The sequence below is a fragment of the Leptonotus elevatus genome, chromosome 2 (genome assembly GCF_054856555.1).
Source record: "Leptonotus elevatus isolate MCC_2025b chromosome 2, RoL_Lele_1.0, whole genome shotgun sequence".
Classification (NCBI taxonomy): domain Eukaryota; kingdom Metazoa; phylum Chordata; class Actinopteri; order Syngnathiformes; family Syngnathidae; genus Leptonotus; species Leptonotus elevatus.
In genome coordinates, this window is record NC_141240.1 from 15,416,837 (window position 1) to 15,530,377 (window position 113,541).

At 39.6% G+C, this 113,541-nt stretch overlaps 1 protein-coding gene across 1 annotated transcript; it reads right to left on the bottom strand.

The window, feature by feature from the left end:
• Positions 1–6,135: 6,135 nt before the first annotated feature.
• Positions 6,136–104,788, bottom strand: bsna (bassoon presynaptic cytomatrix protein a). Its single transcript, XM_086067108.1, has 16 exons — positions 104,365–104,788; positions 89,528–90,164; positions 64,019–65,932; positions 39,382–39,840; positions 31,973–37,243; positions 29,052–29,222; positions 28,692–28,948; positions 26,664–27,597; positions 22,395–24,885; positions 21,097–21,600; positions 18,580–18,905; positions 17,521–17,614; positions 16,005–16,136; positions 15,816–15,871; positions 14,038–14,159; positions 6,136–11,602 (listed from the first exon to the last, which is right to left on the bottom strand). The coding sequence occupies exons 1-14, from the start codon at positions 104,541–104,543 to the stop codon at positions 15,831–15,833; spliced, it is 13,410 nt and encodes a 4,469-aa protein (XP_085923234.1). The 5' UTR covers positions 104,544–104,788; the 3' UTR covers positions 6,136–11,602; positions 14,038–14,159; positions 15,816–15,830.
• Between the last annotated feature and the right edge of the window lie 8,753 nt (positions 104,789–113,541).

Genomic DNA, 113,541 nt, shown 5'->3' on the forward strand with positions numbered 1-113,541 from the left:
ATTTATTTTTCAAATAGGTTTTGTTCAATAATAGGTAATTTTTTACCACGACTAAATTTGTTCTAAATTTGCATAACTGTGCCTTTCACCATCCTGAAAGGAATCATTTTACTAGCATACATATATTCTCTTCCCAGAATCCCATGACCGGCCGAATCATGATGATCCTGGAAAAAGCTCACATATATTCATATTATCTATACTCTTTTGCAAACACTGGGCTCCAAACATTAAATTTTTCAAATGTGATTCTGAGATAAAAGATATAATATAATATAATTACCTTCATTCGGCGAATATGCATTATTGTCCTCTTTCCCGCTGCAAGCTTACCTTTCTTCCGCACTTGTTTTGTTCCCTGTAGATTTCTTCAAACTCAAACTGTGAATTATCCCATTCAAACTCATCCTGTCAATTGGAGTGTAGGCCGATACCCCACGACCTTTTTAATTTTGTTTTTAAGTTTGTTTTTAATTTTCTAAACCACAACCTTTTAATTTTGTATTTAATTTTCTAATTCGTCTACATTGGTTAATTTCTTAAACATAAACTCCCTCATTTGACAAAGATCCACTGATTTTTTCAAACACGTCAAGATAAAGGGAGGATAAAATAGAGACCTCATAACTCAAAAGACGTCGTAAATAACACAACCCTCTAAATCAGGCTATGAGGTAAACGAAAAAACTACAAAACACTACAATAAAAATGAGCACAAGCAGATACAATTTAAGACACTAATATATGATGACTTTGGGGCCATAAAAAATAGAGGTAACCATATTAATCAACTTCACCTCTTTTACAGATTAGCGGGGCTCGTAAAAAACACAGCACACAAAATATTTCTGGGATTCATAAAACACAGTGCTGTTAAAAAAAAAAAAAATCTAAAATTAACCATCAAACTCGCTATTATTTATGAAATAGCATCAACTCAGTACGATAAGATGCATGGTTCAATATTATGTATATAAAACCTATACTTAGATAATATATACCACTGTGAAAACTTCTCAGTTAGCCTTTTACTTATTACTACTCATTTTATTCTATTATTTTTCTATACTGTAGCTGCAGCTGGACGAAGTCCAGGAAAAAGTTCCTCACGGGGAAAATAAAAGTATATCGTATCATATCATATTAATAAAATTCCCATTGTACCAATTCAGAAACTGATTCTCCCAAAAATATAGGCAAAAATTTAGTAGGCTATAGATTGAAATAAATATTCTCAATCCCTCATTTCAAATTTACATATGTCGTTTTCAATTTCCTGAAATATCTTGCTATAGATCACAGTTCCCCACTCAACACATTAAAAATGCCTTGCATATACCGTGCAACATTTCACCGATCGAATGGTCGCAACCCAGTCAGACCACCAGCTTTCAAAAGTCAATGTTCAGGGCGGGGCTGTGTCAGACAAAGTTCGATGAGAGGAGACATCTCTGTAATGAGGCTTGTACACAGTCACTGGGCATTGTGGAAGGTGAACATCATGTTTTTTTAGGCACAGGAGGAGAAGACTGTTGCTCTGGGCTTTTGACCTTTGATCACTGCCACATCCATTCAGACGCTGTCTGCAATGTGGATCCGATGACACATTTTCGGTCCTTCCAGGCGCACCTCGACCAACGAATGCACCCGGCCGATCCAATGCACTACAATGCCAGACTGAGGAAATGGGATCACAGCAAGACAGTTCACTTCCTGCTTTCAAAAATGTTTCGTAAAAAAAAAAAAAACAGCCTCTTTATTTTTTTTAATACCCCTTCCAAATAGCTACTAGCAATACTTGCAAATACAACGTATCAGCAGCTGGGGCGCATCCCGTTCGCAGTTTGTAATCAGTGAAGGCCATCAAACCCTCATCTGCCTTGGAACTCAAACATCAGTTTCTGAAATGACACACTCAGAGAAAAAACAAATATTAAAAATCATTATCATTATGTCAATTTCAAAAACATTTATAACTTCTTATTCAACTATCTTACTTCTAGCCACAGCTGTACAGATGTAGGCATAATTATGTCAACTCAACATAGCTCAAACAAAATACCATTATTCTATCATTATTCTTTATTCATTTGTCCCGAAAAGGGAAAGTTAACAAATTAACCATCTTCATCAATCATTAAAGTGTAAAAAACTATTGGCTCAGTCACTAAAAAAAAAATAAAACAAATAAAACACTAATTTAATATTCTTCTACAAAAACTCAACAATATCTTTCAAATACTATTACTTATTTTTTATTGTTTATCATTCCTCTCTTACCATTTTGACAAAGAAAAAGTCCCATTACGAGGACACATTATGCTCTAACTCACAGCCCCCTCCTTTTCTTCTAACCGAGAAACGGGGGGGGGGGGGGGGGGGGGTCTTAACATTATACATCGCAAAACCTATTTTACCACATTCCCATTAATAAAACAAACGCCACTATCACAACAGTCTCATCTCACACAAAAACAACACCAAACTTAGTTAAAAATATTGAAGAAAAACAAACAAAATCACCATATGCACATTTCTCACACACAATAACAATAATAGCCCCCACCTTTTAGAAGCTAGGTCACACACTCAAATGCATACGCACACACTCTTTAGTCATTATAAAATAATAAACGGTTTTATTCTATCAATTCGTTGTCTACAAATCTTATGGCATTTAAACCGCAGTTTTGTACGGTGATTTCAGTAAACGGGTTAACTTCGAACAAACCACCCGTAAACTGCTCCACAAATGCTGGAGTCATTTTAGCATCAAATTCAGCCACTACATCATTACCAACAAAAAAAAAAATACAAAAGTCTGACGTACCATTTTGTCCAGCGAAAGTTTTTCATACAATCGATCCATAGTTTGGTTTTTCATTTTTCATCGACGCTTTTTTTTTAATTTTTCTCCGCATGGCTGCGACTCACAAGTCTATAAACCGGAAGCGCATTCAGGACAAACCATTCTGTATCCGGGTCGAAATCGCCTCCATTTTGTCTGTAGGCTATTTTTACTTTCGGTTTCTATTCTACGCAAGTAATATTAATATTTATCAATACAGTGACGTCTCACTTTTAATATAATAGTTCAATAGGTTAACACATATGGCCACACAACAGACACACATAAGAATCACGTGACCTCTCGTTTATACACAGCGGTTATCCAATCCCGCTGAGCTAAACTGTTCTTCATATATTGCAAAATTTTTTGCAAGGCGCTCATTTTTAAAATAACTTGTCACGCGCTATCGAATTCAACCGTAGAACAAAAGGAATTCATACGGTAATCCTGACCACAAAACTACAATCGTAGGAGCGCCAAAAATAAAAATAAAATTCACGTAATCTCTCGATTGCAAATACAGTGATACAAAATCCAATCATCGCTGTAATCAACCTGGACCCCTCAATACTGTTCAATTTCAAACAGGCGCTTTTTCAAAAAACATATTACGTGTACGAGGACGTTCTCACCAAGAGTCATGAGCCATTATGATAGTAGTCCTCCAATCGGCCAAAACTGCCAAAAAAGACAGAAGCGCAATACCATAATCTTCGCGATACTTAGTAAAAAGAAAGACTTTTTACGTCATCCGGTAACCCTTTTATTCAATATATATTATGGTCTAAGGATTCTTCGTAGCGTTGACGAAAAACAAAACAAATTAACAAATTAAATACACTACTTCTTCCCGTTTAAAAAAAGCTTCATCTCTACAGGCTGCATTTACGTCAATTCTAAATGCACCACCCCACGACGTGTTTAGTTCAATATCGTAGGAATTATCCCAACTATAACGACATCAAACTACAACTTGTTCACACAGATCTCATTTAAAATTTAGACAATTTGGAAGACGAAAAACCAGTTGCAGCGGACCCAAACAGACAGAACCTCCCTACGTGGATAAAAGTCTCCACTTACCGTACTTTATTTATTTAGGCCTAGAAGTTCCGCCCGTTCGTGAACGCCGCAGCTTGCTCTACGTCAGAATACCACCATCCGTTAGAATTCAGCGGAGGTCACCATTCGTTATAATTCAGCGTCGGGGACACCATTTGTTAGAGTAGACAATATTAAGTATTGTACTCTTTGCGTGTTCAATTATCTGAATGGTGAGATCCTGGTGAAGAAGTCCCTTTGCAAAGGTATTATAATTATCAGAAGCTTCTGATGACAAAAACTGACGACACTGAAGCCGTGTTCCATCAGATTGTGTGTCGTCCACTCCGGCACATCATTATTTATTGAAAAGTGGGTGAATACGAAAAGTCTCCTCCCATCAGCCCACAGTACATTTGTTTACAACTCTGTTCCCATGGGTATAAATACAAGAGAATTCCTCTCTCCTCCCTTCTGCAAGTTCCCATAGCTATAAATCAGATTAGAGAATAACAATAATCAGCCTGTGCCTCCCCTCTTCCGACAGAGACCGGTACCAGACTTCCTTCAAGATAGCAAATGTAAAAACCCGTTGCCCTTCTTCTGAGAGTGAGACAGATAATACAATTCTATTCATTGAGCCATACTGCTATAACTAAATCCAAAACGGCTAAAATATAAATCGAAACTGAAAAACAATGTTAATAACTTAACAGTGGACAGCTTGCATTGCTGATAAGTGTCAGGAGTGCTGCTACGTGCAATTACTCCCTTACACCGGTGAGTGCTTTCAAATCTGATCATACAAAGACAAGTTTGTCCGATCCAGATTTATTTCCCCTTTGTGTGGTCAAAATGCCATCGAAGTTAGCACTTTCATGCAAGTTTTGCAGTGTTATTTAGGTACGTTAGCAACTTACTAGCAGCTAATTGGGCCGCGGCCGACGTCATTTATGCCGTAAAAAGTCTTTATGGTGTTGCGCAGTTATTAAATTCAGCTGTATGTAATATCTATTAAATCGTAGCAGCACAAATGAGGAGGCTAGCTTCAGGCAAGTTAGCATCTGCTGATTCAGCCACCATGTACAAAGTGCCCGATCACGTATTTTGCCTTCATTTAATAATTATACAATGGAGCTACATCTACATGACTGATTCAGTAATTGACTCGCCTGATATGAAGTGATGTCTACACAAGCAATGAGGAGGATCCCAAATTCTCCGTCTTGTTGTTCACCCTTTTTTTGGCTGCTGAGCTCCATTGGCTACACATTGATTCCTCTTTTGGTAGCCTGGAGAATGTTCTATCCTTTTTTTTTTTTTTGCCTCTTCTCGTTGTGACAGCCGGTCCACAACAGCTGTCAATCATTGTTGAAGTGTGGTGTTTGCCGTTTACTCAAAGTGTCAATTTGCTATACTGCCAAAATGGCTGCGCCAACGCCCATGTTGGGACGTGTGACGTCAACGTCCGGATCTCTATGGACTGTGAAGTGAATTAATTTAATTATAACTGTTTATAATATTACTATTTAGAAGTGGGCATAACTGCTTTAATTTACTCAGTATGTCTCTGTGTGAGAATTTAAGGTGATGTGGGGGGTTGAAGCGAATGTGTTAATTAGATTCCTTTGTCTTTTACAAACCGGTTAAGCAGGAGGAGTTCCAGGGACAACTCTTGTGGCTCTGAAAACAACGTAAATCTTTAGAGAATAGGGGGAAGTTTGGTGACGTGTATTGATGTATCATGTGACTGTCTGAGAAGGAGAAGATTGGCCGAAGAAGACAGAGGAGGGGTTTGAAAAGTCACGAAAGAGTACTAGTGCTTGCAACAAGAGGAGGAGCGACACACATGATGGAGAACAATGGCGGAGTTCAGCCGATCTCATGTGTCCATAAGCTTATGTAAAAATGAATCCTGATTTCACCGATCTCATTGTCTGGGTTTGATAATCAACATTATGAACACGGGAAAACAAAGAACGATTTTCCCTCAACTGCATAAGACTTGACATTTGATTTCGGCTACACCAGCACACCGCATATTTATATAACCTAAAATTCAATCAATTAATCAACCACTCACTCAATCAATCATCTTCTTCGCCCATGATATAGGACTACAATGGTGTGGATGAAGCCCGAACCCTGCCCAGTCTGATGTCGACTTGAGACAAGAAGCTCATTCGAAGGTTCCTACAAACCACCATTGTGATTGTGAATAGAAAATAAAATGTTCACAGCGGTTTCGTATGTATTTGTATTTTATTTTTTCCTGATTGAAATGTATTTTAAGGTCATAATTTGTCATTCATCACATTACATGGCATGATGCACCAGGTCTACTACACCCATTTACAGAAGGAAAACACGGAAACATACACAAGGTTTTACAATGGGGAGAACAGGAAGTTTAGCTCATTGCACTTACAACAGTGAACGTTGTTGTTATTATTAGGCTCTTTTTCATCTCCAGCTTCATCACTTCTTTATATATATATAATTATGATTTTGACACTTATTGTCCATTTCCCCTCCAATGTCATCTGCCCACCCCAAAATTTACATGGGAGGCAGAAAACCTCACCCACTTTTTGCACTTTTTGTTTTGAATGGCATCTCATTTTACAAACACAACATTTATAGAAACTCCACACAAACCAATGTTATCTTTTTTTCCGTTTCAGATTCCAAGTCCCCTCCCCCCTCCCAAATGATAAGAAAACTTTTGGCAGGAGCCAGCCACACACACTCACAATGTAAATGTTTGTCCTTTTGTTATTTAACTGATCTTCTGCTCTCTTTGTTTTGGTTGTTTTTATACACAATTAAAGCACACGCTTGGCTATAAGGAGGCTCAGGCTTGCATACGCTCCAGCTTGTGTTGCCATGTGGTGTGCAAAAGGCCCCCTCCACTAGTGGCTGCTTGTGTTATCATTGCTGACATTTACATGTTGAAAAGAACATGTCATGACTGCCATGATTGTGGAAAGTGGACAGGCTCTCGTCTGCTATTTACACCGGGAACAAAGCAAAACATATGGCAGCTCGTGAGGTGGAATGTCGACGAGACTCAAAAAGTCCAGGGAAGTTTTGGGTGGGTTCTGTTTTCAGATCGCTGGGGCAGGTCTCAATTCATGCATGCCATCTGACTTATTACTGATTCTTTATATGGACAAACAAAAAACACTCCCATACGATTTTATAGCTTTTCCTAAGTTTGTCTCCGTTCTGCTCCTGCTCACCTAAAATCTCTTCATAAATATCTTTATTTATAATACATAGTATATTTATATTTTAAGATCTGTCTCTTGTCATGCTGCCCTATGAACTACTGTAAAAACATTTGGACCACACATAGACTGGAAAACAAAATCCTGACATTTACAACATCTTTACTTTTTCATGGCCGCAAACTTAACGTTGCAGAACTTTTACATAGGTCTCTTTCATGGCTGTAAATAAAATGTATTTAATAAAAAATAAATAATGTAAACATTTTAAAATGCATTCTAAGTAAAACTGGTCACTTATTGCTGAGGCTGAGAGGAAATGTTACAAATGAAAAAGAAAGTGTCCGTGACCGCTCACGACTTCAAAGTGTAATAACCACTCCTCTCCAAAACGGTTGATGTTCTTTTTTCCCCTTTGTACGTAATATTGACGCAGCCATGGAGATTTTTATTATTATTATTATTTGTATCCCTTTCATATCCAAAGGAAATGCCAGAATGTGAATCGACTGCAATATGTATATTGTCTACATTTGTGCTTGAAACATGCCGTGGACTGGTGATTTTCACTCTCAAGTTTAGTCTATCCGATTCTTAGAAATAGACAAGACACCTACAGAGTGCAGACAAACAGCACAACTGCTTCAATGGCTTTCTTTCTTCGATGACTAGCTAGTATTACACTGGAGAATAAAAGCCCTTGCTGCAATGCATATTAAGTCACCTTGAGTGGCTGATTAAGACAAGCAAACGTGAACGGTGGCGAAATTACAAGCCACGTAAAGATCCTATTCAAATGTGGAGAACATAGCTTCGTATGATGACTTTTGATATGAAAACGTGAAGTCAGTTACGCATGACGGACATTCTCGCGTTCCAATCGGAATATTGAAAGTTTTGTCGTCATTCAGGCGTTTATAGGACACATTCTTTCCATTCTATACCTTTTTTTTAACGTTAGGGTTCAACAACCTCCTTTCTGAAATCCCCAACAGTACGACATCCCCCTTCACTTATCATAAAATAAATTCTTAAATAAATAATCTCATTCATATTTCGTAAAATATAGACTTCTTCAAGATAACTGCTTTTTACTCTCAACAAAAATAGCAATTGTACTTCTGATAATACATTTGACACTGCTGTTATGTTACGGGCCAAATTGATTCATTTTGAAGTTAAAAAGTTCATTTGCAAAACTTTTGCAAGAGGGCAAAATGCAACGTTACCTATACATCATGTGTAACCTTTCTGATGTGCCTTTGAGCTGATTTTTTATGAACCCTTGTATATATTTCTGGTACCATTAAGTACTGTCATCAGAAAAGAAAATAACAAATGAGATGAAGCTTTCTTTTTCACCTCTGAGCAGCCATGGAGCGCATTCGGGAATATATACGCTCATCGGTATACAATCTCTCTCAATATATATGAATTTCTCGATACATCTCTGGAGAACGCCTCTCGACATTTTATGTTCTGCTATCAGCTTTGCCTTTCTCGCTCTATCCCCCCCTCCCCCCACTTAAATCTTACCAGCTGCTTTGTCTGGAAAACATCTTTTAGCCAGGCAAAGCAAGACTTGAAGCAGCGTCACCGGTAATGATTGACATCCGAGATCGACCGCCATTTTCTCTCCCTCTCTCACTTGTTTTAAACCTCCTGTTACCTTTATACTCACTAACATTTTGTACTGTATCCTTGGGGTCAATTTGGCCACAGCAAACGAGAATTTTTACCTGTTTGTTTACTTCCTAAGTAGCCCTAAATTACCGAAGCGTCATTCAAACGTATTGATAGTATTTTGAACATATTGAACGTTGTTCGAATGTATTGGTTAAACGTAGGCTAGATGCTAAAAACATAGCATTGTTTTCCCATAACGCCACTGGGTATTGATTTATGCACGCGCAATTGTATTACAATACCCCATGGCATTATGGGTATTGTTTTCCTTTCTTTTTAGGGGGGGATTTGGCCTACATTTGATCAACATAGTCAAACGACTTTGCCATATGTTCAAACGACATAGCCCAGTCAAATCTGATAACTCCACATTGGTGGTTCCACACTTCCGTACTAAATATGTCTTACAGGTGCATGTCAATAAATTTGAATATTATGGAAAACAAACTATTGTGGAACTCATACATTATTTGACCATACACTGAATGGAAAATGTCTTCCTTTATATTCATTTTTTGATGCTTATAGCTTTATAACAAAAAATATATATAATCAGAGATTAGATAGAAGTTGGCCTTCTGAAAATGATTTTCTTTTATGAATCTGTATGAGTTCCACTCTTTGAATTGAACCACTAAAAATCTATTAAGATGCACCGTTATAAAAGCCCAAGGTTGAATTGCATCATGAGTACATTTCCTTATTATAAATATAGTGGTGTCGATTTGACCCGAATGTCCTCATTGAATTAGACAAGGGACTTGAATTCACAAAGACAATCTGCCATTTTGAGTCTTACAACCCTGTATGGGGTCAAATTGACCCCCCCAAAGATAATGAGGGTTAACAGTTACCTTAAATGTCACAAATCTGCCGTTTACCATCTGAACACGCTGCAAGTAAAATAAGAATCACTATTATTTCATGACGATGGCAAAAGGATTTTTTTTGCCCATTTTTCTTGTTCATATTTGTACTGTTACCAAATGGGATTGATTGCATAGAACGAGTGGAGATGAGAAGTGGCCTTTCCTTTTTTGCCCCGTAACGCACCTGTGGCGCTTGACTGAACAGTTCTTTTGATGTTCATCAATGGCAGATACATACGAACAGAACTGCCACAATCATACGCACACACATACAAACTTTAGGAACAGAACAATATAGAAGTGACTTTGAGGTTTTTTTCCTTTTTTTTTTTTTTTCTTTGTCAACGCCGGGCAGCATGCGAAGGTCCCCGGCGAGCGTTCACACGGACAATATACAACACAAGTGTCGGCTTCTGCTCGTCATGTTTGGCCTGGACAGTACGTTTGTTGCTGCTGTCGTGTGGCGTATAGGCAAAGCGCAGATCCCACAATGCACTGCAGGAGCATCATCAGCAAGAGGGAGAACACTGACCTGAGTAGTTTCCATGACAACTGAGAGAGGTTGTAGGTCAGGGTGAGATAGAAAATGAAAAAAAGTGATTTTTGGTTCCTCTTTTTCCGCTTTTGACACCATTTTGAAGTGTGCTTTCATGTGCGGCGTGCACATTCGACTTGAGTGAAGACACATGCTGATACATACTGATAGATTGATGTGAGAGGTTTGAGCTCGGGAGGAGGTGGAGTGTGCTGGGTGTTATCCCAGATGACTCCGCATCGGTGACTCGTGGCTAGAGATGTCCCACCGTGATCGGTTGCAGGTTGTCATTAGTGAGCCGCAGCTGTTGAGATGTTGAGATTCCGTTACGTTTCCTCATTTGCTGATTGGTGAGCGTCACATTAATTTCGACAGACAGAGGCAACACATTTCTACTTTTTTTCAAATGACAGCATTGTGCTCTTGACCGTCTCAGCTCCCTTAATTCTATTGCTTTGATATAGTTCAGAACTCCGAGTGTTAACAAAAGAAAAACAAAGGGAGCTTGGCAACAAAAGTGACACAAATAGAAAAAAAAAAGCAATGATAGAAAATAGAAATTAATCTCACTGTCAACGAATTAATTGTGTCCCTGGATGACATAAAAAAAAAAGTCCGCTTACACTTTAAGATAAAATATAAATAAATTATTAAGGCTGTGCTGGCAACTGAACAAAATAAAAATTCAAACATAGAAAATGTGGAACAGCACTGACAAAAAACCCCCGTCTTAATGGCTTGAAAATGGCTGAAAATGAAGCAGCTTCCCTCTGAATGCAGACTGATTTTGAGTATCGCATTTCCATTTTGCTCCTGTTTGTTTAGTCTCGCTCCGATGCATTTGCCAGTGTCTTTATGGCCTCTGCTTAATGATGACGAACAGTGTAAAGGTCTTAGATATAAAGTTCCATGCATTCCGAATTATCTTCGCCGCCTCCACTATACACTTCTCGAAAGACGAGTTGAGGAGCGTTGGGGTGAGAATTAGAAAACAAATGCGGAAGAGGAGTCACAATCTGGAATGTAGATAGAAAGAGAACGCCCGCATAACGTCGTCGTCATTCGTCGATGCTTGAACTGGACAGGTGAAGAAACAAAGAGGTGGTCGGTACCAGAAAAACCTGCACTGCAATGATTCCATGTCCTTTTTTTTTCGTCCTCATTCTTCAGAAGAGAGGAAAAGGAGAGAAGCGGCTTTGTTGAATGACAACCAAGACGGCCTAAGTCTCTCACGGCACTTGGAGTCACAATTCATGTTCTCCCAGTGGTTGCACATCATCGTTTTTTCACAATTGTTCTTCATGTTGGTCCACCACTTAGCTGTTTTGTCTCGAAGATGCATTGAAGTCAAAGTGAACTTTTGGATGGAAGATTGGACCCTTGGAAGGATCTGTGGAAAAGCAGAAGTCATTTAGGCAAAGGATAGCACGGTATGAGTGGATAGCACTTCTGCCTTGCACTTGTGCGGTTCAGGGAGGGGGGGATAGGCTCCACCTCCCACGTGGCATCAATGAGAAATCCTACAGGTGATAGTGTTGTTGTGCTCAGAATTAAACACTTTCAAAATAAAGTTAAATAGGAGTCATCATACACCTGCTCCCATTTTAAGTGCTTTCGATTAACCCTAAATAAAGACAAAAATCTGTTCTAGTAGGATTTTACTGACATTTTTAGCAGGGGCACGTAAATGGTGGCAGGTGCGTGCTGACTCCCATTTAACATTCATTTGAATGTGAATGCTTAATTCTAAATCTGAACACAGCCAAATCCCCAGTAATAAGAGGATGTGCATACTTGATTATTATTTGTACTTTTACTTTACTCTTACTTTTTATATCGCAAACATCTGGCATTTGAAGAGAGGTGTGTTGACTTTAAATATCCACTGTAGCCTACATACTGATTAGAAGACTGCATTGTGTTCCTTTGACACATTGTACGTTTGTGCAAAAAAAAAAGAAGAAGAAAAGTTGGCCACGAGATGGTATGTGATTTTAAAACATGATGTTGTACCAATTGCAGTAAATACAAAATTAATTCAACTCAATACAAGTGGCAAATTACACACTAAAGTAATTCATATTTAAAAACACACTAAACTACAAATACAGTAACTTTATGAGGTTACAATTTGTCACTCACTTAACTCATTCGCTGCCATTGACGGCTACAGACGTAAAAAATTCATATGAACTATTTCTATTGATTTAAAAAAAAAAATCCACTTTTGTTAACAATAGTATGAAAACCTAGAAAAAATGTTTTATTGTACATTTAGAACAGATATACAATTTGCAATTAATTGCGAGTTAACTATTGAAGTCATGCGAATAATTACAATTTAAAAAAATGTATCGCCTGACACGATAAAAAAAAAGATTATAAAAAATTAGGGGCGTCAGGCGATGATTTTTTTTAATCGTAATTAATCGCATGACTTCACTAGTTAACTCATGATTAATCAAAAATGTTATATCTGTTCTAAATGTACAATTAAAAAAATCTAGGTTTTCATACTCTTGTTAACAAAAGTGGGGAAAAAATTTTACACTAATGGAAATGGTTCAAATACATTTTTGACTACTATAGCCATCAATGGCAGTGAATGAGCTAATCAAATGAGATCCAACGCAATACAATAGCGGCATTAAAATTCTGCCATACCAATGATACAGTAAGCCTGCTCCATTTTGATTGACAGCGAAGTGTTGGAAACTGATGAGCACAACTGTAAATGTGCAAAAGCTAAAGGTCGCTTAATGACTCAAAAATGCGATGAATCGACACCAAAATTCACATGCACATCTCGACTCATGACAACTTCAGCCTCTGAAAATATCAAAACAATTGCCACAGTAATCCTTGAACATGCGCTCATTGCTAGTGTCGTGTAAGTCACACTTAAGCTATTATGCTTTAAGAAAATAGTTATGTTTTCTACAGGATAATAGATAAAGACAGTTTTGGGCCACTTCAGTTTATCGCAAGCCAGGAATAGCTACCATCCTTTTAACAATCTAAAAATAAGCCTTGATTCCGTTTTTAACTCGAAAAGGCACCGACTGATGTCCAAAGGCATCACATTTCAAACAAACATGGCTCAAAGTGAACCACTGGGACCGACTTTATTTAAAGGGGACATGTCACAGAAAATTGACTTATTTGTATTCAGACCTCTGGAGTGCCAGCCCAAGTGTGAAATTAAACAACCAAGTCAATCTATTGTCAGCTGTCTATTTCGGAAAAATGTGTCTGTCAGCAAACTGTTCAGAATTGTGATGTCACAATTTGGCTGATGTACATAATAACCAACCCAGCACCGTTATTTTTTTCTTGGTCATGATTTTGCATCTTGGATGGGTAAATATCAGTTTTTTTTTATGGGTCCTATATTATGTTCATGCCCAGTCTAGCGCAAAGTGCAGAGTTTTTTTTCTTTTGGCATTTCCGTAGATGATTACAGTTAGAAATGGGCATTTGCACCATTGTGGGAGTAAACACAACTGACTTGATTCATGGTCACGCGGAGCTTTGAATATGTCAGCAAGTGCTTTGATTCAATTTACTAAAATCCCATTACACCACCCGCGCCACAATTTAGACCTGCTCAGACCAGGTGTAAATTCTAGTCTACTTTCTGTCACTAAATTATTTGTTAATAGAAAACATCCTTGAACCGCCGGAAAGCCCAGAAAGGCTTAGCCGCGGTCTGCCAAATTCCCAAACACGGTTAACTAGACTTGCATTAACCTGGGAACTGCTTTCAACTTTGTGCCCTCTCTCATCAAATTCACTATCCTAAAAGCCTGGCTCCATCTTACTCACGTGCATGCTTGATTCTCCACTTTGCCCACTCCTTCTCCTTCTCTCCCAGGGAATGAAAAACAAGAGGAACGTTGCAGGTTTGTCTGGTACGAGGTCTCATGGCTTTGTGTTTTTACATAGTCCTGCAATGGCACAAATGCATTTGGTCAGTTCTTACATTTTCGTATTTCTATGTTTTGATGCGCCATATCCTTGCGCCATGGTTTACATGTAGATTGTTCAAAACCAGGTGTGGCCAAACTTTTTTGAAACTGAGTAGAGCTAGCAGTGTGATACACACTTCTGAAACACAATTTGCTCAAATTACCTTTAATTGTATGTCATAATTGATATTGATCTATTTGAAAAAGCTCAGCATGTTAATGATTTGGCATTCTGGTGCCTGGCAGCGTCATGTTGATGACCTCTGCACTAATGTGTATATCAAGTTGGTAATGAAGTAGGGCCACATTTGACATTTTACATTACAAAGGGCCAGATTATTTGTTGATAAAAAAAAAATCAAAAATGCATATGTAAAATATGTAAATGTGTTTATATTGTACATGTATTTAATAAAACAAAAAATTAAAAGGTATGTTGTATATTTTATGTCATGAATATTTTTAATGAAATAAAACAATAATAATAAAAAATGTAACAAATATTACATAACTCATGATAGTGTAAATGTTGGGTGGGCCGGATTAAAGACCAAAGCGGGTTGTATATGACCATATTTTGTCCAGCCTTCTATAGATATATTGTTGACCACTGGAGGCATTAGTAAAAGAGGCCAAAATAATTCAAGCCTGACTTGCTTAACTGCGCCTTAGGGTCTCTTGCTTCTCTGTTCTGACACCTCCCGCCCCTTTACAGTTAATGTTTAATTAAGACAATTACAGCGGTACCTTGACTTTGAGAAAGCCACCCGTGCACCACGCTAGACCACCTCAACCAGAATGAAAGGAATAACTCTTCGTGTGTGGGGCTGTCTTTTGTTTCATCTTTTGGCTTTTAGTGACAGTAAGAAACCGTTTTCGGAAAGCGTGAGGCACTATGACCCAGGCGAACAAAAACGCACGCCATCGCCACACTGAGACAGCGCTCAAACACTCCTGTGGGAGGACACGGTCTGAATATCCGAGAGGAAACCATCCACACACCCCGTGAGAACTCCAGCCAGTAGAAGTGTATTTTTAAAGCTACTGATGTCTTATTTTAGGCCCTTGGTACACATTTCTTGTAGAGTGGCAGTGATGTATCTTCTTATCATGTTAAAGTATGCACAACACAAGTGTAGTTTGCTAAATGTGTACTGTTTATAATTTTATTCTAAAATCTTGATTTTTTTTATTGCTTATTTCTGTCATTTTAATCCTAAATTTTAGTAACACTTTTTTTGTTTTGTTTTCTGCTCAGTGTTTCCTTTACTGAGGCTCGACATACATTTTACATTAGAAAAGGCTCATGGCACACCCACAAACAAAAATGTCACAAAAAGTAGATACATACTGAATGTAAAATGCAAGTTCTGCCATCTATTAGAAGGGCATTTAATTGTTGTGCCTCTCATTATTCATTGCTGGCAGAGATACATAATTGTAGGAAATAAATAATAATTTTGGGACCAATTAAATAAATTCAGATAATCTCCTGCATCATACAGGATGATTTACAATTAACAGAGGGAAAACAAAACAATGACGAAACAAAACCGTATTAAAAGAGTACTGGTATCTTCCTTTAACACAATTAACAGAGCATGCGTGAGAAATGAAGGAAACAAACATACATACCGTAAACTTAGCACTTTAGAAGAAAGAGGTGAACTTCTTGCCAAAGCCGGTTATAGCTGGGAATAATGCAAGACAACGTAAGATTAAATTGATGACTAAAGAAACATTTGAAGAACACTTTGTGATGACAAATCAAATGACTATGAATGTGACGTATGCAATGAATTGTTGAAAGACTAAATTGAATACCTTCTCCGAGTTTTCCAGCCTGCTCGGCGGCTCCTCCTGGCAGGATCTTGGACATTATGCTGTCTCCTTCCATGCCAGGCTGACCTGCTGCCGCACTGCCTATGCCGCCGGGCCTCGGAGCAGCTTTGGAGCCTGCCGGGAGATGATGATGATGACTGATGAGTCAATGGGCAGCATGAAAGTCTATCTTTTCCGTGGATTTATAATGATGAGTTCTCTGAGAATGTATTTTACATTATTATTATGGAGTGGTTCCTTATTTGTTACTTTTGTTATCCTCAGCAATATATTTTTGCATTTTGTATTTATTTACCATTGATGTAAACTAAGAAAATATGGAGAAGGGAGGGGATTTAATAAGTCTTGCGACTTCTTCCCACTCCCTTTTAAACCTGAAAAATCGTTATTAGGTGCGCTTTGTTGAATTTTACAACGGCGTATTAAGGCCACGTATAAATATATATATATTTTTTTAGAGGGCGGGGGCAATTTTCCGAGAAAAAACTCGCAAATTTGCCACTTTATAAACTCTGAGTTTATAAACTCTGAGTTTATAAAGTGGCAGATTTGGTGGTTAATGGGACACTGTTGGAGACGGATTCCTTCTTAAATTAAAATTTTACTCATCATTCATCGAAGCCGGAGCGACAACACTTTCTGATCCTCTATCAGCTGACTAACACTATCCAATCAGATGCTAGCATACCATAGGTAAATGCAAGTGAATGACGCAGAGCAGCAGATTCGACACATCAATTTAGATACTTGTACAAAAAAATAGCAAAATGTATGAATGGGTAAATAATAATTCTGGAGACATAAATGTACAAGTAAATATACATTTAAACAAATTAACTTAAATGCTTGATCGTCCGGGTGTGGACCTTCGCAAAGCGAGGCGTCTTTGTCGCTGGCCAATGGCCGTACACAACGGTACACAAGAGTGAATGCTTAGCATGATATGGTTAATCTATGCTAAAGCAATTACTATCTCCTTATTTGGAAACCCGACCGAAAAGTATTGGCACAAAGAGTCGAGTAGTACGCTACGTGTATTTCTCGTAAGCTTTTTTCTCGCAAATCTGCCACAATATAAAGTCGCAAATTTGCCACTTTATAAAGTGGCAAATTTGCGAGAACAAAACTCGGAAATTTGCGAGTTTATATAGTATATAAGTTTTCTTCTCGGAATATTACCCCCGCCCTCTTAAAAAATATATATTCATACGTGGCCCTAATACGCCGTCGTAGAATTTTGCTTGTTTTGTAGCTATTTTATTTTATTTTGTTGTTTACTGTTATTGTTTTTACTCTTTTTCATGTTCAAATTTTTTAACTGCCTTGACCCATTGTACTGATCCGGTCGTCAGTTCCATTACATGAGCCACCCTGATTTGATGTAATTGATACTACTACTCATCTGAAGTTGTACAATTCGCAATACAACCAATATTTTCGGGAACACTCCAAGGAGATTCTTGAACTGTGCGTGTGTGTGTGTGTAAGTGTACGTCACCTATGCCAGTGAGTGGCGGTTGAGCTCCTTTTGAGGCCATGACAGGCGCCGCCTTTGCCCCGATGGCTGTCACTGGAGGTGTCTCAATCTTTGCCTGCAGAGAAAGAACGAGAGAAAGAGCTCATCACTTAGCAGCATTGCTGAAAACAGCAGGGCACAAATGCTCTCCGCCATATGGACCCAAGTACTGCCTGCATTATTTCACTCACAGGAAGTGAAAATGGAAGCTATTAACAGCTCTTTGTTCATTCCTCCAGAGGAACATTTGAATGGTGGTGTTTGATGGGATTAAAGGTCAGAGATCAAGTCAAGTTCTTCCACATCAAACTCATCCAAGCGTGCCCTCACTTTGTGAAGTTGGGCAGGAATGTTGATCTTGCCTACATGGATGCATACAGTCAGCCAAAATGACTTTGTGGACAGAAGAAATGATTTCTTACTCCTGATTAACTAATTGATTTAAAATGTGTTAAGACTTTAGTCAATAGTGCAGCTCCCATATGCACCATGCTGGCACAGACCAACTCGGTTCAATTCTATTGACTTCTTGAAACACAGGCCAGTGGAGCAGAGGAAAGCCGAGGAGGGATGCAAACAAAGAAGATACAGAAAAAAAAAACCTGGAGGCAGACAGAAGGAAGATGACAGTCAAAGCTGATACTTTGCTCTTGTGTTGTGACAGCTAACTAAAGCAAATGGAAGGTGAAGTCAAAGCAGCAAAATGTCTGCTGAGTCATGAGAGCAGTTTGGTGTTGTGTACTGTCACATTTTCCAGGCTGCTCTGACACAGCATTTCAGATTTTCCACTTTAATTCACTCTTGGTTTTATAAAGGTTGCCTGTGCTACATATTCCACAACAGTTGCATAAGTCACATGATGATTTTTCATTTTGCTATTTAGTTGATATAGGGAGACGGAAGGAAATGTATTGTTGAATGGGTGGAGGAACATACAACGGATGTAAAGGAAGTTTAAAAGAGTATTGTTTACTCAAAACAACAATGGAAATATTTCTCCCCTACAAAACCAGTTGACCCATCTTTAGTTCCTGTACTCACCATGGGGGCAGTCGTTGTTCCCGTGGGACCTGTCTGCCTGGCCTGTCCCATTGGTCCACCCGCTGCTCCCATTTGCCCGGGTTTGGCCTGGCCCTGCCCCACTCCCATGCTTTGTCCTTGGGCTGGCGGCTGTTGTTGAACACCCGTGGTAGTTGGGGGCCCTTGCTGCCCCGGCCGAGCCGTTGAAGTTTGGGCTTGCTGTTGTAGCTGCGTCCTCTGTCCTGGAACACCATCGTTCTGGGAAACCTGACCAACCTGTCGCCCGGATCCTGTAGGGCCACCTGCAGGGCCCTGTCCCCTTGACGAAGAGCCAGACCTGGAAGTACCTAGTGAATGTTTTATATGAGAAAAAAAAAACAGAACAGATCAGCCTTATGTTTAATTTAAATCTATTTGTTCCAATGAAGCCAATTCCAAGTTAAGTTTGTATGCAGCAAATGCAGGAAGCACACGTGGAAGAGGAAATTATATGAAAAATGTGAATGTGCAAAATTCTGAGATTTAATGAGTAGGCCTACATGACTAAGAACACAGCCTCACTGATGCCCTCAGGGAAAACATTCCTCTAAGAGGTCACGGTTGATAGATTTAATTAAAAACTGTTGATCCCCGTGGGGACACTTGATTGTAAGAGACCACTAAACTGCATCTGAACAAAAGATATTAAACATTTCTGTCTGTTACTAGAAAAAAAAATCAAATGAGGATTTCAGTTACAATAAGGTTTATATTTATAGGAGAATTTAACTTCTGGCATGGCTCAGTGGTAGAGTGGTCTTCTCCCATCCGTGAGGTTGGGGTTCAATCCTCACCCCTGGTGACCATGTCGAAGTATCCTTGAGCAAGACACTGAACCTCGACTTGCTCCCAATGGAACTGGCCGCACCTTGCGTGGCAGCAGTGTGTGAATGTGTGTGTGAAAGGGTGAATGTGAGGCATTGTAAAGCACTTTGGGCACCATATGATGTTGTTCAAGTGCTATATAAAAAGCAGTCCATTTACCATTCAGTTAATTTGACTCAGTCATTGCCAGATATTGCAGGTATACTTTGTCGTTGCCTATACAGTCACACAAGTTTGTAAAAACAAAACAAAAAAACATTTATCTATTCAATAGATGAAAATTTTGCAAAGTAAAGAGTTCTCTTGTCAACTGACAATATATCACCTAAACTTCATTACAGGATGAACCATCCAACCATTTTCTACAGTTGAGTTAAAGGTTACAGGTGAGCTGGAGTCTGTTACACTCTGGCTGGGTTGCCGCAGGCGCCAAATGATTGCCATATCACGGCACCGGCGCAGTGGCGCCGCATGTCTTGCCAGTGCAGCCTCCCATTTTTTTCGATCAGACGCCTACTAATTGTTATGCCCCCTCCTGCGCAGTAGGTGGCGCTATGTACCGCAATCCACTTCAATAGGAATCTGGAGAAGAAGAATCTCCCGAGTCCCATCAAGACACTTCACATCAGTGCATCAAGATGACACGTTTTTGGCAATGTCATGTTGGTTTCCCCGTGAGATGTAAGGGACTTAAAATTTTATTTTCAGATAGATTGTTTTGAACGGAGGTCAATATGTTAACGTTGTTTGCACAAGCTAAAAATAAAAGCATGAGCTGAATAACGAACAAAGACGTGAAACAGGAAACAGAAGTACGGAGCGGCCTTTCAAATTAAAAGCATAAATTTCAAAATAAGAGATTTAAACATCACACACAAAACAGCTTGAAGAATACAGTTTAGCACTTACTCACTTAGTATATATGCCCTAACGTTTTTAGTCTAGATGTGGGGGGTTTAATAGCAAGATTTAAAAACATTATTATTAAATAATACCATTAGTAACATTATGCGGTTGTAAATAAAGTGCTAGTAGTAACACATTTCTTCTTTTTTTTTATAGGGTGTGTGGAAAATGAAAAAAGAAAATATTACTTGTTCCTTAAACAAAACAAATTTCAATTTTCAAACAAATTGCAAATTTCATTCATGTTAAACACTGTTAATTGTTAGAATATTGTACACTTTGTCCAGCACATTATGGGCAAAAATCTCCTGTGTGCTATAATCCATCCATGCATTTCCTTAACCGCTTACATGTGCTATAATATGTACTTAAATACAGTATATTTCAACATTTAGAGACTCCTTTTGAAATTAATTGTTTATAAAATAAAAGTATTTGGCATAATCTTTGTATACGCATACTAAGTATCCTTGGCCCCTCCCTGGTCCTCCCCATTTACAAAAGTCCGAGTACGAGTAGACAAACAATGGTTCACACTCACGTTCACACCTATCGCCAATTTATAAAGGGTTCTATCAAGGAGAACATCCACATAAACATAGGGAATAACATGCAAATTCCACACTGAAAGGTCCAACCCATGATTGGAACCCAGAACATTTTTCAGACAGGTATGCAAGCTACATTTAAAATTGTTCTGAAATATTCTTAGACACACATTTTTAGGGTAACTTTTTCAAAGAGAGCCACACAATTCCCCTCATGTACCTGGTGGCTGGCCTTGCATGTCGACTTGTTGCTGAGACTTGCTGCGAGATGATCGGTGTGGATCCCCTTGCCTCGAAGATCTCTGGCTATGATGGTGGCCAGACGGATCCCGAGAGTAGTCCGACGAGTGGTAGGCTCCAGACCTTGAATCACCACGTCTTCCCGATGATGAAGACCGCCCTGAAGGGTCGTGCCGCATGGCCGGGTCTTTGGGGTGGCCCTTAGATGACCTAGAGGACCTTGGTTCATCTGAATGACGTGACGAGGATGAGTGCCGACTTGAGCTGCCATGATGCCGGTGGTCACGGGAGGACGAAGCGTGTCGTCCTCCATGGCCGTACTCATCCTGAGGCCACAGGTCCTCCTCTGGAGGCTCATCATAATCGTGATAGGTGTGTTTAACACCATGACGACTCCTTCCAGACGAGTGGCTGCTGCCGTAGTGCCGAGAACTGGAACGTGGTTTCTCAAACCAGTCTGTCTCTTCTTGGCCCAGATGGTAGGCTTTGGAAACCGAAAGCAGATCACAGTCAATCTCCATGTCGTTCGGAGACAGCGGCATGCAGGCTGAGAAAAAGAAGGAAGACCACCCACATGCCAAAGAAAAGTATAAGAAGAAGACACAGTAAATCAAAATAATACAATTATACCCATGCAGAGTACAATTTACTTCACTTTCACGGTACAAGACTGTAACTACAGTAGATAAAATAAACACTGCAAAAACGTCTACTGAGAAAACTTTATAGGAGCTATCTTTCCATTACCAAGGATAAGCCAATCATATTGGTTAAAATAGATTTCTGAGTATGCAACAATTACATTTGACTGAGGTTGTTCTTCCAAAATGATAGACTATTTTGCAGTGCAGCCAGAATTGAGAAATGAAAACATGTATAAAATATCAATGCAAAAGACATACACTAGATTACGATAAAACCCTGTTAAACAATTTGCATTGGTGGCGTGCAAAGAAGACCTTCCAAGGGAATCAGAGTGGTGCGAACGAAGAAAACGACCACGCCGGAGAACCATGCGTGTACTGGACAAACAGATGACCAGACGAACAGGCGGCGGGACGGACAGGCAGGCAGACAGACAGACAGCAGTCCACTGAAATGAGAGCTCCAAGTGACTCTCAGGAAGAAGAAAACATTGGCATGCAACAGCTAGCTCTGCCTCATTTTCTTCTCTTTCTCTTTTCTAAGCCTATCCATTGGGTGGGTGGGGGACATTTAGATAAATGGTGGGGGCAGTAGTAGGTAGTGAGATCGTGGGCATTCAGTTCCCACAATTACCTTCACTGTCTGACACAGCACAATGATAATCGTCTATTATGTATGTATCATCCGACTTGTAGACATGGGTCCGGGGAAGGTCCCGTATGTGGTCTTGCACATCTGGCAGAGAGTGACTGGAACCATACTGGCCGTAATAGTAATGATATCTACTGCTGTGACTGTCATATGGGTCGGGACCTAAGCTTGATGATCGCCCGGAGCCCATGAATTTCCCAAGGGGACTGAGCGGGCTCTCCTCTTCAGAGTACTGCCTGGTCGGGTGGCGCCCCCGACTATGGCCAGATCGGTAGGGGCGGTCATCCCTCTCATAGGATCTGCTGCGGTACCCAGAGTAGTCTCTGGCTGAAATCTTGTCCATGCCGTAGCCAGTAGAACGTGAGCGGCCGGTGGAAGTGTAGTAAATCCGGTCATCCTCCTCTCCCATTGTGTCAAAGTATCGATTGCTATGGGTGTTGCCACCGCCAGTGTCGTAAGTATTCCTCTTGAAGCCGTAGTCCTCTATCAGTTGACGTCCTCGGATGTGGGAGGAGGGGTAACCCCCACCAGCTGCTGAAGAATAGGAGGCCAGGTCTGCCTCTACATCCCGAGCCTCCTCAATGGGGGAGAATTTGGAGATTTTCTGCTCCATGCTGCCCAGTTTCCTGTGCTTGCTGCGTTTGGTGGACATGACAGCTGGAGCCAAAAGGCTTCTGGGGGACGATGATTTCTGACCGCCAGATCGGAAGCTGCCATGTTTGTAGTCGTAGTCATAGTAATAGGAGGATCCCCCACCCATGCTAGTGCTCACGCTGCTGCTGCCCCCTAGAGGTCCGTGCCTGTAGCTGCTCTTACCCCTGCCATGGTGGTCGTACAACTCTTCCTGCATCGCCGCTTCCTCCTCGGGTGCCCTGCCGTACATGGCGCTGCCAGTTCCCCCACGCGTCGTGCTGCCAATGGTGCTGCTGTGGCCATGGATGTCGCCAGGGTAACGCCCCGTGCTGCTGTGATGCATCATATCCCCTGTTGTCGTGCCCAGCCCGTTTTTTGCCGTCAGCTCACTTACATCATCTATCATCATGTAGTTCCTTGGGATGTTTTGTTCTAAACCAGGTGCCCCGTACATGCCATCTGCCGTACTGTAGGTGGAGGGACTATCTACAGCGTGTCCATAGGCATTGGAAACTGTTGACGTGTACTGTCCATATGAGCTGGCTGTTGTTGCTGTGTAGCCATACGCATTAGCAGTGGTTGTGGTGTACTGGCCATACGAACTAGCTCCGGTTGATGTATACTGTCCATAAGTGCTAGGTGGAATGGTAGAAAACCCACCGTAACTACTGGACACCGTTGCTGAGCCATAGGGTCCATAGTTGGCCATGGTTGTTGTTCCAGTGTATTGACCAAATGAGGCAGCTGAACTGGAAAAGGCGTCTTGTGCCGTGGTGGTAACCACGACTGTAGGGTTGCTGATGGTTTCATAATTGGTGGGCATCTTGTGCTCCAGATCAGCCAGGGACGTTTGCCTGGACCTTCCTTGATGCACTGTCAATATATCTGTTTGCGGTTGCCCAGGGTAAGGGCCACTCTGGCTGGGGTAAGAGGACACAGCACTCGGATAAGGTGAGCTGTGGGTGGGGTATGGGGGCTGACCAGGTGGTGCGGGCCCAAAACCTGTGTGCCCTGTTTGGGGCTGAGGTTGTGGAACACTTGGCAACCCTATGTCTGTTTGAGGGTATGGGGGTTGAGTTTGGGGGTAAGTGTGGGAAGAGTATGAGGTTTGAGATTGGTAGGATGGTCCCGAAGGGTGAACATGACTCTGGAGGGGAGCCGGCTGTGGTAAGGCCTGGGACTGAGACACTGTTGGATAAGGAGTTTGGTTGAATGTTGAGGACTGGAAGGGTAAACTTGATTGAGTTGGTGCTGCCGGTTGGTTCTGGGGGTATTGAGAGTGGAACGATGATGCAGGCGTGTACTGAGTTGCTGAGTTCAGATCATTGCTGAACTGGCTGAGAGGAGCAGTACTTGGTCTTGTTGTCAATAGTCCATTGGTCTCATGTGATGCAGCTGCCGCTGCCAATCGTAGGTTGTTCAACTCACTATCAGACATATAGTCACGAGCATCACCCATACACCTCAGATAAGCAATATCCCTCCTCTCTCGCTCCTTGACTAGAGTCTCTTTCCTTTGGTGGATCCCTAGCTCGAGGTATCTCAGCTTAGCATCAATCTCCTTCTCCTCCTCTTCCAGTTCAGCTTGCTGCTTTCTCAGCTTTGTCGATTCTTGCTCCACTGCCTTCAGCTCATGGGTGAGGTCTTTGAGGAGGCTGGCCTTGGCGGCTAGGCCAGACCTGGAGCTGGGCTTGAGGCTGGGCACGGATGGCAAGTAGACCTGTTGGAGGGCAGGTGTCATCAGGGGCAGATGAACCGATGTTGTCGTCTCTTCCGGAGGAGGGCTCGGCAGGGTTCTCTTGACCTTACGGAGAAGCGAGCTCTGATGAAGGGCTGCCAGCTGTAGGATGAGAGACAGGGTGGGGTGGAAGAGCAGTACAATATGGGGGAGACAAAGACAACAAAACATGAAAAGGAGTAAAATTAGTAGAATAAGAGGGTGTGATTATTAGGATGATAGGCAGGTTTGGCAGTTGGCAAGAGATAAAATGTAAAGAACATAATAGGGCAAAACATATTGAAAGATGTATAAAGAGGTGTGAATAATGAAAAATAGAAAACATCATTATGGCACGGAGGATGGAAGATGGAAACAGAAAAATAATCAATGCAAAGTAATTCAGAGAAAGAAGAAGGAAAATAAATAAAAGTGGGGGTGTTAGAGGAATATGGATTACACAGGTATGATAAATTAGAATTGGGAAAACAGATAAATATCACATGGACAAGAAGAAGGACAACTCGAAGAATACGTTCAGGGAAATAAATATATAAGGAGACAAGGGAGACGTATAGACAAGAAGACAAAGACAAGAAAGAACAAGGGGTTGCGTTAGAAGACATGAGAAAAGGAAAAAAAGGCATAGTTGTAAAATAAAAAGTTTGCATGCTATAATGAAAATAGAGAAGAGAAGACCAGCAGTTGACGTATCTCTAACTAGAGAATGAAACTGGGCAATAACATTAAGGAAATTAGGCTTCAAAGTTTCAAACCAGAGCAGGGCAAAACACAAAAATAAATAAACTGAAAAGGACCGTCTGTACTGACCCGTATCAGAGCGAGCTTCCTGTATTTCGTTGAGACTTGGCGTCATAAAGCACTCACCGAAAATGTGGAAGCGCTCGCCAAAAGGCGGGCATCCGTCAATGACTGGCTGATGTAACGACGTTTTGCTCAGCTCTGGTTAAAAAATCTCTGGTTGGATGATTGAACAGTCAAAACAAGATTTTTTGCCCATTTTTCCTTTTCTAAATCACATCCAACTGTTCCAACTGCTTTACTTTTTCATTGACTTCATTCTCGTAATATTCTTGTATTCTCATTACAAATACATTCAGTCAATGCCTGAATATTTTCTTTTATATTGAAACAATTCAGATCAATAACTCTTTGTACCATTGTGGTTCAGATAACAATTATTTTTTTGCATTTAGGCATGTATGTTTTTATCCAATCAATTAAAACTAGCAGCTACCAGATATCTCTTTCAGTTTTAAACGGACTGCTGCTTTTAGGATTATCAAGCTAATGGAAGCTGTTTTGTAAAATGTCAGAACCATGTCCTGCAATTTGTCCTCTGTCAGAGATTAGCTCCAGTGTCTTAGGTTTGCTTGCTTCTCTCAGGCAAATTAATGGTTCTGAAGACTCCTTTCTCATATAAAAAATCATTTCCTCAGTAGACATTATAGCAATATATGACTTGTTGCAATGAATTATTATCCGAATACTGTAATACTTTGAATGGTGAAGTGACATTAATTGCCACTGCTTCATTTACTAAATACTTCCAATACCACAAAGCTGGTTATTTATACCCTGTTTATTCCAATAATTTTTTTAAATGTTTTTCCCAGCAAACTATAAGACCTGTTGATACAAGATCTTGGGTTGACGCCTGGAAGAATTTGGATATTATAAATACGTGTCTTATGGTATTATTGAAATTAGATGACATCTGGATTAATATTATATCTAAATTCCAAACTCTTTAAAATCTATTTGAATTGTGCATGAATAATAATAATAATAATAATAAAGGAATAAACAATCAACAACCAGTGGAGTTCATTATTCTTCATGGATTGTCATTATTGTCACCATTAATTGAGAGACTTTACCTGGTTCTGGAGTGCTTGTTGTTGATAGAGGGACAGCCTAGCCTTGGTGTGCTCATCAGTAGTAGGACTAAGAGATTTGGGATCTGACATGGACCTTTGGGTGCTCTTGATTGGTCTGGGCATGGAGGGATGCCTCTGGGGGGACTCTGCAGTGTACGCTTTCTGCTGAGGTGTGACATGGGCCTTGTTCAGCCTCTCACTCGATAGTGAATTCTCCAACAGGCGATGAGGTGACACCGGGGAGACAGGTGAGTAGAGGACCTGTGGGGATTTCGGGACTGTCTGCTGCTGCCGGATGATGCTAGAGATGGACTCATTGTGCAGGTGGTTGTGGGGCTGGTAGTTAATGTCGAGCGGGTCGGGACGTCGGCGCTCAAACTTGGCGGCATTTGCTGTGATATGCTGCTGCTGGCGCTGCTGTGTCAAAATGTCAGTGGAACCAGATTGTTGGATTCCACTGCTGGTGGAGGAAGAATATGGGCTCACTGTGGTTGGTATGCTGAGCTGGGGAGCGACAACACCTTGTGACTGGGCTTCTGGGTCAGTTTGGCATGCTAGCGACTGTCCCTTATTTGTCCGTTCAGGTCCTGAGATGTAGTGCACAATCTCCACTTTATTTGGGTCTGGTAATGTCACATGGATTGCAGGCGAAACTCTTCCAAGGTGCTCCACTTCAGTTTGGCAGGACATTTCCCTGATGGTTTGGATGGCTACACTGGAGGATACCATCTTCGGGGCGCTTGTTTTGTTGTCGGTAGCAGCCGTACTTGTGGCAGTTCCGCTGCCAGTGGCACTGGATTCGGAATGTCGAGAGTAACGGGAGCGTCTTCGGCGGACCGGCTGCCCTGTTTCAGCCTTGTCCTCATCATCATCCGTCTGAACTGAGCAGTCCACGCTGCGACCACGCCGCCTGGTTCGATGACGCATCATGTACCTTGTGATAGGGAGAGGAATTCAAATTTTTTTTTAAAGGAGATATTTTTTCACAATTCAATAGTTACCTCAAGGATCAAGACCAGGGGTGGCAAACTGCGGTCCTCAAGGGCCGGAGTCCTGCATGTTTTAGAGGTTAGGTTTCCCTACTCCAACTGCAGCTGATTCCAGTTAATAGGATCGTTATCAGGCTTATGCAGAGCTTGCTGATGAGCTGATCACGAGTCAGCTACGTTGGAGGAAGGAAACATCCAAAACCTGCAGGACTCTGGTCCTCGAGGTCCCGGGCTTGCAACCCTTGATCAACACCAATAGAACATTCTACAACCAATTTTTCATTTTTTTTATTTTACCCCCTCTTAACTCAGCCTATTTTATTTGACTGGTCCTATCTCATGCAAATAAATCACTGCTCAACCAGCCCTACTCTACTACTGGGCCAACTTTTGAAACCATGAAAACTGGGGCAGTGGTAGCGAGTTGTGACAAGGCTGCCATTACTAACCCATAGTATATCCAACCTACTGTATATATCCAGTGAAAACATGATTAACATTTTATTTATTTTTTACACATATTTGTCCTGTTCAACTCCATGGTTATGCAGAATGGTGGATCCGTGTGTCTTTTTATGCTGGAACAGTTTTTCTGTGCAATAAGTTTGAAACAACTCCTCTGCGGTTGTTTATATTGTGGTATTTATAGAAAATGCATGTAATGCAAATGTGGTATGGCGAAAGATGCGAGAACAGGACAGAATACAAAATAAAAATAACAGCAGCAGAAAAAACATACCAGAATAAAATGGTATAAGACTACTAATATGTCACATGACAACAAGCCTCGAGCCAGCCATCACCCCCACACACACACAATTTATTGACAGTGTTTCAATTGACTTTCCCCTTTGTTTGAAAATTTTGTGTTTGGGCTTTTTAAATGTCTTGATATAAAACATTTGTGGTTTGTCCTATCTTTGTGCTTACATGTAAATTGACACAAAAAATTCAAATGAACACAAACGCTTAATACTTTTAAACACTAAAATACATCACACCCCTATTCAGACAGACAGACACATTCATAAAGGTATACCTCTCCTCCCCATCTTCTTCATCTGTCTGCACACAACTGTCCACATTCCTGCGAGGGGAAACATGGAAGATGACGCCTTCTCCATCCAAGCTGTCTCTGCTCAGCCTGGTCATGGACCTGTGTTTCCTCATGTTGCTCTGGTTCTCAACATGCTCCTCATGGCTCCTCAGACAAATCTCTGACGAGGAGTTGGGGAGGGAGCGCGATCCAATTTGATGGTCAGTATAAGGATGTAGAGGCTGTCCATTCACATCCATCTGCAACAGGAGATCAACTGCGGTCACTTGATGCAGGATGTAGTATATTTGTACAACTGTAATTATCATTGTGCTTTCTTCCAAAGTTGTTGTTGATCCTCACCTGCACGTTCTGGACCGCTGCGGCTGTTTTCTGTCGCTTCTGTTCGACAAGCTGCTGCTGGAGCTGTTGTTGTAAGGACTGAATCTGGTCGAGCTGGGACTTCTGCTGGGCAAGCTGTTTCCTCTGGACCACAAGTTGTTTCTCTCGTTCTTGTTGCTGCTGTTGCAGAACCTAAATTGTAGAAACAGAAAGAAATCACACATGGGCAGGAAGCAAAAGTTGGTAAGTATTTACGAATGAGAGTTGTGTGATAATGAGGTTAAGGGGAGAGGTGGATCGGAAAAGAATGGACTAATGTAAGAAAAAGATTATAGTGAAAAGCACTCAAGCTTTCTTAGACTTCTGCAAATCTGGTTGCATAAATGATAATCAAATAAAAATAAAAATAAATCACAAGCCTCCTGAAACAGAATGTGGCATGGAGTTAACTTGGATGGGTTAGAATAGGCCTAAACTTCTATGTATTGCCAGAAAACAAGAATGGAAGTACAACATAAAGTACAGCATCTGCAGATAAGTGCGAGTGCCAGTCAGGTAATGCTTGTAAGAAAATATTTAATGGAGTTTTTTCATTGCATAAATGACAGGCTGTTGCAAATAAAAGTGCTTGGGGTTTTGCTGCCACTGGAGGCTATGGGATGCAGAAACATTCTCTTGCTGATTTTTGGGTCAAGCAAAGCTTCCACACCTGTTTAACAGAGTTAACTTGAAAGATTTTCAACTGCTTGTTCTATTAAAAAAGAAGACAATTGTGTTAGCTCAGCTGTTAACACTTAAAGCAGAGCAATATAAAATGTGTCAGACTGCCCGTTTTTTTAACATGTTGAAAATGAATGATTTGCACATGTACCACTTAAAAAAACAAACAAAAACAAACAAAAAGAACGAAAACAAAATCAACATTCATTTCACATCACACGTTAGACATGCAGGATACTGTATAAGCATTTACAGGGATGTGATTTTTCCGCTAATTCGCGGAATTCCGCTTTTTTTATCTCCAAAAATAAAATGTTACAATTTTTTAAGTGGTAAAAAATCCGATTTCGTCTCTCGACAGCATTCCATTTTAGTGTTTCCGTAACTGAAATGAAACTGATCTTGCGATTGGCTGAAGTCTCCGTGTTGACCAATAAACGCGCTTGTTATATAGGCATAGGCGTATGCCATTGTTTGTTGACCAATAAACGCGCTTGTTATAAAGGCATAGGAGTATGCCATTGTTCATTTCTCAGACGTTTTTGCCGGGTGTTTAAAGAAAGATGTCCGTGATCGAACGCAAAGATGCTCCGCGAGTTAAGGAAATTGACAAGATCGTAAAAAACAAGTTTCGATGGGACTGGTTAGAGAAGGATATATCTACAAATGTTGGAAAGAAGACTGTGACGAATTTGTTCAGTGACTTTATTCGGAAGATCGATCGTGCCGGGAAAGCGCTTTGCATTTGGTGCCATGATACCATTGACTATGTTGGGAGAGGTTTCAAAGCTCTTGAAAGTCACGCAAAGAGCAAAAAACACGTGAAAGAACTCCAGTCAAGAACAACAAATTATTCCATCGCTGGAAGTTTCGGTGCCCAAACGAAAACTCCAAAACTTTACGGCCTCCATCCCTTATTGACATCACAATCGGAAGCGGTAATAGAGAGACGTGATCCACCCCAACAACCTGTACCAGTTGCTGATAGAGTCGTGAATTTTGAGGTCGGTGGTAAACTTTTCAAATTAATCGAAATCAAATTTTCGAAAATATTATAACGTAATAAAAATGGCCATAAATATTTAACATGGTTAATCATTGACACAAACTCAAATGAATGCTGCATGTTTGCACTTTTCAGGTTTCAATATGTTGACTGTCTTGATGTATGCAGTTACAGAGATGATCTTAGTCAATCATGCATTCGACGAATGCATGATTGTGTTTTTACCAGAGCTTGCTGCATGAGGTATTTTATGTTTTTGTCATGCATTATGTATTAAATTAAGAATGATTGATTAAATGATTTATTGCATGGTAAATATATATGATGATATTCTCAGTGATAGTTTTTAAAAGCAAAGGCAGTCCAATGTTTTTGAATGTGACTGATTTTGAGTTGACTAAAACTGCAATTTTATATGGGATAGTTCAATATACATTGAAAATTTATGCTGTTGTTTTGTCTATTTCTTTGTCATCTGAGTGCATTGAAAGTACTTAAAAACACGGAAAACCCATGAGCTCTGGACCTAGCTGAGTGCCCGCGGCCCCCAGACCCCCGGCTAAATTTTCAGATAATTTCACTTTGGTCAAATCACATCCCTGCATTTACACCCTCAGAAGAGAATTGTAAACCATACAGTGATATTTCAACAATGCAAGTTATGGCAGAAAAATAACAATAAAATAATAATTTGATTGAAAAACAAAATCAAATCCATCATTGTTGGTTTACTGTATTCAGTTGCAAACATATGTAGCCACATAAATTTAATAGAATTGATAATTTCCCCCGTTAACAATTAAAATGTCTAACGTATGTTAAAAGGGGTAGGACCTGATAAGTTTATGCTTCTTCCTACTCCTTTTCGAACATGTATGTGTAAATGTGTAGCTCATGATTGGGTGAAACACTGTGAAACTTTCTTATGTTGCTTTTGTTGCCTTAATGTTGTGTTTTATATATTTTGTATATTTTGTCTTTACACAAGTACTTTTATAATCAATCTGTTTTTCTTCATATACATGTTCAAAATAAAATTGAAAAAAAAAATATTCTCATGATGCATGCAAACATTGTTTCAGTACCATACAATTCAATGGAAAACTGTGACAGAGACAGAATCAACTTAATTAAAGACATCAGAAAAAGAATAAAAAGCCTTGCAACCACAAAACACCTCAAATCTATGTATTGTACTTCCTGTTTTTCCTTATACCTGTTCCTTGATGTTCTGCAGCTCCTGTAATTCTCTCTGCACCAGAATATGCTCCTTGTCCCTGTGTAGCTTCAGCTCAATCCTTTCTCGTTCTAGCTCTTCCTGTAGACGCAGTTGCCGGAGTTTCTCCAGCTCTACGCGCTCCCTTTCCATCTGCAGAAGCTGCTCCTGCTGCCGATGCAGCCTTTCTGCCTCAGTTTCACCTTCTTTGTGTATAGCACCGGGTGGCGGGAAGGGAGGTAGACCCCCTGCTACTGGTAAACCGCCAGAAGAATCTGGAGGGCCGACTGATGTGTAACATTGAGCAGCTGTTGCCTGTGTCTGTTGTTGTTGTTGACTGTTCAGGTGCGCTTGGGACATGTTTAGCGGTTGATGCTGTGGGTCAGTTGATGTGACCTCAACAGAAGAAGAGGTTGTTACAACACCACCTTTACCAAGGTAAACTGGTTCATTTTGGATTGTAGAGGGGGTAGCTGCCATGGGAACAGATACTGGGGCACTCGCTGCCGCTAAGGTTGTTATCGCATCAGCAATAGTGGCAGAGGTTGATGTCGTTTGGAGAAGACCTGGTCCAGGGTAACGTATTGGCGCTTGTCCAGATACAGACATTCTGGGAGTCGTTGGTAATCTGGTGAGACTAGAGAGGGGCACAGGTGTCATGTTGGGGGATGGATAAGGCCTGAAAACCCCTCTTAGTAGTGGTCGAAGAACAGAAGCGGGCTGAGTTGTGATAGGTAAGGTAGAGGCAATGGGTGTCTGAATGGTGGAGTAGATCATTCCATCTGAGGAGCGAATGGCTGCAGGGTACATGGCTCTAAGACTGGCCTGCCTGGCATTGATGAGGTTAGCAAGCGCTTGGTTGTGGGATAATGGCTTCCCATCCAATCCAAAAAGCAGATTTTGTCTCAAGCCAAGACCAGCTGATAGTCTCGAGGTTGCTGGGCTGGTTCCTCTCCCCAGACTCCCAAACTGCATAAGGTCGGGGTTGCTTCCGTAGCGATCCATTGAATTGAGTGCGGCACACATTCGGCTGATCTCTCTTGCAGTTGTGGCACTGTACTGCGCTAAATTAGCTTCCTGGAAATTGGCAATGTCACGAGCAGAGTAGCCATAGTCTGAATTGATGTTAGACAAGGAATTGTATCGCCGTATAGGCAATGTTGGGGCAGGGAGTTCTCCTCCATGACGCAAATCTGTGTATGAGCCATATTGCATTCCAATATAACCCCCATAGCCATGTTTTACAGCATTTAGATCCACTGCAAGTTCTCCTTGGGATTGAAAATGTGGTTCTAGTTTGAAATGGTATGATTGTAGCCCTGCCTCAGCCAGGTTTGTATCAGACATTGAAGGTTGAAGCCTACCAGGATAAGGCAATGTGTAAGACTTATGTTCTTCCATTGGATATTCACGATATTTTGCAGATTGTCTCTCTTGATCAGAATCATAGGAAAGAGGTGGAGCGGAAGGAGGTCTTATGCCGTCTTTCTCTGAAGCACCAACACAGCTTCCACCAAAGGGGAGTCTGTATACAACATCGCAGCAAGCTGGTTGGTTGTCAGGTTTAATCTGGCCTCCTGGGAGATCTGCAGCATCCTGCCCTTCCTCAACATTTACAAGCTGGGTCACTGCCCTGAGCTGCTCTTGCCCACCATCTATCTGTACTACCATACTATGTGGTGTCTTTCCACCTGTAATCATGCCAGGTGGACTGGACTTTCCTTTCAGCTCAATGGGCCCGATGCCATAAATCTCGGGGTTGATGACTGGCGATACAGCACTGACAACAGCCGAGGCAGTGCTAGTCTGGCTGACCATCAAGTCTTTTTTCAGCAAGGGTGAGACCTGTCCAGAAAGGTTATACCTAGCTAAAACAGAAGCCTGTTGCTGTTGTTGTTGCAAATGATGATGTTGATGCAACTGCTGCTCAAGAAGCTCTTGTTGCATCTGCAACTTCTCTTGCTGTTTTTGTAGTTCTTTCTGTTGAATACTAAGATCTTCAAGTTTCGCATCAATTTTTGGTATTGATGGGTCCATTGGCGGTGATAGAGGGGGTTTGTTCTGGGAAAAACACACAGCTGAACTCATGCCCTGACCTAAATCCACTCTGTTTTGATAGGGATCGCCATAGACCATTGGTTGTTTGGGCTGGGACATAAACATGGAAGCCGCTACAGTTACACTCACAGTGGTTGGTGTGATGATCTCCTGGGCATTCAGGTTCATAATCAGTGGCTGTACAATTGTTGACTGTCTGCTCCCCTCTGGTCCACCATGGTATTTTCTGCTTTCAGTGGCTAGAGAGGTGAGATCCATTCCTTGATCAGTCATGATGATTGGAGCAGGTTTGGTGGCTGTTCTGAGGTCCACAACGCTTCCACCTTGGATCATATGGCCCTGTTCCACCCTAGAGGTGCCTGGCACTGTCGATATGCGGCAGAGGGAGATATTATCCATAGAAATGGAACCTCTTGTATAAGTACTGGCCGTGGTAACCATACTTGTTCCAACATTTACCTTTTCTATTCTTTGTGTTCTGTAGAAGCTGCGTGGAGGTGAATGTTGGTAAGGTGGCGTATCTGGAGGGCTATCACATGGTGAATAAGAATCAAATGTAGATTGACGGCTAAATCTTGTGGGGGAAGAGAGGGGGGATGTAGCCGTGTTGACAGTCATTGGACGAGCTGGACTTGTAGGTGGAGAGTATGGCACATCCTGGGAAGACTGCTGCCGGTAGAGCCGTGGGGAGACCGATCTATGTGAAGTTTGGGTTCCCTGAGCCATCACTGGAGAAGTAGGCCCAGAACCTCCAGAGTCTCTTCGTAGTGCAGAATTGAAAGTCTGTGTGGAAAACTCAGCTGTTGCCCTCCTGGAGGGTGAGTGGGTGGGACTTTGTGGTGGTGGGGAAGGAGAAAGAGGAGGGCTGGTGCTCCTGTAATAAGTTGTATACTTTGGAGAGCGTGGCTCATTGATTCGCTCATTAGCAGTTGTCGGGCTATCTCGACCTGTTCCACCCCGAGAGTCCCCTACTCTTCTGGTGATGACCTCTCTTTGACTATAGGCTTGGGTAATCTCTGCAATCTTGCTGCATACACTTGAGACTGTAGTTGAAGATGTGGCAGGACTTGTGTGTCTGTTATACATAGAAGACTGGGTGGATGTTATAGTGTTGCCTGTACTCGTTTGAGAAATAGTTACAGCATCTCTAGCATAAACTCCATAAGCTGCAATTGTAGTGGCAGCTACTGTTGGGGTTATTCCATTTTTCCCCGCTTGGTTTTTTAATCTGTCTTTGTGTCTGTCCTTTGGGGCAAAGTGCTGAGTTACTCTAACATCAGGGATGCGTCCCGTTTCAGCAAAAGAAGCAGGAGCGGAGATCTGGGTTGGGCTGGTTCCTGGAGTCAGAAGGGCATTGCTTTGCTCAAGAAGTTTTGCAAAGGCAGAACCTGTGTCAAGAAATTGTTTGTCTGGGTAGGAGCTCTCAATCTCTACTTGCTCATCAGTGGCCAGCTGCATCTTAGTGATGTTCTGAGATGTTTGTCGAATCTCCTCGTAAATATCATTTTCTATCTCAACCGCGTCATTGTCATATCCCGTTTGCTCTTGCTCATATTCATACTCTTCATCATAACCTTGTCCATTAATGTCTTCTTCATAGTACTGGCCGTGTCTTACTGGAGACGACTGCTGCTGTTTCTGTTGCTTTTGAAGCAGCTCTGCCTTCCTCATCATCTCTTCATAAACCTCCTCAGCACTCTTTAATGGCTTGGAAGTGGATGATGGCGCTATTGTGGTTGCGATAGATGATTTCTCAATTGGTGAATAAAGGGACATAAAGGTGGGAAGGTTGTACTCACTGCCTGACTTGTAAAGTTTGGACTCATAACCTTCAGCTTCTGAATCCAGACTCTGAGGGGAGTATTCAGAGGCAGAGGAACGATGAAGTTCTTCCATTTCAGCAGCTTGTCTCAGTTCCTCTGTTGGAGAAGCATCTTCAATGGGTGATAGATTACTGGGTGGTGTTTTGGACCTTTCCCTACGTCGTTGAGCTCTTAGCTCCTCTTTATCCCGCTTAGTCTTGCGTGCTGTGCTTCGGATTCTTTGTTGTTCAACCTCTCTCATCTTCTCCTGCTCTCGCAGGAGTTCCTCTTCCTCTCTCAGTTCATCTTCTTCTGAAGAGTCTTCAATTGTCGGAAGGAGAGGGCCGTGAGAGCGATGCCGCGCTTTCCTTTGTTGCTTAGCCTCTTCCAGTCTTTGTCTCCTGCTGGGACTACTGTCACTGTCCTCTTCCATTGATGAGATGGATGTAGGAGACTGGCCTGACCCGTAAGAGGATGTAGAAGTCGGTGGAAGAGTGGAAGAGTAGTCGCCCCGAGAGCGCTCTTCAGGAGAGCCGGTTAGACTTTCCATCTCCAGTTCGGGTTCTCGATCAAGGCTTAAGTCATTTTCATTACTGAGCTCAATGTCTCGGCTGTAGCTGTTGGTGTTATTCAGTTCAATGGTTTTGAAGCGCCTCAAACCACCTTGTGACGCCATCAGATCTTCCTCACCCTCTTCCACTGAGCTTTTGTAAACATCAGTGGAGCTTTTTGTTTCCTCTTCAAAACTGCTAGAGTGGTGCTGTAGACGCCGTTTTTCTTTTGCTGTATCAGATGTGAGGTGCTTGTGGTGGCTTTTCTTTCGCTGGTAGCCATATCCTTCATCTTCCTCATCATCATCTTCCTCCATCTCTTCCTCCTCATCATTTTCTTCATCAGCACTCATCTCCATAATCTGTCTCCTCATGAACTCCTCATCTGTCATCTCTGTGGGCTCAACTTCCTTTTCCTTCTTTTTCTTTTCCTTATTCTCCTCCTTCCCTTCTTTTCGTTTACTCTCCCAGTCTCCTCCGTCTTCTTCTTCTTCCATTATGTCTTCAAGTTCCTCATCCGAGTCATATGCATCTGGTGGGATTGACAAAGAGCGTGGGCGCTGCTTGCCTTTGTCATCTAAGTCTCTATCCCTGTGCTTCCTTCCTCTTCTGTCCACTTTGTCCTCGGAAAGGCTCTTCTCCAGCAAAGGCCTCATTGAACTTTCTAATTTAGTAATTTCTGAAGGACTTGGTGGGGAGCCCCGCCCGCTGCTGATGCCCCTTTCACTCAATTTCATCTCCTCCTCTTGAATTAGTCCCGTAATTTCGCTGTGGGAGCTGGAGATGCCGTCGGAGGAGTAACCGGTATCACTGAGGCTCTGTGGGCTGCGTGACAAGTCATGTGTGCTGTTTTTTGTTTCCTAAAGAGAGAGACAAAAAAGAAGTCTTTAAGGTCTCAATGGGATACACATTGAATGCACTAGATGCCACCAATATTCCCAAATCCTATTTGATCTAAATATAAAACCCGTCTACAAATACACTATACACAAGTCATATTAGTCAAAAGTTTGAAATTACATTACTCACATAAACTTATCTGAATCACAAGATGAAGATTTATTGCAGTTTAATGAGATCTTAATGAGATTATTTTATGGCATCAAACCAAAAATAGCTAGATGAGATTGGATTGTGAGGTTAATTTGTTTTTTATTACATATCGAAAAGTGTACTGCAAAAATCATAATTTCTCAGAAAAAAACAAACATTTCTTGAGCCAAAAGAGAGCAAGCCATTTTAACACTTAAGATTCTCCAATCATTTGTAAAAATAACACACCCACAAGGGAACTGACCAAAAGTGTAGAATTGGAAGGCTATGAAATTGACCAAATTTGGACAGTGACAATATAATATTTCAGAACATTAGCTACAAAATAAATAGTTGCAATAAATAATTCATTTACATAACAGATGCGTGCATTATTTAGTCATTAATTGTCGAGTTTTAATAATAATCAAGATTTCTTCATCAGCTCTATGTATGCTGGCCACTTGAATTCTTCTGAACTCTGTGTATCATAATATTGCAATTGAACAGCGAAAAACATGATTCAGTTAAATTTAAGGTCCAGATAAGACTGTAGTGTTAAAACATAACACAAAAAAAGGACTGCAAAATTAATCAGTGGCTTAATAACATGCCAAATTATAGAAATCTAGCAGTATAACCTGCTATAATGAAATTCAAAATGATTGGAAAAAATGCAAACCACAGAAAGTAAGACGATGGGAATCTTAGGGGATGATCAACAAATTCACAGCGTGAATCACATGGTAATTTGTGTATAATGAATTACATGTTTTATCATGCGCATTATAGTAATAAAGTAGTCACATTGTTAAAGTGTTTATTGGCCACTGTCCAATGTTTCCAGAAAATACAGAGGTCTGAAAAGGTCAGGTCATGAAGGAAAAAAAATCAGGTTTGACACTTTACCGCTGCTAATCCTTACACCTATTTAATGTTAATTTTGCTGAAATAACTTTTTAATAGTACATTATAGAAGCTTTCACTTGACCTGTTTGCTAATACTAATGTGCAAGTACCTTGAGCTGCATTATTTCAGTAAACTGCCATAGTGATTGAATGTGGTATGTACATACTGAAGTATATCAGATAAACATATCTGCTGCAAGGTTGGCTGCAGCCAAGTAAGACAAGCCCTGCTCGCTCCCCAAACAAAAGCTGATCCATGACTGCTTTGCTGTGTTTGGCAACGTCAGCATTCTGCCAGAAGGAAATCAATAGCTTGCTTTATAAACAGCTACAGATCCTCAATATTGGAGGATGTTCCAACTGTTTCAACCTTCAATTCACACAAAGGAAAAAAATGTCAAGAACAATTGGAGTTTGCATTAAGTGTCAGAAGTATTCTCAGGAGCTATTCACACAACAGTATATAAATGAAAAATATAGGAGTCATTGACTGTCCGCAACATGACAACAATGTCAGGCCGAAGTTGCGTTGTTGGTGAAGATAATGTCTAACTCGTATATATATATTAATTTTTCTATTCCCATGCCAACAAGGGTTATAAATCCTGGTAGGAGTTCATGTGTACAATGTTTCATTACAATGGGACATCACAAATGGTTGTTTGGTCTGGTATACAGACAACAGTGGATTCTTGTCATTAGGTCATCCGGTCCATTTGAACAAGAGGGATCGTTACGACAGCATAGTCTGTATGTGTAACTGCAAAACCCACCCCCAACAAACAACAACAAAAAAACACTTAATAAAAAAAAAATATATATATTGCCATTCTGAGTAGGGCAATAACATATCCTTAAAGACACTTTGGAGACTTTCCTAGTCGAATAAAAGGATCTTGAAGTCAGCTCTTCACTTTGATTCAAAGTCATAAAGAAACAAAATGCAGTTTAGTAAATGTCACTTTGGGTTGGTTTGAAGTCAAGATGAAAGAAAAGGATGAGAATGAGGAACGGCTTTACACATGGGTAAACCGTTACAAATATTACTGTTACTTACGTCGTAATGCCTTGACTTCTTAATTTCCTTGATTGGTGTAATTTGATCTCCTTTCTTGAGAGTGGTTTTGCTGTCTTTGGCAATTTGGCTTTCAGGCTCCATCTTAAGCTTTTCGTCCGTGGTTTTCGTCTTCTTCTGGGTCTCTGCTGTTGGTGCCGTTGGTGTAGATAGTATCGTGTTCTTGGTGTCTGTTGGCAGCTTGGCAGCATTGGGCCCAAACTGTTCGCTACTTCCGGTTCCCGACGGTGGTTTCTGTGTCTGAGGCTGGGCCGGCTTGGAGCTCTGCTGATTGGTGGCTTTGTGGAGAGGGCTTTGTTGACTGACTGGTGCCTGGTGGCGTGGCGACCCCGAGGGCTGATGTTTTGGGGACGGGTGAGGAACAGGGAGCGGAGGCTCATCGAGACCTTCTCCGGACATCAGCCGCTGGGTTTGGCAGTTGAGACATAGCCACTCTTTTTTCTGAAAGACAGCACACATCATGAAAATCAATGACGCAATTATGGTATCTTTCATTATTTTCTTTTTTCTGCTATATCACTCATCACTCATGTCAAGCCATAAATCTACATTATTGTGTTGATTTGGATTCCATCTAAAAATACAATGGTTCTCTTACTTGTACACACTGATTGGTAGTTACCAATCTAGTAGGTTAAGCTCATATTTGCTTGATTAACCAATAGATTGGTCATACATTGACCATTCCAGGTGTTTACAGGCATACCAATTGAAATTGGTTACAATAGAGAAGTAAGTCTTGATAGAGCACTTGGAAATATATTTATTGTAACAATTTATTGTATTCTAAATGTATTTATTAATTATTATGTGATTACAATATAGTGTTTAGAAATGGAAATATGTGTCTTGATAGATCACTAGGTGTGTCCAGCTCAGGGGCCTAATGGTAGAGTATCTCCCCTGAGACTGGGAGGTTGTGGCTGGGCTGGACCAAAGACTATAACAATGGGATCCATTTGCCTCCCTGCTTGACATACAGCATTATGGGTTGGAGTTGGGGGGTTACATCCCCAAATGATTCCTCAAGCGCAGCCCCTGCTGCTGCTCACCGCTCTCTCGGGATGGGTCAAATGCGGAGAACGAATTTCACCCCACTGAGGTGGGCGTGACAATCAGTGGTACTTTTTTTCGGGAATCTGCGGTATTCCCCAAAAAATTTCATCTTCTAACACAGATTAACGGTCGGTTGGCCCAATCACCAATATATATTGGTTGAAAACACCAACCATTCTAAAGCGGTTGTTTTAACCAAAGGATCTGTCGGACACATAACTACCAGCCTGATTAATCAAATTTAACCCTTTTTTGGTAAATTTGACCAATCCATTTATAGGCTGTATTTGTTATGATTTTTTTTAAATGCTAAATAACTTCATTAGAACTCAGCAAGCCATTTCCTTCATCTTTCACACTTCTGAGCATGATCACTCCTTTCATTGCATCCTTTGCTTTCTCTGTTCAAGCCCTCTCACGCTCTCTGGTCTCTTTTCTTCATTTAACAGTGTTAGAGCTATTTTTACCCAGAATTCCATTGTTCTGCTTGAGCATACTTCTCCCTCGTCCTTGGTGTTGCTTAAGGCTGCACTCTCCTGCACTGTACACTCATATTTATATGCACGCACACATGTTCTCACACACACACATTTCTCATCAAGGCAGAATAAAGGAAAGCCTGTCTAGCTGAATGCTAACCAAGAAGTGAGTGATGACAAGCAGAGAGGCTGAGGAGGAGAAAGGAAGGATGGGGGTAGTGGAGGAGGCCAAAGGGTGCAATGAGAGTCGAGTGAGTGATAGCACACGTGCATGTGACGCATGCACATACACATTAATTGAACACTTGCCTCGAAGGATGTGCCTCCCCGCTGAGGCAAATGGAGGAAGAAACTAGAGATGCAGCTAAAGTAGGCGTCAGGGAGCCGCTGATTATTAGGGTGCCAAAGGTGCTTCAAGACAGTTTGAACTCGTAATCAGGGTATCAAGGGGTGTGTGTGTGTGTGCGTGTGTGTGCAACCCTTTCTTCACAGCAAAACATATTTCCCTGTCTAGTTTAATAATCTTTTTAATTAACATATGACGCTTTTATTACATCTACTCACCGATCACAATATTAACTCATTCACTGCCATTGATGCCTGTATACGTCAAAAATTCAGTGGAACCATTTTTTATTAGTTTAACATTTTTATTCACTTTTGTTAACAAGAGTATGAAAACTTCAATTTTTTTTATTGAACTTTTAGAACAGATATAAAATGTGAGTTAACTAGTGAAGTCATGCGATTAATTACGATGACAAATTGTAATTTTAATTTGACGCCCCTAATTTCTAATCATCTTTTCTTTTTAAAATATTTTTTTTTAAAGAAAAGATTATCTTAAAATAATTTTTGTAATTTTTAAGAAAAGATTATTAAAAATTAAGTGTGTCAGGTGATAAAAATGTTAATTGTAATTAATCGCATGACTTCACTAGTTAACTCATGATTACATTTTTTTTTATTAAGAATTAGGGGCGTCAGGTGATTAAAATTTGTTATTGTAATTAATCGCATGACTTCACTAGTTAACTCACAATTAATCACAAATTTTATATCTGTTCTAAATGCGCAATAAAACAATTCTAGGTTTTCATACTCTTGTTAACAAAAGTGGGAAAAAAATGTTAAACTAATAGAAATAGTTCAAATTAATTTTTGACGTATATAGACGTTAATGGCAGTGAATGAGTTAAATTTATGTATCGCATCACTTCAAACGACACTCACAATAATAAGCGTAGTGTGAATTTAATATCGCCGACAGGATTCATCAAAACGGAGCATGTATTTGTAAAGGCAGAATTCTCATTAAGTAACACAGGTGTACCTAATGCTAAGTCGTAGTGCCAATATTAATTTTGGGTCAAATTGAAAACGATAATAAACCAATGAGTAACTTTTTCATACGGTAATGCTCAGAATTAAAAGGTTAAACGGTGAACCTTCTTGAAGTTGAGGTCAAAAGTAGGGCAGGTGCGCCTTAAGCATATCCATTGTTTCAGTTATTGTGAGTACAGTTAGACATGGGTCACTTGGAAGCAGATGTTTACCTAAAGTCCAAAATAATCAGATATAAGCACTAACCTGAAATCAGGCAATGAGACAAGTTTAAATCGTCAACCAAATAATAACTGTCCTAGCTCACAAGATTTCTTGTAGCTGTTCTCCTATCTTGAAGTCAGTCCCGTTTCTTTCTATTTATCCACAGGGCAACCCCTGAAATGAGCTCTGTAGGGACAGCAGCTGAAAAAAAAGTTGACCAAATTGAAGTTCTAGCCTTGCCGGATATATCCTGCTGGGTGTTAGAGTATTAGCTTCGGTGTAAGGCTGAGAGAGTGCCGCCTTTGAAGTGCTGAAGTGTGGACTTTGAAGAGTAGGAAGCACGAATGCTGCTACTCCCCTTTGAGGCGAGGAAGTGATCAGACAGACGAGAGGAGAGAGGCTGAAAAATCGAAATGAAGTTGTGATGATGGCTGACATCAGTGAAGATGAAGATATAGTGCTTCTCCCTTGTCTAACCTAAAATAGCGAATCTTAGATGGTTACCTTCCTAATCCCATTAAGTCTATAGAGTTAGAAAGAACAGGCGTATATTAAAACTACAATAGTCCATTTATTTCACACATTTTTGTGGACAGCTGGTTCAAGTGCTTAAAAGAAGCTGTAAAATCTCAGCTGAAGGTGTGGATCGACGAATGTGTCACTAGTCTGGCCAAGTAGCCTCAACAAAAAAAAGAACATATATAGGAGCTCGCGAGTTCCCTTAGCAGCCACGGCGGGATTGCAGAAGAGAATGAAGATGGGGAGGTCAGACGTCGGGGGTCAATTTGAGGTGGATGGTGAATGTAGAATATTGGGCGAGGACTGTGAAGGAAGCATGAGCAGAGACAGTATAGAAGATAAGGGCATTAGTGAATTAGTGGCAAAAAAAAGAAGAAGATGTGAACAGGAACAGTGGAGAGAAGAACAGAGAGGAGGCGGAGGAACAAAAATGAGCAGTGAATTAGTTCTGCTTCATGAAACGGCCACTTATAGTTGAGAAGCTGCTTTGGGGCCCTTTGTGTGTGTGTGCGTGCGCGCGCGCGCGCGCGTGTGTGTAAATCCTGCATTATTTCCATTGAGTGAGAATGGTTGCCTGTCTCAATGTGTCAAGCATTATAATTGACAGAGGATCTTTCCAGCAGAGTTCTTCCTATTACCCGATATTTTCTTTATTTATACCTACACTCTTATGAAGGCCGTGTTTTTTAAATGTAGCACATTACACATACTGTATGTATATGATCCACTTTTCACTTATCACTAGAGACATATTTATTAGTCAGGCGTCCTCATTTGACTCCATCATGCGGTGTCATCTGCCCTTCGCAGTGTGACTCGTCGCCAGTGTTTTGCTACCAGGCCTGAGCTCTCACTCGCTCTCTTTCTCTTCTGTAAGCGAGCATGCATGTGTGTGTGTGTGCGTATGTTAACCCTGACACCCAACTCAGTGTGCTGATTCAGCCTCCACACATGCGCCCACTTTCTTTTTGCAACCACTGCAGCCAAACGACATCTGGGTCATTCTGCAGTTCACTATTCAGTGGTTTCATTTGCTTGTTTAGTGAAGTTTGGCGCTATCCAGATGTTATAGTATAGTATATATAGTCAAGTTATCTTTATTTATATATTTATAGTAAAGCATAGCATAGTATAGCATTGTATAGTATAGTATAGTATAGTATAGTATCGCGTCGTATATAGGGGTGTCAAAATTAGTGTGTTAATTTTGAGTTAATTTAAAGTTTGTAAGCCACAATTTTTTTTTTAATGTGCGATTAATGACGGCCTCTCACTTCCAAGGCCTGTACTGGGGGAATTCCAGTCGCAACGCAGCAAGCACGTCCGCGTCAAAGTTTAGCAGTAATAATTTTTTTGTTTTATTTTTTAAAAAAATTCTGGAGAGCTCAGTATTGTTTATTCGGTAATTTTACCGATTTGACATGTCATCATCATTACTCTCCTTTTTTTATTTTTATTATTTTGTATGTGGGTGAGTATGTGTGTGTGCGTGCGTGTGAGTGTGTGTGTATTCATTAGTTCACCAAAAACCTATTAAAAAATCCCATATCCCCGTTCACCTAAACTGAACACCGCCGTCAGGAGACCCGAGGAAGGACCAAAGAAAAGAAAGGAAAGTGAAATCCAGCACCGACCAGACAACACCCACCACCCACCGGGCCACCAACCAGAGTCCTTCACCAACCCCAGAAACATCTAAATTCCAACAAATCAGGGAGACCTCAAGAGACCGAAGGAGAGACTGAGGGAAGGAAGGACAGATGAAGCAGAGTGAGATCCACAGACACCAGCCTCCACCGATTCAATGACCTGAGGAGGAAGCAGATTGGGTCTGAGTTTCGATAGATGCTGGTGTGGTGGATCTGGCATGCATGAAAATCTCCACCAAAGAGGGGGGCCGTCGACCCCTGCCAGGACAGAGCAAGTGCAACACCTCAGGGCCCCCCAGGCCGCGGCAGCACCAAAGGACAACCCCTGGGCCCCGCCAGGGCCACCGGCCGGAGAGCAAACCTAGGAGCAGGAGCGCCCCCCACTCCAACACGGCCCGCGCCCCCAACCCAACGCAGCAGGACGGGGCACTGCAGGCCCGCCAGGCACCCCACCGGTCCACAGCCATCGCCCCCCCACCCTCTCGGCCCCCGGAGCACCGAGACCCGGGCCAGGGGAGGGGAAGGAAGGCGGACAGGGGAGGGGGAAGAGACGGGGGAAGAAGACGACAAGAAGGGCAAGGTTAAAATATTCTATATATGTAGACCAAGGCTTCTATAAATTTTGATATTTGTTTTTTATTTGAGGCAGATATTTTTTCCATTAAAATGTGATTTATGAGGAGGTTAGACCATTGGTCGATATTCAGAGTTTGTTTATTTTTCCAGTTAACAAGAATTGTTTTTTTTGCGATAGTAAGGGCTACAAGTGTAGATTGAAATTGTTTATGTGGTAAGTCAGTTGTTGTTAAGTCACCTAGCAAACACAAGTTTGGAGAGAACGGTATCCTACAGTCCAAGATAGCGGAAAGTTTTTCTAAGACTTTAGTCCAGAAATATATAACCAGCAGTAATAAATTTAATAATAATGCATATATTTGTGGAGACTGGGGTCATGCCGTATTTTACAATTTTAAAAATGTGCAGAATTTCACAAATTACTTCATGTTAAAGATTAGATAGCTCTTAATATGAAAAAGAAAAATGCACTGAGCTCTCACCAATGTCTTAAAAATTGTAATTATGTCATTTCGTGGCAGAAAAATGGCCCCAAACACAAATCAATATCACACTGTTTTTTTTTTACAATACAGGACATCATTTTAACTCAATTTAATGAATTACTATGAAATTACTGTACCAATGACAAACAGATGCAGCCATATTTCTATTAGTTTCACATTTTTCCACTTTTATGTTAACAAAAGTCTTCTTATTGTACATTTTATTGTACATTTAGAACAGATATAAAACGTTGTGAGTTAGCTATTGAAGTCATGTGATTAATTACAATAAAAATATAATAATAATCGCCTGACACCTCTAATCATATAGTATCATATTGTATCGTTTCGTATAGTATAGTAGTTGTGCTTGAAAGTTTACATACCCATAGAGTAAACATTTTTGAAAGAACTGCAAGCAGATCTTCACGGGTGGATGATGTAAAGGTATCTGTGAAGTGGGCACTTTCACCATCCACCCGGATTATACATTTCCGTGTGTGCCCCGAGCAACGCTTAAGACAAGAGTGAGTATAAATGAAATGATAAAATCCCATCATAATTATAATGTTAAAAAAAATAATAATATCAAGTAGCATATCCAGTCAATTTGGTTGCTTTGGCAGCCCTTAGATTGAGCAAATATGATTATTTCCTGAGGGCATAGCAGAAATACTTCCACTAGTATGTGAAAATGACAAAACCATTGCTCAGCCTTTTTTCATCATCCAAACGTAGAAAAGGTGTTGGTGAGATTTAGCTGCACCAGCAAATGCGCAAGCGAGTTGCCCCGAGGCCGCGGACCGGCGTGTATACGGTCACATTGAACATCATTCATGGTTCGTGAAAACACGGCTGGGAAATGATGTGAGCGGTCAAAGGTGAAACGAGATGAAGAAGGAAAGCGGGACGGGACACAAAATAGTGGGCACGATGAAAAAGAAAAAGAAGAAAATGAAACAGTGACATTAAATAATGACGGAGTACTGTGGACATGGACGAACATACAAACATTCCTAAACTGCAAGACACTATAGAGTAGTTGACCGCACGAGTATATATACTTCCCTTGACTTATTCTCTCTCCTTTGGGGCAATGAAACTACCATCAACCGTACTGGAGATTTACTGCAGCTAAACACTCACTTTATTGATTAGTGCCCACAGGAGCGCCGTCATTTTGAGATGGAATCTAATCTCGGTGGAATCCAAGAAGGCTGGAATATATAACAAATGCTTTCTACTACTGGTGATAAACTGTCAGTATTTTTAGTTTGCAGGGGAAGCAAAACTTTGTTGAAATTATTTTCAAGGGTGAGAAGCACAAAAAGAAAGAAATCAGACCTGCTTTTTATAGATGAAAAGTTTTTATAATAACAACAATAAAATATAACGCAGTCCATTGAGTCTCAAAAGTGTGTGGGTTATGTCAAGCTAGTCAAAAAGTAAACACGTACTTGGGCTTGGTTTGACTTCCATAAAAATGACTCTACTTTGAGAATAATGAGAAACAATTTCCTCAAAATGTGCATGTAAATAGAGTTCAAATACAACCAAATGGCTGTTTGTGTAACGGACACTGTCTGTAACTATTGTATTTCCCCTGCTGCAAATAAATGTAGCAGACAAAGTGTGATAAAATAAACATCTGGTGTAACAATAAGACATAAGCGTCATATTATTGTAAAGTGGTTGATAACAATATATATCCTTGAACAGTGCTAATTAAGCAGCCTACTGAAATAATGAGTCTTCCTGTCTGTTCGCTTTCTCCACTTAAAAAAAAAGCCTTTTGGGACAAATTGCTAACAATTCTTCACAACGAAATGCTCTGCTCATGACGGCATTAAAATAATAAATTGAAACCCGTGCACACACAGGAATATGATCATTTGAGCTGTGGACTAGGATTAGTGTGTCCATGTCTCTAAATATAGCGCTTCACAATGGATACTGGATGAGGCTCAAGCCACACTTTGACAGGTGCCGCGACTCCTGCTGCGATACGCTTTTCATGTTCTCTCAGAAATTTCTGTTTCGCTGCTCCGCTGCCGCATCACTTCCATCTGTTTGAAAATTGCGGCACAAACACGCTGACAGTCAGGCCGTGTTGTGTTTATTTCATTAGACGGACGGCAAACGGCTTGCTAACAAAGATGATGGTTTCACTTTGCTGCTGCTAGAGTTGTTAGCTCACTTGATGCTCAAGATTTCATTCATTTAAAGACATTTGATGTCTGTTCAAAGTCAGATCGAGAGGCACGACACAGGAAGGACAGAGCCAAAATTAAAATGCCCAACCTCAAAAAAATGTTCATTAATCTAATAAACAGTTTGAATAAAATAAAAATTTCTAAACAAAATTAAAACACTATGGAAAAAAATATTATATTATATTATACATATATATATATTTTTTTTTATATATATACATATATATGTTTTCCCTTTGTGTGCAAATATTTGAATATGATGGCAATCCACCTGTTTGCTGTTGTTTTCATTTTGTGTTTGTTTTATTTTTTTCTCTTGTCTTTGTTCTATTGCATGGAGGAAAAACTCTTAAATAAAATATAAAAAAATAAAAATAAAACACTATGAAAAATATGACACCATGCTGTAAACAGAACATAAACATAGAATGCAACATATTTGTTTTCATATCTTTTAAGATTTTTAACAAGTGCACTGTATGTGATTTGCAGTACTTTCCGTTGACGTAAGCGCAAATCAGCACCATGGAGAGAGGCAATACAATGACGGCGCTACCAAATCTCAGCAGCAGGGGGACAGCTGCCCTTTTCTTACATCGGACTGCAGTTTGGAATTGAACGAGTGCTCATAGAAGATATACGAAGGAAACAATCTCATTGGCAATGTAAGTCCTGTGTGTGATGAAAAGCAGGTGTTAAGTTGAGTGTGAAATCTGAACAGAGAGAGAGAAAAAAAAAGAGAGAGAGAGAGAGAGAGAGCTACTGAGATAGGGTGAGAACAGCAGTAGAATACAAACCCATGGGCTTCTGGTTGCAGCTGGATTTTTCTAGTTCTCCGCAAACACACACCACAGGGCAGGAAAACACCAATGAGAGGCAAACCTTTTCGGTCTGCGTGATCGTGCATAGTCATCACTTGTCTGTCCCTGTGTATATATCCTTTCCTGATGTGCTTATGGCTCCCTCCGATGCCAGCCGGATCCTTAAATGAAATACATTTGTCTTCATTTGGAAGACATGCACCAATGAATGAATTAATGAAAGTCAAATATCTGAAGTCATTTCAACTTATCATCAACGGTCTCCCTCTGCATCATGGACGGCGCAATACTACACCCCCCCCCCCCTCCCCCTTCTTATTTCTGACTCTCAGCATCATCAGTCACTTCCTCCATCCCCCTCCTCTCTTTTTGGTTTCTTTTTGCTCTCTCAGGGTGTTTGTAAAGAGCGTTACTGCTCCAATTTGTCACTCTGAATAACTGTGGAAAGAAGTGTGTGCATATGATAGAACTATTTAGTTCTCGTCAGTCTACCGTGCTTCTATACTTGTTATTACAGAGATGTCGCATGTTTCAAATGATTTTCAAATGTTTGTTTTTTTGGCCACTTTTGCCACCTATAGCGAAACGCAGGAAGCTCAAATATTCATTATGGAGACGCTAATGATTTGGGTGCTTTTACTCTCAAGATGAATTTGCATTCAAGACATAGGCAGGACTCCTCATTGTTACTATGGTTACCTTACCAGCAGTTCACTAATGGTACAACGTGTCCAGTCAAATCAACCGCGACTTTATTGAACCCTTGGGGGAAACATGTCGGACTTAGTGCCGCTTTGTCAATTGTAAATGAATCATTTGTCTTTTGGGGATATTACAATTGGTCGAGAGTGCATTGAACAAGTCAAATGTCCATTTCGACAACTTGTCAACAACATCATCATCATTGATGATCCCATTCTGAAATTAAAATGGCATTCAGTAAGTGCCAACCTTTGCCAAGACGAAAAATGTATATCAATATGACATATATTAAGTTAATGGATTATTGATCGTTCACGCATTGGGCTCTATATTTGAAGACAGTGCATTTGGCCGCCAAGGCTTGCTGCACGTGTTTGCCAATTTGGCAGACCGCTCTCCGCCAAGCTTACAGGCTGGCTATTTAGTGGCTGACAGTCGATCTAAACCTTACGCCTGCTCAGACCACGTCTAAGGATGCTCTCATGTTATGTAGTCCGTTCATACATTTGTGAACATTGCAAACTCTCTGCATCATTGTATTATGTTTTTTAAACCATCCCATTGGGCAGTAGAGCTATTGCACAGGGTGCCCTTTTCAGGTGTAGCAATTAGTGTGCCTCAATTGAAGGGAATGAAATAAGATGCTTTGATTGGCCACGATTGAATTCACCACTCCCAAAGCTGCGCAGTCCTCCCTCTCGTAGATCCGCTAGCCTATGCTCGTCTGTGGAATTTCCAGCATTGGGTCTAACCCGCCTCGGTGTAGAGTTGTGCCGCGCAGAATTTAAAACAGTCTCAAAAGAGAGCCCATTATATTTATTTTGCATGATGACTCGCAGAAAAGAAGTTCCTATTTAATCATTTGAGAATATTCATATCACCATACCATCAAAGCAGCTAAAGCAACAGTTAGGAGTGTTGTAGTAAACCAGCAAGGAATGAGTAGGAATCATCCGCTAAATAAGCAGCAGCGGGAAGCTTAACAAAGGCCCAGGAAATGGATCCAGCCGGGTATACCCCTCAAGTTAATCTCTCTCGCTCTCATGAGTGATCCCTCGCTGGCGGACCTCTGAACTTTTCTCTGCCGCTCACTCACTGCCTAATTTGTTAAGCTCGCCTGATCAGATTCGCTCTGTGTCTCCCGGTCAAGTCATCGTGTGAGTCATCCACTTGATTTCACTGGTTTCTCAATCCTGCACTTTCCATCTCGTCTCCCTGCATGGCCGCCGGCTGCCGCCAAATTTAGTGATCAAAGAAATAAATGGGTGGCATTTTTCACACACAAAAATCGGCGGTTGCTGTCAAAATGTTTACACCAAGTGTCACCTCAAAAAGTACTTGCCCTGAGCAACTGTGATGTCCTTTTCATTCGAAAGCAAGTGGCAAAATGGCAGCACCCTGACATAATAAAAACGGGTGGATTTTACCGCTTAACTCATATTCCACAAATGTTATCATAATGTCGTGTAAATAAAAGTAATTAGTCCATTCCTATCTAACTCCATGATCTCACAACACCGGTAACGGATCTCTCCCCAACCAACAGTCAACTCGTAAAATCTGAATCAATTGTAACGCAACGCATTTAACCTGCAGTAACGATAACGGTATTTCAAATATGGGAAAAATAATTAGTTTGATTACTCCATTAATGATTTTTTAAAAAAAAGCAGTTTTTGAAAAAACCTAATGCTGTTAGTTTAAACAGTATAATAACAATGTATTATTGTAAATATTAATAATAATAATAATAAAAATAATTAAAAAAAAAATTTAATGGGGGGACTTCCCGTTTAAAAATTAAACACAACTGAATGACACTTAACAAACATAATATGACTTAAAAAAAAAATTGCCACACAAAAATAATAGTTTCAACATTTAATTCAGTGATTCTTTTGCATACCACTAGAGGGAGCCCATGCACTACTTGTGACGAGCGTACCGCACTTTGAGAATCACGGAATAGGGGAAAGGCTGTAGTGATGGGAAAATGAAGCTTCATGAACCACTTGCAAATTTTTACTCCTCTAGATGGCGCTCTTGGTTTAAAGATAAAGGCAAGTGCAATGGAAATTGATTACGTTTCAAGAGCACTCTTGAGGAGTAAAAAAATCGATATCACGAAGTGGTTCATGAAGCTTCATTTTCCCATCACTAGTAAAGGGACTTGGAAAAACATGTTTCCCACAGACAATTGGTCACCAGTGAGTGTGTGTGTATGACAATTGTGCGCGCTAGTTTTCTCAGCATAAACATATGCTTTCCTCTTGCAGTGTGTGTGTGTGTGTGAGTGTGTCAAGTTACTAGCTGTCAGCAGTGTCAGTGTTGGCCAGTGTGAAAGGATCTGACAGGTGATTGGCAGATGGGGTCTGGAAACATTCGTCCTGGCATTGTCAGACTGTCTGTGTGAGTCCATTCAGAGCTGTTTTTTTTCCTCCATGTTTATAGAGTCTATTCACATTTGCAAAGCAGTACCCTAACTGTGTTTCTTATGACCATAACAGCCTCACACACCAAAGTAGTACAAGCAGGTCAAGCGATTTTTTACAACAGCAAGTGTCTTGTAATTCTTGATTCTTTGTGTATTTTCACAAAAGCATATTACAGACATGTTATCAAGACAGCTGGGAACAGTTTTAGATTGGGAAAATGCATCTTCTTTCATATTACATTTCCCAGGAGGGGTATTGTTTTGATCACTATTTGTTGGTTTGACTGTCTGGTATGAACACGAGCGAAAACTTGGCAATATTTGTGCTTTGTGTTGTTACAGTCGGCTTAATCTGAGGCAAGTGGGAGCAGAACCGGATTACAGTTTGAACATGAATATCAGGATTTTTTAAATTTACAAGGAGTAGGTCTACACTCATTTGGGATTGGGATCTTCCAGCATGGAGAAATTACAATTCTACAACTGAGGTATGTCAATTCCACTTTAAACTTCCATTTCTCGCCAGAAAGGATTAGACATTTAAGTTGTTGATTTCATGAGTCATTAACCATTTTCATTCAATGCTATGAGTCACCACTTTCTTTCGAAGATCAGGATTCCTATTTGTGGCATGATGTACGACATGAGTGGACCCTTTTAGACACACGCACGTAGAATTCCAGTTATGACTCACTAATACATCCGACTTTCAAATTCCGTTTTGAGAAGAAGAAAGACAGATCAATGTGTCGCTTTTTGATATGAACACCCGCAGGGAGACAGGAAGAGGCTGCGTGGGGGCAGAGACACAAAAGACCACCGTCCCTTTTTCTTTTTTAAAAGCACAATTTAGTACAGCACTGCGGTGCACGGAGGCGCTTGAAGTCACTCCAGCTGCTACATTTCCCACACAGCCTCCATAAAATGTCTGCTGCGTTCAGAGATAGAGAACTTCGCCTAAACATGAATTTTTTTGCCTAACCTGCTGACAAGGTAGTTGAAAGTTCAAATGTTTCAAATGACATTGTATGGGACAAAATGAACCCCATTACTTAACATTAAGGCTGAAAACACTACGTAACTATTGGCCTGAAAATGCTTGCAGCCTAAAAGCTACTCAGCCTAAAAAAAATAGTATAACTCATTATTAACTCATTTACTGCCATAAATTCATTAAAAAATATATTATTAAAAATTAAAGGCAAGAGGCGATTACATTTTTTAACTGTAATTAATCACATGACTAGTGAAGTCATGTGATTAATTAACTCACGATTAATCACAAATTTTACATCTGTTCTAAATGTACAATAAAAAATGTTTAAGTTTTCATACTCTTGTTAACAAAAGTGGGAGAAAATGTTAAACGAATAGAAATAGTTCAAATGAATTTTTGACGTTTATAGCCGTCAATGGCAGTGAATGAGTTAACTATCAATGACTAATTCAAAACTTATTAGAACGCTGTTCTGAATAAAAAATGTTTTAAAACATCTTTGAATATATTGTTCGCCATCTCTTGGAATACTTTTATGACATCACTATTTATGGTATTTGTTATTTGTATGGATGTCTTGCTCAATGGCAATCAGGAGAAGGTCAAAAACCAAATTTGGGTAGTTTAATGCCTTGGTCAGACGACAAGAAAATAGCCCGATTTTGGCCCTACCGACAAACGGGGCATGTCATAAACGATTTTGGTTTGTCTTGAAGTATAGCGTTGCCCATGTAATGTGACCCGTTCAACGATTGGTCGGCTGTTGTCTGGGACGATTCACGACCATCACGACCAAAGTCTAGCATGTCCGATTTTTTTGCTCGTCGTGTTGCACAATGTGACATACCTACGTCGTCGTCCTTTTGGTTCTGCAGCATTGACCAATAGCGAGAGGGAGCGAAACGTCAATCACACACTGACCAGCACGTTATATAGCTCATTATTTATTTATTTATTTTAAAAAATAATAATAATTTTTTATTTTATAATTATTTTATTTTTTTTCTGCCCTGGATATTTCATGGGCAACCACAACAAAAAAGTACCCCGTTGCGGCGCTTAAAGACATGAGTAACATATGCTCTATATGGCGTCATCAAGTAGGCCTATTATTATAATTTAACTCGCACTGCATGCAGGTTCTTCTCCTTCCAGGGGGGGAAAAAAACATGCAGGTGGAGGCGGCTGTCAAGGATCTCCTACGCAAATCATACTCTAAAAATATCAAAAGTACATTATTTTTGATTTTATGTAATGGCGCCACCTTCCCAACAAGCGACGTGTAGAGTACAAAAAATATTCTGACTGTCGTTCTAATATTTGTTTTGAGAGTATATGATTTTGGGCATTAATAGGGATGGGAATATATATAGTGAGGATCGATCATGTCTTTGGGACAGACATGTAGCTTAGCTACATTTTTATAGAAGTTGGGCCAGGTGGCTATGCCACCCGCTCTCGCTATGAGTGTTGTGTTTTTCTCTCCCCTCGAAGGACGGTTCGGAGTGAAATGCACGTATTAAAAGCACCGTACTAAAAAAAGTCAAATACGAATAAAAAATACATAAAAAATAGGCTACATTACCCCGACACATGTAATCAATTAAAATACAATAGGCTTACTTGTATTAATTGTATTTTATTCTACAGTAATTGCCTACTAAATCACATTTCAGACTACCGAGCGGAGAGCTCTCCATTCACGCAAACGCTCCCTGTCCTGCCTCTTTTTTTCTTTTTTTTTCCGACTCCCCGACAACCAGTGCCGACACGGTGCTCTTGACGCCATGATCGGGTGGTGTCTTGTCGCTTTCAGACTTGTGTGTGACTCCACGTCCGGTCCACGACACAGAGCGAATTTATCAGGTCATCTGACAGCATGACTGTCGTGAAAGACAAAAAAAAAGTCGTGTAGTTTGAGCCTGGCATAATGTTCACATATTATGCTAATTAAATCAAATAGACAGCTAAATAATAATTTCCTATAAATGAATTTTTTTTTTTATCTATGTATATTAGTTTTTAATGTTAGTCACCTGACACTTGTTTATATAGCTCAACTGTTTATAAATGAATGACAGGAGAAAATGTTTAGGCTTTCATATCAAAAGCAATTAAGATTTTTAACTGAAATAAAACTAGTGACCATGTCTACAGTTTTTAAATGCTCCGCCTGCTGTTTGTCTGTCTGTCCGTCCGCTGCCACAGCTGTCAGTATCTCTCTCTCTCTCTCTCTCTCTCTCTCTCTCTCTCTCTCTCTCTCTCTCTCTCTTAATTAAATCGTGAAAAGCCAGTAAGCAGCTGGACAAGGCTTTGAAATCACATATTTCATTAGTACAAAACGTGTAGGCAAAGTGTTACTCATATACTCATTCACTGCCAGCTTTGTTCAAATGGAACTTCGACTTCTATAACCGTCAATGGCAGTGAATGAGTTGACAAAAATAAATATCTAGGGTACGAGTTATATATATACTTTCCTAATGTGTTTAATTTTATCAATGGATGCCATTTTTTGGACTTGAACATCTGCCACCCAAAATGTCCGCGCAAATGCTTACTCCATTTCTGTTTAGGTTTTGACTTTGACATGATAATTATGTATTTCAACTGTCGCTTGAAAGCCTAACCAGGTAACTACCAAGTCACCGATGTAGAGTGCATATCACGTCACAAACAATTTCACAAAAATCTGAATGTTTCAAGAGACATTTTTTTTGTCATAGGAAGCTCATGAAAGGAATTATTTAGCCAGATTTGATGATCCGAAGAGCTACCTATTATTTTGTATACACGAAATTTGAACGTTTTGCATAGCATGTCGTGTTTACTTTCAAACTCAGCTTGTAGCAAACGTGAGGAAGGCCATGCTCGTTGAATCACATTTGATTCGTTTCCCTTTCGTTGCCATCTCGTGTTTTCTCCGGAAATGACTTTTCTTCAGGCTTATGATTGGTGAAAATGACTTTAAATTTAGTGGTGGGAGTAAACAGTTGATTTGGCATTTGCTCTTAGGCGCAGCCGGGGAATCTGTTTAAGGTTAGAATTCTATTCATACCACATACTGTAAATGTGTTTTCATTCATCAGTCCGCATTCATTTTCAATTAAAAATCAATAAATTACTAATCAAAATACTGTAAATGTATCGAAAATCTTTGATACAAAATAACATGTAATAAATAATGTTTATGTAAATGAACACACTAATTTAAATGTTGTGATGATTTATTTATTTATTTAATAATTACATTTAAAAAATGAAATCTTAATTATTCCAGACCCAACTCAAAAGAATATTGCAGTGTTCCCTCGTTTTTCGCTGGGGTTAGGTTCCAAAAAATACCCGCAATAAATGAAATCCGCGAAGTAGTTAGCTTTATGTTTTGCATTTATTATAAATGTTGTAAGGCTCTAAAACCCCTCACGACACAGTTGATACTTTTCTCATCGAGTCGTTTACATTTTCTCACTTTTTTTTCTTGTTTAAACATTCTAAATGTTCACACCTTCCTAAATTTTGTAAAGGTAGGTACATTACTGTAAAAAAAAAAATGCATGCAAAATTGCACACAAAAAAAGTGAAAAGTGAACCGCGTTATAGCGAGGGAACACTGCTTACCTATTTTGTGTTCAATTTAAACACGTTGTATCTTCGCATTGGACGTGAATGTGATGAATGAGAATGATTAGTCTCGTCAGTTTCTCGTTTCTCGTTTCACCCATGTCGCATATTTCTGATTGGTTCTCATTTATATTCACTCGTCTTGAGCCGAAACCACAAACTGCTACTTGAACGTATCAATGGAAGGAAATGGCTAATCTCCCAATACCTGCTGTTTGCTGAATGGCAAAATCAACATCCTTCTGAATTAATTCGTCTTACCTCCACTAAATAAACGTTGTTTTAGTCCTTTTTTTGAGCCTGCTCATTATCCATTATGGCTTCAGGCTTACCTAGTTTGGGTCACCTAATGCTCTTCCCTCAGATTTTGCGGTTGCAATTTCAGGATTCTGTTAGTTTGCAGCCAATAAACAAGAGATTAATTAAGCATTCTGAATGAGCATTTATTGGATGAAGTCATAGCTACTCAACAGCTGCAGCGTTTAAAAAATAAAAGAGAGAGAAAGAGAGAGAGAGAGAGAGAGAGAAGACTGTGTTGTTTTACCTCCGAAGTCCCATTGCCATTGAGGGAATTCCCTACATTCCTCAGCAGCATCATCTCTTCACCTTTAGGATTCAACTGTCTCAGAAACACACATGGTGTTCTTCTGCCATTTCTGTGTGTGTGTGTATGTGTGTGTGTGTGTGTGTGTGTGTGTGTGTGTGTGTGTGTGTGTGTGTGTGTGTGTGGTCTTGTTTTTGTGACATAGTGGGGCCAACATTTCAGGATTTCACAGAGTTGTGGGGCCCACCCGTCCATGTGGGGCCATTTTGCTGGGCCCCACAAGTTTAGACCTCTTTTTGAGGGTCAAGACTTGGTTTTAGAGTTTAGGTTTGAATTGGGTTATGGTTGTGTTTAGGGTAAGGAATGGGGGTAGGCAATCAATTTTGATGGTTGGGGTTAGGGGAAGGGGCTAGAAAATGCATTACGTCAATGAGATGGCCCTACAAAGATAGTAAAACAAAACTTCTGTGTGTGTGTGTGGGGGGTGTGTGTGTGTGTGTGTGTACGCGCGTGCGTGCACACATTTAATCATCTACATAGCCCAGGGCATCTCTCCTCTGTGACCCACTTAAAGTCAAAATGACGAGGAGAGTGGGAAATGGGAAAATAGTGGGACATTGAAAGTAGACATCTTCGAGGTACTGCACGCACACACTCGCCATCACACATTGCATTCATAATAAGTGCATTATGGCCCTTCAGCGATCGTGAACTATGTTTACCATTAGAGCTGTTGGCATGTTTCCTGCTCTGATAGACTAAAGTACAGTTGCTCGTGGATTCAAAAAGTACATGATTTGCATGTATTGATCTTAAGAGAAAAGCGTTGAGTTTGGAAAGACTTGTGAGCGGGATTTGTTGTTTCTTAATTTAAAATGTCCTTGAGACATGGTGGCACATAAGAAGAACAGAAGTGAAATAGTAGTTGAACAGTAAAAGGAGGAAGTGGAGGAGAATGACAGTGTAACTTTAGAGGGATCAGAATTCACAGATAGAAATGGAAACATAGTAAAATAGTTAAACGTACTTTCAAGGGTTAACTTATTTTTTAAAAATCACTGAATTTTTAAAATATGAAAATAATGCTTATCTTAACCAGTCTTGTGTCTCATTTGAACAGTTGAAATGACATTTTACACTCAGTAGCACTGAAGTTACATAAATTAAATGCACCTCCCCCCACCTCCCCCACACCTCATGTACACGTCATCTGCAGAAGCTGGTCTGAAACGTCGGCTAAGCACGCAATTTCTGACGTCATCCGCATGCTAAATATTTGAATTTATATATAGTGCAACAGATCTGAGAGTGCAATTGCAACATTCAATTATTTATTTATGTTTTATCTGAAATCACCACTAGTGTGTTCGGTCTTTGTTGTGTCACTGGTCTGAGATTGTGATGACCTCCCATGAAACAAACAAACCTCCAAGCTTTCAAGTGCCTATTGTATAAAGTCTTAGTAGGAAAAGGGATTGTGATGAGTAAAATGGCAGCGAATAAAGCAACAACTAAAAGAAAGACTGGGATTATTTTTGTAAAAGATGTGAAATTAACTCATTCACTGCCATTGACGACTATAGACGTCAAAAAATGTATGTGAACTTTTTCTATTAGTTTAACTTTTTTTTCATATTTTTTTTATGAAAACCTAGGATTTTTTTTTTATTGTACATTTATAACAGATATAAAATTTGTGATGAATCGTAAGTCAACTATTGAAGAATGCAAATTTTAATCGTCTGACGCCCCTTATTTTTTATTACTTTATTTAAAATTAGGGGCGTCAGGTGATTTTCTTAATTGTAATTAATCACATGACTCCACTAGTTAACTAACGATTAATCACAAATGTTATATCTGTTCTGAATGTACAATAAAAAAATCTAGGTTTTCATACTCTTGTTAGCAAAAGTGGAAAAAAATGTTAAACTAATAGAAATAGTTCAAATGAATTTTTGACATCTATAGCCGTCTATGGCAGTGAATGAGATAAAAATGGACAGTAGAAAAGAGGTAATGTGTGAAAATTAGAATAAAAGGAAAATACAGCAAAGAGACACATTAAGTGAAGAAGAGTTACAGCAAAAGACGGAAAATTGCTAGTTTGAATCCCATTTGGCTATTTAGGCAAAAGGTAAAGATGCAGTGACCTCCAGGGGGCGTAACAAAATTAGGGAAAAAATATTTTTTGATGTACTGTACTTAAATTTCTATTCAAACACGTTTAAAAAAAAAAAGATCCAAATGTAAACCAACGGGTGTGTTTTTATTATTATATATTTTGCACACTACAGCCTCTATCAGCCTCAACTCTCTATCAGTCTCAGGTCTTCAAAAAGAATTAAAAGAAAAACGTTAGGTCACCTTGAACGGTAGCACATAACCTGCATGACAGGTAAGCCTTTAGGCGCTACAAAAGTGCGACCCTGCCTCCGTCTCCCAGTGTCAGGTCTCTGCAGAAACTGATCGCGCGCACACCTGCCTTTCCCAAATCAAATAGATTTTTCATTTTGAATACTTTTTAAAATTCCTCACCATTTTTTGGTCTTTTATAGATTTCCACAAACTCTTCAGTATTTATCTGATTGTTTTGGTTGTTTCAACTGAACATGATTAAAATGAGAAGTTATTGAAAAGTATTTTATTTTGCCGCACGCTGTAGCTGTTTGCAAAGAAAGATTATGCTGTTTTTGAGGGTCAAAGTGAAAACTTGTGACATTTTGTACACGTGAGGCCTTGCAAAAACATTTATATTTTAGAGGGTTATCGTGCAGTATCTTAAAAATGGCTCAGTAGTGTACCTTATAAATTTTTCACAAAGCACCCCTGGTTGAAAGTGTAACTTATATCTCAGAAAATGTCCAGGCATATGTAACAGTCCAAAACCTACAAAAAAATATTTTATATCCATATGCTAAACCTAACAGAAAGTCCAACATTTTTTTTTTTTTTTGAGAATTGCGTGACATTTGTGGTCTTTTATAGAGGTCATATTTTCATCAACTCCTCCTACAGACAGTGGCGGAGCCAGACTTTTATAAATGTGGTGGCCAGGGAGGGGCCAAGGATACTTAGTATGCGTATCCAATGATTATGCCAAATACTTTTGTTTTATAAACAATTTTTTTCAAACGGAGTCTCTAAATGTTGAAATATATTTAAGTACATATTATAGCACATGTAAGCGGTTCAGGAAATGCATGGATTTTTGCCCATAATGTGCTGGACAAAATGTACAATATTCGAACAATTAACAATTAACAGTGTTTAACATGAATGAAATTTGCAATTTGTTTGAAATGTGAAATTTGTTTTGTTTACGGAACAAGTCATATTTTCTTGTTTAATTTTCCACACCTTGTGAAAAAAAAAGAAGAAATTTGTTACTCCTAGCACTTTATTTACAACCACATAATGTTACTAATGTTATTATTTAATAATAATGTTATTAAATCTTGCTATTAACCCCCCCCCCCCCCCCCCCTTCTAGACTAAAAACGTTAGGGCATATATGGTAAGTGAGTAATGCTAAGCTGTATTCTTCAAGCTGTTTTGTGTGTGATGTTTAAATCTCTTATTTTGAAATGAATGCTTTTAATTTGGAAGGCCGCTCCGTACTTCTATTTCCTGTTTCACGTCTTCCTTTGTCATTTAGCTCATGGATTTATTTTTTAGCTTGTGCAAAACAACTTTAACTTTTTGATATCCGTTCAAAACAATCTATCTGAATATAAAATATTTTAAACAGTCACTTACATCTCACGGGGAAATCAACATGACATTGCCAAAAACGTGTCATCTTGATGCACTGATCTGAAGTGTCTTGATGGGAGATTCTTCTTCTCCAGACTCTTATTGAGGTGGATTACAACATATTGTGGTACATAGCGCCACCTACTGTGCAGGAAGGGCATAGCAATTAGTAGGCATCTGATTGAAAAAAAATGGGGGACTGCACTGGCAAGACGGTGCCGTGTTATGTTAATCATTTAGTCCAATCTCATTTGAGCAGGGGTACGTGCCACCCCGGCCTCCCCCACATAATTGATCTGATCGTCTTCAAACTTTAGGTGTTTCATCTAAACATATGTTTAAGATGAAAAGTTTTTATTTTGTTGCACACTGTTGCCGTGGCGATGCCCTGTTTTTGAGTCTCGACTCCTTGCCGAATACTCATGATTATTGTTGTTGTTGTGTTATTTTTTTATGTTGATGATTATGTACAGCCCTTTGTTGAAGTAGTGGTTGCTTTTTCCCCAAAGTACTCTACGAATAAAGTTGAGTTAAGTTGAGAAGCAAGGAAGGAAAGGAAAGGATGTGGAGTTGTTGTATTATTAATTGTAGCGAGATGTCCTCAAGTAGTGGAGCGTAGCGTTGGTCCATTAGGACCGGGTTCCTGCTGTAGTTTTTTGTTGTTGTTCTGGTTTCTTTCTAAATGCAGGAGCGTAATTCACGTCATTCATACTTGATCGATTTACCTATGCTGTATATAAAAACAGTGCTTTCTGTTTTTTGTTAATTCTCGCAACTTTTTTTTTAGAAAGTGCGTTTAATTTGTACCCATCCATGTCTAAGCTGCACATCAGTTGGACGCTTGCAAATACTGCCACTATTTACTACTTGTCAGCCATATTATAAGTGCAAAGAAATTCCAAGATGGAAGGCCATAACTGCAGCATAGGAAAGGAATAGCCTTAACTTTATAACATATATATATAAATATATTACACATAAATGTGTCTTTCCAAGATCACAAAGCATTGCCAAAAAGCAGAAAACATCCCATTACTTTGTTGATGTTTGCAGGAGAGGTTTAATAGATTATTTATTGTATGGTCACTCATATTGTTGATGCGTGGTTTAAAATTTCAATGGTCCCTAAAGCTACTGTAGGCATGTCTAAGACACTGGCTGGTGATTGGTTTAGAATAAGGAAGACGAACGACCCTGTGCACGAGTGCAAATTCAGTGAGCGCTAGTTTAGATCTACAAATATGGGACACGAAAAAGCTTGTCTTTTGTTTGATTCATGGCCAGTGGTAACTCTTTAAAGGTGCTAATGGGCCAAATGTGCAGGTTTGAGCGTGGCAGGTGCACTATTGATAATCGGCAGGTAAAATCAGTGCCAGACCTCGAGAATTTGACCCATGCAGGACTCTTCCACAGGCCCCCGCATTTTCCTCCATTTATTTGAGCAACCACACACAAACGATAAGATGATATAATGTCACATAAATGCATTGAGAATACATCCAGGTGGAGCTGGTGCAGTAATAATTGGTAAGACGGCACCAGTAACAGCTGTGAAAGCTGGACTGACAGACTGGTCCATAAACTGGCCTCATTCAGTCAGTCAGTCACCAATGCCTGCTTATGCAGCGTATGTGTGCGCATGCACATGCGTGCGTGCACGTGTGTCATCATTTATAGTCGCCTTTCCATTGACATGTCTACAACTTCTACGATTGCGCTGAATTGTGCCATTAAGATGCATGCATTATTTACTGGAAAATGAAAAAAATGTCTTTGTTTACAAAATTCAAGTCAATTCTGGGTTCTTCCTAGGCTCACACACTCCTGCATAAAGTTAGCGGAAGTTTTTATTTATTTATTTTTTGCATAAAACTGCTAAAAACACTCTTAAGTCAGAAGTAAGGTCTAAAAACCAGCCAAACGAAAGGCAGTAAACCCGGTGACTCTTCACTTTGCTGTTTCAGGATACACCACCGCCTTTTACATATTTAATCTTTCCCACTATTTATATTTCAAAACTGACATGAATTATTGAGAAATCAAGTGCAACCCTTCATGTTTCTCTGTCACATAGTGTTCTTGTCTTTTGCAAACCGCCAGACATCTGCACCGTCATTTTCGAATGTTACCATTTTTAACTATGCCAGATATTGTGAACAGCAAGCTACTGTAAGTATGTTTTTTTTTTTTACATCTGCCATTTATTTTTTGAATCGGGCGGACTGGCCATCAGTTATTTTGGGTGTCTCCCGAACGGCCACATGTTGCCGGGCCCGACTCCCTTCCCCGGCAACATTAACCCTAACCCCGAACAACGAATAGTATTCGGCAGATGTTGGCAGCACCAGGATTCGGCACGTGATCATTGTCTCGTCCGTCCCACCGACCCCCTCAGCTTCCCCCTCAGCTTCCCCCCCCCAATTTTGCCGTCCCAAGATTGCCTGTTATATTGTACTTCTTCTATCATACAGAGCAGGGGTGGGCAAACTCAACCCTCGAGGGCCGGAGTCCTGCAGGTTTTGGATGTTGTCCTACTCCAACACAGTTGATTCCAATGAACAGGATATTATCAGGCTAACTGGAGAGCTAACTGATGAGATAATCATATGAATCAGGTGTGTTGGAGAAAGGAAAACTTGCAGGACTCCGGCCCTTGAGGACCAAGTTTGCACACCCCTGATGGAGTAGCATAATTTAATTTTAAAGATGACTGACAAATGTCTGTCTCCCCTATTGAGTTCTCCAACTACACACACAAACACAAGCACACACAGATAAAAAAAATGTCTCTGTCTAAATAACATTAGCAGCCAGCAGTAGTAGCTAAATATAACCACATGCATTATCTTTAGGTCTATCTCTAGGCAGTAACACAGTACAGTAGCACGACCAACTGTATTCCCCGAAGACCTTGAAGGCATCATGCCGCCTCAAAGCAAACGAGTTGTTTTCAGTCTGCCTGTCTGCACGAGTTACACGCTTCCTCTCTCAATTTGGAGTATTTTTTTCCATCTGGTGATGATAGCGCACTTGAGAGTGCACCCTTCTGCCTTTCATTTTCTTAATGAATGTAACCTTTCTTTAGTAGTCTTTTTCTTTCTTGGCTACTTCCCCATTTCCTTGTTACCTTACACATGTTTTGATAGACCTGGATTTATTTCTGTGTGTGAGATATTTTGATCAGGCTGTATTGCATTCACGTGTCGCTGTCCTTACCTCAACCAGATGTGGTGTCGGGTTGAAGCCGCACAGGTTGCACACCTGAGTGTGGCACTGCGTACACGAGTTGTAGTTGGGTGGGTCGGAGCTGTCCATGTTCAGCTCTGTTTTACACAGAGGACATTTCACTTTGGGCTTCACCGGCTCCGGAGCTGCGGTCACAGGCTCCTGCTTTGGCTCCACCTTCTGCACATGTGATGGCATTTGGCGGTGCTGCTGCCCTTGAGGTTGCTGTGGATCTTTTTGTTGAAGGGAGGGCGACTGCTGTTGTAGCATTCCTTGTTGTTGGGGTATAGGCTGCTGCTGCTTTGGTGCATGCGGCCCTAGCACCTGGCTCGGTGCATGCGGACCCCCCACTTGGCTTGGTGCATGGGCGCTGCCCGTTTGGTTTGGTGCGTGAGGGCCACCCATTTGGTTTGGGGCATGGGGGCCACCCATTTGGCCCGGCACATGAGGACCGCCCATTGGAGTTGGACCGTGAGAACCCCCCATGCTAAATGGTTTGGCACCTGAGAACCCTTGTTGTGGTTGCTTGTTGTCAGGAGACGCATTACTGAACACCACTTTGACTCGTGCGGGGCTGGGATGAGCGGATGAGGTGGGCAAAGGGTCTACATTGATCAGGGTACTCGCTTGGTTGAGCAAGGAAGCTCCAAAGCCAAATAGCTTGGTCAGTCCATCCTGGGCTGGAGGATGGGCCTGACTCTGGGGCTTGTGAGATGGAGAGGAGCCGGCACTTCTGGTGTGGTCATGGTGCCTTGCCATAGACTGGTGCATGGGAGAGCCACGACCCAAATCAGGTTGGGAGGGTGCTTTTGTCAAGCCAGGGAGGGGAACAGCACCAGGGTGGGGGATCCTTGGACCGCCAGGTTGGTTGGGGCCTCCAGCAGAACCTCCACCAGCTCTTGGACCTTTTTGGGAATATGAGTCAGACCTCATACCCTGATGTGAGGGACCTGTCTGGCTCTGGGGGCCACTGGAAGATACGAGACTTTGCAAGCCTTGTGAACTATGAGGCTGTGTCTGGGGCCCTGACTGGGACTGTGGATAAGGCTGCTGCTGAGCCTGTGGATATTGTTGAGTCTGGGGATATTGCTGACCCTGGGGTCCAGACTGAGACTGTGAATAAGGCTGCTGCTGCTGCTGCTGCTGCTGCTGCTGCTGCTGGCCCTGGGGTCCGAACTGGGACACTGGGTAAGGCTGCTGCTGAGCCTGGGGTCCGGAATGGGACTGTTGGTAAGGCTGCTGCGGAGCCTGGGGTCCGGAATGGGACTGTTGGTAAGGCTGCTGCGGAGCCTGGGGTCCGGAATGGGACTGTTGGTAAGGCTGCTGCTGGGCCTGGGGATACTGTTGAGACTGGGGATATTGCTGAGACTGCGAATGCTGCTGGGAATGTTGGTACTGCTGGGACTGGGGATACTGCTGAGACTGGGGATACTGCTGGGACTGAGGATGCGGCTGGGCCTGGGGATACTGCTGGGATTGGGGGTACTGCTGAGGCTGGGGGTACTGCTGGGACTCGGGATACTGTTGGGACTGGGGATACTGTTGGGACTGGGAATGCTCCTGGGACGGCGGGTATGTCTGTGACTGGGAATATGTCTGTGACTGGGGGTATGCTTGGGACTGCGGATATGGCTGTGACTGAGAGTAGGGCTGATTCTGGCCATAGAGTTGAGTCTGCGGCTGTTGCTGCTGCTGTTGCTGGGTGGGCTGGCTCTGTGCCAATGGTTTGGGCTGTGCTGCAGTCGTCGGCTGTGTTGGCTGAGGTGCAGCCTGCTGAGGCTGGACGAGAGGTTTCGCTTGATGGGACGGCGAGTGGATCTGTTGTTGACTCTTAGAACGAGGTGTGGTCATGTCAATGCCAAGAGCCCTCTGCATCTGACAGTTAAGACATAGCCATTCCTGGACCTGCAAACAAGATATAAAAAAGGATATTTAAACTTTTGAATGGTTTGTTTTTACTGCTTAAAGGAGCTGATATGGTAAAATATAAAAACATACTTTGGCATGGTATACGTGCTGCACTGGATATACCATTTTCTATTAAATGTGGGTGCTATGTGCACAAAGCAATTGAAGGTTTAGTCATGTTTAGTCATGTTGTGTTTATGAATCAATTACAGGTACTTGAAAACTTAAGCTCCTAGTTTGATGCAATTAGTACACCAGTTTCCTGCTGCTTACACAGTGAAATCCAGTTTATAATTACTCTATAATTAATTACAAGTAATTATATTCGCCACAGTCTAACCAAAGGCAGTGGTCATTTCACAACCAGCCTGTATGTTATAAGAGGTATGGTCACTGGGTGTCTCCAAAGGAGGACAAGAAATATATAAAACATCACATGACTTATCATATGATTATTACTCTCACAGCAGATTCTAACACAAAACACACCTTCCTTTTTAATATAAACCACATTGATACTGTATTAATTCACTGCTGTAGTCAATGAGTGAGGGAGTATATTTGGACAGCTTCTCATAATGAGCACCACCTTTTATGACCAGAATTAGAAGCTGAGATTTGCCATAGGTGAGAGAGATTGCTGTAAATTGAGAAGATTTTTAGTGTCACACACACACGCACACACGCACGCACACAGGTAGTCATAAACGAGACCCAAACAGATATATGACGAGAACGATCATGAAATGAGCCTCACCCTTCATCATCCCTCAACATCACTTCTCCTCTTCGTCCAGATGACAGCTGATGCTTAATTAAAGACATGTTTCCCCTTGCTCATTCCTTCTGACTTGAAAAACCTCCCGTGAAAAAAACGTCTTATATGGAGTATGCCGACCTGCTCGTGTTCCGTCTGTCTTCGCAGCTTTGCATCAACCGCTAACACTCAGCTACTATAAAGACTGCTATTTTAGCATCTCTGCAGCTTGAGCACAGCACTGTAAATCTCTCCACATTGCTCCCATCCCCTTTCGTTCCCACAATGCAGTGCGCAAACGTACAGCACTCTTACACCCACCCTCCTCTACACTGCTGAATCTCCTCCACAGTGTTGCTTCAACACGATCCTCCACATTGAAAGGATGATATGGAATTTACAGTATCTAGGGCCTACGTTAGATTATGATCACTGCAGTTTTTCTATCCAGTACTTGTGTTACATAAAAATAATAATAAATTTACAAAAATAATAATGCTCAAATTACAGTAATTTACTAATATGCTTAATATTGTAGTTGAAGTTTATAGTGGCGTAGAACTGCACTGCATCAGTCTGAGAATTGTGTCTAATCTTATAGCAAAGTGGGGTGACTCAAAGATCAGAAACAGCTCTCAGTCAGACTCACAGATCAACTCATGTTAAGTTGGAAATTAATGCAAATGCGGGGGGGAAAAACAACAGAACTCTACTGATTGGACCATCTGTTAAAAACAAGAAAAAATATCAATCCACCATCATGAAGCACTTTAATTCTTTTAATCTTTTAATTTCAGTGATATCTTGACATTTGAATAAGGGTGAGCAATTTCAAACTGAATTCACAGATTTATACACAGATTTGAGGTAGTAATCATGCTTTACATTCAACCACACAAGTCTTAATCAAGCAATAATAATTTGCATTAGTATGTCTTCTATTTTACTTTTACTATAACACTTCAATCACTCTATTTTAGCTTTCAGGATTGGCTTACATGAGCTTCTACATCCTGGTATATCAAACATTACAGAAACGTGAAAATTATTTTGGTTGTGCAGTTCGGGCGGCTGTTGCATAAATTTGACATTGAATGATGGCTAATACATTTGTTTATCAGGGTGCATGACTGAACAAGAGAGAAATTGAAATACAAATGAAAAATGTAATGAATAAAATAATTCAATACAAAAGTACACGTTTTCTCTCTCGTTACCAGCTCAGTGGACCTAGTGGTAGTGATGGGAAAATGAAGCTTCATGAAGCACTTGTGATATTTTTTGACTCCCCTAGATGGTGCTCTTGGTTTAAATATAAAGGCTAGTGCAAAGGAAATTGATTACATTTCCACTGCATCTTTCAACCAAGAGTGCCATCGAGAGGAGTCAAAAAATATCACAAGTGCTTCATGAAGCTTCATTTCCCCATCACTACCTAGTGGTACAGTGTCCGCCCTGAGACTGGGAGGTCGTGGGTTCCATCCCCGGCCGGGTCATACCAAAGACTATAAATAATGGGACCCATTGCCGCCCTGCTTGACACTCAGCATTAAGGGTTGGAATTGGGTGTTTAGTAGTGATGGGAAAATGAAGCTTCATGAAGCACTTGTGATCTTTTTTGACTCCTCTAGATGGCACTCTTGGTTGAAAGATGCAGTGGAAATGTAATCAATTTCCTTTGCACTAGCCTTTATATTTAAACCAAGAGCACCATCTAGGGTGGTCAAAAAATATCACAAGTGATTCATGAAGCTTCATTTTCCCATCACTAGTGTTTAGATCACCATATGATTCCTGAGCACAGCTGCTGCTCACCGCTCCCTCAGGGGATGGGTCAAATGCGGAGAACGAATTTTGCCACCACTTAAGTGGGTGTGACAATCAGTAAATCTTAACCTTAATTACCATGAAAATAGGTCGATAGGACATTGAAAAGCTATATTTTTTTTTTCCTTGAAAATTTCTTGGGTGGCCTGCCCAAGTATTAACATGGTGTGGGAAACGCTCTTGAGGGAGGGAGCTCTCATCTCATCGGCTCTTTGTACCGGCTCGTTCGCGTTGACCCATCACTAGCAACTGGAGTCATTTGCTCACATCAGCATAAAATCAAACCTTTCAAGTGTTTTTAAACTTTTGTCCTTTCTCCCCTTTGTACACTGAATTCTACTTAATTTGAATTTCGAGTTCATACTGTATCTCTGGCTCCATTATGTAGAGAAGTCTTGCCTTCTGACATTTTGACACTCAGACAACAGGTGAGGTGGGGTTTTTTCAACGATGAGCAGATTGTGCACAGCAGCGGGTCTCTAATACACACACAAATACACACATGCACACGCTGCCTTTTGCAGTGATGATCTTTCCACAGATTAGCTTGCTTGATAAAACTATTAATGAATGCGTGCTCTGATATGTCATATCTGTCAAAATAGTGAACCAAATGTCATGGAGTCTTATCTTAAAATAGGGGGGGCAGTGTAGATTCCTTGGGGGAGAGTTCAGTGTGACCCTACAATCCAATTTGTCGTTAATTAGCCTGCAGACACCAAAGGATATGCATGGGGCACGCGGTGGATGAAGGTAGATCCGATAGAAGAGCCAATGTAGCAAAATGAAGCAGGAACTCACAACCACTATTGTTTTTTATTTTGTTTTCTTTCTTTCTTTCTTCAAAATGGCAAAATACTAATAAAAGTCATGTCAAGCATAGAAATGTAATGGTCTGCAGTAAATTTATGTATGAAAAACACTAGGTCATAAATATAAAACAAATGAAAGACGAGTACTGAGCATGCCTTCTTGTGCCATGTGACGATGTATTTTTACACCGCCACACAAATTACGTCCCATTCGTAACCTCAAAACGTCTTACTGTATGTCGGAAATCGAGGATCCCCTGTTACCTGCCTAGGGTTCTGGTTGTGTTTATGTTTTAGAGTGGTTGTGTATCGATTCGGAATTGAAAATATATGGTGCTTATGATGATGTGATACGGATGTCGAGTGACTACTGTTGCAAACGTATTTTTATGTTTTAAGTTAGGGTGTCATTTAAACACGCGTATGGCTAAGAAAACAATTGTTAAACATTTTATAATGTGACTTTTAAAATGCCTTTATAATTAATAAAGTTTCGGTTTGACACTAGATTGTTGGTGCTTATGGGGGATGCATCTCCGTTTAGCTTGAGGTACCACTGTGATTATGAAACATTGATAATGAAACAATACCAAGTTTCAGAAATGTTTTTATTAGTAATGTAAATATTTCCATATGTGTTTTATAGCGTTTCCATTTATGTTTGCACTCTGAAGCAGCAAACCGATGGCCAAAAGTTGACACTCCTTTATACCGACGCTGCCACACTGCTAGGAAGTGAGGGATAACGTACGTGTCACCTTATTCAATTCTAAAATGGATGTACAAGTAATATTGTGCGTGTGATAATACTCAGGCTTGGGAAGTAACGGAATACATGTACTGCCGTTACATAATCAGTTTGCAACAAAAAAAAAGTAACTGTATTCCATTACAGTTACAGGAAAATAACATGTAATCAGATTACAGGAACATTTATTAAAAATGGGGATTATTTCGAGGGATTATAATTTCTACGATGAGAGAGAGTGCGAAAGAGGGCGAAAGAGAGAGAAAGAGAGAGAGAGAGAGAGAGAGAGATAGCGCATGCACGAGTGGGACCGTTGCTACATGTCGGGGAGGTGGGAACGAACGAACTGACTAGTCGTGTCCTCCACACGCGGGCAGTTTGAAAAAGCTTCACGGCTGTTTGCATGACAAATGCTTTACTTCAAGGGCACCTCAGCACATTTGAATGGCTCCTCCTCATACATGAAAACCATCCTGCAGTTGTTCCCTCGTTCAATCGACCAAGCCAAGACTGAATTGGATGATATTAGCACTCTAAATGGAAATAAGGCTCTCGTTTAATCAATACAAGAATGTCCCTGTCAACATTTCATGTACTACACATGTCAGGCCGTCCTGAATCTCACCCAGCCTGACACAAAGCAGATAACATCTTTTAACTTGGGTTTCAATAGAAAGCAAGCAATGCTATTTTGTTGTTGTCCACATTCATTTTGGTCTGCTGCGTGGCTTCCCCTATAGTTAGGAAGTGGAACTTGCATTCAACTGTGGTGAATTCCAATGAGTGGGGGTGAGCAAGGCCTTCTCAGAAGCACTGACCTACATTGCACAGCCTAAATTCAAATTTGTATTTTCATGAAATTGAAATCATTTCTCTAAGAGTTAATTCTCGTCATATTTAATTTTATTTTTGTGTGTGTGTTTCTCTTGGCTGCACTGCTTATAGTACACAAATGCAGATGATGGATTTTTAGCCTTGACACTCTATTCGAGCCAAGACCTTTAGAATGAGTACTGCTGAATGAGTATATTAGCAATGGGACTGTTTCTTTAACCAATCAGATTTTAATATATTTACATACAATTTTCTGTCCACCTATGGAATGTTTTTGTCATGTTATAGAAAAAATATTGACTCTGAACTGGTCTGGGTGATGTCTGTGTCAACATTGTCTGCTCTTTTATTTCATTTTTATATAGTAGTAATGATTTCCACCATTGCCACATGATAGCAATTGCATTAAGAGGTGGATTGTGTGAGATAAATCCGAACTGAAGGCCCAGGTGCCAAACGCACAGTTCACTGCTGCTTATTAGTCAAGTCAAGTCATCTGTATTTATACAGCGCTTTCAAACAGCCGCAGCTGTCACAAACAATCACATCAAGGCAAAATTCATAGCATTTTATGTACATTTTAAATAAATCAGACCTATAACAGATTTACAAAGATTAAGTTCAACCAGAGAAATCAAATGCAAGGGAGTCAAGGAGCAGATGTGAATTAAAATCTTTGGACATTAACTCATTCACTGCCATTGACGGCTATAGACGTCAAAAATTCATTCAAACTATTTCTATTAGTTTCACATTTTTTCCACTTTTGTTAACAAGAGTATGAAAATCTAGAAGAAAATGTATTGTACATTTATAACAGATATAAACATTTTTGATTAATCTTGAGTTAGCTAGTGAAGTCATGTGATTAATTACAATTTTTTTTTTAAATAATCACCTGATGCCACTTATTTAAAAAAAGAAGAAAATATTATTAAAAAATTAGGGGCGTCAGACGATTACATTTTTTTATTGTAATTAATCGCATGACTTCAATAGTTAACTCACGATTAATCAAAAATGTTATATCTGTTCTAAATGTACAACAAATTTGTATCTAGGTTTTCGTACTCGTGTTAACAAAAGTGGGGAAAAAAATTGAAACTAATAGAAATAGTTTGGATGAATTTTTGACTGTCTTTTTGTCTATAGCCATCAATGGCAGTGAATGAGTTAATCAGGGGAATGGATTTGATTTATTACTGCTATAGTAATTCATTTAAGATACCGGGACAGTATCATATCATGTATTTAATAATCAACGTTTTAACATGCCCTGTGATTGGAAGGTGGCCAGTTCAGGACCCCGCCGGATAGGCTACAGCAACCCTAATGAATATAAGCAGTATAGAAAATTGATGGATGGACATTTTCATATTTCATACTCAAAGAGGAGTAATAGTTCAACTGTGACATTCATGTATGAGTAACGTAATCCTTTTTTGGAGACATTTCTTTAGCACTTACTGGTTCAAGCCCCAAGTATGTTCAGGTGGCTGAAGAGTATTTACAGAAAAAGATCCATTAAGTGAGCGTTCAAAAGAGGGTGGTGCGGTTCAAGCAAGATTCAGAGTGTAGAAATGTAAAGTAAACAAATCACTTAAAGCTATTTGTGGTCAAGTGTGCAAAAAGCCCGTTACATACTGTACAAATCTGAGCCTGGATTGTACGCTCACACACACATGTATGACAAACACTCAAGCTCACACGTTGCGCACTGCACGTCTACTCTCCACAGGCTCCCGCAGGGTCCAATTTACACACATGCATTTTGAGACACGCGCACAGCGTTTAGGTTAATAGGCCTGTCTATCAAAGTGCTGCATTTCGCTTCTTGGCTTGGCAGAGAAAAAGTGGAGATGACTGATTGATTGAAAGACAAGGACTCGTCCAGTGTTAGAATTAGTTCACAGGTTTGATCAAGAATGGTTTCACTTATTTGGATTTGTTTTACTTTTTCAAATCTTTGACTGAGGCACTGTTTTAGCCAGTATAATATATGGAGTATATTAATTCGTGTGAAGAAAAAGTCTTGTTAATATTTCCTGCATTTATGCACGTAAAGTCATGCATTACATTGTATAAGCCTTTCACCTTTTCTATGAAAATATTTTGTTTGTATGCAAAATTATTAAGGGTGGGGGGGGAAATTATCTGGATTTTTAAAAATTTATATTAACTCATTCACTGCCATTGACGGCTATAGACGTCAAAAATTATTTTAAACTATTTCTATTAGTTTTTAAAAAATCCACTTTTTTTAACCAGAGTATGATACCTAGAATTTCTTTTTTTTACATTTAGAACAGATATAAAGTTTGTAATTAATCGGGAATTAACTATTGAAGTCATGCGATTAATTACAATTTAAAAAAATCATCACCTGACGCACCAAATTTTAAAGATTTTTTTCCTTTTTAAAAATAAATAAATAATTGTAATTATTATTTTTAAAATGTTTAATAAGAAAAAAATATTAAAAATTAGGAGCGTCAAGTGATTTTTTTTTTAATCGTAATTAATCGCATGACTTCACCAGTTAACTCACAATTAATCACAAATTGTATATCTGTTCTAATACCATTTTAAAAAATCTAGGTTTTCGGGGGAAAAAACGGGGAAAAATGTTAAACTAAAACTTTGTATTTATTCAACTACCAAACCTTTAAACATAACTTGAAAGGCAACCAATTAAAATAATAATGTATTAAAATAAAAGCAACAAAAAAAAAACAATAGATTATACTAATAAAAACAAATACTGGCTGTTGCTGCTATGCACGCCTTGGCCTCTTAGGGGCAGTGTGGTGCCATGCATGCATAGAGTACATGCTTAAATTAACATAAAAAGAGTAGAAGAATAGTGTGATTGCGCTTTATTAATATAAGTCGTTTTGCACAGATTCAAAAGAATATATGCCTTTGAGTATTGCTATTTTATCTGTCTGTACTGTATGTTGAATGAATATCACTCCTGGAACTTGATGCTTGATTGGGCTGTCACGTCTACTAATCATTAGCATTGGTGATGTTTCTAAAATGAAGTGTGCCTTCTATTTAAAAATACAATGTGTATAATTATTTTTGCTGTGTGCTTAGTTTTGCAGTAAATTCCAACTGAGGTGTCATTAAACAGCTTAAAGGATGCTCAGAATCCCATACACAATGCTTTCAGGGTGCTTTCACAACGTAGGAATTTACAAACACACGTTAGGCAGATTTCTCTTCTGTTATGATGTTTTTATGACCAAGAGAAGCCAAACTCCAAATCATGATTACATTTCGATAAATTTCCCAGCCATAAGATTTATCACATTTATGTAGTCAGTGTGCAGCTTGTATAACTTTAACTCATTCACTGCCATTGACGGCTATAGACGTCAAAAATTCATTTGAACTATTTCTATTAGTTTAACTTTTTTTTCCACTTTTGCTAACAAGAGTATGAAAACCTAGATTCTTTGTATTGTACATTCAGAACAGATATAAAATTTGTGATTAATCGTTAGTTAACTAGTGAAGTCATGTGATTAATTACAATTTAAAAAAAATTATGATGCCCCTAATTTAAAAAATAAATAAAAATAAGGGGCGTCAGATGATTAAAATTTATATTTGTAATTAATCTCATGACTTCAACAGTTGACTCACAATTAATCACACATTTCATATCTGTTATAAATGTACAATAAAAATTGTTTTCTAGGTTTATATAAAAATAAACTAATAGAAATAGTTCACATAAATTTTTGACGTCTATAGTCGTCAATGGCGGGTGAATGAATTAAATTGAATGTGCTCTCAAAATAACAAATAACACATAACCATCAGTAACTAAGCTACTAGTAACAAAAGTGAGTACACCCCAAAGTGAAGAAAAAATCAAACAAATTGTATTACAGTGTCATTTATTCAGCGGTGTCCCATGAAAAGATTTTAAAACATGTGAGGGGTGTACCCACTTTTTTTTTTCCAAGCACTGTATACACCGTTCTGTATATCTACAGGGGAGGGTGTATGTTCCTTATTTGGACTAGGAGTCATTCAGTGGAGACTCTTACGCCAAATGACTCATGAGAGAACAGTTTGTCTTACTGGCCCCAGACTAATGCACGGATCAATATTCCACACGCTGGGAGGACGTTCCTGGAACTTTTCCTATAAGAAAGCAAGACTCGCTAGCTAATTATGAAAATGCACACACATGCTAGTCACCCTTACATAATTTCATATGAGAACAATGACCCCCTCAATTAGCTGAAAATAGACACAGGGTGGCCACAGCCTTTTCTATACCTTCATTCACCGATTAAACATTGATCCGAGTGAAGCGCAGAAGTGGATTTTGCGAAACCTATGTGTCAACCGCACATTCAAACGCGGAATGTTTGTGAGCTCTGCCGGCTCACACGCTCACACACACACACACACACACCGCGGAAATAATAGCTGAAATAATAGCAAGGCAAAGTGCGATCAATGGACCATAATTGGCGCCTGGCAGGTGCTGCACTCTCCAGCTGCGTGCACAACACTCTCTCCATCTTCCCCCGCCTTCCATAGCGAGCAGCAGGAGCCACTGACACAATCGAACACATTATACAGCTGCTCGTACGGCACTTCTTCACCAGCTTGCAGAACAGAATGAATGTACAATAGCATCGACTTTAAAGCATTTGCACACATGTCATTTATAATTCATCTTCCGATCAGGTAGCATGCTGACCAGTTGGTATAGGTGAGAATAGTTTGTCTGTATGAGCCCTGCAATTGGCTGGCAACCGGGTGAGAGTGTACCTGCCTGGGATAGGCTCCATCTTATCTGCCACCTTAGCCAGGATAGGCGGGACAGAAAATAGATGAATGGATGCAGCATTACACACATCATCTAACACACACACACACACACACGCTCTTTCCACTGAACAACCTCAACTGGTTCGATGGTATTGATTGGGATCGCACCACACCGTTTCCTAATTAAAATCTGCCTCAGCACTTTGGAACAAACCCAGAGTGATCGCAGCCTCCCGGGCAACCGCATGCGCACGCAATCACTGGGATTAGGCATACAAACTGTGAATAGATACATAGATTGGGGCTGGATAGACGGGTCTGATAAGGCTGTTAGTGTAATAAAAGGTGGTGGGGGGAAAGTATGTGAATATGAAAAATGTTCCGTGCAAATGCAACCACAAAATGCTGGTAGGTGAGTGGTAAATCAGAGAACAGAAGAGATGATGAGATTCTAAAATTCAATTCGATGTTAAATTAATTAAATGTGTCATGAGGCTGGACGGTCTCTCTTTGATAGGTGGGCTCATCATTTTGTTAAGCGCGGTATCTTGAACTTTTTTGTCTGTCGGTTCTAATCTTCTTCAACCACTTGTATTGCTCTTCCTCTGGATAATTAGTTTGACTACCTAAACAATATGATGCCTTGTAAAAGTATTAGCCCCCCTTGAACATAAACATAAGCTCCAGCTTTCTTTGTGAAATGACTTTCTTCATGCCACTCTTACTTAGAGGTTCAATTTAAGTTTGCAGTGACCTGATACTCTCTCCATTTCGATATGACTGATTGAACAGTGCTCCGTGAGATGTTTAAAACTTGTGGACTCTTTTCATATCCTAATCTTTCTTTAAACTCCTCCTGGACCTTCCTGTTGTGTTCCTTGGTCTTCATGTTGCTGTTTTCTCCCCGATATTCTTTTTTAAGAGACCCTAAGACTATCACAGAGCAAGTGCATTTATACAGACTCTAATTAATCTCGTGTGCTTCCCCCCCTACTGCTTTCTTTCCGTTTTTTTTTTTGTTTTTTTTTAATGCAAAAGGGTGTGATTAGTTTGCCACTGTGGTTTTCCTGCATTTGGGTACACCGCCTCCTCTAGTGTGGTAGAAGGAAAACACGAGATAAGACATCTCCCATCCAATGCAGACGTGTTTGCAAAGCTCAGTCAAAACGGGACGTTATCGCACTGGGGCAGCAGCCAGCCAACCTTTGGAAATCCTCCTGCAGCTTCTGTTAGGCTGCTCTCTCCCACCTTCATGTGCCCCTGTGCTGTGATGTGTGATCTGCGCCACATTACTACTTTTACCTGTGATGTTTGGAAGAGGTGGAGTTAGGGATAGGCGAGTCATTTAAATTGATTAATCCATGTTTATTTGTAAGGACAATTTTTGCATACGCGCTGACATAGATGCAGGGCCGCATCCGCTCATAACGCACCGTTCGTAGGGCACCACATGGTCCTAAAGAGCACCACAACAACTCACGGTGTCTTTTTTAAATAATTATGTATTTGTTTATTCATTTATAGATTTATGTATTTATTTATTTATTTTAGGCAGCAGACGCATCTATGGATGGACATTTCCATTCATCCATTCCTCGCTGCATCTATGATAGATGCATAGAGGAATTAATTTACGAAAGACTTGGCTGTTCTATTTAGGTAACGTGCCTGCACTATAGTAGTTTAGGCGTACATGCTGCTGCCTCTTATGCAGGCCCACTTTCAGCACCTTCAATACTGAACTCAAAAATTACTAAAAACAAATCAGTCATGTAATCATTACTTGGACTTTTCATGTTATTATTATTATTATTAGTAGTAGTTAGTGAAGGGAAAATTAAGCTTCATGAAGCACTTGTGATATTTTTTGACTCCCCTAGATGGTGCTCTTGGTTTGAATAGAAAGGCTAGTGCAAAGTAAATTGATTACATTTCCACTGCATCTTTCAACCAAGAGTGCCATCTAGAGGAGTCAAAAAATATCACAAGTGCTTCATGAAGCTTCATTTTCCCATCACTAGTAGTAGTCAGTATATGTTGCTTTGTATATTGTGCTTTTTCGTGTGTCTGTTTTGTTTCTGTTGCTGTGATCTGCCTGGGGTCAACGGATGAAAATTAGCCTATATGACTATAACCTAGTGTGGTATGTTTACGTGCATGAGTCCCATGTGATGTACATTAATTAACATGCACTTTCCCGACTAAATAAAATTAAATTTAATTGAATGCGGGTTGCACCAATAACTAGCCAAACATTAAGTGTACCGCAGCTTTAAAAATAAATAAATAATTGTTTTAATCCAGTTTAGTGAGGTAGATAAAAAGTAACATTCATTAACTCATTCACTCCCAGCCATTTTCACTGAAGTAACCCCCTTCACTCCCGACTGTTTTACTGGATTTTGACTGATTTTGCAAGGCCCACAGAATATTGTGTTCTATGGCTATAAAAACATGGAACCTACCAAATGAAAAATTAGAGTCTCTTCTTTCATCAAGAAAAAAAAGTATGTTTCTGTTTTGCAGCATTTAGCATTTAGCTATAGCTAAGTTTCATCATTATTCACAAATCTGGTTAGAACTGTGGGTAAATTAGCTTTTATTTCAACATGGTCCTGGTTGATCTCTTTTGCTTTGCTGCCACCTGCTGGCCGTTTTTGTAACGACTACCATTTATTCAACCGTTCTCTGCAGTTGAGAGGCTGCATCAAAGCCTTCTGTATGCTCTAGCATACAACAAAATAAAACATAAAAAACATGTATAAATACGTTTTGAGGACACTTAAAACATTCAAAATAGAACATATTTATATGTTTTGGGGAGAAAATAATGTCAACTGATTTAAGTACATTTGCTTTTCGATTATTTCAATTATTCTGCTCATTCACTTACTTTCTGTACATTCCTAGAAAGATCTTCCTTTAAATGTAATGTTAACATAACAACTCTCAAGCTCGCAATTAGTTTTGTTGTTTGTTTGTTTAGTTATTAGTAGTAGTAGTAGTTAGTCATCGTTAGTTTTAATATGCATTTTAAGACCACCACCACCACAACAACAACACATTTTTTTACCACAGGGTTTAAAGAAAATCCATCAGTAAACATATAAGGTATAAATTAGATTACAGATTAGGATTAAGATCAATGTAATTTATTTTTTTCTCCGTTTGTGATGCATATTCCTTTACAGCATGCAGTGAACCGGAATGCAGTCAACCCCCACTATTCGCAAGGGATAAGGACTGGACCGGTCCATGAATAGCCGTATAGGCTATAAGTGACGCCAAACTTTTTTTTTTCAAACCCCCCAAAAAATCTTCAAGGAACACTGATAAACATAAAAAAATAAGATTAAAAATCAGTGAATATGCACCTCGAACTGCGAGTAATACAGCCCACTATACACATCTGCATTGGGAGGAGTAAAGGATAACATTTTGGTTAACTGTAAAAAATAAATAAAGAGATTTTGAAAAGTCTCACAATCCTTGTGAGGTCAATTGGGACAAAGAATGGATGGATTTCAAAAAGTAGATACGTGTAATTTGTTTCTAAAAATGCTTCATTAAAAGAAGAAGAGGCAAAGAAGGTCCTCAACTAATCTCCAGTACTAGTCATTGTTCTCTCCGACATATGCCTGTGGGTCAGGTTTGGGCTCAGTGTGTTATAAATTAGCATTTGTTTGATAGTTTATAATTACTGTAATATCGATGCTAATTTCCATTTGCGCATCCATGGCATTTAATTTTATATAGTGGACTCTGGTTTGAATGATATGGTTTGATTGAATATTTAGAAATGATTTAATTCTCTTCTTTTTTATGTGTCAAATTTATAGTAAATGTCAACTGGGAGAGACAAACGTGTTGCATTTTATTATGAGAACTGTGCAAGCAACAATCTTATTATTTCCTTGACAACAAGAAAGCTGGTGGAAATGTATATACTTTAAAACGGGTGTTTAAATGATTAACACTTTAAGACTTAAGTGTGTTTAAACTGTGTGGAGGTAAAACGTATCTAAAAACGTTTTTTAGATGGTATCTTTTTACCACGCATTATTTTATCGTGGGACTGTCTGAAATTATCTCCCGTGGTAAACAGGAGTTCACAATTGAAGTATTTGCGTTCCTTAGTCACATCTGTATTTGAGTTCTGTCATGGTGTAGCTGCAGCCTTGTTCAACCCCCAGCGCCGCATCCTCCCATCTGCAGCCATGTGAGTGCCAGCAGAATGCATTCATCATTTAAAACGCCTCATTAGGAATTCCCGCGCTTGAACTGCTGGGCTTGCAGCTGCATCCACTTGCCGTGGATGCGTTCAACTCAACGCATGTTTGTGTGTTCATTGAAGTACATGTGTAACGACACATGACATGCATGTTTTTTTTTTTCTGTTTGTGTGTGTGCGTGTGTCCAGATTTGTCCTGCATGGCTAAAAGAACTTCCTAATTAATGCATGCGAGGAGAGAAACCTTGTCTCCCTCACTTTCTCCCAATCTTTACCCCCACCCCTAACGCCCCCCTTACCTTCCATCTCATCCTACTTTCCCAGAATAGACCTCATCCGCTCTATGCAGGAAAAAAGCGAAATCCTCCTCCCCCCATCTCTGGCACACAGCTTGGAGGGTAGCTAGAAAAAAGTGGCGAGGGTGCGAGGAAGGGCGTGAAGATAAGTGGAAGGAAAAGGAGTAGGAAGATCATGATAAAGAGCCATGAGGGCACCCTTATACTTGAGGGGAGGGGAGCACAGAGGCCAGTAAGCATTAATGTAGTGCCCCCTATAGGTTCTAGTCAATGTATCCACACTTATGCACTGAAATAATGTCAAATGATCAATGCTCCGTAATACTTCCTTTAAAGAAGACCCTGAAAGTCGTACAATTTAGAATTTGTTCAAAATATCCAGCCTGTAAAGTGGCTCAAAACCATCAGACATTTTAATTCAGCAAGCAGCAAAGGCTTGACTGCTTGTTTGTTGACGTTTTGTGTTCTCAACAAAATTGTGCTCGTAGTAAATGTGAGTTACGTGATAAGATTTCCCCAAAATGCTGATTCTGGTTGGAAAGAAAAGATTACAACGTACCATAAACTTTGAAGATCAGATCATGGGTGCTGGAGAAATTCCGTTTGTTTTGGGGTATGTTTTTGAGTGCTGTAGCCTATGAAAACCTGGCCAGAAAACACCTTCCAATTAGAGTAAAAACTTAATAATTAACCTTCTCCTCGGCCCTCAAAGCTAAATGCATTAACAAATTATTAAATTCATGCATGCCTTAGCCTTTGTGAAATATGGGTCTAAAAAATTGTAGTAAGGAGTCTGTGCAAATAAGAGCCCAAATGAATTGGTTATACTTTGAAAAGTCATGTGTATTTGTAATTAGAGACCATTCTAATGAGCCATTTGTTGTTTTGGTTGTTTTTGCAATTGGCTTCAGTGCCCCCAAAATAAAAAAAACAGTTACAGTATGCCTAAGAGTGTGAATGGTTATTTATACATACAGTGCGATTGACTGGTGACCATATATATAATTCACAAAAACACACAAAAACTGGACATCCTAGACATGACCAAAAAACTCAAAACATACGGTACTTGTTAGAAACATACATTTTCACATAACCTACAGTTATATAATATATATGTACACACATTATACTCCACACTCACATATGCACACAAACACAATATACTCCTTTCAGCCCCATTTCCTCATTCATAAAGTCAGCTACGGCGAGTTTTTACGTAAATACGCCTATAGTCTATAGCGTAAAGTCCACGAACATGGCATGTCCTTTTGACAATGACCCGAGTGATGAAGGTGCCGCATTATTGCGCAGGAAATTAAATATTCGTTGTGAGAATGTTATCAGACCGTGCATAGATATGCTAGCATTTCTGGACAGTTATCTTTTTAAGCGGTACCGTTTCACATCACAGTCCGTCATCTACATACACAACTTAATCCGTCCTTAGATTTGCAAGATCACCAGCCGTAGTCATGCGCTCACGCCACAGCATATATTTGAGTGTTGCGCTCCGTTCGTTTTTTTCTTAACAGTTTGAATAATGTTTTTATATTTTACCTTAAGTCAAGTGCGCATTTCCCCTACAGGATTGCAGCAAAAATAAATGAATTGATGCATAACCATTCAACAGGTTTCCCCTGTGATATCATTGTGATTGCAAATGACTACATTTAAATTTACGCATTGAGCCGATTTGAGCAGCAACGTTCTCCCACACTGCCTTCCTCTACGGGGAGCCGCTGCAGTGCTGCACTTTTTTTCTAAAGACATGTTCAAATTCGCCATATAATCGAATTAAGATTTTCAGTTGAGAGGGGTAAAAAAAAAAAGAGGCGGACGCAGAGGGCGGCACCGCGCACTGCGCTTCCCCGTTGCCATGGGGACTCGACGAATCGGGGCTCCATTGATGTGGACTTTTTGGTGTAGTGGCAACGCCAGGTGAAATTACTCTGCGTTGATATAACTACCTCAAATCAGATGTCCTTGAACCAAAAACGCGGAGTTTCCTATCTCAGGGCATGTCAACTCGCTGTTCAGGGTTAGTCTCTGTATTTGTTGAACATGGACCCCTGGTGTTACTTTCAACGTACAGTCGTTATGAAAGAAAGAGAAAAAAAACACTCAGATGACCAAAAAAAAAAGAGAAAATAACGAAGAAAATAATTTATAGAAATGGTAAGTAAATAATATATCTAATGAATTAATTTAACTCAATAATACTAATAGTATTGGGCTAATTACAGGGCCTCAAATATTTACTTCCAAACAAAATCAAACAGTTTTTGTTTATTTTTGTCCGCTCTCAATATCTAATTAATATTTCATTAAAGATTTCCATTTACTTATTCCTGGACGGTCTGTATTTTTCCAATGTTGTAACAATAACTTCTTGTAAACTAATGAAGAAAATGAAAGTTGCCATTTCACTGGATATTAAAAAAAAATTCACATTTTGAAGTAAGCAAGTCTCTGACGTAAACAAAAATCCGTATTTACAGACGATAGAAAGCCAATCCTGAATATCAATCCAGGTATAATTAATTCTTGTCATTAATTTATACTAGATTAATCGAAGATTTTCATTAGTTATAACTGAATATATAAGGTGTAAACATTCCTTCCCTCTTATTTTGGAATCAAAACTTTGTATGTCCCTAACCCAGCCATCATATATTTTGCTTAATAAATCACTGCTATTTTTAGCATTGAACAAGGATTTGTAAAGAGCACTTATAAATGTATTTTTCTGATTACTCTGTTCCAAGAGGTACTTTACTGTTACTGGAACTCCGTACTCTATAACACAATTTTCTTTCATCCAATTTTTTAACTGTATGTACTTAAAAAAAATCTTTAAGAGTCTTTAAGATTAAATAAATATTTTAATTATTAAATGAAAGTATTTTATTTGAAAAAATAATATCTGACAATGTCTTCGCACCACCATTCATCCAAGTTTTCCACATTAATGTATTACCTTGAATTCTAATAGGATTATTCCAGATCTTAATCTTTAGTAAAGTTCTTATCTCTACTCCAATAGATGCTTTATTTTTTCCACAAATTTAAGTATTATTAATGACAAAATTATTATTTTTAAGTTTTCTCCTAGAAAACATAATAGAGAGTAAACTATTGGGTTTCAATTGAGGATTTTCAATATCCAACCATTAATCTCTGTTAGTATTATTAATAATACGATCAATATAAAACATCTGAGCTGCTGCCTGATAATATTCCAAGTTAGGAAGATTTAGTTTTCCCCGGCTTTGACCAAAAGCCAAAATTTCAGTCTTACTAACATTTATTTTATAACCTGAAATTTTCGAAAATGTATTTATTATGTTAAGCACACTAGGTAGGCATCGAGTTGTCCACATTAGTTAGATATAGCAACAAATCATCAGCATATAAACTTAATTTATATTTATTCTTACCCATGGTAATTCCAGTTATACTTTCTACCTGTCTAATTTTTTCAGCCAGAGGTTCTATTGCCATCGGGAAAAATGCAGGGGATAACGGACACCCTTGAGCAGTACCTCGGCTTAATGAAAAAGGTTCTGATAAAACACCATTGGTGTAAACTTGTGCCTTAGAAACTCTAAATAAGTTGTTTTACCATATTAATAAATTATTTGGGAAATTCAGAGACTTCAAGTACTTTATACAAATAGGACCAATCAAGGTGGTCAATACCATCAATGTAAAATCTAAATTCTTATGTTAGTTTTGAGATCTCTATTAGGGATAAATCCAGTTTGATTATGATGTATAATACTCCGTAAAATTAAAGCCAATCTATTGTTCATTACCTTTGTTGTAATGTTTTTTGTCACAGTTGATTAAACCAATAGGTCGGAAATCAGAAGGTTTATTGCATTCACGGCCATGTTTTGGAATCACTGAAATAGTTGATAAGTACATGGTTTCTGGTAACTTTTTTTCCCTTAACACATACATTTATAACTTACAAAAAAAGAGATCTAATATTGGGCCAAAATACTGAGTAAAATTCAATAGGAAAACCATCCATTCCTGGGGCCTTATTTAGTGGAAATGTCTTAATTGCAATTTCAAAATGAAATGTAAAGGCTTTACTCGTGTATTCACGGTGCACCGTGAATACAATACCGTTTGGTCACCTGGGATTGGCTCAAGCTCTCTACGACCGTAACGAGGACAAGCGCTAAAGAAAATGGACAGATTCATCCATTTTTGCATGCCTTGATTTGTCTTCGAATGCATCTTGTTTATCACGTCATGATTATGTTGATGTCGTCACACATCATTTTGTGGCTTTGTATTTCAATAAAGAAATGATTTTCTCCTAAATGGAAACAGCATTCCCCATTTTGACTTTCATACAGATTAATAGAAGAAGTAGAAAGGTGTGATGGCAAAGTAATAAATGTGAATGTGAAATATGAAGAACAGGAAATGAGCAGGGCACAAAAAGAATATGAATCATCGATTTACCCACAATGCCGTGCACCGAAGTAGCACTGAAGTTGCTCACTCCCAGCACATTATGTGAAAGGTAATTGCATTCTCGGGAAATGACTTCAACTTGTCACCTGCAGGGATGACTAATAAACGATGCGAGCAGACTACTTTGTGCAACACAAATTCACACGTTCCTTTAATGCGACTTATTTCACATATGACTGTTCAAACTATGTGGAAATAACAATCAAACCGGTGGGGATGTGTTGCAGTTTATGATTTTGTGCTAAAGTAAACATCTAATTTTGGAAGGGTTTGTTGGGGCTTCCTATTAAAACCCATTTGGACCAAAAAGCAGACAAGTTTGGACATACCAAATAAAAAATGTATTTTTCTTAAGTCTGTGACAGATGACAAATGGATATGCTCACACCACTTAATCAATTAATTAATCAATAGGAAGTTGGTTTATCTATCCCCCAATCTTAATTGTTTATCTTCACAAGACATTTGGAATAATAATTTCACCCAACTTAGTGGGAACTGTTTATGGAAGTCATTTTCTATGTTTATTTATTTATTTATTTATTTATTTATTTACTATGGTTTATTATTATTTCTATTCCATCAACGTCCACAAATACATGCTTGGATGTGTTTGGTGTAGAAGAACTTACACATAACAATTACCAATCAAACGTCATTAGGATGCGCTAGAGCGATACACTGTTACTGAGAAAAAAAAATACATGAAAATGAACTCACACATTTGAACACAAACTGTGTTTGACAAGCGATGAACGCTCAATCTGCAGATTTCTTTGCAGAAACTAATTAATCCCTTCTCTTCGCTCCCCTCTTTCACGCATAGCACACACACACACACACACACACACACACACACACAAAAAGACACACTTTTCTGTCAGCAGCCATGTGTGCACACTGAGTCTAAAATTAGCATGCAGTGTGTTGAACAACAAACAGGCTGCAGGGAAGAAGACGCGCTGGCAAAAGAGTCTGATGACAAACGGCAGCGAGAAAGAGAGGCAGACTTGAGTGACTGCAGTTATGTTGCAAATAGCAACAAACGATATGAGCACATTAGGATATTTATCACTTCTTCAAATTGTTCATTTGGTGTCATTTTAGCATCATTTTAGAGCATAATCAATCTCATTTCAATAATACTTTAGAGTTTAGAGTCATTGCGTATTTAGCTGCTGTTTTCTTGTTTATTTGCATTTCTGTCTATAGAGTAAAACAAATGTAATAACTTGTATTGCCTCCTTTTGCTGCACCGTTAAACAGGCCATACACACACAGGACATCCTGAACAACCAGGGCAATTTTTTTTAACCTGTCCTCAATGATTCAATAAATCAAATAAAAAAATCACCAATCTGCCTTTTTTTTTTCATGTTCTTTGCGAAACAAAACACCATAAGATGCTACAAGATGGTGCCAAAGTAATGAGAGACAAGCTTTGTGTATCGGGGAGGACATATAATATGATGGACACATAATAGTGAGTGAAGTGAAGCCACTGGCGGCCATCTTGTATTGCCACTTGCTTAGCTTGTCTAACTTGAATGCACTGATGTCTCTCTGGCTTTTCTCTCATTTTTGTCTCCACAGCAAAAATGTCACACTTTGTGTGTGTATGGTTGTACCAATAAGTCTGGGAGAAGCGCTACATGAATATTTCATTGGTAGGAATGCAATTATAATTTTGCTAGTTAATGTTGTCAGAACCATGACCAAGGTAATGAAAGCAAAGCCCGTCAGGAAAAACAAATGCTGCGAAATGTAAACTTAACTTCTGATTCAAAATACTGAGATAATATTCTCTGAATGTTCAATGCAAACAGCGAAGTCCGTTCTTTGAGAGGCTCTCAAAACTCCATATTGTGGCGTTGAGGCAGGCACTGATGAAAGTGTTTTCAGCTAAAAACCAACAGAAGTTGTCAGTAACAGTGTCAACGTAAGATGGCTGCCCTGTGGCTTCAACCACAAGAGGGTAATTGTCAGACCATCATTGTACGTCCGTCAGCTGATCTTAATGAGGTTATGGAGAGTCTTTGCTGGATTTTTGCTATTTGTAGGCTGCCCGGGTCCCTATGACCCGCAAATAGCAGGGGCACATTGTATAGAATATTTATTTTTATTTGGTCTTCATGAGCATACTCAATATTGGCGTAATCCAAAAGTAATCCAGTTACATTACTTTATTATTATGGTACTTGGATTACGTTACTAACTACATTTTTTTAGCAGGTAAATTGTAACTGTAATGGATTACATTTTAAAAGTAACCCTCCCAACCCTGCTTGTTGCACAAACTTTGGGTACAATACATGCGCAAACCTTCCATTTCCATACAATTAAGGCACTTTGCTTAAAAGCGTCCATACTTTTTGCAAGGATGACATTACTGATGGAGTGGGTCTAATATCCCCCGGCATGACTATGGCTGCTCAACACTCGAGAAAATACAATGTTATCAGTTTGCATTACCACCACAAGCTGCAAATGTATTTCCCATCTCTGGTAAGTGTTCTTTGGTCCCAAGTTAGCATGTACAGAGTGCTCCCTTCACTGTATTATCGACAGCATTTTGAAGTGCTGCCTGTCAAATTTCAATCGCCTGGTTGTAACCAACCATTCAATTTTGTTCAGAGTCAATGTCAAATTGAGTTCATTTATATAGCCCTTAATCACAAATCATTGCTAAACATAAGCACAAATACACACCAAACCTATATTAGAAAACAGAGCACCTCCTGAGGCAGTATCCTTGGGTAAAGCTATAATAGCTAGCTAATAGCTATTATAATAATAATAATAATAATAATAATAATAATAATAATAATAATAATAATAATAATAATAATAATAATAATAATAATATTATAAATCGTTCATATAAATATGCACAATCCTAACAGACATTCATCCAAATTGATGGTGGCATTTAAGTGATTATCTAATTATTGCACCGAATTATTTCAAACAAACGATGTATTTTCCTTGTTGTTCTACTTCTATTTAGGGCTGGGTGATATGGCCATAAAATAAAATCTACATTTTTTTCAGTCATTCAGGAGAATTACGATTTTAAGCTATTTTAATCTAATAAGGTTTAATTTATTCAAAAATTATTCCTGAGCAAATGACAACAATAATGCAAACTGAAATCTTAGTTTGTGTATGAATACCACAATTAAGTAACTGGTAACTATTGTAAACTATAAAAATTGGTCAAGCACAAAATTGTTGCCAATGGTTTTCCAAATTGTAACATAGTCGTAGGAATGGCACCAAAGAAAATTCAGCCTTGGCATTTTGACTTCGACTGGCCAGCCCGCTGTCTCAGTTTACTGTCTATATTGTAAATTGATTAATGGTCTTCTCCCTCTCTGGGGGTAAAATGAAGGAAAATACTCATTAAATAGCACCGTATCGGCTCCAAAAGATCTTCCCTGTACACCAGATGGCCAGTCGAGCTCTGGACACAGTACTGTAGTAAGGGTGGGAATCACAGATGAACTATTCTTCTAACATTAATCCACAAACTCAATAGATGCACAACTGCCCATACAGTATATTGGACGTTGAACCGTGACAGTATCGATATTAAACTGTGTGTCCAGTGGCATCGCACCTGTTGGGGATGTGGGTGCTCAAACACTTATACGTTCGCAGTGAAAAGGTTTGTTCAACACCCACACTTTTTATGCTGTTAGTTATTCATCGACTAGCATCCCCAGATGAGGCTTTTAACATCTTTTCCAGGTGTCCTTTTTCCAAAACAAAAAAGAGAAGCACAAATGCATCAGGGCGTGTGGGCGTTTCAAAATTCCTCATTCATATTCATAAGCGCTGTATCGCTTGCAAAATGTGATCCATTTACAGTGATGAAGTGACAATAGTAGCACCAAATGATGGAAATGGGTTCAGGTAGTTCATGTTTCACTAAAGACAAACGCTTCCCGTGAAACACAGTAGTGCTCAAAAATGTTTTCAAAATGGTGTACACAAATGTTGTTAATCGCACTGTATAATACATTCATGTGTGTCCATATGATGAACTATAATTCCAGATAACAGGAGGCCACCCGTGTCACTAATAAACAGCATGCCGACATAATTAAAACAAGTGTAATCTCTGGTTTATCCTCCTAATTGGCATCTCTCCCCTCTACTAAATACTATCTGATGTTATGACATGAGCTTATGGATGCAAGTAGCATTTATTAGATTAGAAGCAGGGGCTTTACTATGATAAAGATGCTGAAGGAGTGTTTCAAATTTCCTGTAACTTAAACCAGCACAATATAGCTCACAATCAGGTTAAATGACGGTAATGACTCACACTTGATGACCAATCAATGCATTGAATGCTACTACTGATGATGATGATGATGATGATGATGATGATGATGATGATGATGATGATGATGACAACACAACCACGCAACCAATCAATCAATCAATAGACTAAATAATAATAATAATAACACTTGATGACCAATCAGTGGATTAAATAATAATAATAATAATAATAATAATAATGAAAATGATGATAATAATGATAATAATAATAATAATGAAAATGATGATAATAATGATAATAATAATAATAATAATAATAATAATAATAATAATAATAATAATACTTGATGACCAATCAATGGATTAAATAATAATAATAATGATGATGATGATGATGATGATAATAATAATAATAACTGATGACCAATCAATTGATTATATAATAATAATAACACCAAAATGAGAATGGAAAGTAATTCAATTTTTACTTGATACTGCGAACCTACCTCAGTGAGGTGTGGGTTGGGGTTGAATCCGCACTGGTTACACACAGTGGCCCTACACTGGGTGCAGGTGTTGGAGTTGGGCACAGCTGGTGGGTTGGAGAGCTCTGTGGTGGTGCACACCGGACACAGTTTGCTCTTTGGCATGGGCGCGATCTGCGGCACCGAGTAGGGCGAGGTGGGTGTCATGCCGCGGTCCGGCGACACCGAGGGGGATCGGCCCGTCCTGGAGCTGCCAGAACTGTTGAAGTCGACTTGCAGGTTTCGTCGGGAGGCGTGCTGACCGGGACTCTGCCCTGCATGGGCTCCCATGCCGGTACCAGCTGGACCGTGACTCATCCCATGGCCGGAACCCTGGCCCGTGCCGGGTCCCTGGCCTGTCTGCATGTGTCGGGGGGAGGTTGGAGTGTCGTGAGTGGCCAGGCGATAGGGCTCACCGCTTCTGGAGCCTATGCCACCTCCAGTGGCCATTCCTCCTCCCATTCTTCCTCCCATTCCGCCTCCCATCCCGCCTTCAATTCCTCCACCCATTCCTCCGCCCATCCCACTTCCAATGCCTCCCATTCCTCCCATCCCTCCTCCTCCTTGAACTCCTTGTTGCATGCCAGACTTTGGGCTACCCATTTTACCCATTGGCCCCCTGAAAGAGAAGAAGAAAAAGAAGACAAGAATTATACATAAAATCGTTCAAATATTGCATACTGTATCATATTAACCAGAAAAAAATCCAATCCATTTTTTTTTTTCATGTGTGTGTGGTTGTCCCTTTCAAGTTTGTTCTGTAACTCTGTAGAAAACTGATTTATTTAACAAAGTGCTCGGTGAAAAAGCAAATAAGAATCCCAAATGTCAATGTCTGGTTGCCAATCCCATTATCTTCTTACAACCAGACTGACAGAAACAGTGTTGGGGAAAAAATGCAAAAAATAATTAGTCCAGGGTGCTGATGAAAGCTAGGCAAGGACCTCAAAACAACCACAGGCACCAAGCAATTAAAGTAAAGCATAACAGACGACACACACACACACACATTCACTCAGAGACCTCTTGTATGTGTACATTGCAGGCTGTAGGAATACACACACACGCATACATTAAGACTGTGGACACAACCTGGGGGGGGTGAAATGTATACTCCACATATATAATTCAAAGAATTTCCATTTTGAACAGAAATCATATAAATCGGTGGGTGGTGTCTGGTCGGTGCTGGATTTCACTTTCCTTTGTCTTCTTGGTGTTCGGTTTAGGTGAATGGTATGGGATTTTTTCTAATAGGTTAAAAAAAAAAGAAAAAAAAAAGAAAAAAAATCATATAAATACAAATGCTTTTCCCTCCTTTCAAACCCGTTGTCTATGTTGTCTTTGGTTACTTACAACAAAAACACGATGAGAGAATTTACGTACAGTATACAGTATATTTAAAATAAAAAACAACCATGATCTTATGCACGTATTTGATGGGGTAAGCACAAAAGCTCCACTTTCCCAGGCAGCCGGATGAAGAAGGTTAGTGAAGAAGACCAAATAAGAGGCTTAAAAAGCTGGTGATGGAACTGCGGTACAGTAGGAAAGGGATGAGCTTCGGTGCACGGCTGGAATTTTTTTTGTTAATGACTAAAACTTAACTCATTCACTGCCATTGACGGCTATAGACGTCAAGAAATCATTTGAACTATTTCTATTTGTTAAACATTTTTTCCCACTTTTGTTAACAAGAAAGTGAAAACCTATATTTGTTTTATTGCACATTTAAAACAGATATAAAATTTGTGATTAATCATGAGGTAACTAGTGAAGTCATGCGATTAATTACAATTAAAATTTTAATCGCCTGACGCCCCTAATTTTTTATAATATTTTCTTTCTTTTTTTAATCACGTCAAGTGAATAACATTTTTCATTGTAATTAATCACATGACTTCAATAATTAACTCACGATTAATCACAAATTGTATATCTTTATTAAATGTACAATATATATATATATATATATATATATATATATATATATATATATATATATTAGGTTTTCATACTCTTATTAACAAAAGTGGAAAAAGTGGAAAATTAATAGAAATCGTTCAAATGAATTTTCGACGTCTATAGCCGTCAATGGCAGTGAATGAGTTAAATGCTGCAGCAATATGTCTACACAATATTGTGACATCCAATACAATAGCTGAGTCAAAGATTGCTCACGCTCACACGATTGAGAAGGCGGCTACAAGGTCCATGTGAGCAAAGTAAACACAATGATGCTGTCCTTCCTTTGCTGTGTGTATAAAATGGGAGAGGAAATGAGCAAGATGTTTATCTGCTTTAGTGGCGCTACAGCTACGTGAATTGATCTTTTCCATCTCACTTTGCCGCATCAGCTGATTCATCTACTGGCCAGTGGTTACACAGCCAAGGAGGAAATAATTCTTGAATTCATGTCAATCTTGCATGTCTGTGCTACAATTTTATACATCTAATCAGTAGTGATGCATTTCCTGTGTGATTTTTGTGCACTGTAATAACACTGCAGCTCTCCGGTGACTCTAAAACATTTGCAGTGATCACGGAAGATCTTTTGGATGGACTGTACTGTATGAGCAGTACTGCTATATGATGATATAATGATGTCATATGCTGTCAAGGCTGCGTATACTGTATCATTGGATACCACTTATCAAGTGCATGCAATGTTTATACATGCCAATTCATTTTAAATATGTGATTAAGAAACAGGCGGCTAGCTGGTTAGCACGTCCAAAAAACACTGTAAGGATTGTAATATCGGATCATTATGTAATCTGAATGCAAATAGAAGCTCCACCTCCAGACACTCTGTTTTTTACATTAATTCTGAATAATAATTGTGAGAAAAAAATGCATTGTAAAAGACGCAAGCACAAGGATTTGCACAGACATCCATCCAGACCGTTCATCCAGGCAGCAATTACATTACCTGCGAAAACAGCATTTGCGCATTTGACTGCATCCTGATGATTTACAACACAAACAAACAGGCTGACAATTTTGCTAGCCAGCCTTTCACGGAGAATGAATGAGCCAGACGGGCACGAGCGGAGTGACTCAACCGCCTTGGACCCTGAAATGAAAAGCCATGACGAATGGAGGCAGGTGTGAAAATGATCTCAGCGAAGTGCAGTAGAGTGAAAAGACGGTCTGAAATAATGATTGTGCTTGGCATGCAACACCGTATTGTCGTCCTATGCCACCATGCAACGTCACACTGAGTATCCAGGTAAGATATATCACACTTCCATAGCAAACACCCCCAACATTGCATGATTGACGGATAAAATGGTAAATCCGCCTTTTACTTCAATGTTCAAAAAGCTCTTTATATTTCCACCTACTGATGACACAGCACATAGAGAACCGAGTTATTCTTGCTAATGGACAGTTCGACATGTACAGATATATTTGTTACAAAAAAGAAAAGGACAGACCACCGCGCCTGAAGAAGAACATTTAATCAGTAATACAAATCAGGTTTGACAAGGTGACATCCGTGCAGCCTCGCGCTCGCTTGTGCTACTTCTAAACCTTTTCTGAAACGGTGTGAGTATTCACCTCAGGGAATAAAAAAAAAATGCACATCCCTCATTTGCTATCAACTCCGCCTATTAATAGCAAGCAGAAGCAGACGCAGCACCTCAGGTAGGGCTGAGAGTTCAGAAGTGAAGCAGAATTGGCAACATTTCATAGTTTATCATCACTTTTAGATTTGTAATTGTTTGTACATTGCAACAACAACAACAAAATAATAATAATAAATCTTCAAACCAATAATATTTAGTGTTACAGTAACCCTCTACTATAACAAATAAGTCATATGCTACCAACTAAGCAATCATGGCTGATGTCTGCTTATTTACAATGACAATGCTAGCTTAGTATCCCTTACCAAAAAGTATACTTGAAGTATACTCAAAATTAGGAGAGTATACTTCCAGTTTACTTTTCTTATACTTATTGGAGTAAGTAAGTAAATACAAGGATGCTGATGAAATACGTTTCATTGTGTACACAATGACAGTTCTATTCTATTCTATACTCTACCAAGTAAATGTTGTGTACTTGAATTATTATTATTATTATTTTTAATTCATTTATAAGGCCCCAAACTCCCCGTGGCTGGATATCCTAGAGGTTAAGGTCGTTAACCTTTGGTACCAGAGTTTGCTACTTCGATCCGTGTCAATTCATCCATTTTTGCTGTGAACATAAGTATACTACAAAGTATACTTTCAAGTATATTTAAGTATACCTAATAGTGCACTTAAATAGAGGTACCTGGTTGGATTCATCACTGTCATTTGCCACACACATCAGTAACCTGCAAGTTAAGGTTAAAGCCAGATTATCTTTCCTTTTTCGCAATAAAGCCTCATTCACTCTTGCCACAAAGTGCATGCTAGTGAAGATGACATTGTTGCCTATTCTTAACTATGGAGACCTTATTTACGGATTAGCACCAAACTGCACTCTTAAAAGACTGAACACCCTTTATCATTCAGCTATCCGATTTGTGACAAATGCCCCATTTCAGAATCACCATTGCGATCTTTACAAATGAGTGGGCTGGCTTCAAACACGGCGGCTTCATCACTGGTTTGTCGTTATCTATAACACTTTTCTTGGCATGGCACCATCCTACCTGTCATCACTTCTTCATCTTGCTCAGAATACTTACAGTACTAGTTCTCGTGAGTTTATTAAGTTTACCCCTCCAAAAACAATTACTACATTTGGCTGTAATTTCTTTAAATTCGCAGCAGCAAATGATTGGAACACCCCTTCTCCTCTTTTTTATAATTATGTTGGGCTTTGTGGTTTTATTTGTATTGTGATGTATGTGCTCTGTTTGGGCTTCTTCTCCATATATATATATATATATATATATATATATATATACATTTTTTTTTTATATATATTAGTACAGTACAATACAATGTGTATATATGTATATATATATATATATATATATATATATATATATATATATATATATATATATATATATATACTATAAAGTATACTTATTAATATACTTTATAATATACTTAAGTATACTTTTAAGTGTACTAAAATGGGGCAATTTAGTCCCAAGGAGTTAATTTAAAGTTTACTTTTAATACAAGAATAAGTACACTCGAAAAATAAACTTAGGTATTCTTAAGTATACTCTATATTGTGTATTTAAAGTATATTACTTTTTGGTAAGGGATGGCTAGTGCTGCTATCAGATTCTCGAAGGGGAGGTGGGATTAGTGAAGTGACGCGACAATCTTGCTAGCAGTTTTAAAACTGCAAATTTCCTCTTTAATTAAAGGTAAAAATATACCGATTCTGAAATGTACAAAGTACATACATTAAGTAAAAAGTAAAAAATGGTCACAGCCTAGTTTTCAGTTAGCGTTACTGCACTACTCTCCTCCATTCTTCCTACTCAGTAGGTGTGATGCAGGATGTCAAACAGAATCAGAGACAAGTAGATGGTCGGCTCAGGCCCCCCCACCTAAAAACATGGACGTGTTACACCAAAAGCACAGCAGAGCCGCAGGGCTAGCAGACAGCTGCTCTCTTTACTGCAGAAACACTTGGCATGTTTTCCCGGTGACAGTTTTTGCTGATTATTTCTATCTTTAAAGTCTATAGAAGTATCTATAGATGCATTTGCATGTTAAAATGCTCGTGTGGGCAGCTTCAAAAACTTAGTTACTATAGGGTCAGCAAAGGGATCCTGTAAGATGGAATATAAGTGACATTTGAGGCGCTTGTATTGTATTTACACTGGTACCGCCAAGGTGTTCCATGACGCTGTTCAACCTCCAGTGCGGTCCAATTGCATTTCTTTATTATTTTCCAGTACTGGCCATGTTTTAAGTAACATTTTAGCATTATTGTCTATCGAGGTTAACCCGTCTAATTTAATAATAGTGCATAATTTGAATATCAAGAAATGTTTGCATTTACTACTTCATTTTGTCACAGCTTTGTTGATAGAACCCACTGACCAAGCAAATGGTGCTGGACCACTGACACACATCTTTCATAACAGCAAAGACATAAAAAGCTTCATAGCAAGCATGTGAGTTGCACAATTTCCATGTGTTGCCCTTCAAACTCGAGAGATACCAGTGCATAATTGCAATCGCAGTATTGCAGCAATATAATGAACCAAAACAACAAAAAGGAAAAAGCCCAAAAACATGAACATACGACGGCGTATTAGGGCCACGTATAAATATATAATTTTTAGAGGGCGGGGGCAATATTTCGACCACTTTATAAACTCGCAAATTTCTGAGTTTTTTTCTCACAAATTTGCCACTTTATAAAGTGGCAAATTTTCCACTTTATAAAGTAGCAAATTCAGTGGCAGTGGCAGATTTGCGAGAAAAAAAAACTAAAGCTTACGAGAAATACACGTAGCGTACTACTCGACTGTTTGTGCCAATACGTTTTGGTCGGGTTTCTAAATAAGTAGATAGTAATTGCTTTAGCATAGATTAACCATATCATGTTAAGCATTCGCTCTTTGAACCGTTGTGTACGGCAACTGGCCAGTAACAAAGAGGCCCCCCTTTGCGAAGGTCCACACCCGGACGATCAAGCATTTAAGTTAATTTGTTAAAATGTATATTTACTTGTACATTTATGTCTCCAGAATTATTATTTACACATGCATACATTTTGCTATTTTTTTGTATTAGTATCTAAATTGATGTGTCGAATCTGCTGCTCTGCGTCATTCACTTGCATTTACCTATGGTATGCTAGCATCTGATTGGATAGTGGTAGTCAGCTGATAGGGGATCAGGAAGTGCTGTCGCTCCGGCTGCGTTGAATGACGAGTAAATTTTTAATTTAAGAATGAATCCGTCTCCGTCCTGCCTTTTCATTTTATAAACAGTGTCCCATTAACCACCAACGAATCCTCACATGATTAGACTATAGCTGCGCTATGTGTATCTCTCATACGTTTCTGAGTTACCACTATATATACTTGATAAATTGGCAAATTTGCCACTTTATAAACTCACAAATTTGCCAATTTATAAAGTCGCAAATTTGCGAGAAATAAAATCGTTTAACATTTTTTTAGAGTTTATAAAGTGGCAAATTTATGACTTTATAAAGTGGCAAATTTGCGAGTTTTTTGTCGGAATATTGCCCCCGCTCTCTAGAAAAATATATTTATACGTCCTAGTATGCCGTCGTACAAACATGCATTTTTGTTACAGTTTTCAGGAGGAGAGAAACCCACCATATCAGAAAACATGTTGCAAATTGCATTTGGGAACAACAACGGTAACGATAAAGACATTTTTGCAATAAAAGTGCAACAACTATTATTTTCGATTTTTTTCTCCCTTTGAAACAATTATTACCGTTTGAATGATAAGAACTGCCAATAATTCAAACACTTGTATCAATAATATGAATTGATTTTCAAAATGAAATTCCTTTATTGATCAAATTATATGAAATGGTCCATCTTGTTTTTCTGATGTGCGGGGTATTGTGTTAGCGCTGATGCCACACAAACGTAGCATCCGAAACAAGTAACACAACAAAGGCCGCCTTTTGATTGCTTTATCCTTGTGCCTCATTCTCCAGGCATGACAAATCAATCCACGCCTGTCCACTTGTTATGTCAGCGTAACAGTTGAATTGAGTGGAAAATGATGAGTCAAGTCTGACTGAAAGTGGAGTGCAAGGATGACGTGTTAAAGAGATGACTGTTCCTGTTATGATGGTCACTTATAAGCTGACTTCAACACTTGGAGTCAGTGCGATGCTCATGTGCAGCAGTAGCGGATGAAAAAGTCTGATAGTCAAACTTCAATCAACAGCCCAGAGTCTTAGGCTGCTGATTACCGCACCCTCAACCTGGGAGACGGTGATAACTTGGGTTTGAGACTCGGGCAGGACCGCACTGAATAGTACCAAGGTGAATGACTTTAGACATGCTATGCTAACGTTGCATGAAAAATGAGTAAAAAAAAATTAATAATCATGTTGGAATTTTACGTCATCATACATATATAATTTAAGTGTGTTTATTTTGGCTGAGACGTAAGTGCTCCTGACAAAATCAAAATGTTACTGACAAAATATTTACAATGTCCCAGAGAAGTCATGATAGAGGTTGGCATCTTTGCTTTCATTTCATTTGAATTAAATGTTTTCATTGATATACTCATCATAATCCCTCAGGGTGAAATTCAAACTAACACCCTGCTGTATATGTTTGTGCTGCACACTCCGCAAAAGCCAAATCGCACACATGCAGGCACGCAAGAAGAGATGTCAAAGTGAAAGGTGTGTAAACATTGTTGCACCTTTTGAGCTTAGGGTGGAGACACAGCCTTGCTCAACGGCACCTCACCGGTTGTGAAGAAGCAGACTAGCATCTCTCCAACAACTAGTTATAATTTTTCATTCTATGATATTCAAATAAAATCAGCCACATGTTCACTGTCTTCATTGGAGACACTTTGTATCGATGTACAAGTGTTAGAACAGAATTGAACTGTCAATCATTTGAACATAATCAGACAAGCCGGCAAGAAGCTGCACTCCCTCTTGGGAGATGCTGAAGACAAGTTTTTTTTATAGCGCAAACCTTTGAGCACATCCGACAAAATTACCTATTTTTAAAACTCCCGTTTTTCCCCCCCAATTTCATGCCGGCTACAATAACATTCCATTTGTGTGTGTTTGGTGGTGCCAATCCTTCCGCAGTGAAGGGAGTCGTGAGATGGAAGTGTCACTCTGCTGCTACGGGACCAACTCAAAGTGCTCTCAATTACTCTTTGTAGTTGCGATTTACCTCAGCTTGAGCTTTGTGGATTGATTTGCACTTTTGACTCAAGGGGGATGTTTTGCTAGAATTTCTTTCGGGGATATTTTGCCATGCAAGACATTAATTAAGTGTATTTTATTGCTTTGTGTGTAGATGTTAGGCTTCTGTGCGCCAAATCCATCGTAGTTTAGAAGCCACACACAGTATACCATTCAGGGTGTGTGGTATGAGGATTTAAAACAATCGAATGATTGAGATTATGAGGTTGTTGTGTGTTGTTGTTTTTTGTTGTTTTTAATGACCACCATCTTTGAGTAAAGCGCAGAGAGGGATAAGAGACAGACAGGGCGGTAAATCAGTGTAAGAGTGTGGAAAAGCAAATAGATGAGTTTGAAACTCATTTGTCAAAGTGCTTCACTAAACAAGACTAAAGGCTAATGGGAGTCAACACAGCAATAGCGGCAATCCAGGCTGCGTCGTTTCCGAGCTATAACGACGTGTACATGCATGTGAACACGTGGCAAATTCTGGTCGACAACATAATGAGAAAACACGGCGTGACCTTCACAACTGCAGCCAGCACTGCGTAATAGCCTCTGAAACAAACATGGAAGTTGACACACTTCTTGGTGAGCACACTGTGCTGTAATTGTAATGTAAATCCTAAACTATTTGCTAATCACCTTCAAAGGAAAAGCCAACCCAAACATTTGATTTATAATAGCATGTTTTATGTGTCCCCTCTAGTCTAAACTCGGCATTCTGATTAATCTTGTGTTTGTGGAAAGTGAGTTAAGCTGCAAAATCCACCTGTTCTTATGCATGTCACGAGGCAGCCGCCATTTTGCTACTTACTGTACATTGAAAGTGACATCACAGTTGCTCAGGGCTCAGGTAACGACCAATCATGGGTCAGCTTAAAAAAAACAGGTGAGAGGTGATCGGTCATTGTCTGAGCCCTGAGCAACTGTGATGTCACTTTCAGTGGACAGCAAGTGGCAAAATGGCCGCCTCGTGACATGTCAGGACATAGATAGATAGATAGATAGATAGATAGATAGATAGATAGATAGATAGATAGATAGATAGATAGATAGATAGATAGATAGATAGATAGATAGATAGATAGATAGGTAGGTAGGTAGGTAGGTAGATAGATAGATAGATAGATAGATAGATAGATAGATAGATAGATAGATAGATAGATAGATAGATAGATAGATAGATAGATAGATAGATAGATAGATAGATAGATAGATAGATAGATGGATGGATGGATGGATGGATGGATGGATGGATGGATGGATGGATGGATGGATGGATGGATGGATGGATGGATGGATGGATAGATAGATAGATAGATAGATAGATAGATAGATAGATAGATAGATAGATAGATAGATAGATAGATAGATAGATAGATAGATAGATAGATAGATAGATAGATAGATAGATAGATAGATAGAAAGTAAAGCCGAGTAAATAGTGAATTGGTGGGAGGAAGATTTGTTCGGAAGGTGTAACTCACATTGTGGTAACAGCACAGTCCCAACAATTTGTCCATATGTTCGCACATGAGCATTATAGATTACATACTGGCATACACACAAATACACACAACAAAGTACACAAGAAGCAACCTGGCATGTGCGAGTTGAGTCAGATGGAACATGAACATGTGACACTACAGCAAGCGAATGTTCTGCTCCATATGTGCTCTCTCTCTCTCTCTCTCTCTCTCTCTCTCTCTCTCTCTCTCTCTCTCTCTCTCTCTCTCTCTCTCTCTCTCTCTCTCTCTCCTTCTTTTTCTCTCCCTCCCTCCAAGTCCTTTTCATTGAGCCATCTGGACAGCATTGCTCTTTATTCCCTTCTTCATTTTCTCCTTACACTAATCAAGACTTCACACATTTCTTCTCATATACTTTTTGTGTGTGCCTTTATGTATTTATAGCACCGCTCCCGCTTGCAGTAAATTAGGGCTCCATTATTTTGTGCTTTTGTGCACTTTTGTATCCTTCCCAAATTGCCTCTGATTGATTGGCACATTTTGTTTTGAATGTGTAAGATGGCTTAGAAAAAATATAAGAGCAAAAAATTATTGTTTCATTCACATTTGCTGTAACCTCAATAGAGAATAGGAAGAGTTTACAGCATAGTTAATCCAAACCACCTGTTATTTTGTAATAATACAGAGCACATTACAGGTTTTATTCATTAGCTTTATACAGTATAGACTATAATGCAATGTATACATTACTGGTTATAAGCAATGTTATTGTCATGTACTTTATAAGCATTGCGTATTAGGACCAAGTATAAATATGAAGTGGGGGGGGTATTTTTTGCAGAGAAAAAAACTCATACATTTACAAAAAAAAACATGACAATTTGTGATATTATAAAGTGGCAAATTGCCGCAATTAAAAAAAACACTCACAAATTTACAAAAAAAAACTTGCAAATTTGTGAGAGGAAATACTCGTAAGTTTACAAGAAGGTTTGCGAGGATTTTTCCCCCCGGAATTTGCAAGAAATACACATAGCATACTCAGACGTTTGTGCCAATACTTTTCGGTCGGGTTTTCAAATAAAGAGATAGTAATTGCTTTCGCAGAGATTAACCATATTATATTAATGTACTTGGGTACAAGTCGCTAAATTGATGTGTTGAATCTGCTGTTCTCAGCCATTCACTTGCATTTACCTAAAGTCTGCTAGCTTCTGATTGGCTAGTGGTGTCACTGTAGCTTGCCGTGTGTAAAGGGTAACATTTAGATCGTCTCCATTCTGCCTTTATTTTTATTCTATAGATTGTTCCATTAACCACCAACGAATCTTTACGTTATACATTATACGTCGTGGTGGACAAAAGCCAGCAGCTTATAGGTAGCTGCGTCTCGCAAGTTTCTGAGTTTTTTCCCCCTCATAAATCAGTGAATTTATTTCTCGTCAATTTGTGAGGTTTTTTTTCTCCGAATATTACACCCCCTCTAAAAATATATATATCTATATGTGGCCCTAATACGCCGTCGTACCAAACACGTCAACTGTCATTTTATAATAGATTTTTTTTTAAATAAGTAGTTTTATTGAATTCAACAAACACAATACAGCAACTAACTCAATCAGCATTAAATACAATTATTTTTACACACCTTTTTTGAAAAATGTCGTATCTTTGGCAAAGAATGTTCAGCATGTTTGTTGAGTGGATCACATACAGTGACTCTTTGTTTTGCAAATGTTTAGATCAGAGGATGCTGTTGATATATAAGTGTCAAGCCGTTTGAGACTCTTCTGTGATTCAGGACTATACAAATCGACGTAACACTTTATGTTTCCTGAAACATACCAAACACAAACCTCCATCCAACTTCGAGAATGCTTATCATTACTAGGCTGGCGGATGCGCTGTGGGGTCTATCTCAGATGACTTCAGGCGAGAGGCGGTGAACAACCGGGATTGGTTGCCAGCCAAATGCAGATGATAGAACATCAAAATCAAAAACTAGGGTGTTTTTAGACATGAAAAAAAATGTACGGCAGCCTTTGGCACTCTGGGTGATTTTTCTTTTTCAGACAATAGTATGTTGGACTTTATTTTCAGTGGTCTCAATGATTCAGTCAATTTTTTTTCTTCATATTTGGCCTTTCCATCCATGTGTTCCTTCCACCCACCTTCTTCTATTTCTATGCCCTTTAGAAAGTGCTCCATTCTAGAGCCTCATTGCTTTTTTTTCTGCATTCACTACTCTGACCCTTTCAGCTTGCTTTATATCTCCATCACTCTCCTGATCCTTACATCTTTGCGGAGTCACTAACAGGTTGCTTGCGATTGGCTGAAAATCAGGGGCGGGGAAGGAAGTGAGGCCAGACAGCACGTGCACACATTGCACTTACAGGTGCAGTCTGACACCGTTGCAACTGGGTTCTAATGCACATAGACCAGTTTCTGTCGCATTTCTTACTTTTTTGTTAACGTTGGTGTGCACAACGACAGAAGTAAAACTTAAATGAAGCGCATCACTAATCGATCAATCGATAATTGATAAATTTATCAATTCTGTTTGCAAACCTGGTTGTTTACATGCTCCTTTACGGATGAGCTGTACTCTTTTGCTGTGCCCAGGATGCTTTTAAACTATGGACTTCCCCACCTAACCTCATCCAAACAATAACCACAACATAAAAGCTGGGTTTGAATCTCGGCTCCAGCTTTCCCATGTGAAGTTTGCATGGGTTTTCTCAGAGTACTCCAGTTGTGGGTCATTGAGGACTCTCAATAATACGTGATTTTCAACTGATGGGTCGTGGCCCAAAAGTGAGTCATGGCAGGCTAGTATACAATTTTAAGGGGCTGGCGGTTTACAATGACCCAGATATTCAAAGTTTGCCTCAAAAGTTGGCAGAAAGTCAAACTTATTTGGCGCAGCGTTACACAAACACTTGAATTTGCAATCAGTGCTGCACAAAAGAACACGAAAGTAGTTTAAATGCAACTTTCAGCGTTTTTTGAATAGCCTCTTCCGGGCTCTTCAGATGGACACAAAGAAATTACAAATTTTACTTGAACTTTTTTTTCTTTTTGTTCACCCTCATTTTTTTTAATAGGCTCTTCTGAAATGCACTTTGAACATGTAAATATTGTTATGCTAACAAATAAATGTTTTTAAAGGCAAAGTGACCCTCATGAAGTAAAGCGCTATTAAAAAAAAATATCGCATGAATGGATTGATATGCTAACTTACAATAAATGATTATCTTTCTGCCTCATACGTCCATTCTATGAGCATACAATAGCTGTGAGGAGATATGTAGAGAGATGGGGAAAGGAGAGCAATAGAAGAGGACAGATAAGCATCCTCCCTCCAGAAGGACGCTCAAATGTAGAGGGGGAAGCCGACATAAGGGGAGGAAGAGGAGATGTGCAGGCATTGCAAACGAGAGACGACAAGGGGAGGGGGCTGTATAGGCAAACACGCCGTGCACGTGATCATTCTCTTCACATGGCCTCTTATTCTCGTGGTATCAATACTTAATGCGATGCGCCGCACACCAAACCTTTTTTTCCAACACTTTTGATTCTAGCAAACGGAATAGTGCACCTACGACGCCTCGGATGAGCTGTTATTAGAAGGCAGCTTAAGCTGTCATCGTGCCTCCTCTGAGTCTCTATGTTATATAATGATGGATATGCCATGTCGTCGCTCGCTCCTATATGCACTCCTCTCTCTCACACAAGGGGTGGGAATCAAAGCGACGAACTGTAGCATGTCTTGTCTCTGCATTATTGCCACACAATTTTACATGATGCGTGCATGGACTTGCAGTATCTTAAATGGACATGACATTCACAGATTTACGCTGATTTCCATCAGTCATGTATGCTGGAGGGATGTGCAAGCCATAGCTGTTCCAGCTCCTAACATAATAGTACCACTATGACACACATCCCCAAACACACGCCCACACATTTAAGGCAAGCCCCGTGCATCACGCGCGCGCACATGCACACACGCGCGCGCGCGCGACACGATAATCACGTGTCCATTACCTCAAGAATAAAACAACAACACAAAACATTTTTAGGAGTGACGTGTATGAATGCTGCATTTATAGGAGACGACAAACACGGAGTGAGTGCCGTCGTGGACACGAGAGCGCGCGCGCGCGTTTTTCTGCAGCTCGTCACGCCAGGTCCGTGCAACGCGCCACGCAAGAGGGGAAATACTACCATCGCGGCACATGACATCGCCGAACACGACGGCAGATCATGGGCTTCGGGTGGTGGCTGCCATAGCAACCGCTTCCATTCAATGTCAAATGTATGGTTTTAATGGATGATGTTTTTTCTTTGGGGGTGGGGTGGCAGCAGGTTGTTCCACCTTGGGAGCGCTCACGCTACGCAAGAATGTCCTCCTCATGCAGACTTCCAATTAGCATGTGCATTCTTCACTACAGTCAGTCCCCAAGCACACGTCAGTTACCTATTTAGCCGAACCGTTGGCCCTACCTCGTCATCCCCATCACGGGGCCTCCGACTCCCATCCCTCCGCCGGCAGCCGAGCCGTTGACGGGTTTCACGTGCTGTCCTCCCGGCCCTGCGGTCGCCGGTCCTCCGGGCATCACGGAGCCCATCATCCCGGCCTCTCCGGGCTGCCCGCCGCCCTCCATGCTCGCCTCATTTCCCATCTCGGTCTCGGCTCAGGAGACAGGAGGGCGGTGAAGAGCGCTACTGCGTCCGATCGGTTCGAATTGCCTCTATACTTTTATGTCGCTAAGATGCCCTTTTAATTGAAACACATGTGGTCCAAACTAGAATGGACGGGGGAAAAAAGGGGGAAAAAGAGGGAGAGCGAACTCAGCGTTGCTCCTGTATCACCGCCATCGTCTTCATCCTCCTCCTCCCCGTCAGCCTCAGCACCAGTAGGCTGGGTTCTGACGTGTAACGGGAGCGCGCTTGGACCAGCCAGGCAGAGGGGAATACAACCGACAGGCGGCGCAAGAGAGTGCGATTGGACTGGAATTACATTTACAGAAGAGATTGTGAAAGTGTGAGTACTACTCACACTGTGTTCGTATAGCCTACCCTATTAAAATAAATAAATAAATACTTGTTTAGTAAAGCCTACTGATTGAACTCCTGCACTTCACTAAAAGTAAAAAAATAATAATAATAAAAAAAGTTAAGTTAAGTCAGTTATATAAAATATATGTTTTTATAACTCGGCACAATGAAAAACAGTCTGCACACACAATAGTTTCCCTCTTTTATTAATTTAGCGCTTATTGACCGACAATCACTGGGAACTACTGACACACATGATGTAAATCTCCTGGTTCAGATGTAGCCTATTGCAACAAAATAAAGAATAAATAAATAAATACAGCAAGAAAAGTGAGCAGAGAGGGGTGAGAGAACAGTAGCATTAGAGCTGTAAATTCAAATGTGACTACAAGAAAGAAGGGGATTACAATTTGGGCCTGCATTAATTAGTTGCCAGTGTACACATACAAATACAAAGAGAATAGGAGTTGAGAATGATTACCACCAGTCAGTCACAGCCTAATATTATATAATGTAATACTTCAATTATGAATAAAAACAATCTGCTATTATGATACAATAGCATTGCATCTTATTGTTCATGATGTTATATGCATGACAATCAATTTAAAGAGTAAATATATAGGCAGCAATCAAAGGTGTAAAGGAGAAGAGGATCATGAGTGAGGAAGAAAACTAAGAGGTGTTGTGTGCATTGGGAGGGTGCAAACTCCTTCACATTTACTTTCTCGCTAGAGCAAGGGCGCCAAGAGTGAACAACTACACTGGGTGTCACATGACTCATATCACCGTATGTTGTAAACTCATTGACCTGCAGGCTGCTCTGCGCTAATTCGCGTGGAGCCGGCCGGGATGGAGAAGGATCCTTAAATTGTCCCACAAGGAGACATTCAATTTCACAAATTGTCCTTGTTTTAAATTAGACATTTGGATTTGCATACACACAAATAATAGATGCTGATCACAACCTTAAAAAATAACAGAAATGCTTGGGTCATGCTTTTTTTGTGTCCATAATGGTTTTGACCATGGCTGTAAGCATATAGTTCCAGGACCACATAGCGCTAATTTCCTTTTTTTTGTAATTTTACTCTATATGTATTTATTACGGTACAATTATTCACAAACACTGCGTCGCATCAGATTAAATGAGAGAGCAACAGGTGTTCCACAGCAACTTATATAGTTTCACTCAATGGGTTTGAAAATTATTATTTATTTACTACAAATAATACAGTATATCTATAATATATCTGTGATATCCATCTCAGCCAGCCAGCAACAAATATTATGGCAGGGATAATATAAGAATTTAATTATCTTCCACTAGATGGCACCTTTATATTGACCTGTTGCCATTCACAAGGCCCAGTTTTTACACTAAAGCCCCTTTTTCATTGTACAGGTTCTACTCTGAAACAGCCTGGTGTTGCCCTGTGTGTTTACTTTTCTATTAAATTTTTTCAATGTTGTATGTGCACTTATAATGAATCTGTTCCTCACAACCTCTTCCAACCCGGTTACAGAAGTATTTCACCCACTGGCAAATATGGTTAAAGGTCTCATATTATGAAACTTTTCAACATACTAAAATAGTTCTCAAATGTGTAAAAGACATGTCTGTGACATGAATTCGTCAAAATTGACTTTGGATTTTATATTTTTGCTGTCCCTAAATCAGCCAAAAAACGCTCTGTTCAAAACAGCCTGTTTTAGGGGCGTGTCACTTTTATGTAAATAGCGGCACCAGGCCACGCCTAGTCCATACCCTTCTCTCTTGAAGGGGCAGTGATTTCGGTCATGGTAGCCATGTGCTAATGTTGTGAATGGAAACGACTGGCCATGGGAGCAGAAGAAAAGAAAAAATATAAACATGTCTTTTACACATTTGAGAACTCTTTTAATATGTGGAAAAGTGGCATAACGTTCGACCGTAAGAAAAACTAGCATAACGTTACTACAGAGACTATGTTGTAGCGTTAGATTGTGATTGTTTAGGCAACGGTTATTTTGCCGTAACGGGCAAATCTCCCGCAAACGTTATTTTGCCGTGAATGCTTGTAGACATTTACAAGCGCTTATGGATAACACAAATGTGCACATTTAGGCCACTGGGCGGTCGCAACGTGCAATCCGTCTCGTCGAGACCGCTTAGCGGCCGGTTAGCATCACAAAGTCATGTCAACTAAGTGGCGAGTTGCCAGTCACGGCAAATTAACCACCGCGGATTGTATCTTGACAAAACAATACGCAACCGCTTCATATTATCCAACCCCCGTCTGCTTTATCATATCTGACCTCTTGTAACCAAACAACCTCCACACGACAAATGTAGCTCCCACTTTAAGCACTAAAAATACACCAGTAATATGTTGGAAGGTGCACATCTCTTATTAGAAAGGATAGGAAGGAAGGCTAAATCAAAAATGTTAAACTCACATCTTTCCCGTTTGCAGTCGTGTCACACTGTTGGGACCGATCCATCATGTTTAAACGTGTTGCTAATCCAGCTCTGAACAGGCTTTCACTAACAAAACAGTCCTTTGAAAAATGATGTCGGTACACGTCCTTTAAAATTAAAATTAATCCACCGTCTTCTCAAAGATGTGGGACAAAGGAAGCAACCACTTTTCCCTGATCATTGTTTCCACTCTCCACGGAGGGGACGGGAAGAAAAAGAAAGGAGCAGCCAGCTTCTCAAATTTCAGTGGGCGCAACAAACCTTTACCAGAGGTGGTGCCACTAACCCGAGGGGGCTGGGTCGAGTGCACTTCCGTGTCTTTTTGATGTCACTAAGTCACGAAAATTTAATCTGCTCGTTTGAAGCACACATTTAAGAAAGGAGGAGAAAGCTAAAGAAGTCGCGGACGGACTTTTTTCATACCTGGTTGGATTGTAGACAGGCCAGGGATGCATATTATTGATAGAAAACCCCACTAAAGTGCATTTTCATACTATGGGACCTTTAAGTAGTGTTGTAAAACACAATATGTGTACTGTATATACTGTATTTGTATGCCTTGGCGATGGGCGGCTGTGCCTTCCTTACTAAACCTGGAATTGGATTTTCCGTCTTTGTGAAAGCTTCTGTACATTTAACAGGCAATGATTTGTGACGTCGCCACATTGTGCAACTGCAATTAATATTTTATCGCTGCAAAACATGTTGTGGCCAAAAATTGTCACTCCTGAAATCTTGTGGCAAAACCCCAACACCGCACACTGTAAGTGTGCAATGGAGGCTCGCACAGTTCAAGTGATCCTGCCCCAATTGATTGGTTCCTGTTGTAATGGAGAACTAATGGAGGCCAGGCCAAGTAAGGCAAGAACGGGGCAGAGCGCAGACAGGCTGTTCTGAAACTTGTAATGGAAAAGCGCCTTAATTGAATGTGTGAGTAAATCATCATTCTTCTTGTTTGGTGGTGTGCCATGCGATTTTTGCATCGTAAAATATGTGCATTGACTCCAGACCAGAAAGGTTGTAAAACACTGCAAAACAGGTCATAGCGGCTGGAGATGTGACAGCAATATGCAATTTCCTCATTGGCTTGTGGTGAAGTTATGATCAACCAATGAATTCTGCCTAGCAACAAGTGGTTGACAGCGTTTTGCATCAATCACGCATGATGAAGTCTTGTCCCAAGTGACCACTGAAATGAGAAAGGCACGCGATTGGCTCTTTCTGCTATCTGTCTATTTTCTAAAAATGTGGCCATGAGCAAGACTTTCTACACTCGATAATATACATAATAACCGACCGACCACGCCAAGTTTATCCGCTCGTGACATGATTAGCTTGGCTGGCCAAAGATTCAGAGCCACTTTCAAGTGACAGCAGAAAGTGTCGGAAGGGGCATATCTCCTTTAGGGCTTGAAAATGTCAACGTCAGATATTCAATAGTGCCATGTTGAAAAAACTGGTCATAGTGGAATTCAGCATCCACTTCCTGATCCAACCTTGAAGCCTCGCTTAAACCTCTAACCTTTGCAGAAGGAGTAGAGTCAATCACTTTGACATGACAGACTCATTGACCCTCCTGCAGGGCCGATTACTTAAAGAGATTAGAAATGAGCAGCGTGCCAGCCTTCCACTTCACTCTGAACAACATAAAACACTATTGGTCAACTGTGAATGCTTAATTGAATGACTGATGGGCTGCAAGGACCTCATCAGCGCTTTCACTGGCCAAGTCCTTTTCCTTTAGCTCATCTCCACAAACGGGTGACAAAAGATGCAAAAATTCTATTTTTCACTCTTCTTTAATCAAATAACAAGAATCCTTTTTCATATTCTTTAGTGCATTCGAATGGCATGTACTTTAACCAAAGAAAAGAAAATGGCTCCGCGTTTGCTTGGCAATGCAAGGAAAAACCTTCCAAACTAAATTACCAAAGGAGAAATACACTATATTCAAAATACCAGAACACCATTTGAACCTTTATTTAATTCTCTTCTCACGTCGACCTTTCTGAATGTATCTTAATGAAGTTGGCATTTAATTAACAATATTGCTGCATAGGAAACTTGGAACCCCCAAAAAGTGTCAGCTTTTATTTCCATCAAACAGCACCTCACAAAGGAGTTACTCTCCAGTGTTTCACCGCCCAAATGCTAAATTAATTACAGCAATGTGTGATGGGAGAGATTCTGTTCTTGTCGGCATTGTGTTCAGGCTTCAGGGAAGCGCTTTTGCCGGCGGCAGCAAAAGAAAAGCTGGCTTCTTTTAAAACTTTACACTACATTGAACTACAATAAGACACAGGTGGATGAACTAAGGAGAATGCTAAGAGACAGATGGAGAGAGGTCTTAAAGAATGAAGTGGAGCATGGAGATACAGCTTTAAAAATATACTGTATATGGGGTTTCAAGTTTGATCTGGTCAAAATATCGTGATGGAGCAAAACTCATCATTAGAAAAGTTCATCGAGTGTGCGCAATTTAGTAGGATTTCTCATGTAATGATATTTTTCATCAATCCACCTCCCAGATTTCAAAACTAGCTTGTAAAGACTCTAAACCAGTCATTCTGAAAGTGTGGTACAAGTACCACTAGTGGTATGTGGGCTCCATCTAGTGGTAATCAAAAGACTCACTGAATGAAATGTTTTTCTTCTTCTTTTTAAATCCAATACAGTACATTTGTTAGCTATAATCCAGTAAAGTTGTTTCTAAGAACAACTTGCATTTAATCATTTAAAAATGTATGTCTTCACATGTTTATTTCGATACAAATCTTATTCAAATTTTATTTACAAAACTTTTTTTTTAACTCAGTCATTATCTAAGTATTTTTTTTCTTTTTACTTACGCCCGATGTTAATGTTCAAATTGTGCATAATATTACAGCAGCTTGTAGTAATATTATATTTATTATTATTATTATTATTATTAAATATTATTATTGTATTTTTTTAAGACAAGTTCTATAGAAAATGGATGGATGGATGGAATCAAAACAATGTATTTTAACTGCATAGACCAAATAATAATGAGATTAAAGCATGAGGTACAGTCGTTGTTTGCGCAACATGTTTGTTTCTCAGCAGAACTCACTATTTAAAAAAAAAAAATGTTCTGCATAGTATGAATTAAAGCGACTTTCTTGGTTTAGGGCTTATTCTAGTGGCATAGTGTATCTCTCTTGTCGGTGTTTCTTCTGGAGTTGTTCAACAACCAAAAAGTCCAGTTGCCTCAATTCAACCCAGATGACCACGTCTTGGATGAGTAAGAATTCACACAGTGTTGTCACAAGGTGAGTGGCAATCTTTCTAAGGTTATCCATTTGGAACACAGCTCAAAACTTTAAACAATTTCCAACAAAACATGTTGAATTTTGCAAACAGGCAGTGATTCTACATTTTACCAAACTCTCACTCAACCATGCTTGCTAACCCTGACTTGGTCTCATTACTTTCATTCCTGTCAAAAAACAATAGTGTCATTTTTTTTCTCTTCTCATTTAATAGCTCTCTGATCTTGTCATGGAATGACTCCCATGACCCAGATCAGTCAGTGTTTCACTGAAGCGGCACTGAAGCACTAATAAGGACAGAAAGAGTCATGTCTAGCCTTTAACTAAATGAAACCATTGGACTTTTGTGTAACGTTACCATGTGCCCAGCCTGACATTATGCTGTCTTTCCACCTGCATGCTGCATCTTCAGGGATAGAAGAGTGGACTCTCCGCCTCCCGCAAACAACTGTAGAGAAAGAAGGGACCATATAGCATCGAGCAAAGCTTTAATGCAGACTCTTTCAACTTCATTTCACCATTTAGAACAGTAATGAAGAACTTCAACCTGAATGCACTTTTTTTTTCTTTCTTTTTTTTTAAACTCGTGTGTTTGGTTGGAAATTAATCAAGCACAACATTCAATCACTAAAACAAGTCTTCTGTGCAGGATTGCAAGTAAATACCTGTCATTTGACATCTTAAATTAATAAAGTAATAACAATACATATGTTTTATATATGTGTATATTTATACACATAGGCCTACAGTACATTTTACATTGGATATGTTTTTAATTGATGGATGAATGGATGGATAGATAGATAGATAGATAGATAGATAGATAGATAGATAGATAGATAGATAGATAGATAGATAGATAGATAGATAGATAGATAGATAGATAGATAGATAGATAGATAGATAGATAGATAGATAGATAGATAGATAGATAGATAGATAGCCATTCAGGATGAGTGGCTCCATCTAGTGTGCAAGTGTGTTATACACACTTGGTTTTGAATGGCATTCAGTCAGTTCAGGCCCATTCGTGGTCAGGGTGACATGAGGTACGTTTATGTAAAATGTATGACTTTAGTCATATGTTCTTATGTGATGAATGAAGGATTTGGTTGGGGTGGGGGCAGCATTGCTGTGGACCAAGCGTTGGCATCTCTGCATATTTCAGTTTGAATTTCAAATATATTCTGCAGCTATATGATGGATAAAGGCAGACATAAAGGAAGAGGAAAAACAGAAGCCAGTCTAAACCTGAAGACTTTCAATTTCCTGAGCAGCCAGTGGCGTCCATCTCCTCTGCTGCTTCACAGATATCTAATCAATAACGCAGCGTTTAAATCGGAAAACATCCATTCTTAATCTGCTCTGTCATTTAATGCTATTTTCTGCTCTCGAGCGTCTGGTTGCAGGCAGACACTGATACAAATCTCTTGGTTGAGATGTGGTGCTTAGATAAACGGTTGAACATCAGAAATAAAGGAAGAAAGAATGAGAGAGAGAGAGAGAGAGAGAGAGAGAGAGAGAGAGAGAGAGAGAGAGAGAGAGAGAGAGAGAGAGAGAGAGAGAGAGAGAGAGAGAGAGAGAGAGAGAGAGAGAGAGAGAGAGAGAGAGAGAGAGAGAGAGAGAGAGAGATGACCTGCAGATGGCAAATCAACTCAATAATTATGGACATTATCAATTAGTTGAGAATGTGTACTATTTTGGCATGTAAAGAGAATACAATTATTAAATTACAGTAGGCCTGCCCTACAATACGTGGGTGGAGAATGGGAGTAACAGAACGTACAGGAAAACATCACGCTCAAATTCACACCAATGGACAATTAGTTTCAATTGACGTAACATTCGGGATGTATGTGGGCACGGAGACAAGAAAACTCACAGGGTGGTCCGAGCCGAAATCCGGACTGTGAGGCAGTCGCAGCAGCAACGCGATGGTGAAAATTTCATTTTGACTTGATGTTATTAACTTATTTTGAAAACAATATAGGCTATTTATAAATATTATTAATATGATTTTGTCATTAATAATAAAATAAGCCTGTACCTAATATATATATATCACTAACTGCAAATAAAAATAAATACTTTATTAACAATAAGTCATCACGCTCACGTTTTGACCTCTAGATGGCAGTGTATGAACGCTAGTGCGAGTATATGTGATAAAGTGATTTGGATAAAGTCTGAAATAAATGCATGTTGTTCCAGTAGTCTCGGTTCAAGTGTTGTACATAAATGTCTACCGTACTATGTGTTTACTAATTGTTTATTTCATCATGTCTGGATGGTGTCACAAGCATATTTGGCTCATTTGAGTGCGTTTTCTGCACCTAAAGGGATGCTTGGCTTATTTCATGTATTAATTGTACTACATAAAAATAATGAAGTTATCAAATTAATTCTAGACAAAATATAAACATGTTATTGCTTAAAATGGCCAATCGAGTCCCTTAAACTCTTCACTGGTGTGTTTAGTAGTCCAGAAATTAAAGGGGGGAAATAATACAAATAAATCACAGTACAGTATAGCAGTGTGTGAATTTGCCTCTCGGGAGGATAATATTCTGTATGTTATGTTTGGAATTATGTACAGTTGTAATTATAAGTTGACATGGCCTTCTTTCACTTAACTACAACAAACTTCAGAAACTGCATTTCAATGATGAGCGCTATAATAGATCAAACAAATTAACTGACCATGTTGGTTAAACAGTAGCACGATGACCGACTCTCGAGTGCTTACGTGATACATGGGTGGATGGAACAAACAACCTCTAACTCACGCACAGCACAGGGAGGCCTGGGCTGAGATTCGAACCCTCAACCTTAAAACTGTGAGGCAGACGTGCAACCAGTGCTCCATGC

What these genes read in the sequence shown, in the direction of transcription:
- bsna (XM_086067108.1), bottom strand. Translation starts at nt 104,543, where the DNA reads ATGGGAAATGAGGCGAGCATGGAGGGCGGCGGGCAGCCCGGAGAGGCC. An exon ending in CAGCGGTCCAGAACGTGCAG is followed by an intron (nt 28,949 to 29,051) that starts GTGAGGATCAAC and finishes CTCCTGTTGCAG; the next exon opens with ATGGATGTGAATGGACAGCC. An exon ending in CATGCAAGGCCAGCCACCAG is followed by an intron (nt 18,906 to 21,096) that starts GTACATGAGGGG and finishes AACATTCACTAG; the next exon opens with GTACTTCCAGGTCTGGCTCT.